The sequence below is a fragment of the Homalodisca vitripennis genome, chromosome 6 (assembly GCF_021130785.1).
Source record: "Homalodisca vitripennis isolate AUS2020 chromosome 6, UT_GWSS_2.1, whole genome shotgun sequence".
Classification (NCBI taxonomy): Eukaryota; Metazoa; Arthropoda; class Insecta; order Hemiptera; family Cicadellidae; genus Homalodisca; species Homalodisca vitripennis.
The window spans coordinates 100,397,139-100,541,317 of NC_060212.1; the positions used below are offsets into that span (position 1 = coordinate 100,397,139).

General features: G+C 36.8%; 1 protein-coding gene and 1 long non-coding RNA gene across 2 annotated transcripts; both read left to right on the forward strand.

Annotated features, from left to right (window-relative positions):
- The first annotated feature begins 28,164 nt into the window (after positions 1 to 28,164).
- On the forward strand, positions 28,165 to 84,269 carry LOC124364646 (protein spire-like). The gene is made up of 7 exons (XM_046820276.1): positions 28,165 to 28,311; positions 30,502 to 30,678; positions 53,753 to 53,782; positions 64,410 to 64,652; positions 72,989 to 73,120; positions 77,821 to 77,944; positions 84,043 to 84,269. The coding sequence occupies exons 1-7, from the start codon at positions 28,174 to 28,176 to the stop codon at positions 84,126 to 84,128; spliced, it is 930 nt and encodes a 309-aa protein (XP_046676232.1). The 5' UTR covers positions 28,165 to 28,173; the 3' UTR covers positions 84,129 to 84,269.
- A 16,953-nt stretch (positions 84,270 to 101,222) lies between these two features.
- LOC124364647 lies at positions 101,223 to 107,887 on the forward strand. Its single transcript, XR_006922640.1, has 3 exons — positions 101,223 to 101,843; positions 103,360 to 103,559; positions 106,913 to 107,887. It is a non-coding gene; the product is annotated as an uncharacterized LOC124364647 (long non-coding RNA).
- The last annotated feature ends 36,292 nt before the right edge of the window (positions 107,888 to 144,179 follow it).

Genomic DNA, 144,179 nt, shown 5'->3' on the forward strand with positions numbered 1-144,179 from the left:
ATGTGAAAAGAGTTCTTTGAATCGCGTCTTTATGTTCCTTTTTGTTTGGCCAATGTAGAATTTCTTACAGTCGTGAAACATTGAAAAATAAGAAAATCTAGAACGACATTACTACCCCTTCCAGATAACAAACCAAAATTCATTTGTACTATAATAAATAAATTGTCACAAATATTAGGAAATCCCAAAGACAAAAAATCATTCGTAAACAAATCAGAAATTTATGAAATTAAATGCAATGACTGAGAAATAGTCTCTATGTTTTATTTCAACCTTATGAGTATTACATTTATGTCTGTATTACATCGCTCAATCTTTTACCTTGTGTTTAGCGAACAACACCAAATAAATTTGACACATTCCACATAGACATCTTGTAGTTATGACCGCGAATATCTTATTTAGTAATTTGTCCTGACAGTTAAATGGAGGTAATGATGACGTGGTGTGGAGGCCACGCCCTCGTGAAACTATGGCCGAAACTTGACCTCGTCTTCCCGAAATACCGTATTCCAAATCCGTATTCCGTAAATTTGGATCAAAAGTAAATCCCGATTGGATGCGGACACCGCTGTCTTTCAATGTATTGTTAAATGTCAGAAATACGTTTAGTTTTTGAAATTTGTTTTGATATAATTCTTATTTTAAAATAGGAAGGGATTTAGGGTTGATAACATTCTCTGAATTCTCCATCTTGATAACCTGTACCTAGTCTTGTAAAATAAGATAAATCAGCAGCACCTCATTGTTCCTGGGTGTAGATTTATTTTTCGTAGCAAGCCAGCTATCAGGCCAATACTCAAGTAATGTCAATATCATTTCCGAGTTAAAAAATCCAGTACGAGGACATACTTGGACAGATGTTTTATCTGATCCTGAATCGTGCCCATATTCTGAGATGTTAACCGCTTATCTACCATAGCGTTCCAGATACATCAAAGGCAACGAAGATGTGAGGTAGATAGCCGTAACTTTCGCAATTTTCTCTTCGACACAGATGGATAATTTGGAAATCGTTTATTCGAAGGTCTCGATCGTTTAAAGCGGCCGAGCTCAGCTTTGTATAGTGCTCGACATATGAAAAGAGGTGATTGGAAATTGCATCCTGTCGATCGGTAAACGATCGTGAGGAAAGGCCATAGGCTAACGTGTGGTGGAAGGCGATCCCGAGAAAGGAGCAGCGGAAAGAGGACACCCGATGACCTGATCTATAATAGAAGGTTGACGACACTCGGACAATGCTCGGATAGATGGCTCTCCTAAGGGTTTGATTCGGCATTGGCAAGTTGTTTAGAGCTAATCACCTGTCCATGAGGGTTTGGTTGGGGGGGGGGGGAGGGTGTGAGAGAGAGAGAGAGAAGCCGACCGAGCAGGAGTCGGCACCTAGAGCCAAGAGTAATGAGTGCCCCACTATTATATCGCACTATTATACACAGAGCAATGAGAGAAAGCCACCTGTAGAATGAGCTCACGATAGCAGTCGACTTATTGTTATTGAATTTCATTAGCCGTGTAGCTGAAGTGATAGGTAGGTAGGTGCTCGTATCGTTCTCGCAGATGTCTCCTCCAGCTGCAGGTTTGTAAGAGGTGCATCGTGAGTTCCACTTCACAATAGTGTTTTTTTTTTTTTTTTTTTTTTTTTTTTTTTTTTTTTAATTGGAGATATGACTATGCGATGATTTAAGAGATAAAAAATTATTTCTCGTATATCATTACTTGGGTACAAACATTATTCTTCGATGTTCAAATGAAAATTTAGCGTGCTGTACTCGGATTTACAAACACCTGTGGCTGATCTGCTGTGTTCTTAGCGATTTCCAGAGTTACATAATTATAGCCTACACTAAAAACGGACTGAGACTCTCATAAAATTCCACTGTAAAAGACTTATCAAAGACTACTAGAAGAAAACGTACTCTATGTTGGGAGAATAACATTAAAAAACAATAATGGATAAAACTTGTATCTAATTAAAATTATATATTTTCGAATTTTAAGATTTAATATAGAATCGATGGAGACGGGATCCAAGCCTTGTTAGCGATAAACGACACAGTTTGTTATCGTTAGTGATGGCCGATGCTGGCGGAGTTGACCTGTGTTGACAATGCGGATTGCCCCACCGCACTCTGCACCGGTTCAGAGGTCAAGTGTCGCGTGATGGTCACTCGGTGTGCTTTCACCTGAGTGGCCCGCCTTGCGTCATACGCCCACGCGTCCCTGAGACTTTCCCTACTCTGGCGCCATGTTACTTGTCCCGTGTCTTGCTAGAACTGTACAGGCCAAGTCGGTCTTATTGTAGGATATGTAGTTGAGGCTGACTGGCTTGCCTTGCGTCATGTGACCACGCGTCCCTGAGACTTTCCCTACTCTGGCGCCATGTTACTTGTCCCGTGTCTTACTAGAACTGTACAGGCCAAGTCGGTCTTATTGTAGGATATGTAGTTGAGGCTGAGTGGCTTGCCTTGCGTCATGTGACCACGCGTCCCTGAGACTTTCCCTACTCTGGCGCCATGTTACTTGTCCCGTGTCTTGCTAGAACTGTACAGGCCAAGTCGGTCTTATTGTAGGATATGTAGTTGAGGCTGAGTGGCTTGCCTTGCGTCATGTGACCACGCGTCCCTGAGACTTTCCCTACTCTGGCGCCATGTTACTTGTCCCGTGTCTTGCTAGAACTGTACAGGCCAAGTCGGTCTTATTGTAGGATATGTAGTTGAGGCTGACTGGCTTGCCTTGCGTCATGTGACCACGCGTCCGTGAGACTTTCCCTACTCTGGCGCCATGTTACTTGTCCCGTGTCTTGCTAGAACTGTACAGGCCAAGTCGATCTTATTGTAGGATATGTAGTTGAGGCTGAGGAGCCTGCCTTGCAGTACACGCCCCACTCGGTCACTAGTTTGAGACACCACTAAACATTTTGGAGATATTCTGCGAACGTTTTGAGACATTAAATGGGTCCCACTCAAAAAATCTCATTATTCTTGTTCAAACATCGGAAGGGGAGATATGTTATCAATGAAATTAAGCTTTGGACTCTTTATTCCCCTAAAAACAGATGATGGACCCTAGGCAGTGAAATTGACCGATATCCCAATTGCTCATGTGGTACATAAAATAAAAGTTATTTCAATACAAAGCAAGAAGAAATAAGTGTGTGAAGAAATATTCTAAATGGAATCAGTTACCTAATTTGAATTTAAACTGTTTTGGTATCCAATGTTTTTGTTCATCGCATTCAGTTATTATGTAAACGTTACTTTTTATACCTGATCCCGAACAACCAGTGAACAGTTATATTATGGACTCCGTGTATTATGGGACCCATTGCCTGAAACTCAAAGGCTTGAAGCTACATCGGTCTCAGCTAGCAGCGGAGTTGAAGGATATTGAAAGGAGGACTAGAATAGGGCAATAAATAGTGGATAGAAAGGGTGCAGATATCGCTACGCAGTACGTTGTGTGTCTCTCTGCTTTCTCTGATCACTGCACTGTTAATTAATGGGTCTCTATAACAAATTATCTGCCTCAGATAGAATAAAACTAGACACACTCCTTTCACACGACATCCATACCATGTTCGCTCATCATTTTCATGCCGAGTATCATTGGAAATAAGTGGATAATAAATATAAATCTGTTATTATTTTGCAATCTGGTATTGTTTTCGTTATTCTTACTAGTCTAGTTATGAACAGATACAATTGTATACGGTTAAAGGTAACGCTGTACAGCGGAACTCATGTACAACTCTTGCAAATTACCTAGAGTGTTTCATCACTAACAGGTATATTTAGTACTGCATACCTTACTGTTGATGAACCTCTTAGATACATCTTCATAAATTAAAATGTAAAATATCTACCAATCTATGTAAATATAGTTTAATATTTTCCACCTTCGCTTTGGTTGTAAAAAATCCCAGACGTCGAGTAAAAAAAAGTATTAGTATTAAATGTTAATAAATACAAAATACCCAATGCAAGATTGGTAGACGTTCGAACAAAAAGGTTTTTTGTCAAAAATGTAACATTTACTCTGTACAAATAAATACCTGAGGTCTTCTATGTCTTCATGCAGAAGGACTGTGCAGTTGTTAGAGCGTTACTACATTAACTAACGTCATTGACCGCTTGGGTGACCAACCACAACCACCACTAGCACCACGTACAGTAATACGAGTCACACGCCTACCATATCTCGCCACCACGTACAGTACTACGTGTCACGCAATTGACATGTCACACGCCTACCATATCTCACCACCAATTACAGTACTACGTGTCACGGCAATTCGGCATATGTCACACGCCTACCATATCTCGCCACCACGTACAGTACTACGTGTCACGCAATTGACATATGTCACACGCCCTACCATATCTCACCACCACGTAAAGTACTACGTGTCACGCACATATGTACCATATCTCACCACCACGTAAAGTACTACGTGTCACGCAATTGACATATGTCACGTGCTACGTGTCACGCCTATGTCACACGCCTACCATATCTCGCTCTCGTACAGTACTACGTGTCACGACGTGTCACGCAATTGACATATGTCACACGCCTACCATATCTCGCCACCACGTACAGTACTACGTGTCACGCAATTGACATATGTCACACGCCTACCATATCTCACCACCACGTAAAGTACTACGTGTCACGCAATTGACATATGTCACACACGCCTACCATATCTCACCACCACGTACGTAAAGTACTACGTGTCACGCAATTGACATATGTCACACGCCTACCATATCTCGCCACCACGTACAGTACTACGTGTCACGCAATTGACATATGTCACACGCCTACCATATCTCACCACCACGTAAAGTACTACGTGTCACGCAATTGACATATGTCACACGCCTACCATATCTCACCACCACGTAAAGTACTACGTGTCACGCAATTGACATATGTCACACGCCTACCATATCTCGCCACCACGTACAGTACTACGTGTCACGCAATTGACATATGTCACACGCCTACCATATCTCGCCACCACGTACAGTACTACGTGTCACGCAATTGACATATGTCACACGCCTACCATATCTCACCACCACGTAAAGTATTACGTGTCACGCAATTGACATATGTCACACGCCTACCATATCTCGCCACCACGTACAGTACTACGTGTCACGCAATTGACATATGTCACACGCCTACCATATCTCGCCACCACGTACAGTACTACGTGTCACGCAATTGACATATATCACACGCCTACCATATCTCACCACCACGTAAAGTACTACGTGTCACGCAATTGACATATATCACACGCCTACCATATCTCACCACCACGTAAAGTACTACGTGTCACGCAATTGACATATATCACACGCCTACCATATCTCACCACCACGTAAAGTACTACGTGTCACGCAATTGACATACGTCACACGCCTACCATATCTCGCCACCATGGCAGTATTAAAATAATAATAGTAAGTATAAGAACAGTAATAAAATAGAAACGTTTTCCTAGTTATAACGGTGATTTTAGGTGACCTGTATCTATGTAAGGTGACCTATCTAATAATCTATGTATATAGGAGTTTGTACAGTAAATGTTTCGTTATTCGTATTTCAGTTATCAAAATACATTGTTAACCTTTAAAGTAACTTAACAGTATACGAAGCATTATTTTTATACATTAACCATTAATCTTGCGAGAATACTCTTTACGTCATGTGTATATGAATGAATGTAAAAAAAATTAAACATTATTGTATTTATGATATTTGGAATTTTATGAAATGTGAATGCCATTTTATATTGCAATCACTGCACCACGTAAAGTATTGTATATGTATTTTGGAAAAATTATGAAGCTATGATCAATCATTGTAGCAGACTCCAGGAGAATGGTAATAAAAGGTACTGTTAAAAAGACGTATTAGTTATGTATTCAGTAGAGTAATTACATATGTTTAGTTAATTTCAGTCACTTGATACTAACGGGGCTCAAGTAGACAGCTCTTCCAACTCGCAGTTAGAGTACAATAATTAATTGTTCTCAGGCCATTTCCCACACAGGTAATTTGATACCGTGGGAGGTACAGGAGAAGGGGGGGGGTACGTTTTAATTGTTGCTATTGGGTAGCAGGCGATTAGTATTCTCTTCCCAATTTTAGGTAAAAGATGTGACGACAAAATAAACTCCCTCAAGTACAATTTCGAAACAACCACCGATATGGCTAGCAGGGATTCGTGAAGTGTATATAAAGCGGTGGAAAAAGTAAGAAATGTGGACTTGGTCACTCTTTTCATTCTCAAAAGTGTGGTTTCAAGATGGTGAAATTTTGAATAAATAGATAATTGTCTTTATCAATCATTGTAAAACTTATCAGAATTACTCGTTAGTAGGTTTGAGTAGCCTTTATTTGAGCTAGTGTACTGCGATGGAGTCATTTTGAATAAATAGATGCTTTTTTACATGAATCATTGTACAATTCCGATCAAAATTACAATTTATAGGTTTGAGTAGCCTTTATACTGACCTAGTATACAGCGATGGTGAAACTTTGAATAAATAGATACTTTAAATAGATATATCAATTATTTTACAATTCCGATCAAAATTACAATGTATAGGTTTGAGTATCCTTAAATAGATACTTTATATCAATCATTGTACAAATTCCATCAAGATTACAAGCTATTAGGTTTGAGTAGCCTTTAATTGAGCTAGTCTACAGCGATGGTGTAATACTACATTACTAAGTACATAAGGTAGTAATTACATGCAGTAATACCGTTACGTGTAATTACCTACCACGAACTGGTGTTACACAGTCGGATGGTTTAATGGGGTTCTGGTAACATCGGGGGCATTCTATAAGCGATCGTTCACTGGTTAATAACGTTATTTACTGCATATATGGGCTACTTAATGTACCAGTTTTTGCAGCATTCATTACTCGATTTTTTCCAAATAATTTGATAATTTCAGGCAAATTCAATTTCTGGGCCATTATTCAGCTAATAAAACAAACTAAATTTTAAGAATATTAATTATTTATTGTAACTTAAAAAAAGACACACTTGTTTAAAGATATGTTAGGGGATACTTACTAGCAGAGATCAAGATATATGTATAACATTACAGTCAAAAATAACCATACGCGCCTGTGTAGTTACTAGTCACATGTTTTGTAATAGGAACAGGATTGGTAGATATAGGTGCATGGAGTGCGCTTACTCAGTGATCTGCAGGTCCCAGAGGCACCAAATCCCTGATGTCCAACTAGCAAGCATTAGGTCACGTTACGTCTGTATCGTTAACGTTTTGTTAATTGTGCGAGACTCTGTGGCTTGTAGAGCTTAGGATAGAGTGAGCTTACTCAGTGATCTGCAGCATTAGATCACGTTACGTCTGTATCGTTAACGTTTTGTTAATTGTGCGAGACTCTGTGGCTTGTAGAGCTTAGGATAGAGTGAGCTTACTCAGTGATCTGCAGCATTAGGTCACGTTACGTCTGTATCGTTAACGTTTTGTTAATTGTGCGAGACTCTGTGGCTTGTAGAGCTTAGGATAGAGTGAGCTTACTCAGTGATATGCAGCATTAGGTCACGTTACGTCTGTATCGTTAACGTTTTGTTAATTGTGCGAGACGCTGTGGCTTGTAGAGCTTAGGTTAGAGTGAGTTTACTCAGTGATCTGCAGCATTAGGTCACGTTACGTCTGTATCGTTAACGTTTTGTTAATTGTGCGAGACTCTGTGGCTTGTAGAGCTTAGGATAGAGTGAGCTTACTCAGTGATCTGCAGCATTAGGTCACGTTACGTCTGTATCGTTAACGTTTTGTTAATTGTGCGAGGCGCTGTGGGTGTAGAGCTTAGGATAGAGTGAGCTTACTCAGTGATCTCAACCGCATTAGGTCACGTTACGTGTCTGGTCTAAATCTGGAATTGGCTTATCCTGGACAACATATGTTTTGTACATTGATATTGACTGTCCTGGCACAGCACCAGCGAGCTCACATCAGCATAAGGTCCTCAATAAAACAACAGGACGGCGCGTAATAGTGACATCTCCGTATTGATTTTACTTATTCCGTGAAAATACCGGTTGATTCCGATAAAAGTGCGCATTTTTCGAGCTATAGGATGTGAAAACAAACATTTTTGTCAGTAGACATGGGATCGCAAATGTTCTGTTACCGAGGTTTTAAGTTAATTAGTGCGAGACGCCTCTTTGTAGGCTTAACACGTAGTATCCCTTTCAGATTCGGGCAAACATCGCAAACAAATTTTATTTTCATCATAATAACGCATAAGAGAACCAAATAATATGAACGAGAGTTACTCTACAGCATATGTTCAAAATTTCAGTACGAATTCTTTAACGTTTTGTTAATTGTGCGAGACTCTGTGGCTTGTAGAGCTTAGGATAGAGTGAGCTTACTCAGTGATCTGCAGCATTAGGTCACGTTACGTCTGTATCGTTAACGTTTTGTTAATTGTGCGAGGCGCTGTGGGTGTAAGGCCCGACTATAAATAGAATAGAACGCGTGACTCAACCGCGATAATTCGTGTCCTGGTCTAAATCTGGAATTGGCTTATCCTGGACAACATATGTTTTATACATTCCCGATATTGACTGTCCTGGCACAGCACCAGCCGCCCAGCTCACATCAGCATAAGGTCCTCAATAAAACAACAGGACGGCGCGTAATAAACCGGACATCTCCGTATTGATTTTACTTATTCCGTGAAAATACCGGTTGATTCCGATAAAAGTGCGCATTTTTCGAGCCGATATAGGATGTGAAAACAAACATTTTTGTCCAGTAGACATGGGATCGCAAATGTTCTGTTACCGAGAAAGTTAAGAATTAGTGAAACGCCTCTTTGTAGGCAACACGTAGTATCCCTTTCAGATTCGGGCAAACATCGCAAACAAAATTTTATTTTCATCATAATAACGCATAAGAGAACCAAATAATATGAACGAGAGTTAAAACTACAGCATATGTTCAAAATTTCAGTACGAATTCTTCGTAACTTTGGTTGTTAAATTAATAATATTTTTAACATTGTTATTTGGATGAAGTGGTTTTTTTTATTTGCAATGAAGAATAAAACATAGCTATTAAGTTCAGCAGCTTTGCGTTTGTCTGGTCGGATCTCAAAGTTACATTACGTGTTCATTACAAGGAGGCGATAAGGAGGAACTTTCTCGGTAACAAGACATTTGCGACCCCATGTGTACTGTACAAAAATGTTTGTATTCTCATATTCTGTAGACCCTGATAAAATAGAACACTTTTATCGAAATCACTCGGTATATTTATAGTGTTTACGTCGGTTAAACAAATTTATCAATGTTCTACCACCCCATTTCTGTGCAGAAGTGTCTGCAGTGTTATACAGATGAAGTGTTATATATGCGATTGTATGCAGTGTTGTACAAACGATTATATGCAGTATGTCATACAGACGATTGTTAAACAGACGACTGTATGCAGTGTTATACAGACGATTGTATAACAGCGCCTGATGGTCGGAGGTCGCCCGACTCACCGCCTGTCCTATAATTGCAGCTCGTACTCTCGTGGCTCGGCTTTCTACCGGAGAAAGTCTTACCCTGAAAATGATGGTCGTGATACATGAAGGGGGTAATTTGAGCATTAGTTTGTTTAATACGTCCTGGTCACAGTATTTACCCGGTATTGAGTTTCGTATGTGAGAACTGGTGGAGTCTGCTGACCACGTTGTCGGTTGCAACGGTACAGGTAAAATATAAATGTCAGGCAGAGAAGAGGATGTAAGCCCTATAGTGAGGCGCTCAAAATATGCACTGTCAAATTACTTCAATAATACTTATATTATAGTAAAACTGGAATGAAATATCGGACATAGCCTGATAATACATTAATCTATGCTACAGTCAAATAGTAAAAACTCATCAACTGAGTGAAAAAGGGATGTTTAATTTCAAATCATATATTTTAGTTTCAAATTTTAAAAAGTGGTGGCTCAAACTAAAGGCTTATTAAAAGGTTAACCATATCTATTTGGAAAGACTCCTAGTTATGTAACCTGTGTTATGGCTATGAATATCATGTCTGGTGTTGAATTACTTAAGTTAGATCTAGTTAGTAAAATATATAAAGTATTGTAAAATCTGCCATATGTCCAGGTTGAACTATAAGAATCTTTAATGTTTAAAAAAAATTGGCCGGTAGTGTTTCAAGTATCTCTTCATTGTAGTTCTAATAAGTTTCATGCGTTATAGTTACATTTTATGTGTGTATACGATCGGTCTGTACTGATATACATGATTAGTGATAGTCATATTATACTGAGTTACTGATATTTATAGTATTTATAATAAGCAATGTCCCAATATGAATCCCTGCGGGACTCAACACTTGCGCTCATTATTAACGAAGACGTCCCTTTATAAACACGTACTGCATTATAGCATTTAGATAGGATTGATATAATAATGGTTTAATTTCTTACTCCGTAAAACAAATGTTTATCAATAAGAATACTATAGGAGACACGATCTAATGTATTATTTAGCGCATAATATCACCTCAACATACCCTTTGTTCTTAAAAACTTCAAGAGCTTTATAGAGATTTGTTTACTAATGTTAAAAGTTTTTTAATTTAATGAATTTGAAGGACCGTGAACAAAGCAAGATTTTGCGAATATTATCCATCATTTAGTGATGTATGAAATTAGTAACGGTACGTTAATCATACCCATCATAATCATAGCCAGGAGTCACAACAAACATGTAGCGTGTCAACATTCATTTAATAAAAAGAAAGGATTAATTATTGAAACCGAACTAAAGAATAGAGTAATAGATAAATAAATGGCTCTTGAACCAAACTGTATAATTCCGAATAGTTGTTTGATTAATATTTTTAACAATAAATTTCTAAAATTAACATCTCACTAAAACACTTTATCAAGTTTATCAAGATCCTTTGCGAGGCCTCTGACCTTGAGAGAGATGTGTCAGTGAGTCAGATATGCCTGAAAGTTATGCAAGCGTTGCATAATACTTGCAACATAAAAGCCGCTTCAGCCCGATGTTGGGCTTCGTTCGACAACACCAGGTCACTTTGTATCTTTTCGATGGGGACTGAATGTTCTGACTATTTCCTAGAACGAGTAAAATATTTACTAATTTATATTTCGCGCTAATCAATTGGTAAATTGATAATTGAAAAGAGTATTGACAGGTTCAGTAGAACTTCCAGGGAGTTACAAACAGGCACAATAATGTTGATTTAAAACTTCTGTGCCACATTATTTAATTGGGATTTGTATAAATAACTATTCATGTACCAGTCTGGTTAGTTTGCAAAAATGGATCTCGTAGTATATAGGTTTAAATAGTCCATCCGGCTCAGACGGCAGAAGTGGTTAGATTTTGTGAATTAGTGAACTGAAATACTATGCATTTATTCTCATTAGATTTACACGTACTCAATATCTAGAAAACTCAAAAATACAAAACAATTGTGCAACAAAAAGTTTAGTCAATGTTACAAGCATTCCAGAACGGTTTTACGATTTAGTCTAGGTTCATTAATAACAGGGTTGTAATTTTTTTGAAATATGAAAGGCAGTCGTATTGAAACGAAATATGTACCAAGATTGCTAAAGAGTTAGCCTAGACATTTGAAAGATCAATTAGTGTACCGAGTGTCAACTTGTTTGGGATTTTATGGAATAGTTATCATTTCCACAATTCGCGTTATATAGCATATATACATACATCAGATATATGTTTTGGGTTCTGGAAGTCATGTTCGGTGAGTTATGCTGAAATGTTTGTTAGAGTCTGCCATGAGGGAAATCGATTACAATATGCTGATTTTTTAATGCAAAATGTACTTAAAATGTTATTATTAGCTCTTGAACTTTGAGAAAGTTTATCTGAAGCTGTTTGAGTACAAAACATTTAAAAAAAGACTGAAGCGTCGAGTTCGGATGCCCACATCCAATATCTCATTCTCCATGATCTGGAAGGAGCCAATTTATTTTTTTAATGATATGACATAAAGATGTTTGAGAAATAATCACAAAGATTTCTGCGAAATGTTACTCCAAACGAATGGTTCCTAATTTATTAATGCTTTTACAAACGAATAGAAGATATATTTTGCCGCAATTTCAAAAGTGTAATCGAATATAAAAACAATGGAAATCGGTGTATATATTTAACAGAAGAAACTTAAATTAGGTAACATATAGAGAGAGGTAGAGGCACACACATATTAACATATACCTAGCTACTTATTAACGTCTTCATAAATGTAGCAAATACGCTTAACTATTTAAGAGATCACCACATTACGTACGGCATCGAACCTTATGTGCACATTCCTTTCGTTACTGTTATACGTGACGGTTCTCTGTTATAAAACTCCAAGTTTGGATCTCATACTTTTAGTGAAAATTTAAAACTTGAAATGCATATTTGATATAGGTTACTAACCAATCAAACATTGAAGCTGTAACGGGATGTATAAATTATGCTAATGATTGTGTTCCAACCGAACGATTACACTTTAATCTTAAAAGATGACGGTACCAAGCTATCATTTGCACAGAGGGAACATTACTTATAATGGATTACAGCTAAATTGCCATTCACAAGTGGGAAGACATGCTTTCATTCCAATTGTTTATACTGAAAACGCTCGATTATTAAATGTAAAATTTCATTTACTTCTAATATTTAATTGCCGCTTTGAGGGGTGGGTTGGACATTTTCCATAGATTATCATTCGTTCTATGAGTATGACTTAAACTCATCGTTAGATTATCTATTAATTGTTGCATAATTTAATTAAAGTTCTGTTGTACTACTGGACCGCTTAAGCCATGGTAATTCCTATACACAAATTACATTTTAATTATAATTTAAATATTAAGCATTGCCTTGAATATTTAAACACATTATCAAACGTTGGGTTAAAACCGTTTAAGAACCGTGTGGATCATTGATATCCAAGTCAAGACCTGAGCCTGTATCACTACTAGAAAGCCATTCTAAATATACAGTGAGGGCTGCACTACTACAGACACTTCAATCGAACCCTTTCTTTACACCCAAACACAAGAAACTAACTAATCAGCTCCCAGGACCATTCCGGTTGTTACTGTCATGTCAGAGCAGGCCCAAGTATTACGAGCTAAGCGAGAGGTTAACCAATCAGCACCCAGGACCATTCCGGTTGTTACTGTCATGTCAGAGCAGGCCCAAGTATTACGAGCTAAGCGAGAGGTTAACCAATCAGCACCCAGGACCATTCCGGTTGTTACTGTCATGTCAGAGCAGGCCCAAGTACTACGAGGTAAGCGAGAGGCTAACCAATCAGCACCCAGGACCATTTCGGTTGTTACTGTCATGTCAGAGCAGGCCCAAGTATTACGAGGTAAGCGAGAGGCTAACCAATCAGCACCCAGGACCATTCCGGTTGTTACTGTCATGTCATAGCAGGCCCAAGTATTACGAGCTAAGCGAGAGGTTAACCAATCAGCACCCAGGACCATTCCGGTTGTTACTGTCATGTCAGAGCAGGCCCAAGTACTACGAGGTAAGCGAGAGGTTAACCAATCAGCACCCAGGACCATTCCGGTTGTTACTGTCATGTCATAGCAGGCCTAAGTATTACGAGCTAAGCGAGAGGTTAACCAATCAGCACCCAGGACCATTTCCGGTTGTTACTGTCATGTCAGAGCAGGCCCAAGTACTACGAGGTAAGCGAGAGGTTAACCAATCAGCACCCAGGACCATTTCGGTTGTTACTGTCATGTCAGAGCAGGCCCAAGTACTACGAGGTAAGCGAGAGGCTAACCAATCAGCTCCCAGGACCATTCCGGTTGTTACTGTCATGTCAGAGTGTGAATCCACTAGGTCCGTGTCCGTCACGCGTCCGTTGACCTCACGATGTGTGCGTTACCCGCTTCTGTTGCACCTGCACTGGACAGTGGAGACAGTGTTAAAATACAAGTACATGTTTAAGATTGGTTTTAACAACAGAGTTAATCTAACCTTAATTCAATCTTGCATTGTCATTATGTACACGAAAGGGTGTACAATCCGGGGTCTTTACTCTTCTCCATACTCGACCCTTTGGGGAGAGAGCTCCGTGTGGGTCGCTGTGCTGTAAGTGCATGAATATATACCATGTAATCTAATTACTAGTTATCTAACATTCTTCGGGCGATTTGATATGAGGTAATTCTAATTACTACACTCTTTCTCCACTAAGTTTCAATGCCATTATTATCAATTCAGTTTAACATATATAAATTACTTATCGAATGGTTTTATTTAAATTAATTTTTTATCGTTTTTTGTGAGTAGCTTAAATGTGAAGTGAAATAACATCCTATTGGTAATAGTATACAGTAAAAACGGTAGGCCTCATAAATTAGACATTTTTTATGGAGTGGGCTTTATCGATTGGACATAAACACATCTAATTTGACACACTGTCTCTGGCCAGTGTTGTCCCTAGCATCAGTCTCTCTGATCCTCCGAAGAAAGCTCATACGCCGAAGGCGTTCACAGCTAGTTTAAAACGGTAATTAACTTTTACTCGTTATGGGAATTCCTAGCAAAGAACTGGAAGACGTGTTATACACCTGAAGTAGGTAGTGTACAACGTTTATAAATGTGTCAATTGTGTTGATTGTGACTGGAGAAGTGACTAGGATGCATTTTTGAGCTGGATGTCGGTTTCTTTACAACATATATTATGTTTTCATACCAATAAAAAAATAAGACTATAGCCTACTGTTACCTCAAAATGCAGTGTTTATGCTACCAAATACCCGGCAACCATTGCACCCAACCACGTCCGGTAAGGGTAGACTGCTTAACGACGGTGTAGTCATCAGGCGTCAACAATCAGGACGTCAAAATGATCAACAATGAATCAACGGCTTCTTCTCGTTACGCACCGGATACCTCGTTGTATAATACAGGGTGGCGCATTTGTCAGTTTCCCCATAAATTGGGATATTTTGTTTCAATAGGTCGGTAACAATGTTAAGTTGGCAGCAACACGGTGTTGTCTGTTCCAGTGGCTAGTGTAAAATGACGCTCTTTTCATCTGTTATTTGTTTATGTGTGTGTGTTTTTTAAAAATGTTTAGAACCCAACAACAAGTTTACATCCTTCAGTTGTGGTGGAAGCATAATACAAATACTGTTATAATAATTGAAGAATTTAGTGGTAATATCCAGGTGTCGTGATACCCACTCGACAGTATATGCGGAAGTTAAATAAGAAATTTGAGAACACAGGAAGCGTTTTAAATGCCCCGAAGTTTTGTTGTCTACGATCAATTTGCAAGAAGAAAACCTGCAGACAGTTGCTCAAGTTTTTGTAGCCAGTCCCGGTAAATCGACGTGTAAGGCAACTGCTGAACTAGAAATATCAAGAAGAAGCGTACAAAGAATGCCAAAGCAATTCCATCTTTCCTCCAAGCGCTTCACGAGGATGATTCCGATAGGCGATTGGAATTCTGTAAAACAATAATTATCCGCTCAGAGCCTGATCCAAATTTCTTGCAATCAATTTTGTGGTGTGATGAGGCATGTTTCAGACTAAATGGACGCGTTAATCGGCATAACTGCGTGTACTGGCCGATGTAAATCCCCATAACGTAATCCAAGCAGTACTCAATGTGCTTGGTGTTATGGTATGGGGAAGTATTTCGAGTACTGCACTGATTGTTCCGTATTTTCTTCAAGGAAATGTTAACCAGTCGTTGTATGAAGCGTATACAAAATAAAGTGTACATTTCGAACAACTGCTGTAACATTGTATTGTAATATGTGAGTGATTTCATAAGATGAATTTGTTATCTTGCCTAAAAGTGTTTTATTCAACTAACCTATAATGCCTTTAAACTTCTCTTCTGGGGATAGTGACATATACGCCACCCTGTAGATACAATAACAATACAAATACGATTGTAAAATTAATTAAATTATCTTTTAATTACCTCGATTTGAGACAATAGAAAAAATCTGCAACCAGGCTTCTTGAGTAAAAGGATACATGGAATCGCGCCTGCAGAGCCTTTATTCACCTCGTGTCCACCCTTCACCGATGTTGCTATGTCTCACTGTTGTCTTACTGATGTTGCTATTAGTGTTCTTAGTAATAAGTATTGTTAACCATTAATGGTCCAAGTTGTACGGTAAACGGACTGTAGGTCCACGTCATAAAACTGCCGGAAGCATTTCTTACCTACTTCTTAAGGGGTGGACAGTGGGTCCACGGTCCCGGCCTGGGACCCACTGTCCGACTCACGGGTTTCTTTTGACGAGGGGTTGACAAGGGACGTCGTACTCACACTGCAGCACTGAATGGATGTTTCGACATCTAAACTCCATATTTGCTAAATGTTTTTCAGTACACTACATAAGACAGCTGCAGAAAGAATTAAACAATATTATATACATAAAATAAAGTCAGGTTAGTTACGCCATTTCTAACTTAAGAATGTCTGTAACGATTATAATGGTCTTTGCTTTATTGGATACGTTTTCGCTCCGACTAGGAGAACAACGATTAAAATACCGTAAGAATGCACAGAAAAATCAGGTAAAGAGAACAAGATATTTATATAATAGTATAAGAGCCTGTTAATTTTAGTCCATTGTTCTGTGTAAACATTGTTTTATAGTAGCACAATCATAATATATGACATTAATTTGATCACTATTTTTAATTTCCTTACATTTAGTCGTGAAAGCATAGAGTAAGCTTGATAATAACAACACTTCTTAGTTCAAACTTTTTGCAACCACTGTTGAGCACAAGTAAGACAAATATTTAGATGAGAAAACTAAAAGTTTTATTAAAAGTCTCCTTTTAAGTGTACACTTTAGTAAATATAGAGTATGCATGGTGAGTACTTTGTGCAGACATCAAAGGAATGTACTATATAACTTTTATCTAAAGACTGTTATAAAACGCATAGTATATTTGACTTTTGACAGAAGTAGGCTTCTCAGAAGTTTGTATGTACCTTAGTTCGAGGAAACAAAGCAATATTAACTAGGGCACGAAATGTATTAAGTCTGGAATAATTTACGATTGCCGTTAAGACATATTTACTTGGTCGTAGAAATAAGGAAATCTCAACATTGGCGTCGGATATATAATTCACTCGAATCAGAAGTACTCATTTAAAACCCTACGAAATTGCATGCAAAACCGCGGGGAACTACTATTTTTAACATGCATTGTAATCGTGTATCTTTCAAAACCCTACAATCAAGTTTTACACGTTGTTTCCTAAAACTTAGTTCTGTAAGTTGTGTTAGAGTTGCGGCGTGCGATCTATCTCCCGTCTGGATAATGCAGGTTGACTTGATTTCTTGTATTTCACTTCCTCTTTAAACACGGTAGTTGTCAACTTCTGTAACTGGACTTTGATTACAGTATGTACAAACTAAATTAACACTGGCTTAAACCAATGCAAAGTTATAAAATCCCAACACAATAAAGGCTTCTCACGGGTTGTTTTATTCCACAAGTTTTAATGTGTAGCACTTTGTTAGTTCTTGGGTTAGTTAATTTGAGGGTTCGACTATACTATTCATACAGGATTTGAATGATTGGTTTTTTCCATAAAAAGTGTTAAAAACGGAAGCATGTTTGTTTTCTATGTAGGTTAATTTAAGAACGTTCTTTGTTTGAAGTTTACTTTTGACGATGGGAGGATTGTGAAGGAAACAGGATTTTTCCGAACATTTGCCTTCGTTCAGTGAAATACAAAAATATCAGGAACACTACGTTTCGAGATTTGAAATCTGATCTCTTCTTCAGGTAAATAACTAACCTAATACATAATTACAAACTAGGTTAAAATAAACAAATCGTGCCAAAGCGTCACGACACGCCTAAGTCAGGAATCACAACCACCATGATGTGTGTCAACTTCACTAGCTCCAAAACATGCACTTACTAAAAAAAATATTCATTAAAACATAACAATAATCATTAAAAATCAACTACAGAATACAGATCACAATACGTCTGCATTCGTCTACCAACCACCTACGACTGACCAGAGGCCAAATAGCAAATGGCAATCGTCACGGCAGAAACAAGATGACGGAAATAAAAAGGAAGGGGGACAGGAATGGGCCTTTTTATTATTATTATTGGTTCATGTTAGGTGAACTTCTTAAAACCATACTGTGACTCCGCATTGGTTTATTACAAATATCTCATCCGTTCCTGACTTAAGCGTGTCACATCGCTTTGGTATGATTTTTTTATTTTAACCTAGTTTGTAATTATGTATTGGGTTATTTATTTACCTGAAGAAGAGATCAGATTGCAGATCTCGAAACGTAGTGTTACTGATTTTTTGTACAAGAACGTTCATACATTAGTGACAGTAATGCGTGAGAAGTGGAACGCTCGTACCGATACCATTGATGGTCAGTAGATGTAGCCGCGAGAATGTGAACAGGCGGTAGTGGAAGTGGAAGTGGAAGTGTGATGCAGGGAAGGTCAGGCTTGCCGCAGTTTCCGCGTGCCGGGGATGAGTCCACGGCAAGTTTCTCCCCAGCTATGCGGTCGGCCCTGCCGGTGCCACCATAGCTCACTGGTACAGTGGGAAAGCGGGCCTGACTCTGCACCGTCCACCTCCACCATCCAACTACACCTCCAGCCCTGCTGGTGGACGGTAATTGTCAGCAATCGATAATGTTTCCGGACCCTGATTGACAACTGCACATTCTTATTTGTAACAAAAGGCAAGAAAAAAATTAAGGAGATGTTACGTTACTATTGATAATTAATACTTGCTTTCACTGGAAGAAGGAATGTTAAAGGTTTTGAAGCTCATTTTATAGCAAATTTCCAACATGTATGGAATTCCACAAGGGCTCTCCTTGAAACCCTGCTTTTCCTCTTCGACCAACATATTTCACGGGGTTGTCCCCTCTCCTCTCCTCTCCAAACAAAAGATAGAAAAATCCGTTTTCATAAGTAGCTAGCCTATTTTTATTAAATTTTGTTCACTCAATATTTTTATTTGTTTTGTTTACTTTCTCTACAATATTGCTAATTATAAAAATTCTTAAGTCATATCCATAAGTAATTCTACTTCAGATAACGTCTTTCAATTAAAACAATTATTATACACACTGCTGAAGATAAAATTCTAATCCTAAACATTTCAACTCAAGTCTATGCATGCACATGCCATTAAGATCCATGTAGGCTCTTTTTGCGTGTTATATTTAATTTTACTGAAATTATGTATGTAATGAATTATTAATATATATATATGATTGACAGGTATTTGGTCTTCCGATCATATGTTAGTTTGGTTATTTAAACACATATGTGAAAGAAAAGGCCAAATACAAAATAATTGAATCGTAAAAAGTAAGGCTCTGTGATGTAATGGTAGCACATTCACCCGGCAAGTGAGAGATCCGGGTTCGAGTCCCGGCGAAGCAAGTACTTTTTGCGATTCAATGTTTATTGAAATAAATTAAATTCGGTTATTGCCATTTATACAAATTTAATGAATGTAAATAGAAGTCATTTGACAGGTATTTGGTCTTCCGATCATATGTTAGTTTGGTTATTTGAACACATAGTGAAAGAAACGGCCAAATACATAATAATAGAATCGTAAAAAGTAAGGCTCTGTGGTGTAATGGTAGCACATTCACCCGGCAAGTGAGAGATCCGGGTTCGAGTCCCGGCGGAGCAAGTACTTTTTGCGATTCAATGTTTATTGAAATAAATTATATATATATATATATATATATATATATATATATATATATATATTTATTTATTTATTTCTCTCTTTATTTCAATATATGGATTTATTTCTTTGTTATATAATAATTTTTTATATTATTTAGCGTTAAATTATTTAATGTTATAAATTTTGAATTGTATTACTTATATATTATTGTATATTTTATTACCATTGGATGTCCAAATGCTTCATTTGTTTTCTTTTTCAATATAAAATATTTACTTCTGTTTATCAGTATTTTGTGAAAATAAATGTGATTCGATTTTATTTAGAGAATTGGTTTCTTTAACTCAATTTACTAAATGAGAAATGAGCAGAAATGAGTTTTTAATTGGTACATTGCAAGTTCTAACTAATAATTGATTAATAATTAATGCAACTGTTTGTCACCATGAAACTTACCTTTTGTGCGTGCATTAATTTAATTCCTTATTGCAAACAAACATAAATTGTCCTCTCTGCAATGTTTTGTCAACCATGTTAATGTTTCACTAAAGAGAGTAGTGCATCTGACTTCGACAGTACTGAATCTATTCTCAGGCCTCGCTCGGACCGAGTGAAGCGAATGACCTAGGACAGCACGAGCCTGATGGACGCAGTCAGGCGAGACCCCTGCGTGGTTCACACAGTCAGGCGCTGTACAATCTCAGAGCACCAATTACCGTATTGTTTGTAAATGCATACAATAAAGTGTGCCGTGTTTACGAGTCCGGCCCGCATACTGATGGAGCGCCCCCTGGGAACTGAGAGATGGTCGCTGAGCCGTCACACTCATCTCCGTAGATAAACCGCTGGACATCACACTCGTCTCTGTAGATAAACCGCTGAGCCGTTACACTCGTCTCCGTAGATAAACCGCTGGACTTCACACTCGTCTCCGTAGATAAACCGCTGAGCCGTTACACTCGTCTCCGTAGATAAACCGCTGAGCCGTTACACTCGTCTCCGTAGATAAACCGCTGGACATCACACTCGTCTCTGTAAATAAACCGCTGGACATCACACTCGTCTCTGTAGATAAACCGCTGGACATCACACTCGTCTCTGTAGATAAACCGCTGAGCCGTTACACTCGTCTCCGTAGATAAACCGTTGAGCCGTTACACTCGTCTCCGTAGATAAACCGCTGGACTTCACACTCGTCTCCGTAGATAAACCGCTGAGCCGTTACACTCGTCTCCGTAGATAAACCGCTGGACATCACACTCGTCTCCGTAGATAAACCGCTGAGCCGTTACACTCGTCTCCGTAGATAAACCGCTGAGCCGTCACACTCGTCTCCGTAGATAAACCGCTGAGACGTCACACTCGTCTCCGTAGATAAACCGCTGAGCCGTTACACTCGTCTCCGTAGATAAACCGCTGATCCGTCACACTCGTCTCCGTAGATAAACCGCTGGACATCACACTCGTCTCCGTAGATAAACCGCTGAGCCGTCACACTCGTCTCCGTAGATAAACCGCTGGACATCACACTCGTCTCCGTAGATAAACCGCTGAGCCGCACTCGTCTCCGTAGATAAACCGCTGAGACTCACACTCGTCTCCGTAGATAACCGCTGACATCACACTCGTCTCCGTAGATAAACCGCTGGACATCACACCCAATCATATGCCACAAACTCGTCAACATTATAAAATGTTTGTGGCACTAAAAAGGGTTTCAAACGAGTTTTTAACATATTGAGAGTTGGAGTGTTTTTTATTGAATTTGGTAATTTATTGACGAAGTGAACACCTGTTTGTGAAGGCAAGCGTTCATAAAACTCCCTTCTGTTATAAACCACCGTTCTGATTTGCGAGACAATTAATGATTGCGAAATAATTTGGCGCTGAATTCGGTTTACTCGGAATGTGGGGTTATCGAGCTAATAAGGTACATGCTAGGATTCCTCGAGGCTACATCACACATGGGAGTCGTGTCTATTGTAAAGAAACGCATACGTTCTGTATATTTTCACATGACTTTCACACATTTCGTGAACAATTATTGTAATTCGAATAATGGTATCTGTTCGTAATGTAATATTTTTACAGCCATTGTTTACTCTATTACTTGGTGACGTAGCCCCGTTACCCCAGGGACCGAAGATATCGTGGTAGAAGGACAATCTGGAATATCATTATTTTAGGTGTTATATATCAGATATATTAGGGCCACCAAATACGTGTATACGAATAGACAAAGACCAGTGCATGTGAAAGGAGAAGATTGCCGGGTGTAGAGGGCGTGTTATGCCGTTGTTGTGCCTTGGAGTAGCGAGGTGCTGTTACCGCCCGTGTCAGCACCTTGACCCACAGCAATCACGGAGAAAGTGATGAGGACTCCGGCCCACCGGCGCTTACATAAATTGTTTCAGAGCAAGGTTACAGGGTCTGGGCCGTAGCCGCTTTGGTCCGAGGAGATCGCATCATCACTCTTGAGGACTCCGGTCCACAGGTGCTTAAATAAACGATCAACCGCAAGGTCTGGGCCACAGCCGTCTCGATATGAGCAGATCGCTTCATCGCTCTTGAGGACTCCGGTCCACAGGTGCTTAAATAAACGATCAACCGCAAGGTCTAGTCCCCAGCCGTCTCTATCTGAGCAGATCGCATCATCGCTCTTGAGGAACCCGGTCCACAGGTGCTTAAATAAACGTTCAACCGCAAGGTCTGGGCCACAGCCGTCTCTATCTGAGCAGATTGCATTATCGCTCTTGAAGACTCCGGTCCACAGGTGCTTAAATAAACGATCAACCGCAAGGTCTGGGCCGCAGCCGTCTCGCTCTGAGCCGATCGCATCATCGCTCTTGAGGACTCCGGTCCACAGGTGCTTAAATAAACGATCAACCGCAAGGTCTGGGCCACAGCCGTCTCGCTCTGAGCAGATCGCATCATCGCTCTTGAGGACTCCGGTTCCACAGGTGCTTAAATAAACGATCAACCGCAAGGTCTGGGCCGCAGCCGTCTCGCTCTGAGCAGATCGCATCATCGCTTTTGAGGACTCCGGTCCACAGGTGCTTAAATAAACGATCAACCGCAAGGTCTGGGTCTGACTAATTAATATCTTTTTATTTGAAATTATAATTGACATTTTTTTCTGTGGGTATTGAAGAAGAATTGTTGCATTAGTTTGTCGGTGTAGAAGCTAGTGATTCTAACTAAGATTGGAGACCGGTAAAGGGAAGAACAGTTCTGTGTAATCTCTGAGCGACTGTTGCAACCCGCCATGCACACCGGCAGCGTGACAGGATCGGTTGGTTCTGCTTCATTTGGTCAGCTTTTCTCGTGATAGACTGCAATTGATACCTTTTAGAGGTAACAAAATAGTTTTTTTTTACCGAAAGAGCGTTAGCAAACTAGGTAATTTTGAACTGTAATACATTTGTTATTGTGTACGGATGATTTTAAAGGGTTAATAGGATTTCGGACAGTTGCCATCTTTACATGTCGTTAAAATGTGGTTGTAACTTATAACGATGGTTGTAACAAATTGTTGTAATTTTTTTTTAACTTTTCAAAGGTGCTTTGTACATTAATTTGTGGATATACTGTGCTTCTAAACTTCGTTAACATTTCCTGTTATTTTTTCTTAAACGGCATATAAATAAACTACGCGCCCTCTTATTTTTTTAAAATGTATACTTTTTTAAATGCCTTTCAAAGACACACACACACACACACACACACACACACACACACACACACACATATACATATGAAATTAATTTAGAGAGTCTAAAACGCTTAAGATAAAAAATTGTGTGCTATTAACTTACTACTAAATAAAACACTGTTGTTAGCAATTCTATTTTGGGAATCTGTTTAATTACTGCAACGTGTGTAATATTTTAAAAGGCACCCAAAAGATAAAAATATTTATTATTGAGACTTAGCTTTCATGTCTTTCAATTTATGTTTAAATGAAGCAATTTAAATAAGAAAACCCATAAAATTAATCAATTTTGTCAAATTATCAGGACACGTTTAGTATAAACGTATGAAAGTACTGTGAATTATTGGTACTACTATAAATTTAAGAATGTAATATCACTTACCTTCTCAAAGTACCATATATTGACTGAAAATGTTGCAGGTTTTGAATAAACCCTTCCCGGATATTGTAATACTCTTGCACCGGTCAGTGAAATTACTTTAAGATCATTTAAATAAACTATTGACCGTTGTTAACACTGTTGAATAAAGTCTGTAGACGGCTACTTGACCCTTTGTTCCACTACCTCGCTTCATACTTGTGTGGTCCGAATCCCACCTGATAGGCTGGACTTTTTTGTCATGTAAAGAAATCCAATTCTTTCCGAACTCGTATGTATCTATCACCTGTGTACTTCGGATCTCAACCCAACGAGTCATTTAGTTATAATCGCCTTAGTTATAATCGGGCTCTCTGTGGAGATCATGGCTCATAGTTTAGTTTAAAAAACTTGGAGGCAGAATGAATCCAATTAGAAAACTAGAACATTGACCCTCTCTTCTTAATCCTGATGTTAAAGGTCAACCCTAAGTGAACAAGAGCTCGCTAGTTTGTTCTTTATTAAGTTTTAGATTAGTTCATGACATTAAAACACTATCGCGTTATCGTACAGCTTTAATTGAATGGTTAATATCAGTTAAGTGTGTCTAATATCAGTTTTCCCGTCGAAGGAAATATATGTGCCGCAGTTATGTGCAGTTTGATTTTTAATTTACGCGTTACGATTTTACAATACTAGTTTTTGGTTGGTTTTGTCGTAATCAAGGTATTTAACGTACTTATTACACTAAAAGTCAGTGTATTGAAAGCTTACCCCCACCATTCCACCCTCATTCACCATATATTGTAGTTGGGAATTGAAAATCGCAAAACATTTTAGATATGCGAATGTGGAGTTCAGATGTTGCACGTGAGAGGAAGGTGAACGTATAATCGCATTGAATCACCCCTTCTCACCATAGCTGCGTTATATTTAGACGTTTTTATTGTTCCCTGAAGGATGTATTAAAAAATATTTCAACAAATAAGATTATCATTGTAGGATAAATGAATTTAGGAGTACTTTTTGTCAATCATTATAATGTCGTTTTATTGAATTGGCTGTCTAACTTTTGTTTAGTGAAGCAAAACGTGTGTGCTTTTGTAAATATGTTTTTAATTGGGTTAGCGTCGGCGAAGCGTAATACTCGTGGGGCTAGAGAAATTTAATTAATGTCTGTCTGTCTATTTGTTCGCACGATATCAGGAAAACGAACTGCCCTATAGACTTGAAATTTGGCATGAAATTTCATTTCTTTATAAGCGGCACCGAGTTTGATTATTGTGCATCTCACTCCATGGGATTTAGCTGAGAGTTAGCAAATTTGTTTACATTGGTCTTTTGGGCAACCACGAAAGCAACGAGAAACTATCAGAATAAATACATTCGTAATCAAGCTGATTAATAGTATATTAGATGTTATTGTATTCTGTGTTTTCTCCGATTTTATTAAGAGTACGAACATGATGTTGTGTGCAGGTTGGTAGGCCTGAGTTATGTTAACATTGAACCAGTGCCAGTTCCCACCATGAGAATGTTCACACCTTCAACAATACACACTTTCCCCCGCTTCCGCTTGATATCGCTGATTTAATTTTCTACTCTTTTAACGTGGTTAATGCGGAACGGTTTAGAGGAATTATTGCCACTAGACTCTGTGTACATGTGTATGTGTATGTGCATGTGCATGTGCATGTGTATTGTTACAGCTATATCAGTTACCGGGTGTGTTCTATAGTGGTTGGCTTCGGTAGTAGTTGGCAGAATCGGTGTATCCCTATTATAAAATTTACCAATCGAACAACACCACTTCTTACTCTTTTGCTATTCACTTAAAAAAATATATATAGGCATATAAATCAGATGTGTGTTTATTTTTTGGGAATTCTATACCATTAAAATGTAACCGTAGGCCAATTTGTGTAGTAATAATAGTAACAATGCCGTTTGTTATGAAAAGACAATATAAACAAGTGTATCACAATCGTCCTACATCTAACCTGACCATTCTCGCTGACAAAGATCCACTCAAACATACATTATTCAAACTTCTCTTTGACTGTTTTCAATCCCCGGCAATGCGGTTTTGTGATTGTTTGTGCTCTTAATTGTCCCAGCGATTCATCATTAACTCGTCAACAGAGTAAAATGCCTTTGACACGAAAATGGTTTTCAACCGAGCTTTTAATGTTCTTTTTTCTTTCTTTCATTTTGTTGTTTAATACCTTCCAGGAGACTATTGATTAGTCGGACGCCTACTTGAGATGGCAAATTTCTGAAAGTATTTGGTTTGCGTTGTTGGACTCGAAATTTGTCCCTGCCTCTTGTTCCATGATGGTGAACATCCCCGTCTCTAAACAAAGCGTACTTTGATCTGGAGTAAAGGATCACCTCGAGAATATAGAGACAGGACCCTAAAAGCAGCTATGCTCAACTCTCTGGCACTCAAACCCAAAATCACTCTTACGGCTCTTTTTTGATTCTAAATACCCGTTTCAAGTTGTCAGCTACCTCAGAATCTAATTCCACATCTTAAGTTAGGATATATTAGACCAAAATAGCCCATCTTCAGTAATCCGAGCAATACTGTGCCAAGTTATGAAGAGCAAAAATTAAATTTAAGTTTTGCACATGCGTGGTTATCCCAAGTCAGACTCCGTTCTAGGTACATTCCAAGGAATTTTGTGGGTTGTGATTTGTGTTTGAGGAACATCATCCACAAACAGAATCTTGATTCCTCAATGCAAAGTTTATGAAATTTGATTTCGATTCGTTTGTTTTCAGGTTTATTCCAGAAAAAAAATTAATTCAGGACTTCAGTTCAGAAAATGTAGTAATGATTAATCTCAAAATGTCCCTTACAATTAATATTGAATATTGGAACAAGACTTACATGAAGGTAAGGAAGTGTCGTTTGATTTTGCCTAAACTTCATTTTCATCTTCCTAAGTATATCCGTGTATTAAATTTTTAAAACTGTCATATTAAAATAAATACTCATGTATGAATAGCAAAGAAAGAAAACGGATACGTGGTTTTTGAAGTTGAAATAATGGTGCTGAATGTCACAAATGTTATATGAATTGCATTTAAAATCACTTACTGCAGAATACAAGATACGATAATGTTGTATAAAGTGACTAAAGGGCTTATTAGACCCAAAGAAAATTTCGAGATGTCACGACGCGAATCTAGGAAAACCTGTGTCATACAAAAGTTGACAGTCGGAGTTATTAGTCAGTAAACAGGTCACTTCCATATGTGCATGCGATAACGATAATAGTTGGGGATTCTGGTTGTAACTGATACCGGCTTGTAATAACCCCAAACCGGCTTTCAAGGTGTTGCTGAATGTTATGCGAAACGCCTAGCCATAACTACCGCAGCCGAGAAACCGTAAGGGACTATATAAATTACAGATTTCTTGTCTAATTAGTATTTAGTATAAAAAACCAAAGTTTGAAGCAATTATTCAGATTGTTTACCTTATTTAAATAAAGAGTGTATTCGTATCCTCTAAATTCTCTTGCTCGAGAACTTCGTAATTGTATCTAATGAACGACAGTGAAGGTACGGAGCTTTAACTAATAGTTGGATTTAAAGAGCTCACCTGTACAGGGTGTAAAAAAGTCAAAAAAGTAGCTTGATAGTCCCGAACGATTACAGGTAAAGCAATACAACTTGGTACAACATTACTGCTTGTGTAACTCTACTTTTTGAAGTAATTACCATTTTTTGTTACGTCAGTGGGATTGCCCGCAAGGATTTAGAATGAAATCTTAAATTAGACCATAGGTCGAGTAGTATATCAAAGTCAAGGTCTCTGTTGTTTCAAAACCGACCTAAAAAGATTCACTCTTTTAAACAATTGCGCTGGTTAAAGTTTGAAACATTTACAATGTAGGTATAAGTTTAGGTAGTTTAATATCCTCGTCTTGGCTCAAGTTGTGAAAGTTAGACTTAGTAAATAAATACTGGACTTAAGAAATAGTTTTTAAGTCAGTTATTGACTCTTCAAATCAGATATTGTTCGTTTAAAATAATGCACATTAATTTGGGCTATGCTTATGTTAAAAGCTTTTACCGAACTCCTTGTAGACCATCCTCTACTGGATTTGAAGGACTTTTTACACCCTGTATAATGAAGAGCGAAGTCCTCTTGATTCGAACCTAATGTAAAGTTACCCCTATCGCTAGTTGATGGGCAATGACTTATTGACGCTAGTTATAAAACATATAATCTTTGTTATATTGTAAAAACATCATCTCATTGATCCTGGTGCAGGTTATTTCACTGATATCTTTAGTAGTAGCGAGCTACTGTGCACTCACGTATGATGGACGGAATTGTGTTGTTGACAGACGAGAGACAGTCGCAGCATGCCGAGACCGACGACGAGGGTATCGAGAGAGACTCGGGGGACTGTGAGGACGACCTAACCCACCACATCACGCTGGACAAAGTCATACAGGTGAGCGGACTTACAGAACCTTTACTGGTTTATATATTTAAGATTGATGATGTCAGTGAGATTAAGGGTATATAATGAGCTAATGTTCCCTGGATGTCACAGTTCCTCGGAGTTGTACAAATGTTATTATTCCAATGCATGGGTACATTAGCATTTCCTCAAGTCAAGGTGTAGCGAACCATCGTGTCACCCCAGTAGTTGACGGTTCTACTGGAACAAGGTCTGGTTCCTGCTGCAAATGTCTGCTAATAACTAATTAAAATTTTACACTAATACAACATTTTTATGTTCTTATTACAAATTAAAATAAAAAAAATTCATGCATTACAAAATTATACAAAAGTAAATTATAAGTGAAGTAAAACTATACGCTGCTTTTCTGCCTCTTAAACTGCGTTTGTCAAATACCGTTTCAGTGTTTCATTGTAAAAGGGTTTTTGTAGACGATGGCAGTGAATTCAATAGATATTGTGTTTGGAAAATAAATGGTTTATATATATATATATATATATATATATATATATATATATATATATATATATATATCTATTATATAAAAATGAAACTGTTCGTGTGTAACAGCATCACTCACAAACGGCTGGACGGATTCGCCTAATTTTTTTTTTAAATTTGTTCGTCTTGATCTGTAGAAGGTTATAGGATACTTTTTATCCCTTTCCCGATTCAGGATTCCGCCCCACTGGTTACAGAAATACCCGTAAGAAATGCATTGCAGCAAACATATGTTATTAAGTGAAAGAGTCTTTTCAAATTTTTAATCAGCTGTTCTTTGTAAACATATATAATGCGACAAAAAATATATTTATATATAATTTAATTACTACACTTATAGTTTTTAAAGCATAGAGTAAGCTTAAGAGAAACGACAAATTTTTGTTTAAACTGTTTCTGCAATCACTGTTAAACATAGACTTTACTATCCAGATAATACAATTCAAATTTGACGTAAAAAATTCACCTTTAACTGCAATATTTATTTAATATAAACCATGCTCATGCTTGATCAGAAGAGCAATGCAGATATCATAATTACTATCTTACGTTGGCTACAAATATAAAGAATGTTATAAAATCAACCTTAGTTGTTTTTTTTGACAGAAGTATCAGGAATGTGGTACATACCTTCATAATGCGCCCAAGAAGCTCACGAAGGAACGACTATCAATTATCTCAGCAATGTTTAGAATGTGATAGAAAATGAATAAGTGAATATAGTGTACTGTTTTCAACGGGAAATTGCGTGCGAAGCCGCGGGAAACTTATTGAAAATTGCGCAGCGAAGCGCGCCGGGTCCGCTAGTACATATATATAAACGAAAAAGTATTACAGAATTATCAAGTCATTGACATTACGGTAATATTTGTTTTAAGTGAATTTTGATATCTGTTAACGTTTTAATGTATTGTATATATTATGTATTATTGTGGAAAACAAGTCTCCGCAGCCCCGCCGAGTCCCACTACCGCGCAGTCTGCCGAGCTTTGGTGGCTGAGGCTCTGGAGCTCTCCTCCTTCCTGGACAAGTTCTCACAGGGAAAGGTCAAGACAGAGATCGTCTGTATCTGCTAATGGTTTTGGTGCATGTACTTAGTTATCTCTCAATGTTCCAGTATTGTGGAAAACAAGTCTCGCAGCCCGCCGAGTCCCACTACCGCGCTGTCTGCCGAGCCTTTGGTGGCTGAGGCTCTGGAGCTCTCCTCCTTCCTGGACAAGTTCTCTCAGGGAAAGGTCAAGACAGAGATCGTCTGTATCTGCTATGTTTTTGGTGCATGTACTTAGTTATCTCTCAATGTTCCAGTATTGTGGAAAACAAGTCTCGCAGCCCGCCGAGTCCCACTACCGCGCAGTCTGCCGAGCTTTGGTGGCTGAGGCTCTGGAGCTCTCCTCCTTCCTGGACAAGTTCTCACAGGGAAAGGTCAAGACAGAGATCGTCTGTATCTGCTATGTTTTGGTGCATGTACTTAGTTATCTCTCAATGTTCCAGTATTGTGGAAAACAAGTCTCGCAGCCCGCCGAGTCCCACTACCGCGCTGTCTGCCGAGCTTTGGTGGCTGAGGCTCTGGAGCTCTCCTCCTTCCTGGACAAGTTCTCTCAGGGAAAGGTGAAGACAGAGATCGTCTGTATCTGCTATGTTTTGGTGCATGTACTTAGTTATCTCTCAATTTTCCAGTATTGTGGAAAACAAGTCTCGCAGCCCGCCGAGTCCCACTACCGCGCTGTCTGCCGAGCTTTGGTGGCTGAGGCTCTGGAGCTCTCCTCCTTCCTGGACAAGGTCTCGCAGGGAAAGGTCAAGGCGGAGACCGTCTCTGCTTGCACGGACCTACAAAATCTTCACCTATCCGACTGGGTAAGTTTAATTTCCTATTGTCTGAATGTTAAAGACAATTTTGAATACACTTATTTCGTACTTGACTGTTGAATGCAATTATCAAAAATGCTGTTTTAAACGTTACAGGATTTGCCAAAGGTAGTTAGAGTAAGGTAAGTGATCGTTTAACTAAGGTTGAAGGCAACAGAAGCTTCCATCGTTGGTACTGATTGACGTGTTGTAGCAAACTTTGACATATGTAGCAGACCTTTGTGTAATACGCCTGCGGTGTACAGCGACTGTATTAGTCATCTCAACCACCATTTAACTGTTGTAACAATATACATTAACTTATAACCATTCGATTGTATGCGGAGCAAAACAGTTGTTTAGTTTATGAGGAATTGTGTTTTCGAATTGTTAATGTTTTAAATTACTTTGCGCCATCGTTTCACTCTTCTTACTGAAGGAATTATTTGGTTCGATAGAGGAAGAAAATATGTTTTGTACAATAATAACAGTCTGCTTTATTGCAGTTGACAATTACGTGAACTGTATATAAAAACTAGCACATTTTAAGATAAAATAAGTCAGATTTCATACTAATAATGCAACATACAGATTTCACATTCAATATCTCTCATTGAATGTGAATGGTTAGAATGGCCACTCCAATGCGACTGTTACTAGGCAGTCTCCAAGCCATGTGAGCCAAGAAATCGCCAACTGTGTACAATGCTTGAGAAGGTTAAAGGAATTACCGGACATTTGGCATTGATCAGTGATGCACAAAATCAGTATCACTACGTTTAGAGATCTACCATCAGATATGTTATTCATATTATCTGTACAAACTAACGATAATCAACTTTGAGAGGTTAAAAAAATAAAAATTAGTACAAAAATGTGTGTAGTTTATTTTTATTTCAGACATAATTTTGTTTTAATACGTAAATATGTGAATATTAAAAATATTGAATAGCTTTTACTGTTGACTGTTATAACATTTTATTTTGGAGTAAAAGTAGAACACAAGAGTCTTAAGAAATATTGTGTTGCTTAGTACTATAAAATAATGGTAGTTATTTCAAATTGCTTCGATATATTAACCACTGTGTACAGAACTTATTAAAATGAAATTGCCACATTTGTTTAATAAATATCGAAATATTTGTCAACTTTATGCATAAACCCGTATAATTAATTATATACGTTACCGATTGTGTGTCAAATTAACGTAAATTGAATGCCCTAAATTGAACCTTGCTAATGTAACAGACAATAATCGTAAAACGCCGAGAGGGTTCGTGTAACTCGATGTGCGTGTGGTTGAGTTTAACATTTAAAATTATTTACTACAAACCAAATAATAAAAGAATTAATAGTTTTATAGTTCACACCGCACCACAACACTGTCAGAAATTAAACGCGTTAAGTATGTAAGGCTCACTTCCTCAGACAGTACGAGTACATGTTAATGTGATGCAATCAATATTTCGTTTAGTTACTTTTTTACAAAAATGTCCAAGTAGTTTTCTTGTGGGATAACTTGACTCAAGACTGATGAAATATAACAAGTTTTATTATCACTCCACTAATAACTATACGCATTTAAATTAGAATTGTTTTAGTAATTAAGTGATGTTTTATCAGACCAAGGAAGAACTGCCAGAGATAAGACGGTGACAGTGAGTGGCATGCGAGATATCACTGCAGGGGTGACGTAGCTTTAATGACTTGTGACTTTAGAAAATTACATGTTTTAACAAAATGAAAAAAAACATGTTTTAAATTAAATATTACTCAACAAAAATAAATTTGTTGCAAATAAAGACGTGCTACTCCTCTCAGATACAGCTCGTATAGATATGCTGTACAAGCGTATTATCATTATCTCCATATATATTTAATATCTTAAATTCTTACTCAATTTTATTTTACTCTTTTTAAGCAAATATTTTAAATAGCTGATAGTAAAATGTTCAAGAAATTAACCAATCAAACAAGACCATTTTAGTACCTTAATCTGGAACCATCAACAATATATGTTCGTTTATACAGGTGAGCGGCAAGGTTATTGACTGAAGCTTATTCAATCAGCTATCGATATCGCTTCTTTATTTCTTTATTGCAGGCTGCAAGCTTTTAATAATTTGACGCCGTATAATCTATTAAAATTATTGTTTTCTTGAATCTATTTGTTTTCTCTTATTATTCTCCAATAAGAAAAAAATATTTTTGCAATTGCTTTTGATTTTTCTCATTGTATGCCATGCTTGGTTACAGTAGTTTTAAGGTGTTCCAATTTCAAATAAGACATCCTCTAATATTACTGTGATATAGAAAATTATTAATGAGATGTACTCCTACCTTAGGCAAGCAGTGCAGTCAACTTGTCGCCCTCCTGCGTCCATTAAAATGCGAATAGTTATAGTAATACTTATACAGTAGGCACTGAACCTTGATATAGGCAACTACTATTAATGAGATATACTCGTACCTTAGGCAAACACGTCAACTTGTCGCCCTCCTGCGTCTATTAAGATGCGAATAGTTATGAACCTTCATATAGACAACTACTATTAATGAGATATACTCGTACCTTAGGCAAACACGTCAACTTGTCGTCCTCCTGCGTCTATTAAGATGCGAATAGTTATGAACCTTCATATAGTCAACTACTATTAATGAGATATACTCGTACCTTAGGCAAACACGTCAACTTGTCGTCCTCCTGCGTCTATTAAGATGCGAATAGTTATGAACCTTCATATAGACAACTACTATTAATGAGATATACTCGTACCTTAGGCAAACACGTCAACTTGTCGTCCTCCTGCGTCTATTAAGATGCGAATAGTTATGAACCTTCATATAGACAACTACTATTAATGAGATATACTCGTACCTTAGGCAAACACGTCAACTTGTCGTCCTCCTGCGTCTATTAAGATGCGAATAGTTATGAACCTTCATATAGACAACTACTATTAATGAGATATACTCGTACCTTAGGCAAACACGTCAACTTGTCGTCCTCCTGCGTCTATTAAGATGCGAATAGTTATGAACCTTCATATAGACAACTACTATTAATGAGATATACTCGTACCTTAGGCAAACACGTCAACTTGTCGTCCTCCTGCGTCTATTAAGATGCGAATAGTTATGAACCTCCATATAGTCAACTAATATTAATGAGATATACTCGTACCTTAGGCAAACACGTCAACTTGTCATCCTCCTGCGTCTATTAAAATGCGAGTATTTATTTAATTGGATGCATTAGAGTATGATAGCCATATAGAAACAAATAAATAAACATATAATTTACAACACACATTGATAAGCTTATCGCACGACAAGTCGGCACAGCATGAAATGGTCTCGGGGCGGCACTACGGTCGAGTTACACAAGGAGGGTGTTCGGGCGAGCCTTCGTAGACCCCAGTGTAGTGACTACATTTTAAAATGTGTAATCAGTTGTCAAATTTCTTCGTAAAAAGGACCCTTGTTCCGCTTTTAAACATCGATAGTCAGTGGTATAAAATACATATATTATTAATATTGCATTTAACTACACGTGAACAAACAACGGCTCGATAGGTCGTATACTGATAATGTACAGCATGCACTATCAAGTGTTGTTTGCACACATAACCTTAGCAATGGAGGAAAAAATTAATGGAGCTCTTTTTGAACGACTTGCACAATTAAGAAATGAAAATATATACTACTCTTTGTTGTTGTATTTTGGGTTCTCTATTATATTTTTTGTGATTTTCTCTAAGGTATGTAAAAACACTGTTATTATATATAGTTGAAAGAAACCAATTATATGTGAAGAATAGAAACCAATGCCTCAGAAGATGTAAATTTTGAATGTTTTGAAAAACTGTTTTGGTACGTATTTGCTTATCCATACGAAATTTGCTTTTTGAAACATTGAGCATCAGGTAGACTTTTTAGATGAGTAATATAGGTGTAAACTGTGTGATAAGTTATTATTTGTTTGTTCGAGGGTATTCTTTCCAAGCTAATGGTGTGTGTGTGAGATTACTTTTAACCCATGATTATAGTGGGTGTGTACATATCCGTGGAATTCGCTTCATGTCCAAACCTTATAGCCTGTTAAGTGGAGGTAGGAGCCCCAAATGCAAATCGTCAAACAAAAACATTTTAAGTTTTTTTTTGTATATATCGTTGAAGAATGCCTTTAATATAATTGATTTTGACTCGCTTGTTGATTTGTATTTACTTCTTAAACCCACTTCAAGTACTATTAAATAGTATATGCAGACTATCAGTGCAAAAGATTCAGCATTCGTAAAATAGAATTTTAGTACATAGTTAAAAATGACTCAAAAACATTTTGTACTTACGTAGGTGTGGTTTCTGTATTAAGATCTTGCACATTTCCTCCTTCCAACGCGGCACATTTAAAAAGAGTCATAATATTTCATTTCATTTTTTGATTTGGCTGCAATTTGAACACTTTGTATAAAATGAGATGTAAACGTTTAACTACAATATATGAACATTTTTGAAATGTCCACTATAACTATTGACAATTTATTTATTACATTCGTTGTGTTAAACTACTTGACTGTCAAAAGGATTTAGGACGTTGGAATATAATCACAAAATCTGGAATACGTCAAAAAGTAGATGCATAAAAGACTGAAACAACTTTTCATATGGTGACGCAGGGTGGTGACATAACTTGGCATCTGGTACTCAGGTAGAATATTTGTCCTCCTTGACTAAACAAACAGACTCAGGACTAATGTACACACCCTTAGTGTCAGTGACGCAGGGTGGTGACATAACTTGGCAGTACTTACCCTTTACCTTGAGAGTACTCTAGACATCTGGTACTCAGGTAGAATATTTGTCCTCCTTGACTAAACAAACAGAGTCAGGACTAATGTACACACCCTTAGTGTCAGTGAGGCAGGGTGGTGACATAACTTGGCAGTACTTACCCTTTACGTTGAGAGTACTCTAGACATCTGGTACTCAGGTAGAATATTTGACCTCCTTGACTAAACAAACAGACTCAGGACTAATGTACACACCCTTAGTGTCAGTGACGCAGGGTGGTGACATAACTTGGCAGTACTTACCCTTTACGTTGAGAGTACTCTAGACATCTGGTACTCAGGTAGAATATTTGTCCTCCTTGACTAAACAAACAGAGTCAGGACTAATGTACACACCCTTAGTGTCAGTGAGGCAGGGTGGTGACATAACTTGGCAGTACTTACCCTTTACGTTGAGAGTACTCTAGACATCTGGTACTCAGGTAGAATATTTGTCCTCCTTGACTAAACAAACAGACTCAGGACTAATGTACACACCCTTAGTGTCAGTGACGCAGGGTGGTGACATAACTTGGCAGTACTTACCCTTTACGTTGAGAGTACTCTAGACATCTGGTACTCAGGTAGAATATTTGTCCTCCTTGACTAAACAAACAGACTCAGGACTAATGTACACACCCTTAGTGTCAGTGACGCAGGGTGGTGACATAACTTGGCAGTACTTACCCTTTACGTTGAGAGTACTCTAGACATCTGGTACTCAGGTAGAATATTTGACCTCCTTGACTAAACAAACAGACTCAGGATTAATGTACACTTAACCTTAGTGTCAGTGAGGCAGGGTGGTGACATAACTTGGCAGTACTTACCCTTTACGTTGAGAGTACTCTAGACATCTGGTACTCAGGTAGAATATTTGACCTCCTTGACTAAACAAACAGACTCAGGATTAATGTACACTTACAACCCTTAGTGTCAGTGAGGCAGGGTGGTGACATAACTTGGCAGTACTTACCCTTTACGTTGAGAGTACTCTAGACATCTGGTACTCAGGTAGAATATTTGTCCTCCTTGACTAAACAAACAGAGTCAGGACTAATGTACACACCCTTAGTGTCAGTGAGGCAGGGTGGTGACATAACTTGGCAGTACTTACCCTTTACGTTGAGAGTACTCTAGACATCTGGTACTCAGGTAGAATATTTGTCCTCCTTGACTAAACAAACAGACTCAGGACTAATGTACACACCCTTAGTGTCAGTGAGGCAGGGTGGTGACATAACTTGGCAGTACTTACCCTTTACGTTGAGAGTACTCTAGACATCTGGTACTCAGGTAGAATATTTGACCTCCTTGACTAAACAAACAGACTCAGGACTAATGTACACACCCTTAGTGTCAGTGAGGCAGGGTGGTGACATAACTTGGCAGTACTTACCCTTTACGTTGAGAGTACTCTAGACATCTGGTACTCAGGTAGAATATTTGTCCTCCTTGACTAAACAAACAGACTCAGGACTAATGTACACACCCTTAGTGTCAGTGAGGCAGGGTGGTGACATAACTTGGCAGTACTTACCCTTTACCTTGAGAGTACTATAGACATCTATTACACAGGTAGAATATTTGTCGTCCTCGACTAATAAAACAGACTATTATTACTGTATAACCCCGTACTTATCATATGGCATCACTGTTGATATTCTTTTTAATTAATTTATTCCATGTATGGAAATAAACATACGTTCCGGAACGAATAACCACAATATGTTTGTATTTCGCATTAAACCCAAAACAGCTACTTCTATTTATATTTTTGTTGTCAAACCATTTTCTTGTAATTTCGCTTAACACATTTTAAATGTCTACCATTTTGAAACAGGTGAAACAAAGTCAACAATATTATTGTTGTGGATACCCGTTCCCTTACTGCGGACCTACCCCAGCTTAATGCCCTCTCTTGTGCTCTACTACCTCACCACAGAGTTCTTTATACTGTTTATTGTTAGATCTTAAATATCTGACACAAGTATATTAATTTTTAAAATATTAGTTTGCACAAAATATTAATTGAATTTCCAGATTCCTCAAAAATACAGCAATTCGAAACTTTTTGGTGAACAGTTGTTTAAACTAATATAAACTGATTAAAGTTGCGAAAAAATATAATTAAGTGGTTATTTGGGGCTCTTACAACAAACTCGTCATGGTAAGTTAATTATCGTATTAATTAACTATTAATTATCCCAACATTGTTTACTCGGATTGTTCATTCGATTATATAGGTATATTTCAGAATTATTATTTTTTTTTACCGAGTCTAAACTTTTAGCTTGTAGAGAGCGCATACATGATTGTATGGTGTTTGATTTGTGGCAAAAAACAACCGAATATAAGAGAAGACGACCGCCGCATAAGCCAATCTGACGGACCGCCTCTGGCAACACATTCCTGGCTTTATTCTTTCTGCAGATTGACTACACCCCCGGCATCCTGAGGCTGTGTTCAAGGTCGTTTGTCCTTCAAGGACATCACTTCTTGTGGGTAACCGCAGGACCCAAGAGATGAATGCGCTGTCGAGATAATCGAGTGATCTGTAGGATTGGAATACTTTCTGAACATCTTTTCTGAGCACATCTGGGCTGTCCAACTATGTGAAGCTGAAACACCATAAAAGTTCTGTAACGACCATGGTCGCATAAATATTGTATTAATATCCGAGGATAAAAGAAATGTTAAAGAACACAAAAACAAAACAAACCAAATTAATTAGTAAAGATTAATTTCAAAATGTCCCTTAAAACTGAACATATTGAATACTGGAAGATGTCTTATTTGAAGGCCAAATTGAAATACATAAAAGGACTGTGATCAAGCATGGAGCAAATGGAATGAGACAAATCAAAAGTACTTGCAAAAATATGTGTTATTATCCGAGAATAATAAGAGAAAGCAGAAATGCTCAAGAAAACAATAATGTTGACAGTGTATACGGTGTTAAATTATTAAAAAGCTTGCAGCATACAGTAAAGAAGCGACCTTGATAGCTGATTGGGTAAACTTCAGCCAATAACATTGCAGCTCATCTGTATAAGCGAACAAGTATTGTTGGTAGTTCCAGATTAAGGGACTACAATGATCGTGTTTGATTGGTTAATTTCTTTACCATTTTATTATCATCTGTTTAAAACATTTGCTTAAAGAAAATAATAAAATAATTCAGTAAGAATTAAAGGTACTTAATATATATATGGACGTAATGATAATAAGCTTACACAGAATATCTATACGAGTTGTAACTGAAAGGACTAACACGTTTTTATGTACCGGTACATTAAGTTTAATTTTGTTGAGTAATATTTAATTTAAAGCATGTTTTTAAGTTCATTTCGTTAAAACATGTAATTTTCTAAAGTCACAAGTCATTAAAGCCACGTCACCCCTGCAGTGATATCTCGCATGTCACTCACTGTCACCGTCTTATCTCTGGCAGTTCTTCCTTGGTCTGATAAAACATCACTTAATTGCAACAATTCTACTTTAGATGCTTGTAATTATTAGTTGAGTGATAATAAAACTTGTTACATTTCATCAGTCTTTACTAAGTTATCTTACAAGAAAATTACTTGGACATTTTGCAGAAAAAATTAACTCGACGAAATATTGATTTCATCACCTGAACATGTACTGTCTGAAGACGTGAGTCCTATATATTTAAATCGTTTAATTTCTGACAGTGTTGTGATGCGGTGTACTAAAATGCTTTTAATATTTGGTTAAAATTAAAAGGGCATTAAATTTCTGTTAATTTGACACAGTCATTAACGTATATAATTAATTATACGGGTTTATGCATAAAGTTGACAAATTTTTGATATTTATTTTAAAATGTAATTATTACAAAAAACGCAAAACTATATTTCTTAAGACTCTTGTGTACTACTGTTTAACCCAAAATAAAATGTTATACCAGTCATGTGTAAAAGTTATTGAACGTTTTAACGTCATCGCTCAGATTTACGTTTAAATAATACTGACAAGTTCAATTTTTGTTTCAGATCAAATCTCGATTTTTTATTTAAGTGGGTATTTATTCCTTTACGTAAATTGTTATTGACACAAGTGCATACTGGTTTACTTTTAAACACTACTTATAATCACTTATTTATATTTTTATTCACTTTGGTATCCATTGTTACAAGTTTGTTTGGACGACGGAAGGATTGTGAAAGAAACATGAACTTGCGGAGATTAGCATAATAGTCTGCACTAACTGACCAAGCACAGAGAACTGATCTGATGTTTATATGAAATAGTGATAGTGTTGACAGAAGCAAGATTCGGCAAAACAAACAAACCGATCACTCAACCGTAAGTTGCGATTAGGTAATTTAGGTAACCGTTATACGTTAGGTAATTTATCCACCTGAAGATCTCAAAACATAGTGTTACAACTGCTTTTTTGTATCACTGAAGGAAGGCAAATGTCTTTAAAGTTCTGTTTTCTTTACTTAAATATAATTTAAGAAATACTAAAAAAACCCTATTATACGTGTTTATTTTTAATACCTGGAAATATTTTACATCAGAATCGACCACTAAATTGCTTTCAACCTAGGGTTCAGAATGGTTTATCATGCAATTCAAATCAAATTTGAGAAATGCTTTTTTTAGTGTGTAACATATATAACATTATCAAAGGATCTAGAAGTTATAATGATTCAAGCGAAAATTTTAACAAGCTATGTCCCAGGTAGGGTTGGGCGGCGATGTCAGGATCCCTGCTGTGGACAAGGCGATGTCCGTAGTAATGAACGTTTATAACTCCGCCACACGTTGTTTATGTCCTTCCATCAACCCCACACGTGTGTTAGTATGGGGGTCAATACTCTATTGTCGTCCCTAGTATAGTACCACCACTGCTCTTCTTTAGGTTTTAGACGATATTCGTTTTGCAATGTGTGAACAAATTCTATATTAACCCTTTTTGACTATTCAAAGGCAGTTTCTTGTGTCTATCGTCCTCTCTCGTACTACAATTAAGTAGAATGAGCTGACAGATAACCCGTGATTGTCACTCATCTCCCGAACTTTACTAACTCTCGGAATCCTGAACAATGCAAGATGGACGATTGCTGATGTTGCGGCGAGTGCCGCTACAGTTTTGAATTTGGCGCGTGTTATCCGTCTGTTGCCGCGAACGCTATAGCCAGCTGCGCCGACCTCTAGCCTTTAGCTCAGACAATAGGAGCCTCCTACCATCCGGAATTCTTCCGGACAGGTTCTGGTAGGATGGTTCCTGCTAGGTTTTCAGGCTGTGTCCGGAGGTTGTGCACACGGTGAGTCGTTGTGCAGCTTTCGAGCAGGGTGGACCGGGAGAAGTTAGCGTGGGTGGTCTAGATTTTAGTAGTATTTTGTTAGGGAACCTTTCGGAACTATACCCAAATTATTAGTATTTATTTAGTCATCAAAGCTGGTTAGGTTTTGGAATAGACGGAATCTAGTGGCGGATCCACGGATTATTCCTCTATAAGGTCCCACCTTCCGGTCGCGACGACACGAGGTCGCAATGTATAACCCGCTATTGTCACTAGTCTCCCGAACTTTGCTTACTCTTGGAATCCTAAGGAGGTCTGCTTCTTTTGTCACTCTAGACACTATAAATCAAGTCTTGTTATTTCTAGCAGGCCTTTGAGAACACTTAATCTTCGTTCCTTTTCTTCGACTCTACAAACTAATTCCATTTAATTTTATAGCGTAATTCGTTTCCTCTAGATGAATCATTTGCGTTCTTTTCAACTTTATTCGTTCACAAATGATTTTCCCTTTGAGTTTGTTGTTTCGCTATCACCTTAGAAAATGTTTAGTTTCCAAAACGGCTTTAATTTTAATCTGCTGATTAGAAATGACATATGATTTACTCAAATTAATTGACGGACTGAAAATGATTATATGGCCTAATTATTGTTATGTAGTTTTGTATGCTTAAGTATTTTTTTTTAAATATTGAACAGAATCCGGAAAAAAGTAAACTGGATTCCAAACATAATTTAAATCGTAATTTATGAAACATATAGTTTCGTTGTTGAATATGATTTCTTAATGCATAAATGCAATTAATGAGGGTTTACGATAAAATACAACAAAACTGCCAAGGATACAATAATTACGAGAGAGAAAATACGATAAATTACTGGTTACTACTAGTACTTGAAAACAGTGGGTTACTATCAAACAAATTCCTAAGACTATTTTTCAGCTTTTGAGGGCTCTGTTCCCATAATATAATTTCATATCGTGCAAATTGTACAAGAAGTGATGGATGTCTCTCCTCTGGACGGGTAGCTCTGTTGGGAGTCTTACCACAATGGAATGGACATTTACATTTCTGATCGTAATCATCGGAAGCCGCCAGTCAAAATGCAAACTCGCACAAGGGATGCAGGAAGAATACGTAGCCCATCTTTAGATAGTTATTGAAATAATTACAGAAGATTCCCATGCTTTCAATTAAAAATTTTTTCATTATTAAAATGTAAAAATCCGTCGTTGATTCAAGTTAGTATAAAAATAAATATTGTTTCGTCAGTTGTGCATGATTTGCATAGAATAAAGAAAATTCTAAGAGTCTAAATGATTTTATAATGTTATTTGATCGATTCATAATTATGATTAGTGCAAAAGTATTAAAAGTTATAATGATATGCTCACTCTATAAAGGCTTTAATCGGATACTCTTGGCAGAAATTTGGTGCGCTGTAACCATACAATTTACGCTAGTGTCAGAAAATATAATTCTAACAACCATGTTGATACACCCTAATTCTGGTGTTTGTACTTTCCGTTCAGTATGGCACACAAAAAGCACTGCACAAATTAAAAAAAAAAATGATCTGTTTAGGAAAAATCTTAAAAACATATACTTAATAGCTCTGCACACAATACCTAAAAAATGTGTTTATCATACACAAGTTACATTATTTCTGTTTTACAGAAGATTTTGTACAGTAGTCTTTATACTGCTACAGAATACCAAAGGAGTGGATAGGACAAATCGTCTCTGTTCCCGGTCAATCTTGTTGCTATGCGGTTATAGTTGCATTGTTATATGAGAAATAACAACATACATTTATTGTGTCTTCTTAACGATTTACAAGGAAAATAAAGTTCAAAATTAATTTGTAATTTAATTTTATAGTTCCTGTACAATTGGGTGTTTTTGTTTATTTATTTCTAAAATACTGTTGAACCAATATATGACAAAATACAATCACTATTATAATTGGTCAGTGACGTTACTCATAAGTGTATTAGTGACGCTATTATCGCTAAAACTCCCACTGAACGTTTAAACTTACTGACTCAGGGTAAAAATTACATTAATGCCAGTATTACAATATTTTGTGTACAGCAACGTGGTAACACTGTGGTAATGTCGGTCCGACATTTTCTGGTTCATCCGTAGAAGTTATTTCTATTACTCTGATCATAATACCTCAATAATCCAACCGTCTATGCAGGAACTGTAGATCAGCTGTAGTGCAGAACGCGATGACGAATGAGTCATGTGGTGACCCATCGCCCACATGTAGGCCAGGACTTGCCGACCGTGTTTGTGCAGATTGCACCTCCCCGGCCGACCATTGTCTGTCCGACCGCAATAATGCTAATGCCGGTGCTAATGCTGATGCCGGTGCTAATGGCGGTTTCACGGAAGTGGCTTATTGAGATAATCACGTTGTTAGGCAGAACAGCGGTTCTGCGCACACCTTAGCGCGACTGGCTTGCCGGAACTCTTGTGCACTCACAGTGTAATGAAGCGTGGTGGTATAACATACCGGGCGCTCAGTGTGTAGAGTGTGGAGTTTGGTATCCAATACTCAGGGTGTAATGAATCGTGGTGGTATAACATTCCGGGCGCTCAGTGTGCAGATTATGGAGTTTGGTATCCAATACTCAGGGTGTAATGAAGCGTGGTAGTATAACATACCGGGCGCTCATTGTACGGAGTATGGAGATTGGTATCCAATACTCAGGGTGTAATGAATCGTGGTGATATAACATACCGGGCGCTCAGTGTGCAGAGTATGGAGTTTGGTATCCAATATTCAGGCTGTAATGAATCGTGGTGGTATAACATTCCGGGCGTTCAATGTGCAGAGTGTGGAATTTGGTATCCACTACTCAGGGTGTAACGAATTGTGGTGGTATAACATGCCGGGCGTTCAATGTGCAGAGTGTGGAATTTGGTATCCTAATACTCAAGGTGTAATGAATCGTGTGTGGTATAACATTCCGGGTGCTCAGTGTGCAGAATGTGGAGTTGGAGTTTGGTATCCAATACTCAGGCTGTAATGAATCGTGGTGGTATAACATTGCCGGGCGTTCAATGTGCAGAGTGTGGAGTTTGGTATCTAATACTCAAGGTGTAACGAATTGTGGTGGTATAACATTCTGATGCCGGGCGTTCAATGTGCAGAGTGTGGAGTTTGGTATCTTGGTATCCAATATACTTAGGGTGTAACGAATTGTGGTGGTATAACATTCCGGGTGCTCAGTGTGGAGTTTGGTATCCACTACTCAGGGTGAAATGAATCGTAGTAGTATGACATTTCCGGGTGCTCAGTGTGCATAGTGTGGAATTTGGTATCCACTACTCAAGGTGTAACGAATCGTGGTGGTATAACATTCCGGGTGCTCAGTGTGGAGTTTTGGTATCATCCACTACTCAGGGTGTAATGAATCGTAGTAGTATGACATTCCGGGTGCTCAGTGTGCAGAGTGTGGAGTTTGGTATCTAATACTCAAGGTGTAACGAATCGTGGTGGTATAACATTCCGGGTGCTCAGTGTGGAGTTTGGTATCCACTACTCAGGGTGAAATGAATCGTGGTGGTATAACATTCCGGGTGCTCAGTGTGCAGAGTGTGGAGTTTGGTATCCACTACTCAGTGAATCGTGGTAGACATTCCGGGTGCAGTGTCAGTGGAGTTTGCACTCAGTGTGAATTTGGTATCTAATACTCAAGGTGTATAACAGAGTGTGGAGTTTGGTATCCACTATTGTGGTGGTATAAACATTCCGGGTGCTCAGTGTGGAGTGTGGAGTTCGGTATCCACTACTCAGGGTGAAATGAATCGTGGTGGTATAACATTCCGGGCGCTCAGTGTGCATATTGTGGAGATGCGATTCAAGTATTCGAATATTGAATGTCCGGTTTGTAATGCAGGCATCCTTCAGTTTAGATCTATTATGTGAAACCGGAAGTAATAGTAAAATATCAGAAATAAACAGGAAATGCAACTAATGGAACCAAAATGTTGTATGAACCTATTGCTGTGTTTAAGTAAACAATTAAGCATTCTTATTTGCACTGTTTATTTAAATTATAATTTACTTTAGACCTGCCCCACACCAATAAATATTTATTTTCCAACTTATTTTACCTATTTACATATAGTTGTATTTATATTAGAATTTTTGTCCTGTTAAAATTTAACTTCAGTACATTTTGTCTTCTATGGTATATGTTTTTCTGGGAAGAATATATTTGCTGTATGTACGGTTTTGGGTTTGATCTCATCATTTTGAAATACGTACACAGAGTTCAGTGTTTTGAGTTGTCTATGTGTTAGTGAGTGAAGTGAAAAATCACGTTGCATTAAAGGTGTTTTAATGACACGTTTCTCTTCTCTATATAAGTGCTAGATCAGACAGAAGTAAATCCAAATACTGTCCATTAAAGGAAACTGTACGGGATAGCCCGTTACCGAACCAGAAGCATTTTACAACAGGTCACACGGTACTAAAGTAACCGTTACTTTACCTTGCCGAAGCAGTCACTTGATGGCCCACTGTTACTCTAGACCCTATCTTTCAGTAACCGCTTCTGTTGATTTGGTTTGTGTTAAGGTAAAATATGTTATCATATCATTGTAGATTGTGGACGTGCGGCTGACACTTGAGTCATACTTAAATTAGATAGAAACGTGTAATATTAAGGCTCGTTAGTTTGTGCCACGTTTAACATTATGCTTGTATAAATTGTTTCATATGCATTATGGTGCAACACGTGAAGCATGTTACACAATTACAAATATTGAAAAACTAATTTTAAATATAAAAAATCTGGAATAAAATTTAAAATGGACTTAAACGCCGAGTTGTTTTAAGACTATGTTCACAGATATTAAAACAGTGACATGGATAAACGCTACTAAATGTAAATAATAAAATACTTTTCAATAGTATTTATCTTTTGGTTGAAATCTTTCGAAATCAAAGGTTTCATCATCAGGTGACTCAACAAACAAATATTTACATTAATTTTATTACAATTAAATACCATATGGTGTAAATATGCAAGTACAAAAATTTTGGAAATATTTCAGCCAGGATAAAAAATTAGATATGACTACAGTATAATTTCAAGTGACATGTATATTATCACATAACCGACTTATGCTATGTACACAAGTAACGAGTGTGGAGTGCTGATGCTATGTATATAAGTAACCAGTGAGGAGTGCTGATGTTATGTACACAAGTAACATATGACTGTGTGTATCTTTTGCTGATAATGTAACAAGTTAGTGTGGAGTGCTGATGTTATGTATACAAGTAACCAGTGGTGGAGTGCTGATGTTATGAACACAACTAACGATATGACTGTGTAGTGCTGAGACATGTACACAAGTTAGTGTGGAGTGCTGATGCTATGTATACAAGTAACCAGTGAGGAGTGCTGATGCTATGTATACAAGTAGCCAGTGATATGCTGATGTTATGAACACAACTAATATATGACTGTGTAGTGCTGAGACATGTACACAAGTTAGTGTAGAGTGCTGATGCTATGTATACAAGTAACCAGTGTTGAGTGCTGATGCTATGTACACAAGTAACGAGTGCGGAGTGCTGATGCTATGTACACACAACTAATATATGACTGTGTAGTGCTGAGACATGTACACAAGTTAGTGTAGAGTGCTGATGCTATGTACACAAGTAACCAGTGAGAGTGCTGATGTATGTATACAAGTAGCCAGTGAGGAGTGCTGAGTGAACACAACATATGACTGTGTAGTGCTGAGACATGTACACAAGTTAGTGTGTACTGATGCTATGTATACAAGTAACCAGTGAGGAGTGCTGATGTGTAATGCTTAGACATGTACACAAGTGCTGATGCTATGTATACAAGTAACATGCTGGTAGTGTGCTGCTGATGCTATGTATACAAGTAACCAGTGAGGAGTGCTGATGTTATGTACACAAGTAACATATGACTGTGTAGTGCTGAGACATGTACACAAGTTAGTGTGGAGTGCTGATGCTATGTATACAAGTAACGAGTGCGCAGTGCTGATGCTATGTACACAAGTAACGAGTACGGAGAGCTGATGTTATGTACACAAGTAACGAGTGCGCAGTGCTGATGCTATGTACACAAGTAACGAGTGCGGAGAGCTGATGCTATGTACACAAGTAACGAGTGCGCAGTGCTGATGCTATGTACACAAGTAACGAGTGCGCAGTGCTGATGCTATGTACACAAGTAACGAGTGCGGCAGTGCTGATGTTATGTACACAAGTAACGAGTGCGCAGTGCTGATGCTATGTACACAAGTAACGAGTCGCAGCGCTGATGCTATGTACACAAGTAACGAGTGCGGAGAGATAATGTTATGTACACAAGTAACGAGTGCGCAGTGCTGATGCTATGTACACAAGTAACGAGTTCGCAGTGCTGATGCTATGTACACAAGTAACTAGTGCCGAGAGCTGATGTTATGTACACAGAAGTAACGATGCGGAGTACTGATGCTATGTACACAAGTAACGAGTGCGGAGTGCTGATGCTATGTACACAAGTAACCAGTGAGGAGTGCTGATGTTATGTACACAAGTAACATATGACTGTGTAGTGCTGAGACATGTACACAAGTTAGTGTGGAGTGCTGATGCTATGTATACAAGTAACGAGTGCGCAGTGCTGATGCTATGTACACAAGTAACGAGTGCGGAGTGCTGATGCTATGTACACAAGTAACGAGTGCGAGTGCTGATGCTATGTACACAAGTAACGAGTTCGCAGCGCTGATGCTATGTACACAAGTAACGAGTGCGCAATGCTGATGTTATGTACACAAGTAACGAGTGCGGAGAGCTGATGTTATGTACACAAGTAACGAGTGCGCAGTGCTGATGCTATGTACACAAGTAACGAGTTGCGGAGTGCTGATGCTATGTACACAAGTAACGAGTGCGGAGAGCTGATGTTATGTACACAAGTAATGACAGTATGCTGATGCTATGTACACAAGTAACGAGTATGGAGAGCTGATGTTATGTACACAAGTAACGAGTGCGCAGTGCTGATGCTATGTACACAAGTAACGAGTGCGGAGAGCTGATGTTATGTACACAAGTAACGAGTGCGCAGTGCTGATGCTATGTACACAAGTAACGAGTGCGCTGATGATGTACACAAGTAATGAGTGCCCAGTGCTGATGCTATGTACACAAGTAACGAGTGCTGATGTTATGTACACAAGTAACGAGTGCGCAGTGCTGATGCTATGTACACAAGTAACGAGTGCGCAGTTCAAGTTCAAAAACGTTTATTTTCTTGTAATATAGAAAGACATACATATTCCATGAGTTCTGTTGAACTCGCGCGGAATAATTTTTATACTAAAACGTACTTAAGAAACAATCAGTTGGCATGTGATCTATGCTATGTAGCTATTCTTCTATACAACTAACATAATAGCAGTGCTGATGCTATGTACACAAGTAATGAGTGCGGAGAGCTGATGGTTCACACTACGGTGTGGTGTGGTGGCCAGCCGCCCCTGCCAGGATAACATCACTCCGAGTTTCCTAACACGGGCAATGCACGACTCCCAAATTATTGGCCGGCTTTGTTTTGGGTTTGCCAACCGTGTCAGAGCAGTTGATCCCAGATTAAATTTATGCCACACCTGGTATTTGCTGGCTGAGCGGTTGTGTACCGTTTTGGGTCGAACTTTCAGTAATCGTCGGGTTAAGGTCGATTGCTTTGTTTTGTTTTCGACAGATACGCACAATTTAAATTTGGTCTCGTCGTTGGTTTCGATGTTTCAATATTCCTGTAAGAGTTTTGATCGAGTAATACGGTTACTTGAGCCATTTTATATGTAGCTTTGCATTGTTACGAGGAACCCATGAAAAATTAAATACCTCTGAACTGAACTTAATTTTGAATCATTTGAATTTTTAAGATTTCCACGATAAATATTTTGAATAATTACCAAAATGTAATAATATGTGTTTGTTTATGATATTATATAATATAACAACGGAAAATGTTGTAGCTCGTTAACATATACTACTCAAACTGTCTCATTGTTTGAAGCTACTTTATCTTAAGCTAGAGATATTGAAAAAAATATATGTGTATTCAATATTAGTCTTATTTCTTTTTATTACCGTATTACATAATAATGTCAATATGAATTTCTCAGGATGTGTTTGTGACCGAACAGTAATAAAGATTTAATTTACAAATTGGATGAAACGTTGAACAATAAAAGTGACGAAGAGTATAGGTATAATAAGTTACGTATATTACAACTTATATAGAATTAAAGTATAACGTTCAAGAGCGTGTCTTTGTATCCACATAGCTAATGAATAGTAGCAGTTACAGTACTTAACACATATTCGTGAATACCCCCCTTGACTGGGCCTCAGAAGTACCTGTGTGATTATTTTAAACCCTTTCGAATATTAAGATCTCACGCACGAGTTATATGTTGGAACTAAATAACCTTGTGCAGCACCTGGAGCTCTGATGACCAAATTATTTCACTTACATAGTAAATTTCGTGTGATCGCCCGAACAACACTTGTATCATATGGCTAAACGTAATCGAGGTAATCAAAACGTGACTTTTCCAACACGGGACCTGCGCGAACACGTCGCCTCCTATCAATTTAGTTATTATCAATCACTTATGTCCTTTTCTACTAAGTTATGAAGAAACTTTCCAAGAGTCAGTCTTCTGTGATTGAATAAATGTGCACTGTTGTGAATTATTTCCCTGGAAATCTACCCACATTCCACATGCAAGCCACTATTTCTCCATATGAAACAGTTCCATACGTCGTGTCGTAACACAAAAGAAACCAATTCAGTTATTATTGTTCATTCTTTAAGTAACACTTTTGAAGTAAGATGTATTGACAAATGCTGCCATTAAGTTAAGGTTATTGGACATAATTGGGAGGCCGCCTAATTACACGACTGATTCTGCTGTTTAAAGTGGGTTATATTGGCGAAGAATGGAAGGTACATAATTGTAAAATTGTATGTGTGAATTCATATAACAAATATGAATGCAAGAAATTTTAGATTAAAATCCATTCAGTTTGCTATACAATGTACTATTATTGCTGCAATAAAACTGATTGGATTTGATTTGATCTGTATATTATTATTTAAATAGTTTTACTGTACTGTTTCAATTATTTTTGATCCATTCTGTGTTATAATTATTGCTATTTGTGCTTTAACATCAGAGGAATGATTACGTTGGGCAAGCAATTGTTCGTACTAGGGTTACTGTGGATTCTTAACTTTGCCAACATCATGAAAGGGCGATTTTGAATATGTAAAAGAAAGTTGGATAGACGCTGGTTAGGTTGGTGCAATCGTTTTTGGGTTCGGAAAATTTTATAATAAATTCACAACCCTTTAAGATCAATTTCATGAATACAGAAAAAATAGAAATTTTGTATCACTCCTCGTGAAATTACAGACATTTGAATTTAATTGTAGCATTTTTTGAGTAGGCTAATATTAAACATTTGACGATAAAGGTGTAAAGGACGGAAGATCCACGCCGTAAAACTGGGGGCAAGGGGACCCACAGTCCGACTTAATGGTACATTTTGTCGGAGGATTGACAACGTATCTATCACACTACGTGACTTGAACGGGTGTTTCTAGATCTAAACTAAACAAAGTGATCAATCGCTTATCTGGGCTTAGACAGTAGAATAGTAGTAGGTTGGGTAACCATCAGTTTGTCTGCCTCTTTCTCAGATTGTCGTATTCTAGCGCCGAGTTCTGGGCTTAGACAGTAGAATAGTAGTAGGTTGGGTAACCACCAGTTCGTCTGCCTCTTTCTCAGATTGTCGTATTCTAGGGCCGAGTTCTGGGCTTAGACAGTAGAATAGTAGTAGGTTGGGTAACCACCAGTTTGTCTGCCTCTTTCTCAGATTGTCGTATTCTAGGGCCGAGTTCTGGGCTTAGACAGTAGAATAGTAGTAGGTTGGGTAACCACCAGTTTGTCTGCCTCTTTCTCAGATTGTCGTATTCTAGGGCCGAGTTTCTGGGCTTAGACAGTAGAATAGTAGTAGGTTGGGTAACCACCAGTTCGTCTGCCTCTTTCTCAGATTGTCGTATTTTAGGGCCCGAGTTCTGGGCTTAGACAGTAGAATAGTAGTAGGTTGGGTAACCACCAGTTCGTCTGCCTCTTTCTCAGATTGTCGTATTCTAGGGGCCGAGTTCTGGGCTTAGACAGTAGAATAGTAGTAGGTTGGGTAACCACCAGTTCGTCTGCCTCTTTCTCAGATTGTCGTATTCTAGGGCCGAGTTCTGGGCTTAGACAGTAGAATAGTAGTAGGTTGGGTAAACCACCAGTTCGTCTGCCTCTTTCTCAGATTGTCGTATTCTAGCGCCGAGTTCTGGGCTTAGACAGTAGAATAGTAGTAGGTTGGGTAACCACCAGTTCGTCTGCCTCTTTCTCAGATTGTCGTATTCTAGGGCCGAGTTCTGGGCTTAGACAGTAGAATAGTAGTAGGTTGGGTAACCACCAGTTCGTCTGCCTCTTTCTCAGATTGTCGTATTCTAGGGCCGAGTTCTGGGGCTTAGACAGTAGAATAGTTAGTAGGTTGGGTAAACCACCAGTTCGTCTGCCTCTTTCTCAGATTGTCGTATTCTAGCGCCGAGTTCTGGGCTTAGACAGTAGAATAGTAGTAGGTTGGGTAACCACCAGTTCGTCTGCCTCTTTCTCAGATTGTCGTATTCTAGGGCCGAGTTCTGGGCTTAGACAGTAGAATAGTAGTAGGTTGGGTAACCACCAGTTTCGTCTGCCTCTTTCTCAGATTGTCGTATTCTAGGGCCGAGTTCTGGGCTTAGACAGTAGAATAGTAGTAGGTTGGGGTAACCACCAGTTCGTCTGCCTCTTTCTCAGATTGTCGTATTCTTGGCCGAGTTTCTGGGCTTAGACAGTAGAATAGTAGTAAGGTTGGGTAACCACCAGTTCGTCTGCCTCTTTCTCTTGTCGTATTCTAGGGCCGAGTTCTGGGCTTAGACAGTAGAATAGTAGTAGGTTGGGTATCCACCAGTTCGTCTGCCTCTTTCTCAGATTGTCGTGTTCTAGGGCCGAGTTCTGGGCTTAGACAGTAGTAGTAGGTTGGGTAACCACCAGTTCGTCTGCCTCTTTCTCAGATTGTCGTATTCTAGGGCCGAGTAGTAGAATAGTAGTAGGTTTGGGTAACCACCAGTTCGTCTGCCTCTTTCTCAGATTGTCGTATTCTAGGGCCGAGTTCTGGGCTTAGACAGTAGAATAGTAGTAGGTTGGGTAACCACCAGTTTGTCTGCCTCTTTCTCAGATTGTCGTATTCTAGGGCCGAGTTCTGGGCTTAGACAGTAGAATAGTAGTAGCAGGTATGGAAATATGTAAAAATGTGTTATGTATTGATAAAAATGAAATAGACAGTTTTTATTCTTATACTTCCACCAATCTATAAATATTTAAGCTACGTGAAGGTCTTTCAGTATTGTAAGTGGCAAAGCTTTTGCTTGCCATCGTTATTTTCCCGCTCTTTATCCATAGATTTTCTTTCTGTGCCAGTTTATGTTGGGGTACAAATGTTAAAAGTTTTAGACACAGTTGCAAAATAATATTATGTGAAACAACAACTTCTGCGATAGTTTATTGTTGTACTGTATATACTGTAGTGACTCATATAAGATGTTAAGGGTAGATAACAGGTGGTAGGGTTGGAGCACTCATCCCATCTCCCCCTCCCACACCCTTGTACTCTCAACCACTCAGTATTCTGAGGGTCCGACAACGTTAACTAGATTGCAACACCCCCCCCCTCTCACCACCAAACTTCAAACACTCTGCTCTCTATTGGACGCTAAGTAATCATTTCCATATGTCCAGTGTGTAGCAGCCAATTCTTTTCCAATAACCAACAACTATACTATATAAACTGCCCAGATGTAAACCTGAAAATAATGATGTTCTTCGTTGTGATTTTGTTAGCATCATGTAAAATGTTTAACAAGCTTGGGTAGTGCATACTGTATTTTAAATATAAATAGAGGTAGTAACATAATAGATAGGTAGAGATATATGAGTATATGTTTCAGTATACAGGGTGTTATAAACTTCTGTGGGTATTATATAAATATAAATATAGGTCAAAAAATGTGTCGCTTAGCCGCTAGCCACCATTTTGTATTTTTTATAAAAAAATAATATCTCTAAAACTATTTAAGCTAAGGGAACCAAATTTGGCACATATATGTGAATAGATAAGAGGACATTTTTTAAATATAACTGTTATTTTCTTTAATATTAACAAAATGGCGTCTGTTGATGATTTTCAAAGCAAAATAACAATACAACTAGTATAGTTATCAAACCTTTACTAGATCCCAACTATTTGAAAAACTGTATTGCTATTCTAACGGTACTTGTTTAAACGAAATCCATCAAAAGCGAACACGACCACTTTAAAGGTACGCTTGTACAAGCCAGGAGCTCAAACTCACGGTTCTAGTTAACCATTGTTATCGAATAAAAATTATTATTTAAAAGTGGAAGTTTATTTAATTAATTAATTTTTCAACCAGAGATTGTAAGAGCTTAATGGCATCAAGATTAACCTAAAGTATAACACAAGATATACAGTAATAAGGTTGTTTTTGTGAAAATCCACTTTTATACCGTCAAGCGCAGCTTGTTTAATGGGGCAATTCTCTGCTTTATGGAGGTCGACGTGTGTATCCTTCTTCAGGTTTTAGAGAACCGTACTGTGAGTTTACTGTGAACGTGTGAGTGTGTGGTGTGTGTGTGTGTGTGTGTGTGTGTGTGTGTGTGTGTGTGTGTGTGTGTGTGTGTGTGTGTGTGTGTGTGTGTGTGCGGTGTAAATACCATGACCAATGGCAGATGGACGGGTACGGTCCGACACAATTGCTAATGCTGTATTCATGTTTGCCCCCAGCCTAACCTCAGGATATGGCGGACATTGCAAGTAGGTATTGCACGCTTTATCGCTAAACTGTGCCAGTGCTGCATGCGCATGCGTATTGCGTAGTTCCAGCCTGCGCCTGCGCGCAACGAGGTTCAGCCACGGATGGCGCTCTTTCTTTGTGTCGGTTTTTATAAATTAATATTTTCGTAATGCTTGTTACTTTATAGATGTTTTGTTCGTTGATTTTGAGTTTAATTGTTGTAAAAATACGTTCTAGTCTGTTGTAATATTATTCTTTAGCTGTATTTTATGTATTGGTATAAATATCAGTAACTTAAAGAATGAGTAAAATTTAAATTAATACGATATTGTGTGCGCGCTTAAAAGTTTTTTTATAAAAATGTAAAAACGTAATCCTCATTCGAGGCTCTTTTGACAAAACGTTTAAGTCCAAGATTTGTTATAAAATCACGAATAAATTACAACTACGAATAGTGTAAATAAGGCATTGATATGTACGTTTATATTTAGTTAGCTGTCTGCTTTTTCTTCGAGAGGTATTTCGGAACTCGATACGACGAAAACTATTTAGCAAAATTTATGTACTACAGAAGTATCGTTATTAAATTATATAACAAATTTAATAAAACTATCAGTTAATGTTATAAAACCACTTAAGCAATATCAAGTGTGATACAAATTTTAATTCCAGTTCAAAATTTTCTATAGGCTATAGTTCATTTATTTTTTTATTAATGAATCGTTACATAACTCTAGCAACTCTGACTAAATACATTGAATACACTATTTGAAACACTTTCTTTCACAGAATTAAACTTATGACACCTTATATCTCCACCAATCACATGCGAATTTTGGTTTGGGCATGCTTTTGTGTAGCTTAGTTTCTTTTATTTCTTATATTACTCAGAACATGTTTTAAACGTAGTGTAAATAATGTGTAAATGTAACGCTAAACTAGGTATTTGTTGTTGTAAAACTCGCTAGGTAATGTTGTGTGTCTGTGTTAATGTGTTAATCTGTTTCAAGGTAAAATTAAATGGAATTTATTTGTTGTATTCCAAAATAAATATTAGTGGGAAATTTGTTTCTTCGAAAGCATGATAGCAGATTTGCGAGTCAGACAAAATTTTCCCCTATTCGGCCAGATTAAATATCAGATTACATTCGTGAGTCCGTATCCCCATAAGTTAAGTATGTGGTTAAGGAAGGGTTTCGTATCCCAGAGTAAGTGACGAAACCTTTCGCATAACTTCATTCTTAGAGTTCTCGACACACCCTTTACAGTAGGGCTTCTCACCTTGTAGGGCTTTTCCTTTCACAACACCTATAAATGTACGTGTTTCTTTTATAGATGTCCGACTCTTCGATCTGTCACTTATCAGTTACTAACTTGCTGCTGTGTACATTTATTGCAAAATGTCATTACCGTACTCGTATCACGATAATATAGCTCCCCAGTGAATTCATTCCTTAGCTGCTCTTGCTATGCAAACAAATTACGTGCGAGTTACCATTTCCAATTTAGATGAAGATAAAGAAACGTACTGCCACCGTACAGAGTAAGAGAATCATATATAGGAGTATAGTATATGATAAATACCAAATTTCCCTTATAGAACATTGTTGTTATCAGTATATTAGTTTTGAACATGAACACTCCTTATTCCATTGAAACAAAAGTTTATCGATTTTCTTACTGAAACTATATCTGCTGTTGCTTACGTAAATAGCTGAAACAGAGTGGTAGAGCAACGGAGTAGGAATCTTACGTTTAAATATAAAACCAGAAAAATACGTATTATATACCCATAAAATAGAACCCTAACTTGAAGTCTCTGTCCTACCAATATGTGACGTCGAGCAAACTTATGTACCCAAAAATAGGATTAGGTGTGAAGGCCGGTTAAACAGATGTGCCATATGCGCACGTATAATCTATAGGTTAAAAGTTGAATAGGTCACCAGCTGGACAATCCCTGTAACGATAACGTCGAAACATTCCTTTCAACATCTGGACATTCCCTTCAACGTTTGGACATTCTCTTCTACGTCGTGACATTCCCTCCAACGTCGGGACAATCCCTGCAACGTCGAGACATTTCCTTCAATGTCGGGACATTCCCTCCAACTTCGTGACATTCCCTCCAACTTCGTGACATTCCCTTCAACGTCGAGATATTTCCTTCAACGTCGGAACATTCCCTCCAACGCCTGGATATTCCTTTCAACATCTGGACAATCCCTGCAACGTCGAGACAATCCTACCAATGTCGGGACAATCCCTTCAGCATCTGGACATTTCCTTCAACGTCGGGACATTCCCTCCAACTTCGTGACATTCCCTCCAACGTCGGGAAAATCCCTTCAATGTCAGGACATTCCCTTCAATGTCGGGATATTTCCTCCAACTTCGTGACGTTCCCCCCAACGACAGGACAACTCCTTCAACATCTGGACTTTTCCTTCAACGTCGGGACATTCCTCTCATCGTCGGGATATTCCCTTTAACATCGCACAAATCAGTGAATTTGAGGTTTAGGTTTATTCAGCAATAGGTATCCATGTAGTTAATGCCTTGAAATAACGCTGAAGTCAAGGTTACGTGTGGGTCTTTCATTATGTCGGTTGTCACTGTCGCCTTATATTCACGCTGAATTAATTATGTAAATGTATTACCACGGTCAACTTTAATTGTTGTTATACATAGGTCAGACACAACTCTATGTATAAATGGGCATTGATTAGACAAACGTCACTATGGCATGTCTACAGAAATGAGTATAGCTTTTATAAACAGTTCAACGGTATCCAAATTGAATTTTAAAATACTGAATCTTTTTATTACGAACAATGTCCTATCTCATAATGCGTGATATAGTTTCCATTACAAAATATTCCATTACTGTTGAATTTCCGTGAGCAATAGGATCTTAAATCCGCTTTGCGCTACATTGGATTGTATAAAACCAATTGCTTTGCTTCCTACATCAATTCGAATGTTACCTTTGTCTCGATAGGTAACAAATCATCAAATTTATATGATGTATTATTCCCAATGGATTGCACCTTTTCACAATAATTTGTTATTGAAAAGAAGGAATATCCAGATGGCAGCATTATCTTCAGTTACATTAAATAAAAACAATAAAAAGAATTTAAGCAAAATTACACACACAACAAGCCAACAAAACACTATGTTTTAGTATTGGAACATAACAAAACAATAATAGAAGTTATTAAACAATAATGAAAATAAATAATACAAGAATAGTAAAACGTAATAATACTCGTATAACTGTAACAATACAGAAAAATAATATTAGTTTGTATATTTTACCAATATAATAATAGTAGGTAATGTATTAACAAATAACAAACATAATAATAACATAATGAACAGATTAACAACATATGAATAACAGCAGCAGTAGCAGTAGAAAAACAATGTCAAGATGAAAAGGTGTAACAGATTTCAAAATGTAGTAATAAATAAGTGGGAACAAAACTAGTGATTATTCAATCCCAATCAGCTTCGGATTGGTGCTCCATTTATGTTGTTGTAACGTTGTCCATGATTGTTGTACCTGCAACGACATTGAAATGGTAGACCAGTATAAATATTTGGGAGTAATTTTGGATTCGAAATTTAAATTTGATAGCGACATCGAAAACATTAAGAAAAAGCTTAGAAAATTAATATTTGTGTTTTATCACCCGGATAAGATACTAAATTACGTTGACATTAAGCGCACAAAGTTTTAATAGAACTCAGAGCTACACACAGGATTTGTCCCACGGGGTTCTTTATTCTTATTGTTAAGTGTGATTACAAATAAATAAAAAGTTTCTGATTTCTGATTTAAGACTCCTCTGATTCATCGAAGAAATATATCTTGGCGGTAGCTGCCTTTCCATACCGCAGTAAACAAGCCAGGCACTGTTATAAGCATTGTAAGTGTCATGGTACCGTCTCCGAAAGATGAGAAGAGATAAATATGATGATTAATTCAATAGTGGTGTAAGTGAATGGGTTCCGCGACACGGTGGCCGTGTGAGTGAATGAGTTCCGCGACACGGTGGCTGTGTAATTGAATGGATTCCACGGCACGGTGGTTGTGTGATTGAATGGATTCCACGGCACGGTGGCTGTGTGAGTGAATAGATTCCACGGCACGGTGGCCTTGTGAGTGAATGAGTTCCGCGACACGGTGGCTGTGTGATTGAATGGATTCAACGACACGGTGGCCGTGTGAGTGAATGAGTTCCGCGGCACGGTGGCCTGTGTGAGTGAATGGGATCCACGACACGGTGGCCGTGTGAGTGAATGAGTTCCGCGGCACGGTGGCCTTGTGAGTGAATGAGTTCCGTGACACGGTGGGTGTGTGAGTGAATGGGATCCACGGCACGGTGGCCGTGTGAATGAATGAGTTCCGCGGCACGGTGGCCGTGTGAGTGAATGAGTTCCGTAACACGGTGGCCGTGTGAGTGAATGAGTTCCGTGACACGGTGGCCGTGTGAGTGAATGAGTTCCGTGACACGGTGGCCGTGGTGGTCGCGGTATAGTGGCCGTGTGAGTGGGTGGTAGTCGCAATACGGTGGCCGTGTGTGTGGGTGGTGGTCGCGCTATAGTGGCCGTGTGACTGAGTGGTGGTCGCAATACGATGGCCGTGTGAGTGGGTGGTGGTCGCGGTATAGTGGCCGTGTGAGTGGGTGGTAGTCGCGCTAGGCGATTGTTTGTTACCGCGGGACGCGATGTAATTAGCGGTGAATGTAGGCCGAGGATCCCGGTATGTGGCAGCTTTACAGTTGATAACAAGTGTCAAGACGTGTTACAACGTTTCTAACAACTTTTCTCTTTATATTTTAATGCAGATTTTTTTATATTAGTGAAGGAATGTGGTGATGTTTACATTAACTAGGCTCTAGTTTATAAACGATTCTTGCCACCTGAACGTCATGTTTTGCATACGACGCGACGTTTCAAACATTATCTGAAATCTTACTTTAAAAAGAAATATCTTGCTTAATGTCTTATGTTCAGCTACCTAGGTGCAACCTTTTTTATTTAAGTATTTCAGTAGTTTCGATATAAACTGCACAATGGTGTACACCTGTAATGTCGATACAACTGTACTCAAGATGCAACTGTATATAACTTAACATATAAATGTAATACTGGCAACAAGTCAGAAAGGGACCGGGAATTTTCTTAAATTCTTTAAAACAATTATGTAATTGTTTTCTGACATTTTAAAAATTATTTGAAAAAGGTTTTTATGAGTAAGGCACCGCCAATGGACCGAGGGTAATGGGGAATGGGAATGGGGGGGGGATGGCCGAGTGGTCTAAGACGTTCGACTTAGAGATAGCGCAGGATCGAATCCTGTCTGTGACCGTTGCACTTTTTATCAGTACCGTCGACCTTGTACTGTATCGACTCTCCCCCTTATTCTGTTTTATAAGATCCTCGCACAGGCCAGTGGCACATGAGGACGGGCAGAATAAGGCATAAGAGGAGATCAGCTTCTCTTTAAAAAAAAAAAAAAAAAAAAAAATGCTTGCCCATGTATGTACTTGAATTCCGGCGGAATGTGTGGTTTAGTCTACTTTCTTCGTAGTGTATTGGAAACTTCTTAAACATTATAGTATTAGCATCTATGGCTTTGTACCCTGTGAGCGGTATTTTTCCATCACTTTTGAAAACTGTCAAAATAACGACAATCTTCAAAAAGGACGATCCTTGCTTGTTGGCATCTGCCGTTTTATTTCAATTCTACCAATCATCGGCGTTTTTTGAAAACGAGTTCTCTGGAAGACTTCAAAGTTTGGTTTGGATAGAAGAGAACATGTGCTTAGCATATTTATAGATCTTACCAAAGTTTATGACTGTGTGTTGCATGAGACACTGATGAATCAGTTAAAAGCATGTGACATTCGAGGTATGTTACACGCATGGATCTCGACTTATCTCAAAGATAGAGAGCAGCGTGTTCAGGTATCGCATGGTGTTCGAATAAGTCAAAATGGCCCTTGGAGTCCTGCAGTGATCGATTGTGGGTCCAATACGGTTTCTTCTGTAGGTAAATAAGTTGAGCTCGTCAAGACAAAGCGTAAAGTTAGTAGCCTACAACACGCCAATGATACAACTCTCTGCATCCAAATTTTCTCAAAAGAAGACTTGGAAGTTAATTCCTTTATTCCTCAAAATTCATGCATTTAAAATGTTGCTAATTGTAATTTGAAAAGAAATAATGCCAAGACTAATGTTATTTATTTCTGTATTCGGCATGTATTGAAGCAAATTTTCCTACTGGCTTGATGGATGAAATTTTTCTGGAGGATGTAGATTCCTCAAAATTCCTGGAAATATTCCTACATCGCGGTTTGATCTGGAACGACAGTATGAACAGAGTGTTTCGTATAAAGTTACTTCATGCATCTAAGCCTTACGTAACTTTGCAAATATTTTATCTCACTAAGTCTTGTGAATGGAATACTTGGCTTGATCTACTCACATTTGGCGTATAGATAAGACTTTAGGGTAGCTGTTCAAAATCATTCTCAAGAGACGATCTGTTCAAGTCTCAAAATTGAAATCTCGAGAGTCGTGTAAAAATGCCTTCAGGAAACTATGATTGCTTTTATTTCTTCGAAGTGAGTTTGTGTTGTAAGTCGAAAGGCGTGTTTTCATTCAGGACGGAGAAGTTCACCATTACGAGACTAGAGAGAGTGACAACTTCAGACTTCAACATCGAACTACAGCTCTGGAGCGCTTGCTCTCACAATTAGTTATCAGACTGATCAATCGTCTCCCTGAGGCCATAACAAATCTCAGGAATTCATTGCAATTCAGAGCTCTGTTGGTGTGCCAAGCGTAGTATTCGGTTGACTAATTTGCGGCAAGCCGCTGAGAAAATTAACTAATTGGCACAAAACTTTGATTCAAATTTTTACAGTGAAAAATAACAGAAAAAGGCGAAATTGTATCTTAATTAAGTCCAAATGAAAGTTTTTTCTTCGTCATTATTCATTATGTTACACAATCATATAAATCCAGCAGGGATCACTTACACAAACCTACCACTGAGCACAGCAAAAACCGATGTGTCATTTAAATCTGGGCAACCCTATGGATGTCCAGAGGCGGCACATCACTAACCGCAAATGTTGAGATTCTGAGGTGTAAGGGCAATTCGATAGGTCTAGTCTACTGCGGGAGATGACTGTTGGAGTTTGGTGGTGTTGGAGTTCCCTAACTATCAGAGGTTCTTGCTAGCCTCAACACGGTGTGCCACCCCCTGCCTGCTTTGACTGGATAAGCTGGTTCAGAGCGAGCTCCTCTTCTTCCGGGGGACATGACTTTGAGATTATTGCCTTAATTCTTCCTCATGGATCTCGATAGGAGGCGTCCCCTACCCCTTAACCTTACCCATCCTGAATATCCTGTTGCTCCGGAAGCAGTGCTAAGGTTCTTACAGGACTTAGTGCAATTTATAAGCTTCTTGTCCTAAGAGAACAAGAACAAAAAAAGTTACGCATATTTACGAACAATTGTTTGACGTCTGCAATGCAATGTATCGATTGTTTATGCAACAAAGAATATTATTTTTATTATTAGTATTTGAGTGATGAAACTCATTTTCTCAATGTTATCGCAGATTATCGGCTGTTTAATAATGACAGGCAAAAATTGCGTCGGGTTATCTCGCTCAAAGGCAGTTCAAAGATGCAGCTGCGGCAGCGGTGCTGGCCTACATGTAAATGTGTAACGACGATCGTGCGCGCGTATCTGCCCAGTGATCTGGCCCCGATCGTGTACTAGAATAGTCGCATCTCGGTGCCGGTATCGCTTCCGGGCCCCGCGGCTACCACGATCCCTCCCCTTGACATTGCTCAGTTCTGCTCTGTTCTTTTACCACTGGGCCTCACAACCTTTCTTATCAGTCTAGAGCATCTGTTACCTTCAGCGACACTATCCTCGCGGAAATGTTGATTCAGCTTTGCAGGGTTTGTAAGAAACTTGACCTCACAATCTTAACGCAAACCCTTCCTTTTGTGGTGCATGGATAAAGAATAAATACTTCAGTCGATTTTGTATGAGGCTTAGTTTTCTTTGGAGGTTTGCGTTATAGTGAAGGCAATTTTCGTAATGCAGAAAACGACGATAAGGATATTTTTATATAGAGTTGAAAAGAAGGAAAGATTTTGTAGATCGATGTGTAAACCAGATTCGTAATGAACGATTTCAAGTTTTACTATTTTTGATGTTCACTTTAACAACTCACACCTTTTACTAACTGCGGTCAAACTTAGTCAAAGATTAATATATTAGTTCTTCCACAAAACAATATTTATATTTTAAAATATCCATATTAACTCTTATGGATAAGTTTCAAATCAGTTTCTAAAACGATAACTCATTCACGTAATACTGAACTCTTGATAACCTTAATAGTTTATAGTTTTTTGCAAGGTAAGGAATTTCGCTTTCTTATTTGTATGTTCTTCTATTCAATAGATTCGAAGTATTGAATTGCCAGAGAGTTTACTAAACAATTCTGTATTTATTTTGATATAAAAGCAATAACAAACAAAACACATGCAAACTACGTTTTATTTCAGCATTGAATAGTTTATAGGTCGTATTAAAAATTTGGAAAAGAGGCAAATTATGGATGAAACATAAGTCACTATTACAAGTGTATTTTATACAGAAATCATAACCCGCAATAAAAGCATCCCGTGTTTACTTTCTTGGTAACTTTAATGCGTGGTTGTCCGGTATTTTTAATTTAAAGCTGCTTTATTTTATGAGCATGTTTCACTTATAGTTACTTTATAGAATATTTGGAAAAATTTTAGTATTTTAAAAAATTCCCTAGATAACTCATAACAAAAATTCCTTGAATTTTTATTTTTTCTCAATTATGTGTTTACTAAGAAATGTTATGTCATTTAGACGTTTAAATTGGAAGCGTCTCTCTCGAAGATTATAGTTACACCCAAAAGTATGGTCCATCGAGCAAGGTGTACGATTGCTCTTTGCTGTACGATACAGTTAAACATTGGTTGCGGGGAAGGCCGTAGTGTCGCATGTTGTAACTTGGTATCCTTACCACCTCTAGCCGTGGTAGATCTCACGTCACCACTGCACTGATCGATTACATGAGTCTGACGTCAGAGGCGATTTATAGGATCGCTAGTGATCACTCAGGAAGCGGGTCAGTTATGCCATTCGGTGGAATTTCGTAAAATATAGTTTTACTTTTGTTTTATTCGTTTCCAAGCGTTGTCAAGTGTGTTATCGTTCTCAACAAGTAACGGTCGGGCAATGACGCACTCGTCGCAGCAGCGGAAGAGCGACCACGTATTAACAGTTAAAATTGCGTCAATCTCGTGTGTATCACGTTACCTCGGTCAAGCCATTGACACCTTGTTCGCCACAAGTTCACACGGCAGCTCGACACCTGGCCACGTGTGGCATGTCATTTATTCTGTTACAAGAAACTAAAATGTTTTGGATGTAGCTCATACTTGCATATTGACAGGTAAATAGAGATGTTGTTAAGATAACTTGATATAATCATTCAAGAGATTTTAGATCGAATAAGAATTCTGTTGTTGTCAAGAATCCATTAGAGCAAAATTGGCAGAATTTTGTGGAATACACCTATTGAAAATGGCCTAGAGTACCCACATATGTCATACGGCAAAATATTGTGGGGAGGGTGTGCAAATGTCCATTTCCAGCGATGTTTCGTCCTTCAGAAGAAAACAAAACGAATAATTGCACAAATAGGAATTAGAGAATCCTGTAGGGATTCTTTTAGAGAACTTGATTTGTTAACCCTCCCAGCCCTCTACATATACGAGACCGTCTTGTACTGTCGATACAAATGTGAGGCAAGGACGTTCATGGGTACAATACCAGAGGGCCGGATGCGTTTAGATCTACACAGCACAGGCTCCTGACTTACGAAGCTCTACCATCTGAGGTTGGAGCTAAACTGTTCAAAAGCTACCCTTAGACTTGTTTGTAGAAAATAGAAAACCACTGTTTAAGAGGAAGCTAAGGCGCCTACTGGTGCAATGAGCCTACTACTCTGTTGGTGAGTTTGCGGATCACGAGGATTAATCAATTCTCTTGGGTTGGGGGTGCTGTTATGTGTAGCACTTTAGCTTTTTATCTTGCAAATTTTTTGCAATTTTTGTATACAGTTATAAGCATTAAACAATTGGATTTTATATGTTAAGGGTATTTGTTTGTTATTTGTATTGTTTAGTTACTTTTACTTATATCCTTATATATTTTAATCTATATGACGCTCGCCATACAATATTGTAATTGTCTACGGCAATTAAGCTATTATTATTATAGCAGAATTACAATTGAAATTGATTACCTTACCGAAGGTTTTACAACATCTTGTAATCTTTCTGTATACATTTTGCTCTAATTTGATTCTTGAATAGCATAGCTTATTATTTTTTCATCTCGCTAATTTATTTCTGAAAGTTTTAAGGACATTGATTAACCATTAGCCTTCAGGGACATTGCGTTGCTTCTACAGTTTCTGGTTGACCACGATAGAAGCAGTTTTACGTCACCATGTCTCCTTGCGATTTCCCTCGTAACCACACTGATCGATTGTGTTCTGCCCAGGCTCGACTGTGGGTCCAAGTGATCAGGGAGCTGAGGCACGGCGTGCAGCTGAAGAAGGTCTGCTACAGCCGGACCCCGATAGAATACGAGCTCACCCCGTACGAGATCCTCATGGACGACATCAGGTCCCGACGCTACAAGCTCAACAAAGTCATGGTGGATGGCAACATCCCCCACCGGGTTAAAAAGGACGCCCACGCTGTCATCCTGGAGTTCATCCGATCTCGGCCTCCCCTCCGTAAGGTAGGTGACGATAAACTATGACGCTCTGTAGTTACAGTACAATATAATTATGTTTGTGACTTTCATGCTCTGTTCAATAAACTGGGCCAAACTGAATATTATTTCTGTGGGAAGGGTCAACCTCAAGATACTACGTATATCAGTGAAGGAAACAGTATTTTCCAGGACATTTGTCATGGTTCAGTGAAACAAAAATTTAGTAACACTACGTTTCGAGATCTGCAATCTGATCTCTTTTTCAGGTAAATAACTAACATAACACATAATTACAAACTAGGCAAAAATAAACAAATCATACCAGAGCGTTGTCACACGCCTAAGTCAGGAATCACCACCACAAGGGGAAGTGTCTACTTCACTAACTTTAAAACATGCACTTAATAACACTTTAAGTGTAGTAATTATGTGTTAGGTTAGTTATTTACCTGATGAAGAGATCAGATTGCAGATCTCGAAACGTAGTGTTACTGAATTTTTGTTTTACCGAACGATGGCAAATGTCCGGAAAATGCTGTTTCCTTCACAATCCTTGCATCGTCAAAAATAAACTTCAAAATATACTTCAAACAAAGGACTTTATCAATGCCAGTTTTAACCACCTCGGGAGACAAATACGTGACTTGCAGAGGTGATCATAATTAGCACGGCTCACCATGATTCTGCAACCCAAAGGTCCGGAATGGGCCACTGAAAGTTTTACTGAGTCTTACTAACCGTGACTTCATCGACCGACGGGTCAATGTAGTTCTCACCCTTTTGTTACTTTGTGAGCGTGTGGACGTAGAAGAAGCCTAGTGCTTCGCCCGCAACAAGTAAATTCCACTCCTTAATGACTCTTCCATTTGTAGCTCAGGAAAACGTCATCGCTCGTCATATTAAAATGAAATGGGGATAGTCACAAATGTAATCCCGAAAAAGTTTTGATTTCACATTTTGTAACAGATTAAAGATATTGTATGTTTGTTTGGTTTTTTAACACAATCTAACTATACGTAATTTAATGTTAAACAATCACTGTTGTATTGGCTATTTTAACATTTTACACTACTGATCACTCCAGACAGGAAACATCTCTGTTATTAGATTTGCCAGTTTTAGTGAATATATTCTAATATACATATAACGCCGCTATGGTGTGTAGGGTGATTCAGCGAGTGTTGAGTTTAGCTCCAGTTCACCTTCCTCTTACGTGTAGCATCTGGAATCGATGCTGTTGCAATTGTGCACCTGATGAGACAATGAGAATACCTATTCACCTGGATTGCACTATGTTGTGTAGTTTGGGTGTCTTTGGTGTCGAGACGATGCGGGGGTTTTGTGCCGACTATTTGTGGATCCATTCAGACAAACATAATTCCGGATTTCAGAAATCAAGTCTGCAACAGCATCAGTTTTCAGATGCTGCACGTAAGATGAAGGTGAACTGGAGCTAAAGTCAACATTCGCGTATTCATTTACTTCTATAAGCTGGCCCAATTTAGGTGGCATTGATTTCAAAATGAGAGCGAGACGAATGAATTAATGAGATTAATTGGAGAAGATTAAAACTGGGAAAGTTAGAGGTGACACCGTCTCACCGACCCACACGGCTGGTAGACCTCGGTTGCTCAGATGCTGGTAGACGGTGTAATTATAGGCCATCGCGGCAGCCAGGGGACTTGGAGGCGAGAACTATCGCAATCTGCATGTCATCTGCATACATCGCAGTTAATAATCGCGGAGGTCGCGGCGACGCCGGGGACTCTGTCACACATCTCCATAATAACAGCTGACTGTGACAATGCTAGTGGACCTCGGTCGGCGAAAGCCACCTGTTCGACCCCGAGCTTCGTCAACGACGGACCCCGACAAGACGTTCAACACGCCTTCACGTTCATTAAATTTTACTTTCTCCGCGCACATGAGAAATTAAGCTGTCCGTCCGTATTAGACACAACCGAATAAGTGGAAGACGCACGCGGAAGGCTTATTCGAGGATTGTGGGAATAGAAGGCAGCTTAGCAGACAGACTTTGGTGAAGCAGAGATATTCGTAATACATAGGCTACAAAATTCATGAACATATCCAACAGCCTGAAAGGTTCTGGATTCTCATAATCACTAAGACAATCATAAAGAAGGATTAGGACAAACTCTGCATGAGTTCGAAGATGTTCTTCGACGAACTTTTAATGTATACAATTATTGTTTACATTAAAAGATTTTGTTATTATTGTTTTACAAAGACTGAACTTTGTTGGGATGTATTCACCTCACTACGTGTCTTAAGACATTATACGATGAAATTCCTGATAAAAACTGACATTAATCTTGTGATACAATAAATTATACAACATCAGGAGAGCAAAATTAAACTAAATTGTCTATCTTATTTGGAACACATGAGTGGTGTCCAAAATCATTGCCAAGAACTGCCAAATAGCTGTCTTTAATTTAGATCTCATCGAACTATATTTCTGGAGGACAGTGTTTACGCATTATTTGCATGAATGCAGTTTGGTTTAAATATGTTAAGTTCTCGCTAGAGATTGAAGGGTTTGGAGAGACGAGTCTTCAAACTTGAGTCGGATCCACGAAAATAAAAGCAAGCACTCAATAATCAATAATGTGGATATGTCATTTAATAAAATTTCACTAATGTGATTTTAATGGATAGAACGTTAAAGTCAAGTTAAAAATCATATAATATATTGCGTATTACCGGTTTCCCCCTAGTTTTTATTAAATTAAAAAAGGCATTTCATTCTTAATATAGTGTTTTTTTAGTTATCCATGTAATTTCCGCATTATATTAATTTGAATCAAGAATGTTTAATCGAATACCTGTTTAATTCACTAAAAGTATAAAAGAAGAGCATATACTACAGTAATTATTACACTGACATTAGATTCTGTCAGTTTTAGTGCAGCCGACACACATATAGTACAATAAGGTGTCATTGTATGCCAGGGACAACAGTTACATAAACCATATGTGGTTTAGGTCTGACAGATCAATTTGCACTGACTGTAGCCGAGATTCAGCGTGGTTTGTTGCTTCATTATTATATTCAGATAAGTAACAATAAAGTAAAAAGTTTGAATATGTGAAAGATCATTAGTGACTTTGAATTAACCATTGAGTTTAAGTACGTGTCCATATAAGTTATGTTTGAATTTTGTTATTTTAAATATTTTTTTAGTTTTTACGGCCATTTTGTTACTGTAGTTTGATATTTCAAAAAGAAAAAATTCGAAATCTGCTTGAGCCCTCATAACGGAATGTTCGGAAGATATTTTGCATTTTCTCCGATCATAAACCCAGAATTCCAAAGTATTGTTATCAGAAAATGTATAGGCTACATATGTAAGTATGGGTATATGGAATATAACGTGAACTGTAAACTCGATAACTACCGTAATTTTAATATCAAGACTTAACATGATCAATAGGTATTGCGTACGCACAGCTTCGATGGGTTCGTAAGTCAGTCTTAAGAAAATTTTCAAGGTGGTGGCCATTCATATTTGAGCAAAACTTCTCGATTAATTCAAAATATAGGCTCAAAACCTTTTCATATTTTAGATGGTTATAAATCACCATTATTCTTTACATAATTTTTTTATATTTCTTAAATATTTAAGTCTTCGGCCGTTCAAAGTTTGGAGAAGGAATGGTTGTATATAAATTATTATAGATTATAGTGCAATACAGAAAAGTTTTTTATAATTTTCAAGTAGTTTAGAATTTTGTTTCTTATTACATTATGGTTATATCTCGTATGATTTCCATTGTAGCGGGAGTACTAAGTTTTGATTAGTATACAATCTTGTTTCCGGGAAAAGTTTAAACACTACAACTACCGTGGTTCTTAATAGTTGAGATCAAATCTGGTGCATGAAAAGTAATGGTAAATAGTTAGGATATGTTTGGTAACTAGCCTTAATCAATAAACCATTTCAAGATGGTGGCTATTCGCATCCGAGCAAAATTTGTAACGCGATTAATTCCCAACATAGATACAAAACGATAAATTCTTTTAGTATATTAGGTAATTAGGAAGAGGTTGCACGTCTTCAGGAAATCGTAGTGGACACAAAAAAGTTCACGTGAATAAAAAAATTCCATCTCGCTTCGCTTAGTGTTCATCTATATTTTGATTCAGAAAATTACATCACGAAAACTTTTATTCCTACAACAATTTTGGCAGAAAGATGTTTAATTGTTACTTTATGACCAATGAAACTGTATAAAACTACGTGTTTGAACTAGTTTTAAAATAAGGGAGTCATTGCTATTTTGGCCATTCATTGATAACATAGTAAGTTAATTTAGAGTTAATCTCTAAAGTGGACCTTAACCAGTGTTCTCTAATTTTGTTTCTTTACACTCATTCCTCTAATGTAACACTCTCAGGAGTACAAAACAGCTTCTATGCGATGAAATATTCATGTCAAGTCTTCAGGATACTTTATTAACGGGGTTTTGATTTCTTTTCCCTTGTGTTCTTTATCTAATTCCTGATTTGTATTCTTAATACTTTTGTAACGATGCGAAATATATTTAAATCTAGTCTACTTGGTCTATTGCTTCTGTGACTATACGATTAAAGATATTCATAAAAAATATCTTTCAACAAAGTTTTGTGCAGTGGGAGCAACTGCTTCTACTATCGAACTCCGTATGGTGTCTGAAGCTCTGTGTAGAGTTCACTTAATTTTTTCTGGGATGTTGCTAAAAATGCCTAGTTGGTATCAAAAGTTGAAAAAAGCCACAACTTTCACTTTGAACGATGAACCAGCTGGTTATTGCCTATGTCATCTTTAAGCCGTTGGTCCCCAGGTTAAGTGTTAGAGAGGGCTTCTTAGCTCTAACTTCGCCTGGTAAAATAAGGCATTCTTTACTATTACTTTACAAGTGTATTATTATTACTTTTTATGTGTCACTTTTGTTACACTGTACTGAAGCAAGATGTACTTATAGTTACACGTACATAGTGATTGCGTTAGCGATGTTTTTAAATAATAATATTTGTTCTTTATATAAAATTATATATTTGTAAGATTGTAACAGCTTTTAAGACTCCATTGCAAAACAAAATTGCAAGATCGAACTAACCCCTAGTTTAAAAAGTGTTAGAATTTCATGTAAAAACTCAAATCCAATAAAATAACAGGGCTTTTTATTAAAATTTAAAAATTAATTGCCATATAGGAAAATTTGCGACCGATTTTTGTTATTTTTCATTAACACAAAATAAGGTAACTTTCTTAATATGAAGTTTGCTGTGAAATTAATACTTTCTGAAGTTTCAGTGGTGGTATCACCCTGTATATAATAATTAGATAAGGAGTTAAATCTATATAAATATGGCAATTAAATATTTGTCTATCAGTTATTTTATCAGTATTACATCACAATTACAGACTTTATTTGTACATTGCACTTAACACGTACTGTTCAAGGAACTACTTTAAGTTACCGCCTGTGTTGTTGCGTAGCTCTTTTAATAGAAAAATAAAAATCAATGAAACCGCCACCCAGACAAATATGGCCGGCCCTGACGTAAGTGCAGAGTTAACAATTTTCTTGCGTTAGTTGCCGTGCAGACAATAGGTTTACACCTACTGTTTCCTGACATAGTCCCCACATTAACATTACAGGTCGGCGTGGTGTGCAAACTATTCCACGTCAAATTGTCCTACATGCAACTACATATTCTGTCTATGGCTACTCACTGGTACTCGCAGAGTACGTCGTGCAGTCAACATTGTTGAGCGTTTGTACTATTATCGGTAGGTGTCATTTATCCATGGGGCTTTCTTCATTACTTCTTTCATTTTCAAGTTAATGTGCAAAGGTAACTAATTGGAGTGGACAGCTGAAGAAAATACTTAGGATTGGTGACTGAGGAAAACAAAGTTATTATAACTCTGTTTTTATGTAGCTATTTAAAATTATATACTGAAACGCAAACCTGGCGTCCTTTTCGTTGAGGATAAATAGAGCAAATTTGGTTTTATCGACTGACGATAATAAGATCAGATTTGTTTGTACCTTGTACCGAAACCAGAAAACGTATTTGGCTTATAAATCTCTTTATAGCAAAGAGTTAAATTAATAATAATTCAACTTAAAGGGGAAGTACTGAAATTGTGATAATTATGTCTATTCTATTTATATTATTTATCTCTTTATCTTTGTAGTATACAATAGTGAAGCAAAATATACTTGCGGTTGATGTCGACAAAAGAATAAATTACCATATGCTAGGATTTAAAAGGATAGCGTCGGAATCTTGGATATTTGGCATCGATATGTATCTCGGCTTTCTTTGTTTTAGGTTTGGTTTTTTACGATAGAATCTCAGCATGTGTTTGTCGTGGTATTTGTTTATGCTGAGCGTTTTGGAATTTAAGGTGCATGCTTGGTTTTTTTAGTATAACTGTTCTAATAAAAGGTAAAGAGTTAAACTAGCTAAGTCAATAGTATTGATTAGAAGAGTAGAAATTGACAAAGTCCTTTTGAGTACAAATAATTGACAATTCATATACACAATATAATTTCCGGTGTCAGTGATCACCAGCAAAACCCATGGATCAGTAAAAAAACTTGTCAAGAAAGAGCTTTTTAATTGTTTTTTTTTCTGTGTTTTGACTCCTATGTATGTGTGCCAGGAAGTCTGTTAGAAAGGGATGTACCATTACAAAACAGAAATTTTTAAGCTGTAAAATATACAGGAATATTAATTTTTTTTCATTTCTAAAGCTGTACGAGTGGGTTGGAGGGACCAAAAAAACCAAAATGTTTTATAAAAAATGTTTTTTCTAAAATGTAGATATTCATCATTTTATATGGATAGTTTTTATTTATATAGTACTTGATTTATCTTATGCTTTAAAGTTTATACACCTGAAGAACAAAATAGACCCTCGAAGCGAACTGTTCCATTGATTTTATATTATTAACAATGGTATATTGAAATCCTATTATCATTTCACATCATCCAACGTCAATAATAATAATTAATGGCGTCCACTTTAAGTGCTAGAAATTTTTGATTCACTCCTTGAAGCTTTTATTAGGAGAAGAGCTTTCAATATGACAGAATAATAGCAACTGTCACACCTTACAACAAGATTTGCTTTTATGGCCTAAGCCTTATTAATTAATAAGTATAACTATAAATGAAAAATTTAATTAGGTACAAATAGATTGTATCAATTTACCACCAGTGGAGTTATCTTAAAAGAACAAGACGGTGGTCTCCCTTTTATAAATAGTACATAATTTCATCCAGTAATACTTTCACACCGCCGTTCTCACTTACGTCACATGAATCGGATAAACACGGCATACGCAAATGTAAAATTAAATATTTACATCGATACATCATCAAGAGAAGCCGTTTCTTGATAAGAATCCATCCCTCTCCCCCAGTATCCCAACTACTGTAATCTGTTGCAGGCGTCAGATCGAAAACAGGCGCCCGGAGGTGCAATACAAGACCAAACCCAGGGAATAAACTACTGGAGCCCATCAAGCGAGGCCAACCTTCTACCCGCAGTATGTCAACTACTGTAATCTGTTGCAGGCGTCAGAAAGAAAACTAGCGCCCATAGGTACAATACAAGGCCACACCCAGGGAATCAACTACTGGAGCCCATCAAGCGAGGCCAACCTTCTCCCCGCAGTATGTCAACTGCTGTAATGTGTTGCAGGCGTCAGAAAGAAAACTAGCGCCCATAGGTACAATACAAGGCCACACCCAGGGAATCAACTACTGGAGCCCATCAAGCGAGGCCAACCTTCTACCCGCAGTATGTCAACTGCTGTAATGTGTTGCAGGCGTCAGAAAGAAAACTAGCGCCCATAGGTACAATACAAGGCCACACCCAGGGAATCAACTACTGGAGCCCATCAAGCGAGGCCAACCTTCTCCCCGCAGTATGTCAACTGCTGTAATGTGTTGCAGGCGTCAGAAAGAAAAACTAGCGCCCATAGGTACAATACAAGGCCACACCCAGGGAATAAACTACTGGAGCCCATCAAGCGAGGCCAACCTTCTACCCGCAGTATGTCAACTGCTGTAATGTGTTGCAGGCGTCAGAAAGAAAACTAGCGCCCATAGGTACAATACAAGGCCACACCCAGGGAATCAACTACTGGAGCCCATCAAGCGAGGCCAACCTTCTCCCCGCAGTATGTCAACTACTGTAATCTGTTGCAGGCGTCAGAAAGAAAACTAGCGCCCATAGGTACAATACAAGGCCACACCCAGGGAATAAACTACTGGAACCCATCAAGCCAGGCCATCCTTCTCCCCGCAGTATGTCAACTACTGTAATCTGTTGCAGGCGTCAGAACGTAAACTGGCGCCCGGAGGTGCTCTTCTCGGCCACACCCAGAGGACAACTACTGGAGACCATCAAGAGATGCAAAGCAAAGAAGCAGCCACCCTTCTCAGCGCAGCAGAGCCACAGCTAGAGGTTTGCAGGGCTGGGTGGTTTGCCCCGGACTGCAAAATTTCAGGGGTTTAGAATTTTAGAAAATCGAATTATTGCGCTACAATCAGGAACGGCTTTAAGGTAGGGTGCGGTTGGGTGACCGCCCAGGGGCGCCGGACGAAAAGAGGCGCCGGTAGCCTTTTTTCGTATGTAATTGAATTGCAGTTAGTGGGCGCCGAAGAAATCTCGCCCAGGGCGCTAGTAATGCTAAAACCGGCACTGGCTACAATTACTGTGTATGCATAGTTCACTCTGTCTTCGCAGGAATCGCTTTATTGTTTTATAATAAAGTACTACGTGTTTGCTTGTTAATCACAACATAAATAGTACCGTTACAATTACGGAGGTAAAATAAAACTTTGTTTGTTTAATTTCTGCATTTAGGCACACAAAATAAATCATTTACAAATTAATAATAACACCCAATTACGTCAGTGAGAACAAAAACAGGTGCTAGATTTAGATAGTTTTCCACATTTTTCCGATTTGGCTGAGCATTAGTGAAGCGAATCACTCGATGGGTGTATATTAGCAACACTGAGTTCGAGAATGATATCTGTCACCCCATGCGATTTGGCTGAGCGTCAGCGAATATTTTTAATTATTTCTTATGGGTAGCTATGATGGCAACGAGAAAATATCAGGACAAATAAATTTTTAAACAATCCGTGTAAAATTATATTAAATTTTAGCAAGTGTTACTTTTATTCATAGCGAAAAAGAAAATTAAATAGACTGGAGACATTGTCAAAGATTAGGGTCAATATCGACTGGAACACTCTCTTGCGTTTATGTACTGTCGCTAGTTTACTGGAACGTTTTAATATTTGAATACGGCCATAAAACGTATCTTAGTGCACAAAAATGTGAATGTATTATGTGGTAATGGATCTTGAGAAAGGTTTTATTTGTACATTTTGATCCGTGCATGAAACCTTATTTTACATAGACAAGAATGCGTTCTCTGATGGTGCATATTCAACCATGAAATTAATTTGGCTGAGCGTCATAGACGCTGATCATTCCATAGGACATCTAGAGAACGCAATGAACTACACAGACTTGAAATTGTGTATTCACACTTAGAAAGAAATATATTGTAGCGTACTCTTGCATTGTAATTACTGTATATAGTTTTTTTAAACGATATGAACACCAGATTTGATTGATTAAAAGATGCAAATTGTAAATTTTATATTTAAGTGGTCCTCAAACAGTGGCGTAGCCAGGACCGGTGGATATCGGGGTGTAAAAATGAGAATTTTTGTAAGAAACATTAAGTTTTAAAACAATATAAATTTTATAGGTCTTTTGGAAACTTTTACACTAGACTTTCCTTTTGCTTGTGACCGCCCCCGCTCAGCTTGTACTCTGGCTACGCTACTGCTCTCAAATAAGCGAAATCTATTTAAAGGGTATAAATCTACTTATTAGATAGACAAAGACATTGACTGACAATTCTTCTGAAGATTTATACAAAGAATAACTCGTCAACGAAATATTGGGTTCTAAATGGCATGGCCTTGAAATAGATAACGATTCTACAAATACTGTATCTTAATAAATTGACTTTTAAAGTTACTTACTCTTCCAGTCACTGTCGCTTTGTTGGGGAAATGATTCAGCAAGTTGAAATTGATTATTTAAGAACCACTATGAATAAGATATTAACAAGTGTAAGTACCACATCAATTAACATTGAAGAGCATAACAGATCTCAGTGTACCGGTTATCATTATATGTGGAGCCAAAACATTTGAAAAAATAAAATTGTATTAAGTTAAAAAATAATGTTACTTCTTTTTCTGAATCACTTGATAGTATATTATACCAATTTCGTGTAGAATTGGGATGTGGTTTTAAAACATGAATTGTATTGTTTCGTTTTTAAAAGTAACTAGTAAATTGTTTTAACTCGAAAGATTGTAAAATGTTACTACTGTCGTTTCTGGGATTGTGAAAAATTTCAAACTAGTTAGTAATGTTATATCTCATAATGTTGCTCCGTATATCTCAGAACTCGGAGCAAATAACTTTAAACTTGGCAATTATGTTAAGCTAAAGAAAGCGATAATTATCACTTTTCCATTTCAAAATGGCGGCATCTAATAATTTTCCAACTTTAATATCCAAAACCTCTCCAATCCTACGTAATTTAATTACAGAACTAAATATACCAAATATATTTATACCGGTTGTAAAATAAAATAACTAAATCAAATTTAGTTGGTCAGTGTTTATGCTATCTTACAGAAGTCTTAGAAACAAGAGTTCTTAATTTGTTTAAGTTTTTAATTGAATTTACAAATTATTAACTAAGGTAACATTAATTTCAAACAATATTTTTGATATGACTTTTGAAATACAGCTTTTTGTAATAGTTTAAAGCGGTAAATAATTGTTATTAGTATTACTGTAGACTTTCGTTCAGTGGGTTGAGGTCGAGTGATCTAGCTGGCCAATTTTTACAGTTCCTCCACGCCCAATATATTTCAGAGGGTGTGTAACATTGAGGTAATCAGTCACAGTATTACTCAAATGAATCTGAGCACCATCTTGCATAAGCCACATGCTTACTCTTGTAGTAATTCTTATGTCATCCAATAAATCAGGAAAATTCGTTCTACAAATTCTAGCTAAATGTTTCCATTGAGACGGGGTGGAAGAATTTATGGACCAGCAAGTGACCACACAATACATTAAAACCGAACTGCTGCTGGTGAGACCTTATCATGGATTCGTGATGATTCTCTAGTTCCCAAGTATGCATGTTATGAGAATTTATTATTTTATCTCGGAGAAATGCAGCTTCTTTCGTAAATACCACTTTCTTAAAATGGTTTAAAATCTGAATATGACTTGTAAGTTGCTAATTACAATATTTAATCCTTGGAGGGTGAATTTTGGACTTTAGTCAGGTAAAATGGAAGGCCATTAGAGCGGAAACACCATGTTGCAGTTTGGTTTACATTTTGTCCGTTCGAATTTTCAATACCCTTCTGGAGTTCTCTCAACAGAATGGAAAATATCTTCTTCAATTTATGGCTTTGTTAAAAAGCCTTTCCTTAATAATGGTTACAATCGTAACTGTCTGTCTTAAACGACAATGGACATCTTAGAAAGTCAAAGTAGATATGACTGCTAAGAAACCGCTCCATGTAAATCCTTTGCTTCAGCACTGTTTTCCCAAACAGCGCCGTATGATAAATTCTTATCAGTCTACTCCTCATTGATGTATGTGGCGATCTTTCACTTAATTACTATTCACGTAATGTAATAAATTGTTCCAGTGAACACCATCAAAGCCAAATAAAAAAAAAATAATTCCAACACGTCGTAGCCTTAAAATGAAACTGTCCTCAATACTATTGTTAAGAAATAATTGAAAATTATAGATTCCTAACTAGAAAACAGTTGTTTATGTTGGAAAGACCAGTAAGTAACAAAATATTGTATGTAAAAAAACATAAACACTGACCACCTAAAATTGATTTAGTTATTTTATTTCTCAACTGATTTAAACAAATTTGATATCGTTAATTTTGTAATTGAAATAGCAAGAAATAGTTATTGTTAAAATCGTTATGTAGGATTAAGATTAAATTGTTTTTTTTTTACAGTAAAGTTTGAAAATGAAATAATACTGCCATTTTCAAATGGGAAGTGGTAATATTTATTTAAATATCTGTTATTTTACCTTTTATTAGCTTAACATAAATGCCACGTTTCATGTTATTTGATCAAACAAATTCTGAGATATAATCTTTTAATAAAAAACACGTATGCCCATATGAACTATGTTACTTGTTTTTCCGTCTACTATTACATCATTAAATTGTGTCAATTTCGCGAAACACGCTGTATATAACATCGTGGAAACAAATAACACTGTATATTTCTTAAAATGTACGTAACGGAAGGTAAAATGGTTACCGTACACATATATACAATTGTGTTTATTGGTTCTTGTCTTTAGTACAATAATTATTACTAAGCACTAAAAAGAATATTTACTAGCTGATTAGAATCAGCATAAAAGTAAATTATTTAAACTACAGGAGTTGAGTGGTGGAAAAGGGCGGAAAATTAAGTCCACGCAGCACCTCAAATATTGTAAACTGTTGCAGGCACCAGAACGAAAACTTGCGCCCAAGTTGCACTACACGGCCGGCCGCACACAACAAAAACTACAGGAGTATATAAGCAAGGCCAAGCTAAGCTGAGGAAAATCTTTTCCCTGCAGAATCTCAACTAGTGTAATCTGTTGCAGGCATCAGACAAAAAACTTGCGCCCAAGTTGCACTACACAGCAACAGACAACAACTACAGGAGTATATTCAGCAAGACCAAGCTAAGCTGAGGCCATTCTTTTCCCTGCAGAATCTCAACTAGTGTAATCTGTTGCAGGCATCAGACAAAAAACTTGCGCCCAAGTTGCACTACACAGCAACAGACAACAACTACAGGAGTATATTCAGCAAGACCAAGCTAAGCCGAGGCCATTCTTTTCCCTGCAGAATCTCAACTAGTGTAATCTGTTGCAGGCATCAGAACAAAAACTTGCGCCCAAGTTGCACTACACGGCCGCACACAACAACTGCTGAAGTAAATAAAGGAAGACCAAGCTAAGCTTGAGGCCATTCTTTTCCCTGCAGAATCACAACTAGTGTAATCTGTTCCAGGCATCAGAACGAAAACTTGCGCCCAGAGTGCACTACACGGCCACGCCCAGGGAACAACTACTGGAGTCCATCAAGCAAGGCCAAGCTAAGCTGAGGCCATCCGCTAGCCCGTTCAAGAAGAAAGGTGAGTCTACCCATTACTGGCTATTACACAATTATCGTATTATTCTACATCTAAAACCCTGGGTCTTGTAGAGAACAATTGTATTATGGTCTTACCTAACCTATACATTTTGATTTTATTTTTGTTTATTCAATTAGTATTTGATTATACGTTCGTGTATTATATATATATATATATATATATATATATATATATATTATTTATTTATTTATTTATGTTTTATATTATTGTTGGTTATTACTATTATTCATTTTCGTTATATTACATTTAGTTTAGTTTATTTTTCGTTATTTAGTTTATTATGTACATTTTTACCCAAACAATAACTGCAGTTAGAGGAAGTCCTTGTCAGTTCAGCCGTATTAAGGCGAGTAACTGAGTCGGTACTTAGTGCTAGTAACTGATTCGAGTTCTGTGTGCGAGTCACTGGGCCGAGTACAGGGTGCGAGCAACTGGGTCTAGCACTGAGCCCTAGTTACTTGATCGAGTACTGACTGGGTGCAGTAACTCAATCGGCTGTTTCTGCGGGGTTTTCTGGAAACGTACAGACATGAAATATTCGACGCCGTTTACTATAAATAGTTGCCTCATTTTTACATTTCTTTAATATGCACATTATCCAAGGAAGTTTTAAAACCAAGTGTGCACATTTGTACGTGATACAGTCTCTTTACGATGGAACGTTAAATAGCTTTCTAAGTTGTTCTGCATTTACAGTTGAATTGTTAGTACATTTCTGTATGTGTAAGGAATTCATTGGAAAACCTATACCGCCAGTTGCTGATGAACTAAATCCGATTTCTGGCTCTCTGTAGGCATAAGTATCGATCTAGGTCAACTAGAGGGTCAACATTTGGTGTGAATCTCCTTTTACCTTTACTACCTCTATATTTTCTCTCTCAACAGGACTGAACATTTCAACATGTCATCAACGACGGGTTTTATTGTGTCATGTTGACTGAAACTACAGATGAAAAATGGATGGACTTACATTACTGTAGTTGATAACATTACTAGCTATAGATAAAGCACCAGTTACAATGATAGTTACTTAACTAATAGTTGTTTACGATTTGATATATAGTTACATGGTATATGTTAATTACTATACCAGCTATAATTTCTGTTACTATAGTTAGTGGTAACGTTACAGTACTATAGTTTATTTACGATAAAAACTTTAGTACTTCACATGTCAGAGAACTGCGCGTTCATAGTTTTACCAGAGAAACTTATTACTGCTAATTTTTATCACGAACGCTCAAACAGAATTATTTATTTGTTCCTTGTCTAAGGATTTGTTGAAACTCCCTTAAAACACTACTGTAAAATATTTGTTTTTCAGAGAACTACGCGTTCATAGTTTTATCAAAGAAACTTATTACTGCTGATTTTTATCACGAACGCTCAAACAGAATTATTTATTTGTTCCTTGTCTAAGGATTTGTTGAAACTCCCTTAAAACACTACTGTAAAATATTTGTTTTTAGAGAACTACGCGTTCATAGTCTTACCAAAGAAATTTATTACTGCTGATTTTTATCACGAACGCTAAAACAGAATTATTTATTTGTTCCTTGTCTAAGGATTCGTAGAAACTCCCATAAAACACTAATGTAAAATATTTGTTTTTCAGAGAACTACGCGTTCATAGTTTTATCAAAGAAACTTATTACTGCTGATTTTTATCACGAACGCTCAAACAGAATTATTTATTTGTTCCTTGTCTAAGGATTTGTCGAAACTCCCTTAAAACACTACTGTAAAATATTTGTTTTTCAGAGAACTACGCGTTCATAGTTTTTACCAAAGAAAGTTATTACTGCTGATTTTTATCACGAACGCTAAAACAGAATTATTTATTTGTTCCTTGTCTAAGGATTTGTCGAAACTCCCTTAAAACACTAATGTAAAATATTTGTTTTTCAGAGAACTACGCGTTCATAGTTTTACCAAAGAAACTTATTACTGCTGATTTTTATCACGAACGCTAAAACAGAATTATTTATTTGTTCCTTGTCTAAGGATTTGTTGAAACTCCCATAAAACACTACTGTAAAATATTTGTTTTTTCTGAGAACTTCGCGTTCATAGTTTTACCAGAGAAACTTATTACTGCTGATTTTTATCACGAACGCTCAAACAGAATTATTTATTTGTTCCTTGTCTAAGGATTTGTTGAAACTCCCTTAAAACACTACTGTAAAATATTTGTTTTTCAGAGAACTACGCGTTCATAGTTTTACCAAAGAAAGTTATTACTGCTGATTTTTATCACGAACGCTAAAAATAATTTTTTATTTGTTCCTTGTCTAAGGATTTGTAGAAACTTCCTTAAAAAACTACAGTAAAATAATTATTTTTCAGAGAATTACGCATTCATATTTTTACCAATATTTGTGTTTCCAGTGTTTTTTTATAAAATTGTGTGTTTATAGTATTTTTGCTATGTTTAGATACGAGCGTACATTCTATTCCATGCAGTTCTGTCATGTAGCTTTTTGTAACTATATTTTATGTTCGTTGTATATACAAAACATAAATAGTTCACCAATGGCACAGTAATTCTTGTCAACAGTGATAAGACCAACCCAAAGATGCAAATCCCAGGAATACACTTTTACAGTGTGCCTTGCAAGTGTTTCCCTATAAATATAAAGGCGTTTTATGTAAGTGCCTGAAATTTTAAATTTAAATTTTCACGCAATTATTTTATATTTATAATTATTTTAAATATAATTATTTTTTATATAATTATTATCACTATAATTAGTGATTCAAAACGATTCAAAATTATAAGCGTGACAACAAATTTTGTAGAACAGAGTACGGCCATTTTCGGAGATCTTCATAGACTTTTTGTTTATTAATTCACTATTTCAAATTTATGCATCTCAAAGGAAAAATAGAAACATCAGCAAATAATGGTAAAAATGTGCATTTTGTAAAATTGTGATTTGCGGAGTTGTGAGAGTGTCATATATCAAATAAAAATTAACAGTAAACATAGGTTTTGCTACAAGTATGCTGGATCATTCGTAGCGACAAGTTATACCGGCGGCGATTTAACTCCTGTTTTTAAGTCAGTTGAAAGAGTTCACTCATGTTTTAAAAATGTCGCTTGTTTGGAAAATACAAATATAAGCTCCTCATAGTTACAATTTTAACTAAAACAACGTGTTAACATAGTTCGAGTAGGTCGCCCTCCAGCACGAACCAGAACCAGTAGCTCCAGCAGCTTCCTAGAGGCGACGACATGAATGTGACCGGATGAGCTCGCATCTGAGTCGGACGGTAGCGAAAGTGTTGACCACAAACAACAACAATGCAGGCGTGACAGACAGCGCATGCGCGGTAGTGACTGACACGTAATGGCGGGTAATGCGCGTCTCAAGGTCGCGTCGTGCGCACGCGCATTGTTTATTTACAGATCAACCCAGAGAGCCTCATTCTGTGATTTGATATTTTATCACTTTTTAGTATTACCGCCAGTTGTGACAAATAACACCATTAACTATGTTAATAACAATATGTGGCCACGATTTTGATTTATGCTTTTGTTAATAATTAACAATTATTCTAAAATAATTTGTGTACATCTTTGTTTATAGCACATTCTAAAATACAGTGGTTGTAAAGTTCGTATAAAAAAAACCATACCTAAAAGTTGAGGGGTATTCAGTTTGACATCTACCTCGTATCACTTTTGGCCACATACAAGTTGCTACAATTTCTTATTAAACCCATTGTGTAGGTAAAAGATTCCCTGAAATAATCTCCGACTCTAAATTTTGGTACAAAAGGACATCTTTATTACTTTCACAATATAATTTAATACGAAAACCACATTCGCCGATACAAAATAGAAAAAAAACACACGTTTAAATTTTGAGTTTATTAACAGTTTCGCTGTCTAAACTTTAAAGAAATAACCGGTGAGCTCTAAATTAAACAGTTGACTAATTGCTATATTTTTAGTCGCACACATTAAGAAACCCTTAAAGGTATCCGGACAGAGACCGAATTGTCTTAGTCCATGTTATGTCAGAGGATTATATTGTCACTCAGGAGAGAGTGCCAGTAAAGAGACTGAATCTCATATAAACATCTGAAATGTATGCAGTGTTAAGGACAATAACATCATCTTTTCGTCTCATCCGATAAGTTCGGTCATTACAGGTATACATAAGTTACCGCGAGCTGTGGCGTGGACAATAATTACTGGAATCATCTGTTGGACAGGAAAGTGTAAGCTCGGTGTATAAGAGCATGTCATAAATGGTAATACATTTCTATGTATAATCATTTCATGTTGATCAATCTATATGAAATCTAGTATTTTTATACCTCTTAGCATTGAAAGTAGCCTATAACATGTTTGATACTTTTCTATAAGGCATTGATAATAAATTACTGTCTCTATCTTTTATTGTTTGTTTGTCGTTTGAATTGGTTATGTGGTATATTATATTGCGGTTTCTGCATCAACGTCATGCACTAAGAATGATAAATCATGTTGATATTTTTCTGGAAGTATTTCTCTGCTAAATAGGCCGTAATAACAGTGGGATTCTCAGTCGTGGTAGGACAACGTGGTATGTCTCAACGATGCCTCAGCACAATAGCGTCTGTCATTATGCCAGCGTGCCAATTAAATATACCTGTAGTTCCACACGCCTATTGATCAACAATCCAAAGTGTGTGGTCACAAATTGCAATTTATCGCGTTACAGTTACATGTAATTGTGACATTCTACCGGTTACGTTGCTATCGAACCAGTAGCCATTTAGAACAGGTGAAAGTTTAAGATGTGTCTGCTACCTTACGTAATATCACGAATTAATGAGTTACAATAGAGGCGGGAGAACTTGCTGGCGGGAGGAAGCGTACGGACGCGTGGACGCGCGAGACTCGCCAAATTGTAACCGTCACGTCCGTGTGCTAATGTTCCACCGCGGCCGACGCGACGCGACGTGAAACCATCAATCGAGGCCTGAAATCTGCAAGAGCAGAACGGATCGATAACTTTCATGCCTTTGACTGTAATTCTGGGTTACACAACTGTAAGATCCGCGTTTTGTGCAGGTCTGTTGCATAAGACAACTTTCTTATTGAAATTATTTTAGAGTTTGTAACATTACTGCTTACTAAATGCATAATGTAAATTCTAGAGGCAAAAAGAATACAGTAAATGTTGTATTGAATTCTCATTGAAACTAATAAAGTAATATGAGTCGTAAAGCGTTTGTTTATATTTATCATTACCTATCTTATAGGTCACCTATCTTATAGGTATTATATAGGTCACCTATCTTAGTGTACCTAAGTAGTTGATATTAAATTATCTTTATTTTCCGTTGACAGTTACCAAGTAAAATAGTCTTTTAACGAATTTTCATAACAACAGCTCCATCTGGAACCAACTGATTGCGCGGTGCTGTTATCTCTGTGGACAATGTCCGCAGCTTTATCTATTAAGTCATCTCCATGGCTGCTACTCCACTTGTCCGGACTAGAGTCTTCGTTATAAAATGTTATTCTGAACATATTAACAGTTGTAATAACAAATGTTGATGCATTCAAAATCTAAAGTTGACCCACAAACATTTTTTATAAATTTACCTACAAGAAAACCACAATTTATTAATCAATGGACATTTCATAATCTGTAGAATGAAATATAAATGTATTTGTGTACCTGAACGCAATATCGTATGTGAACGAATTAAGTGTAGCGCCTGCAATTGTTTTGGCGGCAACTGTCGTACTGTTCTGTGTAACCAGCTGCAGAAAGCTTTTAGTTGGAGCTTCACCTTTATAACAGTTTATATTAGCAAAGAATTTGTTTAAATATATACATTAATGGTTTTGTAAATATTCCTTGATTATTTTGAAATATTCGATATTTATGAGTGTTAAATTTGTTTTGACGTAATTATAAAAAATCTCAACTGTTATATGCGTTAACTATATTTTGTTTGAGTCTTGAGTTATTTTTACCCTCCACTGGAAAGTTAGTTTAAAATACCATGGCACTTGAGATTTCAGCTTTACATAAATAGACTTTAATTTGACGTCGTTGAATTGTTTGTTTTAGAGTATGTGCTAATAACGACCCCCAGAAGGAAACAAACGTCAGAAATTAAAATGGACGTTCCCATAGAGGAAATTGTAATCAATTGAGTGGCGTCAATGATCTTATATTTTATATGAAGAACTAAACGGAATAATTAGTTAGACGACTTTTCTTCACCGCTGGGAAACACGAATAATGTAAATTACTGTCAATAAGTAAATTATGAGTAATAAACCGATAAAAAATTGTATGCGTTGTTTTATTATTTTTCTTCTGAGGTAACAATACTGTCTGTATATACTACAGTTAATGTTGTTGTATGTGAGAAGTATAGGCCTATAGATAGCAAGCTTCCGTTCGGGAAACGGAGGGGTGAAATGAGGTTTGAGCCTGGAAAATGCGACTCATAACTTAAATATATTTGAATATTTACACAATAACTTAAAATATATTTGAATATTTACACAATAACTTAAATATATTTGTTTATTTATACAACTTAAATATAATTGATATTATTTATTGATAACTTAAATATATTTGAATATTTATACAATAACATAAATATATGTGAATATCTATACAAAAACAAATATATTTGCATATTTATAAAAAACCTAATATATTTGAATATTTATGCAATTAATTAAGTACCTATATTAGAATATGTATACAATAACTTAAATATATATGAATATTTATATAATAAATACATCGTTTTACATGCATTTTATGTTTTAAGAATCTTTCTTTAGAGGAAATGAAGACTCTAAATTTAAGGTTATATGTAATTTTTTCGAAATACAAACTTTCGTTATGAGTGGAAAATAGACAGCTATGAACATTTAGTAGAACAACAAGATTAAAAATATAAAGAAAAATACTTCAATAATAAAGAACCGTATTGTTAAATGTTTTTGGTTCAGGTTTATGTAAAGACGTTTGCAGGTATCTGATTTAAAGTATTAATTTAATCATATTTTGAATGTTTGTTAATAGTAAATACGTTGTACACAAATCTTGTGTAACTATCACACGAAGGATGTTGACTGAATTATGTATTTTAATACCCAATAGTATCTAAACGTACAGATATATCCTTTTAAAAGGATCACACGTTTAAAAAGCTGCTACTGAAATATTACCTCTTGAAAAGAATATATGAAAAATACAAAATACAATCTGTATTAGTTATAACTATATCATTATTAACTTACATTACATAACAATTGTGGACTGCTACAACATAAACCTAGGTGATTCTTTCTTTATTGTAATTGTTAATTTTAGTTTCCTAACGAAATACGTTTAATTCTCCCACATTGTTTTCTTTTTACACAGCCTTGCGGCTTGGAACTAGTTCAATCGTATTTAAAACAAATAAAAATATCTAAGTATGAGGAAAAGTCCGGCAAGTAAATTATGCAATATTGTATCACCATCACAGTTTGTCATCGTTGTGGAAGGATACAGAGCGCCTGCAATGCAGCCTGAGCAATCTACTATCTGAAGTACTTGCCGGGTGGTATTCTGTATTTTACAGGGGCGCCGAAACTGCACCGACTGAAGAGTAAAACACAATAATTTAATGTTAAATATTCGTGTGGTTTGATGTAAAATCTTTTTACAATTACACGATTACGAGTCATTGGAATTGTTATGTTGTTATTTCAATGAATCGACGAATAACGTATGCACCGTACAAAGAAACAAGCAACTTATGTAGAATACGCAACTCTTTGTCGTGCCAATGAAGTCACAAATTCAATAACTTTTAAGAAAGAATACTAATTCAAAATTTTGTCATTTTATCAAACAATTGCCTTTTTATTCTGAAGGTTTTTTTTACTAGAAATTTAATTTATGTTTTTATATTATACCTTTATTGTTTATTCGATTACTTATTTATTCGATTTGAAATAAGAATTATATTTAATTAGTTTAAATAGGTCTTCTAATGTGCATTAAAATAATTAATTTGGACTACGGCTAAAAGGTGTTTTTCTAATCCAATGTATATATAAATTTTAATTTATAATAATAAACGTTTAAACAGAGAACAGTTCAAATCAATGTACAATTTGTGTGAACTCTATGGAAATCTATCCTCAAAAGGTCCATTAACCTCCTTTAAGCTGTTTATTAACATGTGAAATACTTTGATGAATATTATTATCTAGATTTTTAACTTTACCTTCCGGGTGTGCAAAGTTTGTTTAGTCAGGGAATATAATTAAAATTTAGATTGTGTGATTACTTTTGATTTAAGCAACTCCGAATATATTTATAAGTATTATAATTAATTCGCTAACCTGAACAAAATATAATATTATCCTCGAATACTTCTTGCCTTAAAAGGGTATTGTAACATTAGATTTGGGAACCTACTGTTTGTAGGTTCCCAAATCTAATGTTCGGCAATAGAAATGCCGAAGATGGAGAGAGGGTACAAGCCCTTTGCGGAGATACCCAAAAGTTGAACCCTTGGCATTATTACGAGAATATAATTCAAGAAATGTTTTAATTAAAATGAAGTGTATCCGAGTTTAGTGGCCTTTTAGCGCAGTAGTAGCCAAGTACCACACTTTTATGTAACATACATACACAAACAGCTAGACCACAAACTATAAACGTCACATAAATTTACATAAATGTCCATATGAACATTTAAAATCATTCTTATATGTTATGTAGCAGATAGCTTGTATTTCTTAAACACTTCCTGCCCACCATTTAAAAACGATCTTGTATGTGGAATGAACATTACGTGACCTTAACCTAGGTCAACCTACGCCTATACATAGGTAGAAAGTAGGCATAGATGGACACGAGTATATAAACCGGAGACTGTGATACCATTTGGGAAGTTGGCAATGTAATATTTAGGTTATATTCTCAGGAGTAGGGCAGGCTGTTACGTGTTGATTGCCGAGGGAGGAAAGCTTCAACAGGCAACATAAACCTTCCGTAGTTACGTGCAGTTTGACACTAAGATGTAACCCGGAAACTGTGAGACCACTTGCGAAGTTGGCAATGTAATATTTAGGATATATTCCCCGGAGTGGGGCAGGCTGTTACGTGTTGATTGCCGAGGGAGGAAAGTTTCAACAGGCAACATAAACCTTCCGTAGTTACGTACAGTTTGACACTAAGATGTGACCCGGAAACTGTGAGACCACTTGCGAAGTTGGCAATGTAATATTTAGGATATATTCCCCGGAGTGGGGCAGGCTGTTACGTGTTGATTGCTAAGGGAGGAAAGTTTCAACAGGCAACATAAACCTTCCGTAGTTACGTGCAGTTTGACACTAAGATGTGACCCGGAAACTGTGAGACCACTTGCGAAGTTGGCAATGTAATATTTAGGATATATTCCCGGAGTGGGGCAGGCTGTTACGTGTTGATTGCTAAGGGAGGAAAGTTTCTACAGGCAACATAAACCTTCCGTAGTTACGTGCAGTTTGACACTAAGATGTGACCCGGAAACTGTGAGACCACTTGCGAAGTTGGCAATGTAATATTTAGGATATATTCCCCGGAGTGGGGTAGCTGTTACGTGTTGATTGCTAAGGGAGGAAAGTTTCAACAGGCAACATAAACCTTCCGTAGTTACGTGCAGTTTGACACTAAGATGTGACCCGGAAACTGTGAGACCACTTGCGAAGTTGGCAATGTAATATTTAGGATATATTCCCCGGAGTGGGGCAGGCTGTTACGTGTTGATTGCTAAGGGAGGAAAGTTTCTACAGGCAACATAAACCTTCCGTAGTTACGTACAGTTTGACACTAAGATGTGACCCGGAAACTGTGAGACCACTTGCGAAGTTGGCAATGTAATATTTAGGATATATTCCCCGGAGTGGGGCAGGCTGTTACGTGTTGATTGCTAAGGGAGGAAAGTTTCAACAGGCAACATAAACCTTCCGTAGTTACGTACAGTTTGACACTAAGATGTGACCCGGAAACTGTGAGACCACTTGCGAAGTTGGCAATGTAATATTTAGGATATATTCCCCGGAGTGGGGCAGGCTGTTACGTGTTGATTGCTAAGGGAGGAAAGTTTCTACAGGCAACATAAACCTTCCGTAGTTACGTACAGTTTGACACTAAGATGTGACCCGGAAACTGTGAGACCACTTGCGAAGTTGGCAATGTAATATTTAGGATATATTCCCCGGAGTGGGGCAGGCTGTTACGTGTTGATTGCTAAGGGAGGAAAGTTTCTACAGGCAACATAAACCTCCGTAGTTACGTGCAGTATTTACAACATGACTCCTGTTCCTTCGTTATTCGCTGCATCGCATAGTACTTTCTACGTGTGTTTTTAGAAATAAATATGTACAGTCTTAATGACGTACATTTTATTTAAGTAGATTTTTGGCCTGCTGAAATAGGAAATATGTTTTGTTGTATGGGACTTACATTGGATTTATACCTAGACGTATCTTAGTCTGACCTAGAAAAATGTTTTCTGGCGTTTAATAGTCTATGGACTTTCTTTATTCCAATCTGTTGAGAAAGTTATTATGTATTTTGGATAAGGATCGAATAAGGATGTTATTAATGGTTTACAAAACGTATTATATCATCATGAAACATTTTAATAAAACGTATTCATATATTTATTGTAGTTAACGTTTATATATGTTAAATATTTGCACTACCCAAACTCGTTCACTGCGGCATTATGCACAATCTCATACACTCCCAGCATATATTCTTCGTTCGGCCGAGATAACCCGAATTAATATTGAAATAAATTACAACCTCCTTCAATAATTGCATGGAAATTTAAAGACATAAGTTAGAGCGCCTGTAACTCTGGAATACGTTCCATCTACACAGATATGCAAACTTGTTGCATGGAAGCATCTGCAGGCGCATATGGCACCAGAGCTTATGAGGACTTCGACGTGTTTTAATTATCTCCATCTCATTGAATCTGTATTATTTTATGTTGATGTACATTACATATTTTTCTTTCTACAGTTTGTAGCTGAAACACACATATAATCCATATAGTTTACCAAATATATTAATATTTAGCGTATCGCGCGTGGTTTAAAACCAGGTTGTTACCCAAAATTTAACCTGAAAATATTTTCTGTGATCTATAACTACTGAGCGCAAAAATAACAAAAACTTTATTGTTTGAACAAGATTACGCAATATTTCAGCCTTATTGTCCTAATGAGCCAACATTAGACTATATTTTAGATTGATTGTACTTATGTGCCAAGATTAGACAATATTTCTGCCTGATTGCACTGGTATGTCCTAAGATTAGACAACATTTCTGCCTGATTGCACTGATGTGCCAATATTAGACTATACTTCAGGCTGATAGCGCTGATGTGTATTGAAAATAGTTGCATGTGTTACCTACCGGGCATGTTTCGACCCTAACGATGGCAAAACTGTGAAGAATAAACTGCCAATTTTAGATCGTAAAGTGGTGAAATTTAGTGATGAAGTTCTTTTTCATAAAAACTAAAATATTGGAATCCTCCTTGTCCAGATCTACTTAACCAATGAGACATGTCTACTTAGATGGTGAAACATTTACACGATACTCGACCGTACACTCATCATCCTTCATTCGTATTGATCAGAAACTAAAACACTTGTGTATGACATCTTCTGAACTTAAAAATCCTTAGTATAGCATTGAAATGAGATAGTAAAGTGTTCAATACTTCAATAATAACTTAAACATTGACATAATTTTGACGAGACATAAGATATGTTAATAAAAGATATGTTAATAATTAAAAAAAAATGTAACGAGATGGCTTCTTGCTGATAAAATATATTAGCATCTCTCCCTCGGGATTATATAATCTGGGTTTACCTTTATAAGTAGATTCCAATACAGTGCCCAATAAATAACTATGATTGAAATAATTATTTCCAAACAGATAATAGTTCTTTTATCTTTATACATTTTTTACAACATTGCTAAATATTAATTTTTAAATCCCACAAATCTACACCAGTTCATATTTTTATACAACATTAAAGCTTGGTTAGAGAATGTAAGTAGACAAACGATAAAAATAATATTTTACGAACTTGTTTTAGATGTTTTGGAGTCACTAGACAGTACTTCAGTGTGATTGAGCTGTAGCTTATCATCGTAGTATAATTAGTGAGACCTTGGTACAGTTCGTGTCTGACTCTCGCGCCAAGGTAGCCCGCATTGCTCTTGCCTTCACCCCCTTACATTTCCCTTCACCACCTCGCGACTGTATATACGGTTTTACTTATACCTTTCTTTGTCCTCATAATCTGTTTTTAATTATTACAATTATTGTTTATTTATTTGTCTTTGTAACTAACCTACGTAAGTACGGAAAAAACATGAGATGGATCTATCTCGGATCTCATCGTGATAAGAAAACGATAAGGTAAAGTCTCAGATAAGAAAAGTTGCAGATAACAAGTGGCTGGCCGGCTATAAGGACGTCTGTGTACTGCTCTTTTGTAGACGCCAGACAAATACCGGCAGGCTGTGACCACGTCGGTTATATGTAACATGTTACAGTGGATACAACGTTGGCCCAACGAACAGTGGCAATCGAACCTGTATTTTACAATTGTACTTGTTAATGGGGTCGTTGGCCTAACGAAACATATAAGCTATTTGTAAGTAAATTTTGGATCGTTGGGTAAACGAACCTAGATTGTTAATATACTGTTTAAATTTTAAAAAAGGTTCATTGGGCCAACGGCCCGCTAAAATATGTTTTACTTTATCTAACAAATCAGTCCGATTATACCACTGAACGTTGGGCCAACGACCCTCTTGTTTAAAACTGATGTTTGGGTCGTTGGGCCAACGATCGGTGGAGTAATCGAACCTTCTCAGCAAGTATATACCTAACTTAAATTTAATCTTTTTATTTTTCGATGGTAATAAACATGTGAAGGGAGATTAACGTGTAATTTAACATTTGTTAAATTAAACATTCTAATCGTAAAACTTAATAAAATGAAATTTTAGCTTATAATTTAGGTTATTGATTTACTAATTTTAATATGGTTTTCTCTTAATTTTGTCATTTTTAGACAAATGCTGTTTTTAAAGATCCTTAAAGTTTTTTGAAACCCTGTACTTCGGTTGAAGAAAGTGATTCAACGACCACCAGTGCGAGTATAAACTTATTTGGGGCGTGATACAACAGGCAGTGGTGCGCGGCTGACTATAAACTGTGTTGACTAAATGAAGGAACAAGGGAAACGGAACATTTTCCCGCCATTATCAGCAGGAAGGAAAGCGGGGCCACTATACCACTCCGTTCCTCTATCAGCTAGTAATGACGCTATTGTAGTCGGTAACAACTTGTGGGCATAAATCGCTTGCTTATGCAATTACTCTCACTAAATACGAAAGCAGTTACGAGCCAGATGAGAGGTTATGTTGCGCCTGGATACGTTATTGGCAAAGAGAAAGATTTTATTTATTTATTCAGGTGCTTGTCAGCAATGACAGCTCTCGCAGTTTACAAATTTTATATCACGTTTTGGGTCATATAAACAATTATTTATGGTTTTGAGGTTTTAAAAAAAAAAAAAAAAAAAAAAAAAAAACTGTTACAATTAGTCTAAAGGTGGCAAATTTGGAAAACGTTCATGCCATTCTGCTCTCTTCCTCTACCAATCTACTTTTGTGGCAAGACTGACCTACAACAGCCTTTCATTCATGTGATATTATGCAGAACTCCATCTCGTTGAAACCATTCTACCACATGTTTCATCACAATATCTGTCCAAACATTTAACTTCTCTGGGTTCTGCACTTGTGTTACAGACGTCTACTGTTGGATTGTATGTTCCAGTAGACAGTTACTCTCTCATTAAAAAATGAAACCTACACAAAGTGAGCATTTCAAAAATATTTAGGTGCCTGCAATTTAATACATCAACGTTTTGTATTGATGATCCACAAAGGTCGTATTTCCGCCAAAGTGATCCAATAAAAATGGTGTTTACTTTTATGTACAACTCAACCTTTTTCCTATTTAACTATGTGTACCGCTATAACGAGATTCGATAAGTAGGATATCATGACAAAATACATAGAATAATAATTAAATATGGGCAAAGCTGGATATAATATGTTCTGTTACAATTCAAACTTATAGACCTAATTTTCCCGTCCTGGGATCTTTCAGCAACCCTGATATTGCTTCTTCGATGCACACGAATTTAACTGAGGTAGTAAACGTAGGCCTTATTGGACACCGCGCTTCGGATTTATTCGTATCGCCAAGCTGAACGTTTGATTGCTTAACAATAGTTATTTAGACCATACAGGACGAACACGATTGTTCAGCTTGAAGAGGTTTAATTAATAGGTCATCAATATCAGTCTCATCAATAATTTTGCCGACCGTGACGAAATACTCTTGTAAACCCAAGCCACTGACCGAACGATCTGTACGCCCGTATCACCAACACACACTAACATATCATGTAACAATACTTTTGCCGACCGTGACGAAATGCTTCTATAAAACCCTTTTTTACACTCGTACATCGTGCATTGCTGCGACGGCCTGTGGAAAATGAAAAGCTTTTGTTCTTGAGCTTTGCTAATACAGCTTCAAATCAAATCTGTATATAACTCGTTAAATGGTTGCACTAAATACACAAACGTTAATCGTAATAAATACGTGGACCAGACAAAGACGGTGCTAGTCAACCGGCTGTTTTAGATTACGATGTCGGGTTATTTTCTTTGTACCACCCAAATGACCTTTGTACCTCTGTAGTCCCGTTTCACCGAAGTACCGGTACCGGTTTTGGCGGCAAGGTTGCTGCACTGACCTTCCCCAAGAGAGCGGAGGCGTAGCGACACGTGTACCGGACTTGGCACCAATATTTGCCATGTACTGGGCCACTTTATAGTACTCCTGTTTTACTCTTACACGATATCGTATTGCTTTTTATCGATCATCCACGTCATATATACTCTTTCTTGTTTTCACTTTTCACCATACGTCTGGTATTTGATAGAAGAATCGATTATAGTTCTGAGTAAATTACTGACTGGTATAAAAATAAACAAATTATTTCTTTAAAATGTATGATTTGTGACAAATCCTCTAATTGGAGGTCGTCAAGTGGACACTCTCCCATCACTTCTGTGGGTGTGGCGGAGGGTGGAGTCGCAGATACCCCGGTTAATGTCAATGCGGATTACCTACATTTGGATGAATATCAACTACATCAGTTAAGCACTAATCAAATCAAACTTATAATTTAAAAGAAATTCTATAAAATCCAAGAAATAATATAACACAGTATATGAAAATAAATATTTACTATATTTTTACCATAATGTGGTTAGTTTAATGTATTTACTTTATGTTACTTATCTGCAATAACTATCTTTTTCACTTATAATACTGATAAATTCTACTATTTGTCCGTTAACATCGAAGAGTCTCTACATCAGTCCGTGTGCTCCGAATTTATTCGGCTCTCTAGGAATCTAATTTACGACTCTAAAAGACACATGAGTCGGCCAGGACCGAATATTGAGACAGTCCGCAAACTCCGAATCCTCCTGGATTCCGTAGTGCCGAAAAGTAGAATCGTCCGTGAGCCTCGAATTGTATTGCCACTTTTTAGGTAGACATTTTCCTTGTCGTAAAAAAACACGTTTACTACTCTTGTATAGCTCGCGGGAATGCTATGTCCTACTTATTTTTCCAACTTATTTAGAAATGCAGATCGATAACTTTACATCACTTTACTGTAATATGCTGTAGGTCTAACGTTTCTTTATACATACACTGATTATTTAATTCGAACAGTGCCATAAAAGAAATATGACAATGCTCCATTAGATCCATCCAACCACCCGAACCTGTTTACTGGAGAGTAGTCATTGTGTGATGATGGTAACTTTTCAACCCTAAATTTTTGTTACCTCCCCCTCACGTTTTTCTTTTCGCAGAGATTCAAGCCTCTTCTATCTCAATATGTTATGCTTCAAGCCCTTGTTCTGGGCCTATGCATTGACTTACAGCTAACTGTACTGATCTAAGCATTTCTCGTGCACGCATATAATGCTTTAGGAAAACGGATCTGATATCCCAAAAATCATGTATGAAGTTCATCCAACTCAATAATTATGTATATTAAAATACAAATTAATAACGAATTGAATAATTATACTCGTAATTCTAGCATAAATAGTCATACTGAAGTATCATTGAAATTATTTATATGTAGTAATAAAAAAATAGATTAATTTTAAATTAAGCTCTATTTTGAGGATTTTTATTTAAAGCTAAAACTTAAGAAAATTTCAAATGTTTTGTTGCTTAAAACATTCAGAATTAATATTTCAATCATTATTGAAGATTCAGTAGTCATCAATGTTCTTGGATTGGCAACCCTGCTGCGTTTTTGTCCACGGCCTATTGTAAAGACAATGATCGCATCGGGGCAAATTGTGTACAGCCTCTATTGACCTTATTTATTCCGTACTATCTTTAAAATGTACATTTCTTAGTACATCTGGAAACGTTGTATCTAGATTTAATTACATAGAATGAGTTTATGAATTCGCAATAGACAACGATGAAAAGTTTCAAAAATTACTTAAATTGTGATGTCAGTAAAAAACAAAATATCCAGGTAACACAATTAATTAGTTATTACAATTTGTTATTGATGTGTTGAATATTATAAGTAATTTAGCTTTAAATGTATTAAAGATGCCGTAACATGTAAACGTAACACGATTCTTATATTTTCTAAACTACATACTTCTAAAATAAAATAAAAAAAAACTATCTATTTAAGTGTTTTCCCATCTCAAAGGCTGAAAATTTTAGATTTGTTACGTTTTTGGCTAAGGTTACATATATTTACTAGGCTATGTGTAGTTTACATTCATATGATTATCCTATTGAAAATGAGTTACCTACTTTAACACACACAAAAACAACAATTTTCATAATATTTAAATGGATTTCTTGAAATAACAGGAGTATCCAAAAAAATATATAATAACAGTGTAAATGGAGGAAACATAACTTATAAAACAAAGAAACAAAGGGTTTATCTTTTTAATAATGTATGATCTATGTGAGGTAGAGTCAAGTTAAGGCTCGTCACGGCTTAACAGTGTTTGGACGGTTTTAACTTGTGACATTCTACATACCGACATAAGCCACAAAAAGTTATGTAGACTACTTATAAGTACTATCGGAAATTCTCTATATCATCAATTGTAAATTTGAAAGCAGGCATGTTCTCTCGAGTGGGTGGCAACCAGTCCAAATAAGTTCTAACTTATAAATACCATATAAAGGAAACAATGTACCACCCAGGCGTTACCAGAATATATATATATATATACGAGTATATCACTGGTTGCGCTCTAAAAACGTAGTCTACTCCTCCTTTAAATAAGTCAGAAGAATCTGATTGTCCCATCTGTGCTGAAGCCCCGGTTTTTCAAACATTAAGGTCGTCTTATTAAAACATCAGCACCTTTGGAACGCCTTAAAAGTTTACGTCCCCTCGAACATAAACTGTATCTTAGCGTCACGTGAGAGAAAATATGAACCGGCCGGAGGAAGGTGCATCAGAAGGAAAACAAGAGTTTCAAGAGTTTGAAGACGAAAGAGGGAGAATTCCTCAAGATTAAGTAACTCCAAATATTTTCATAGCTCTATTTAGGTCAAACACAGGAACGTCCCCATTGTGCCCACAGGATAACAGTGCCAGTCTTCCAGGACTGCGCACTATCCAAGAAAAAAAATTATTGCTTTCGAACATGTACATGATATAACAATTTTCAAAGAAGAAAATAGGCTAAAAGTTTGGATTCATACATGACATCTAGGTTAAGATAATTTTTAAACATGTTTTAATATACATTTGTTATTGCTTGTCATGAATTTTAACCTTAAAAACTTTTGTTTTTAAAACCTTAACTATTGCTCCTAATAGTTGGGTCTTTATTTTTTTAACACTATTGTCATTGACATTCACTATATCAGTTCAGCAATGATTATCCCCCTTTGAATAATAATTATTATTGTCGCTCATTATGGAGAGGTGTTTATTTTGTAATAATATAAAACATCTGCATATAAAGCCCAATGATAAAGTCCAATGATAATATCAGTAGGGGTAGCCTAATCGCCTAATCGTGTAGACAATTATTTACTCGCTTTGTAGTAGGTCCGCTGTTAGATCTGACTCTTCGTTTGTCCGTTCCCATGGTAGACCAGTCATCACAAACACCATCAAATGTAACAATGCCATTGATAATTTGGAGAGTATCACTGAATACTCTTCTCAAATTAGCTGATGTAGATCGAATAGTAAATATAATTATCCAGTCTGTGATTAAGAGTTTTGTACATATCATTAAAAAACAAACCTATAGCTTACTTCTCAAACCAAAAACGTGTCTTTCATTAAATTTTTATAAGGTAAAAAAGGTTTATAAAAAGGTAAGTTCTAGAAAGTGGAAATATATGTAGGCTACTGGCAGAGGTTATTTCTTACATACTCGTTCATGAACTTCACTGCCTAAAACTTGCCCTTAATGTATGTATGTGGAAAAGAATGGTAATAAAATAAATACGTTTTTAAGAAGCTTAGTTTTCGTATCTCATTATGTTAACTGTTAATATAATAGTATAATAACAAAAGTCGTATATTATTCAGTATCTATTGAGTAATAGATAGTGCGGTGCTCTGCAGTAGGCCAGCAGTGTAAGGCGCATCACGTCCGTGTCCGGTCTCATGGTTGATTGCTCACGTTAATGTCAGATACGGGTGTTAAACCGTTTTTCCTCCGTTAGCTGACAACGGCTGTACAGTGCACGACCTCAGCTATGTCGCGCTGGCTGGCGCCTTCTGTATCATCATTTGCATGTTTCTCATAGCCCTATCTACTCCGCACTGCAATGTTAAATTGTAACACGTTTTGTTTTTAGTCGTAGTTGTCGATATCTCATTAAAATTTTTATTAATGCGTATCCAAGTGATGTTTTGTGTTATTGGTATTCGTTATCCAGAAACATTAAACTTGTTTGTACCTTTCTCCTTGATTACTAAAAATATACTCTGTACAAGAAAACTTAGAATGCTTTTGGATGGCTTTTGTTGACATATTTAAAATGAGACATCACTGCGACCAACGATAAGAACTTAAAAATGTTTGAGGTTTAACATGTTTTGTTGAGAAAATGGGTTTTTGGCCAAGTCCTATATTTATTCTTGTTACTGCAGTCACTGCACTGTAAGGAACTACTCAAATATTAATGTAGCTTTTCGAATACTGTTTTACGCCTAAATGAATGTAGCATTTAAAAAACTCATTCCAAAATCTTAGTAATGTTTCTAATCTCAGAAGTGAAAAAACACTTTAGAAAGTACGGTCATATTAGGGTAAAATGATAGGTATCGCCACTCTGCCTGTGGTTGTGGAAAATATCATTATCATCAGGTGGTGTTGTTATGTGGTGGTGTGTCCCCACAGTTACACCACTGCTGATTCTCCCGGCCTTGGTCTGCTTGCCGTAGTAGCTGAACCACTACTGTGACATGGGCTGCGGTTTCAGATTAACTTACAATTAGCATTATGTGGTGGACAGTTGCGAAAATTGACACGTATTTCGCTATTAGTTTCTTCGCGTGTCTTAGAACTCTCATGAACGATAATTAATGTAAACGCCTTGTGACAATGTTTGCCTCATAAGGAAGAACGCAATATTTATCAAGACGTACATATTGAATTAATAAAAATAGCGCTTCCTGATTAGAATACGTTATATGTTCTGTTATAGAAGTTATTTTTAATTTAGAACTTAGTATACATATCAAATAATTAGTGTATAACAATGAAAAACAGTATAATCAGTTTACTTCATGAATTGTAGCATCTTGCCTTCATTTCCCACAATGTATCCTAAAGCTGCAAGACGATACTAACTGCATTTCTCTTAAATAATATGCTTGAATCAGCTGATTTGATTAGTTTGCAGTAATGTGGTAAGCGTTTATAGAAAGATTAAATTTTTACGACAGGCTATGTTAGGTACGTTTATTGTTATTGTTATATGAATGAGTACATTCACCTAGGAGTTGCAATATCAACCTCGTGGTTTATTTGTTTATTAGAGAATCTACATTGTCATTTTTCTAACCACAGTTTATATACATATATGAGAGATGCTTTGCAAAACTGCGGTGAATGCTTAATTTTATTGCAAATGCAAAAAATAAGAATGACTATTTAATTGAGACAGTATTCAAAAATAATGTCTATAGGACAGAAAGTGTTATAATACTCTTAGAGTCTCAATAAGGACAATTCTTCTTTTCAAAAGTTGTCTTTTCGTAGGTATCGCGTTTTTGTGCTCGGGTTACATGTAAATTTTATTTCTTTATTGTTAATGTTCATTTTTTCTACTAATATGTATTTATATTTTCATGAAAAACAATGTTAAAAATTTTAAGAGAGAACCTAAAACCATAGTGTAGGTACGCAAATCCGTTGTTTTGAAAATTGTAACAGTTTCTAAAATGTAGAGCTGGCCAACGAACTTAGCCTGCATATGTATAAAATTATTTTTTTGTACCAAGTTTCAACCTGCCAGGTATTTTTTGGGAAGATTGAAGGAAGGGGTGGTTTTGGGATCTGGGAGTAATATTCGGTGAGGTTATGGGGAAATTTTCGGTGAGTGCTTCCATGAACGGAATTTCAATAGAAAATGCAATACAACATCTGACTAAAATTAAATTGGTTTCGTCAGTACGTTGTTTTGTAAAGAATAGGCTGTATACAGCTAAGAGTAAGCACTCCGTGGTGCGCATGATTGTGCATGAGACCTTGTCATCTGTGACAAAGCGTAGCGCATACAGTACGTAATGTATTCGTTGTTGGTTACAGTGTTCAAACATACCTTTGTGACATTGAATGTAGATCTGCAGTCAAAATGTACATTTCTAAGAGTTTCTTGTCGTTATTAGTTTTCTTTCGTGCAGTAATTGTAGTTTGAATTAAAGTAGCATAGGAAATTACCTTCATGACGATTTAAAATATTCCTAAGTCCAGTTTTATGTGCAATCGACGTGACAGTACTGTTCTGGACAATATATAATGGATGTAATAATTTAGAATTACTGTTAGCTGTTAAACTGGACTGATTTACAATCTTAGATAATTAATTATTTATTCAAGGTAGTAATAATAACAACTTTTTTTACACTGCTCTATCAACACTTAATATCGCAGCTATACAAGGCTGTAGTCCACACCGTCCATACTTATTCTGGCCCACAGCGATAAAATATATTTCTTTTATCCATGTAATATGTAAGTAGCCTACCCCCGCCAGAAACACGTTTTAGCTTTCATTATACTAAATTCATTGTTCAAAACCGAGTGTACCCGGATAAATGAGATATAGTATCACACTTGACACGTGAGACTTGTGTGTTAGATCAGTAGCATTGTAGAGAGGTTAGAGGTCTGTGTGAGGACCGCCCGCAGTATTAGCACATGCGGCGCCCACTTTCTGATCTGACCCAGATACTCGGCCGACATCGCGCTGTACTTTTGTTTTCTACTTTGGAATCTTGAACGTGCAACTTTACTACAGATTGGGTCGTGTTTGTACGATGCAATATGTTCTGTACGTACCTGCTGGTGCACACTTCTCTATTAGTGATATTTTCAGACTGTTTGTACGATGCAATATGTTCTGTACGTACCTGCTGGTGCACACTTCTCTATTAGGATATTTTCAGACTGTTTGTGACTGATTCTCGTGGCCAGGAAATAAATTTTGTTTTTAAACGATATATCCCTTTCGTCCATACACGAATTTAATTTTTGGAGTGAATATTTATAAAAAGTAAATTGTTGATTAATTATTAAACCTAATGTAGACACGAGTTTTAATTTTGTAACATGTATGCTGTTTTGAATCCTGTGTCTCTTATACGCGCTGAAATACCGTTGCTGAAATGGACTTTATTTTTGAGCCATCATAATATAGATTTCATGATTGTAGTCAAAATCTTTTATTTTTTCCTCATACTGAAACTCGACTGTGAAAAAATTAGAAAAGCTTGTTTCTAAACGTACGCCTAGCTTTTAATTTGCGAACCTAAGGTACACAGAGAGTCACTATAACTATAGGTCCACAAAAAGGGACTATACCTACAGGTGTAGCTGTACAGAGTCGGATATAGCTATCGAGTATATTTAGAGCGTAGGGGTAGATTCGAGTCTACAACACTGCTGCTATCCACACAAATACAATAGACGTCTTGTAGGTGTATTGTGTCTAAAGATTGCTCCATAAAATAAATACTAACCGAGGTCGGGCTCATGAATGAAATGATGTGTTGTGGTTCGTTTATTAATCCTTGCTAGTGGTTCAGATATCGCGGTGTAAGAAGAAACCTGGTGGTTTTTGACGCAACAGAAATTTGCCTTGACCCAATGAATGGTTTTCTTTGTACTTTTTTGTTATTTTATGCACAATTTTACATTTGTAGTTAAATCGTTAAATGTTTTGCCTTCTGTACGCTAATGTACGAAAATCTTATTTGACCATGTATATAAACAATACTGTTTATATATTGATGAATATGACATATTTTAAAATACAGTTCTATTCTCTGTTTTTGTGTTGAAATAAATGTTTGTTACGATAGCGATGAGCCACACTTTAAAACTTACTGTATATGTACAGGTTAGGCAAGAATTTGAAAGTAGGTTATATTTTTGCTCGAACAACAACGGCTACCAATTTGAACATTCGATTTAAAGTTTACAAATGATTTACAACCGTATTTAGTGAGTAGTTTTTTTGTTAGCAGTAGTATAGTAGTTTGTTGACTAATAATTATTGTGTGAGAAATTACATTATGTTGCTGATACCAAACGACTTGGGCGTATTCAATTTTTCTTTTACCAAAATATAGCATTTTTATAATTTTCAATTTGAGGTGTCACAAGTTATTAGTTGTCATTTCAAAATTTTGACTTTGGGTACGGGGGCATGGGGAATTGTTTCTTCAAAATAGACCCCTATTTTAAAAATATTTTTGTTTTGTTTTTCCAATTAATACTATACACTCCCGTTTACAGAATGTTGATACTTGGGCTATAAGTTTTTCAATATGAGTTTGAAGTTTTCAAATGAACACTCTGTATAACTAGAAAACTTCTATAATTTGAAGTCTTGGCAGTACTGAAATTTAGTAGATATTCGATTATATGTACCAATCATGTAGGTAGATTATAATTGCGTTGACAATGGATAAAGGTGAGTCAACCCTGTTCGGTTTTGGAAGTGAAAAAAGTAATAACAAATTAGGCTTCGCCGAATTGCCCACGGCAGGCCTCACCGCGGGAGCGATGTGATGAGTCAGAAGATCGACAGATGGCTGGTGGCGAAGCCCCGCGAACAGATCCGCAGGTCCGCCGCGCGGTGCCGCGTGACAGAGGATCAAGGCAGGATTAGCCACCAGGCGGAGGCGAAGAGCGAGAGAAGGGAACAGTTGACGCTGGACAGCCGAGTCGTAGAGGTGGCAGTGTCGAGTCTCTCTCTAGCCGTGTCGTGTCGTGTTAGTGTTCGTAGTTGTGAGTGTTAGGAGTTTTAGTTGTAGTCCTCTTACGTTCTTTCACCATTACTTTCAGCTTTTTAATACTTTTTAGTAATACATTATTGTTTTGAATTTCCCTTTCGAACTCAAGTAGTCACCCCCTTTCACCTGACAAAACTTTAGTCTTCCACTGGATGATATTTTTCATGAAATATCCAATTGTTGTAAGTAAAAGCTAGATTACCAACAACTGAGTCTTAAAGGTAAAGTTTTTGAGGAGTACAGTATTCTGATTTTAACTTGTAAGAAGTATTGGACTTCTCAATTTAAAAAATAAAAAGTAATTATTTGTATTTCATCAAGGTTTTGGAAACAATAACGAATGTCTACATTTTTGAATGACAAGTATTTGCAGTGGTTTTTAATTTTTGCTGTTTCCCTCTGTATGTACTCGTAAAACATATTATCTTAAAACAGTTACCTTTTGTTCAATGATTTGCATAATGCAGTCCTTCAGTTAATCTATTCAATTCAGTTACACAAGAATGAGATAGGACAGGTCTTATCAGCTCTTATCAGTACTGCTTGGTATTGTTGTTTTTGTAACTGTAAATATGGCACGTTTACCTACCGTTTACCTGTCGCTACACCCATAATTCAGCATATGGATTTTTCAGTGTTTAATGATGGGGACATATTTATTGTTTGGTAAAACAGCTACCCAGCTCAAACACTCCGTTATAAAATTTTAATAGTCTAATTTATTATTGGTTCTGTTTAGGTTTTATATTTCAGAGATAACGTTCCTTTAGAATTTTCGGAAGATAATGAATTAACTAAAAGATTTCAAATATTGCCTTAAAATATGGAAAACATTGTATTTAAAATAATGAATTAATAAATAAATAAATACTTTGTAATTAGGTATTAGTTTTTGGTCATAACACGATTCACTAAACATTGTCTGTTTCTTTTTGTTTTTTTTTATTCGTTTCACGACATAAATGTTTTAAATAATTTTTACATGATTCTGTTTAGTAATCATAGGAGCTAATTCAACAATTATTTCCAAAATGTGAAGTAATAAAAAGTTTGTACTTACAAAATTGCTAACATCATTATTTTCTTAATAAGATTGAATTGTATATATCCCTAAATAATAGTCAAATAACCTTTCAAGATAAAAATAGACATTTCTGAATTTGAATTAAATACTAGCGATATAAAAAGACCTAAGTTTTTTTTAAAGTTGTGCAGGAGGTTTCTCAGTTCCATTCATATTTCAAGATGTAAAGTTGTAAAGTTGTAATTCCTCATAAGAAATGAAATGATTTTTTTAACCAGTAACGATTTAATTCCCATCAGTATGGCCACAATATGCTACTTTGTATTTATACCAATACTATTTATTATAATTCTCTTCTCAATGAAACAACCAAGACAAATTTTGGCAAATTAATTGTCGTAGGTATTATTGTTCGGTTTTGAAAATACATTTCACTTTTCATTTCAAAATGATGGTCTACAAAACGTTCATTTTTCAAGTAATTTCAAAACTTCAAAATTTACTAGGAATGCAAAAATGTTTTGTAGCAATTATATTTTTACTATGTATACTAAACGAGTCAATAGTTTTAAGTGAATCATAATTTTAACACCCCCGCATTCTCTGCAGAATGTTCTGATTATTTTAAAATCCAAAATTGATTAGGAAATGTACAGCTAGTTTATGTCCTTTAGTTGATGGTCCTGTAGTGCAGCGCGCTCCCGCTAGAGGTCACTTTTATCAATCAGCTGTTCAGAGCTCTCGTACCTTATAGTGAGTGGACGGTCCTTTGCCAGTCCGAGTTCAGGTCGAATCCCGCGTGAGTATCCCGCGTCCCGCGTGTGTTTGTGAGTGACTTTTGTGTGATACAACATGAAGATTACAACTGAAACAGGTATGTATCTATCGCATGTTTAACATTTACGAATTATTTTCTTGGTAGCGGATGTAATGCGTAATTTCTTTGCGTGATACATATTTATATGAGATGTAAACAAATGGTGCGATTTTATTTAGTTGAGCTGAGAAAAATATGTATTTGGTTCAGTCACTTCGTGAGCCATTTCTAGTTATGTTTATGGATAATAAGTAATGAAATGAAACTAGTGTCCCATAAATGTTTAGGGATGGATATACAAAAGTAGATCTACAATCAACACAACAATATCACAATATTGTTATTCTCTAAAAGTTGTAACATATCAAGTGTTTTATACGTGGGGATTTTTAAGCTCGGTATATTTACCCTTATCACACTATGTCAAAGTATGTAGAGAGATATTTTTAAAGCAGATGTTGAATACAGTAAGCTTACACTGCCTTGCAATTATTATTTTAAATAAACTGTCAATTACTTTATGCAATAATCATGAGTTCAATTTTGTTGTGAGTTCATCAATAGCAGTTATGTACTGTTTTTTATGTAAATAAATAATTATTGGGATATGATAATAAATTAGTCAGCTTCATTAGTTAGTGTGTTTTATCGATGTTTTACAAAAACTGCCCACATGCTGCATGTTTTAACTGAAACGTTAAATTGTATCAGTGCAGATAAGTGTGTTGTATCAGTGAATTTTTCCAATACAACTTGGTAACTAAGATTTCAGATACTACGATGAGGGGTGATGTCAGCATTACAAAACATTGTAAGCCATGTTACAGTGTTGTGAACATAACGACCAAAGTAATGTATACCTGGTTTAGACAACATCGGGTATTGAATGTACTTTTACTGTCTTTATTTACTCTTTAAAACCAGGCCCTTTGTTTTAAACAAAAGTTTTCACAGTGTAAGCGACGGTTTATAACGACTTTTAAATTTATCTTTTAAGTGTTGAAAAGTTCCAAATTATACAAATATACGTATGTACATAAATAAAAATAAATCTCAAGCAAGTATAGTTTTTACATTACAGGCATTTGTACTTGTACAACGATTTCATCTTGGTTGTAAACCCATATAAATCAAGAAAGAGTTTAACTCAAAAATTTTGAAATATGCTGTAATTATTTATGAATTAAAATGGTGGGATTCCAAATGCTGAAAACCTGAAAAATATTAGTACTTCAAACATTTTCGCCATGACAATGACTGTGTAAATTATTATCTACTGTATCTTCAGTCCACCACGTATCTTCAATTTGCGTTTTTAAGATAAGATCTGAATATGACATGTATCTTTATTAGAAGTTTGTGCAGTTATTTAATGTTAGTATCAATAACTAGTTATATAATCTAGAATTGTATTCAAAGAGTTTAATATGTCTTTACGATAATTGTCGTTTTCAGTGTTTATACTCAAGGTTTTAGCGTACGAAATCAATATTGTAACTTGACAGTAGGCAGAGAATAATGATCGTAGACATACAGGTACTTACAGATATTAATACCGATAGTTGAATTTGTAATGAATTATAAAATGGCTGCGAGTGATTTTCTCAAATGTTGCGTGTAAGCATAGAGTATTAATTCATTAAACAGTTATATTTTATTTCACTTCAATTCACGGTTACTATGTCTAGAAAAGTATGGGTAACATCGTTGATGTGAGTGATTTGTTGTGCCTTGGACACTTGATTGCTACGTCTCACTGGATCATTGTTCTTTCAACGTTCGATTTGAAATACACTGTATATATTTTATTTACTTGTGAGAATTAAAATTAGTTCTGAATCAAACCATTTTTTAATAAAACAAAAGATTACGGTTAGTATTTAGTTGTTAAATTAATAAGTTTCTACTTTTATGATGTGAGGATACGTTTATACTTATATGCGCACCGTTTCCCCAGACTATACTGTACATTACGTTACGGAATATTCGTTGTTTCTGTTTGTTGATGCGTGTTTTATACTGAGTTACTGTCAATTGTATAAAGTGACTTATTTACTCGTTCGGGTTTCCAGATTATAGATCAAAGCGTAAATTAATGATTAGAAACGTCACTACAGGTAAATCTATATTTAAAAATAAACCATCTGCAAATGCGTTAAAAAAACTTATTCGTCTTTATAAAATTACAAAAAGGTTTACGTAAAAAGTTATTACCACCACCTTTTGACTATAATAATACATTTTATGTAAATATTGTTTTAATATACTTGTTTGGTTCTCAAATATGTTTTACTACAGGTTAGAAACCATGAATGAAATAATGAATTTCCCCTTGGACTCATTATTTCTTTTCAGAGTTAGATACGTCAGTTGCAAGTAATTCAAAGCCATTGCGGACATTATTACTAGCAGGTGGCAGTAAAACGTGAGGACGTGTTGTCAGACTCAAGAGTACCGCATCAGCTCGTGAGACGTCAGCACGTCAGCAGAGGTCACGTGGAGGTCAATGTCCGGCTGTTGCTGGTCTAGTCTTTACTTGTTCTGTTGGCATTGGGTGAGTTATATGTTAGCCTGGCAAGAATCTTCGATGTCTGATTGTCCCGGCAGATCGTAAATAACAGCGTTGAATGGGCTGATATCTGCGAGTCAATAACAGGCGACAATGAACGTATTGACTGGTCTGATAGGTTGCTACTCGAGCGGGACTATGGACAGGGAACTCCCAGTATTGACTGCAGCACCAGTCTGGTCTGTCCAGAGTTTTGTCTCGGAAGATGTCTGTCTGTAGTTGCAGGTTTGCTATTTTGTTCTTCTATACCATGATTGGAATCTTTACTTAAGAGGTTATTTTACTTTTAAGCGTTTGGTTTTAATACTGTATACACCAAAAATAATTTCTTGTGTGTGTACGACTGTTTTAACGTTTTGAATTTAATGGAACTTCATTAACCCTTTGAGGTCATTGATGGGTAGTAAAATTTTTCGATATTCGGTACCATAATTTTTTTTATTATTATGGACAAAATCATGACCTGAAAGTGACATGACTGAAATCTGTCACTATGACATAAGAAATATTTGTGTATCCTCAAATTCCTTCTTTGCTCTGAAATACAACTTCTGTTAGTAGTTTTCCGTAGATTTTTTCAATTTGGCATAATTTCTATTTAACTCCCATTTTCCTATATGGATCAACTCGTTGTGTATGTGTTGACCGTCTTTAGTCATTAGCACCGCAATTCTCTACAGGCAGATGCGAGTTAATTTTAACGTCAGGACTGTGTTACGGTGTAAGGCTCGAAGGCGTTCTTTTTATCAAGTGAACTTTTTAGAACCGAAGTTTATATGTAGTTAAAATTCGCGTGATTGAATTTTAAATTTTGTTTCAGTTCACGTTCCTTTTATTGCAGCACCTGGTATCTGACGCTGTCTCAGACTTGACTCCGAATCTGGAATCCAAAGAAAGTCAGTAACGAGTAACGAGAAGTCCAAAGAGAACCTTTACATTGTTTCGACATCAGAGACACCTATAAATAGGTGAAGTGGCAGTCTGAATGTCTCATCAGGTACACAATAGCTAAACATAACAATGTGATCCAACTAGCTCAGCGCTATTGTCACTACAGAGCAGCAATAGACAGACGCGCACTGCGTCCTGTGTTGCTCTGATATCTACAGAACCCTACGCCATTCTTTGTATCCGGAGCTTGCACGCAATTCGTACTTTTCGTTGTGATAAATGTGAACAGTGGTAGAGGGGGGGGGGTTGAATTCTAAGGATTATTATTTTCAGGTCACTTTTAAAGTTAATTTTTAATTCCTAACCTTCAGAAGGCACTCATGTAGATATTTATTCTTCAACAGGCACACATACGTATACTGGACCCAATTAAAAATGTAAATATAAATAAATTGCATTTATATAATTTTGGTTTCTTTAAATTCTTTCCTTAGACTATTAGTGTGTGCGAGCTGTGTAATGTACTGGGTAAAAACAATAAATAAAATAATTATAAATTTGTTGTAAAAAATGCTGTAATTTTGATGAAAAATATAAACTCTGAAAATAGCCACGTGTATGAGTGTTTAAAGGTTTTTTACGCAAACTATCCACTCTGTTATGTGTTAAAACAATGCATAAATGTATTTATTACATCGCAATTATTACTTATCTTACACAAAGTTGCAAACATGGTCAAAATTTGACCATCAAAACTAAGGCTATATAATTCGTTGGTTTTATAATATTGTTTTTATTAGTTATTGATTAAAAACTATCTTTGATCTGTAAAAAAAACTTATTTTACGAATAAAAAAATTTAATTGCAACCAATACAATGAAATTCTGAAATTGAAGAAAAACACACCTTAAACGGCACACATGGGTCCATCGGACCCCAAGACAAATAAAGTTGTTTATTACTCTGTCAGATGACGACTAAGGCGGCTATTGGTGGGGCTTGAAGCCTCGTGATGCCAATTAAAATTAAATGGGTACCAAAAATTTCCAGCGACAAACTTAAACTGAGAGATTGCAAAACGAAATTTATGTCGTGTGCTGTAGACTCCATTTTCCTCTTTGAAGGTTAAGGTCGGAACAATCGGTTCTGCAGCACAGTCGGAGCGATGATCGAGGGGTTAGGCAAGGGAAGGTAGGACAACATTACGGTACTGGGAGTTGATGACCGCTGGGAACACTTGTTTGCATACGGGACATTTGTCACAGGATGGACCGAGGAATCGAACTGATGACTGACGGCGATGATAGTCATCTCGATACGCTTTGTCCGAGACTATTGCGTGGTTCACTCATGAGTTGGTCATGGGTCTGCTGTACAAAGATACGGTACTTTATCCCTGGACCGCAGCACACATCGGCATTATAAGGTACGCGAAAACTTCTTTAAAGTTATATATTCATTCCCAAAAATGGTGGTAGATGAACCCAGTAGCTTGTGAGTTTCAAAAGATATAACAACCTGACACTTAAAAAAAGTTATTTAGGTCAGAAACTAATATGAGAACAGAAGGAACACTAGGTTTCGATAACTGTAATATGATTTCTTCTTCAGGTAAATAACTAACCTAAGACATAATGACAAACCAGGTTAAAATAAACAAATCATACCAGAACGTTTGACACGAGTAAGTCAGGAATCACAACCACCATGGTGTGTGTCAACTTCACTAACTTTAAAACAGGCACCTAATAAAAAACTAAACACAACACTAATTATTAAAACTGTACTACGGAATACAGGTCACAATAGGTCTGCATTCGTCGACCAACCACCTACGACTGACCAGAGGCCAATATCAAATGGCGATCGTCACGGCAGAAACAAGTTGGCGGCAAAAAGGAAGAGAACAGTATTGGGCCTAGATATTAAGAAGTTCGTCTAGTATGAACCAATATTGGAGGCTAATATGAGCACAGAGTTAATTTACATCGGTTATTAATTCTCAATATCACATGTGATAGATGGAAATTAAGATTACCCCTTTCCAAAGGCACAGGAAAGTATAATAAAATATTAAGCTATAAATTACATTCCACATCTGATTTTTCCTGAATTCTCAACGGTCTTGTTCTTGAAAACACAACCACGTGATTTAATCTTAATCTTACACGCATCTATACATCCAGAATTTAGACGACTGTGAAGCTGTTGGTATTGTCAACCAATTACTGGTTAATTATGAAATAATAGGTTCGAAACCATACAAAATTCCTGAGACGAGGATAAATGATCAGCGGAATGAATGCCTCATAACGGTTTGCGGTTGAATAACAGCGTTATCTGCCGTATTGGCAGGTTCCGCTGGCTCAGGAGACCTAGCATTGGATAATTCGGATTTAGTCATTTTCTACTGATGTGAATCTTATTTGTAAAGTTGGGAATTATTTTAAGTCCAGATGAGTTTTCTCTTTACACAGTATTGAAGCCTGGATTTTCTAAAGCGGGCGTTTGTACTTTTAGACAACGGAACCAGAACCTCTACATTGCGAGTTATATCAAGTATGAATTAGATGCCTGACAACTAAATGTTTTATTACCTGTACCGTAAGAGACAGTAACTCCTATAGCATCCCAATAGCTAATCCACTGCTTTCGCGCAAGATCCTGTGTGATGCAAGCTGGATCGCATCCATTACATGATGCAACATACTCGTACTCCAGTTCGGCCCCAGACGGTGAAAGGTACGCGGTCACGTGATGTAAGGTTCTGGTCGGGATCATGGTGTCGAACATCACGAGTCCATCGTTACGGTCCATTGAATCGATCTGTCTGTCTGGCCCGAATTACGTGATCTGTCCAGCACCGATTACTAGCAATGTCGCACTGAACACTGAATGGTTCTCCGTAAATCGCCATTAAGTGTTATGGGACTTTTGGAAATGCACGCTCCAGTTTGCGTTGTTTTGTCACGTGAAAGCGCCCAGTTGACAATGGTAGCCGGTCTCCTTACTCGATGCCGGAACAAGTGGCCACCTTGCTTTCACCTGCTTTTAATAACCACATCATCGCAATTACACCTTCCGATGACTCTAGTAGTAGTAGTAGTAATAGCCTACAACACTATTGTTGACTTCCATCTGGTGGCAGCAGTGGGATTCTGTTGTGAACCAATCTATGAGCGGATGTTCCACGTAGGGAGGTAAGTTGCCGCTACAATGGTACGTGTCTCTTGTACAAACTATCCTGGAGACAGGCGCACATTCTGCACATTTCTCACGGTATTGTACGGAGACATTGCCTCCACGCTCGCTGGAATGTCGTTTTTTATGTAACTCGTTTGTCTTTTCTCTGCCGTATGAGCGGAGCATTTGCGCAGCGCGTTCTGTCTGATTTGGATTTGTCATTCCGTTCTTCGAGGTGATTCTAGATCGTGATCGTGATTTTGAGTAGATAAACCAAATTGTCTCTGGTCTAGTAATGATCAATTCCAGGAGCGATACGATCACATTATATCGATCAGAGTGTCTGATAATTGCAAATACCCTTTTTTACACTTTTAATAGAAAACTTTCGCAATATATTGCACAATTAAGAGGCAGTACATTTAATAACTTTGAAATATGTTTTAATTTTTTTATGTAAATATATGAAAATAAAACCTATATTATTTACAAATGAAATGTGCTATAATGGTTAAAAATATGGTTACAATTAGGGTATCCTACTTATGTTTGTTAGATGTTAGTGGCCTGCGCGTATTCCGTGAATGCGCGTGCGCACATTTTATATACTCGCGGTTACCGCTGGGGCTACTCTCTGGTTTAAAACTTACAGCTAGCGAATCTTTCCCGTTAATTCACTACCAGTACTTTTTTCGCATCCGGAAAATTCTCTTAAAAGGAACTATATGTTGAAAGGGCTGACAGTATTGTCTGGTCATCACCGCGGAGCGTAAGCGAGGTGCGAAATACATCTCTCGAGGTAGTATAGAGTAAAATATACAACTCCAAAAGGCTGATCACTAATAATTGAGAACTCACCCAACCATATTATTCTACATAGCAAGGAACTGCTAGATCGTTACCTAGAAGTACACAAGAATTTTAATTTCCATAAGTTAACGATTACGAGTAACCGCCGAGCGTTGTTCTGGATAAGCGATTAGATAAGGATTACGGGAATTCCAGACACTAATGAAATTCGAAAGTGGACGTTAAAATATTTGTGGAACTTTATAAACGATTAAACATGTATGAGTGATGGCGAATTAACGGAAAAGTTCTCAGCTGGCAATTGATGAAATCGTTGGCCTATTGAAGTTTTCAGATTTGTTTTACCCTAAGGATACTCCAGAGAAAACGGCGTATTTATTTTTGTTTCCAATACAACCCATTGTACTGTGTGTTCGTGTGAAGTGGAAAATAGTAGCTCATAAATATGTTTTACACCAATCCCCCACTTTGGGAACTGTAGTCGACATTTTCAAAAGTAGTAAAATAACTAAAAACCGTCTTTGAACGAGTTACTTAAAAGTTTATATAGAGCCAGCCAGTGTCATAGAAAAGTTAAAGTCTGTTTTGAGTATAACTGGGACAGAAGTGTTTTTCTGGGTGATGGGACCAGACTGTATTCTCGTGGTTGTTAGGGTCTCATGCGGCAGAGTTGCCTAGCGACCATTAAAAAACTGAGAATTGAAATCGGTTTTATTTTAATTAGTTTAAAACCTTAGTGATTCATAATTAGCGTTAAACTGCTGCTACTGACATAGGAATTAAGAACGCTATCTAAGGACCTACCGAATTGAGAATTGAATTGAGTGAACACTAACAGGTCACTTTACACATCATTCGTCTCATAAGAGGGTTGAACCTCTTAAAAGTTGATTGATACCTCGTTACGGTTCTCTGCTGAAAAAATGAGACAGTAAGTTTCACGTCCTCCAACCGTTACCAAGGAGACACAGTGAGTGCCACGAAACAGCTGATGTGGTTCTGCCTCTGTTGTGCAAGTCAGCTGATTGTCTGTTATTGTTCATTGTCCCATGGTCGGAGAACGATGATAACGATGTTGAGGTAACGTTCTACTCGGTCGCTGTCCCCAACTGGAAGTGTCACCGAGAAAATTAGAACCACAAAAATATGCCTATTTCGTCCTCACACTTATGATTGAACGCTAGTCACTGTACAGATTATTAAAATTTAAAAGTAGATAGAAATGTCTCCTCGTACTAGAACTACGTCACGTCTCGGATAACATCACTATGAGGTCGACAAACAAACGTGTTTGTTAACTGACACGATGTTTGCTAAAGTATACGCTGTTTGCTAAAGTATACGATGTTTGCTCGTGATACCGGAGCAAAATGCTCAGCGAAAACGTTTCCTCAAGAAATGCAGTGTTGAAGTATTCCGTAAATTACTTGCAATACCGTATCAACAACATGCCAGTCCATCAACGTTGTGTAGTACAAAACAGATTAAGATTATTTATTATACGCCATGTATTACAGTGGCGAATTAAAACTGGAATGGGTTTTTTGCAAACATTCAGTATGCGAAGGCACGTCTTACAAACCCTACATATTGAAATTACAGATAGCTTAGGAAGTCAGTGATTATTGAGGCCAATTAAAACTGATATTAAGAATAATTTTTAATTAAGAACCACTAAAAAATAAAAGATAAACAAGTGTTCTTGATCGGAAAGTTTTTAGGAATGTTACAAGATTGCTTGACAAAAGTTAAATGTTTATTCCCATGATAGGAAGAGTGTTTAAAATAAAGTTAATATGGAGTCTTTTAGGTTTTTTGTGTTTATGTCAACTTTTTATAACTTTTGTTGCTTACGATAGTTTGAAAGAACGGCAGGAAAGGTTGATATTTCGTACGTTATATACTACAAATAATAACAAAACAAAACACTTCGTTTGAAAAGAAAACAAGTGTTTCTTTCCTTTTCGAGTATGAACTTCGTTCAACACATCTTTTCATTTAAACGGCCTGTCACATTTCTTATTTTTTATTTTGAATTATTGTTTAACTCTGGTATTGCTTAAATATTCGATAAAAACACGTAATCCTGAGTGTTGAAGGCAGAAATTCTTATCGAAAGTCGAGGAAGACCAATTTTTGGTAAAGTAAATGGCGTGCACCCGTGCATTAAAAAAATCTTTCACGGGCGGACAGTTTTGTCCCAGCTTTGGGAAACGGTGCCCGGTCTACTCGTAACCTACCGTATTGAATATCCTCTGGACAAAGTGCTCGGTGCGATGACTGGTGGAATGGAGTGTGCAGAATCGATTGAAGACTGGAGAACACTCCAGCAGTCTGCTCTCTCCGACTTTCACTGGACACTCCAGTTAGTCACCACTCGTCTTGTGTGTTTGTGGTCGTTTCCTTCACCAGTAGATTACAGTGACTGTAAGCCATAAACGACTTCAGAACTTCTTTCAATTCGTTTGGATTCCTATTTTCCTAAGCGCCTGTTTCGTGTATCCGGTGACCCCGAGAGCCACTGTTTTGTTCTCTTAGGAGAAGAAGCTTAGATTGCACCTAGTCCTATAAGGTCTTTTGCGTCGCTGTGACAGGATATTCAGAATGGGTAAGGTTGAGGGTGGTAGCCGCCTCCTATCGAGATCCATGAGGAAGAATTTAGGGCACTAATCTCAAGTCATGTTCCCTCGGAAGAAGGGGAGGCCAGCTATGAATCAGCCTCTTCAGTCGAAGCAGGCAGGGGGTGACACATTCTTTTGTTGAGGCTAGCAAGAACCTTTGGCACTTAAGCATCTCCCGCAGTAGACTAGACTTATCGAACTGCCCTTGAACCCCAGAATCCCGACATTTGCGGATAATGATGTGCCGCTCCTGGACACCCATATAGTTGTCCACATTGGAGACACATCGGGCTTTGCTGTGCCTAGTGGAAGGTATAGACCAGCCAGAAGTGATCCCTGCTAGGTACTGACAGCCGCTTGGATTCTAGTCGTCTGATATTGACTGGATTTATAACTTATCACATTTGGTACGCTTAACTATTGATGTAGTTAGAAGGTCGGCAGGTGTAACTCGTAGCCCATTCTTCGTGATACTTCCTGTTCCAGTATTTACGTATAAATAATATGGTTTTCCTATTGAGATATACAATGAGTTGTAGTATAACTATTAGATACAGTCATATACAGTTTAGCAGTTTCTCTTCCGGGTTGATGTAAATCATACATAAATTCTTGTATTTGTGTTTTTGTAGAACACGGAAACCTAAATATATTCGTTGTTGTATTGTTACAATGTTAATTTCTGACTATTTAGAACCGTATTATTTTGATTTATAAACGTACACTTAATAGTTTCTAATATAATAAAAACTTATCTATTCTTATTAATTAATCAATTAACTGGTCTACGCTACCCCATTTTACTTAATGACTTCAAATTTTATATGAATACAGAAAACAATTTTAAAAGATCAGCAATGAACAAATAACAACAATACGATGTAAAATGTACGTAGTGATGATTGACGAAATTCCAGCCAACGCGGTAGTAGTGCGGTGATGGCATTTGACTCGCCAACGACATTGTTTTTCCATCTGTTGTTATTCATTGTGTCGAATATTGACTAAACACTTGACGAAATATCTGGTAAAATTCAAGTCATTGTTGTGATGGCCAATGTTACAGTTCGCAGATACAATATTAAAGACATTCGGTTAGTTTGTACGGTAATGTCTCGCACTCTGGGAATCTATTACCCCAAAGTGTTATAGTTACGTTTTGTATTAATATGTTTGATGATGAATGGCCGTAGATCAAGTCTCTTTGCTTTTGAATCCCTCACACCCAGATACGTTCTCTATGCTAATCGTCGTTGTTTCTCCTTGCTCTAAGCCCGTATTCTCTCGAAGTTCGTATTGCTCTTTAATACATTTTACCCTTACATTGTTTTCTCTCTTACATCATCTTAGCTTGAGATCATATTTGTTCTTGTATGGTGTTCGCTCTTAAACCTGCATTATTCTTAGATCTTATTTGCTGTTGGATCTTGTATGCTCTTAGCTACTCGGGTGTGGAAGCCTTGACAGCTCCTGACCTCGGCCATTATCGAGAGTGAACGCGAACTTTCTGCGGATGATTAGTGAGACCGGTTGTGTCTGGTCGTGCTGACGCTGCAGCCTCTGGCTTCCGTGGTCCAACTTTCCATTTGGCAGCTACACTCACTTCAGCTAAACTAGCAACAGCAGTGATAACAGCAGTATCTCGTTATCTGACCAATCTCGTTTCTTTTTCATTCTTCCTCACAACGAATCATTCTTATTAATTTTAGTTGTATTTAACTTACCAAGTGAAAACGTTGTTTGGTTGAATTGGTACTGTTTAAAGGAACATTTAATAGTGGTACATTAAACAATAACACATATGATAACGGGTGGACGAGGTATTCTTATTACCAACTGAGATTGAATTTTATTTAGCAATTTAATTGGCAAATACAGTAAGGTAAACTTTACAGTTTTATGAAGAATTTGAGCTGGGCTCTATTTTAGGTTGAATGTTGTATAATGTCAAATTCACCCTTTAATCGCCTTAATGGTCCGTTCCACCTAAGGGGTTTGTGTGATCACTGAAATAGTGAGGGTCTCTAGCTAAAGATCAATCAATCAATCAAGGTTTTATTGTGAAGACCTGATATAGCAAATGTATAGCAATAGTCAATTTGAGTTCAGAGCTAAAATTTTATACATTCTTACCAGGATCACACTCAAGCATACAATTCAACATTCATGCATCCTTCATCCATTTGCCAATTTTCCACCTACAGCGCCGAAGTCAATCTCCTGATTGGTTGATCTCCCAGTCAAATGCCAAAACTCTGTTACACTATAAAATGCTTGTGACGCTAAAAAGCGTTTCAAACGAGTTTTTAGCACTTTGGGTGTCATGGCATTCTTTATAAAATTGGGCAGCTTGTTGATGAAATGAGCACCTGCCTGTGAGAGCAGATGTTCATAAAGCACCGTTCTGTGTTTACGAGTCTGGTAGTTTCCTCTGTCTCTGGTCTCGTACGAATGAATGTCTTGGCCAGTTGTCACGGCACATTTACACATACAGAAAAGAGTTGTTTCGAAAATGTAGAGACTTAGCAGAGTAAACAGCTGAAATTTTTTGAAAGTTTCTACACGACTCTCTGAAATTCAAATTAATTCGAATCGCTTACTTCTGCAATTTGAACACTCTCGTCAACTGGTTGTTTGCACAGGCATTCCACAATACCACTCCGTAGGTAAGATGGGCGTAAATCAATCCATAGTACGCCATCATCAAAACCTGAATTGGGCAGTACTTAGCTAAAGACCTCAAGGATGCCTGAGGATAATTTAGCGCAAACATGATCAATATGGCAATTCCATGTCAACCCTCAATCTAGGTGTATTCCAAGGAATTTAGTGCTGTAAACGTCTTCCAGAAATGAATCTGCTAAGATAAGAATGTAAAGGTTGGTACATTGTCCTCGAGGCTGAACCCTCGCTGTGACTGCTGAGTGCTGTGCTGAATGCTGATGCCGTGGCCCGGGCGGCCGCCCCCGCCTCACTTAGCGTCAGCTGACAGTGACGTCACCGACATGGGGGGTGTGTGCGCGTGCGCGAGTCGATGTCTCCGCACTTGCGCCCACCCGCACTGCTTCAGTTACCCCCGTGTACCTGTGTGACTCAACCGTAGTCCGTTGTTCGTGACCGAGTTTCGTTCTGTGACCCGAGCACTCAGTGTAGGTGTGTAAGTGTGAGTGCTGCTGTACGAACATGCCAGTTGGTGACTGTCAGTTGTGATGTGGGCTCGGTAGAATATGTTGTCGTGTGTTGATTGACACAACTGTCAACTTGAATCACGGTGTGGGGCTGATCGTGGGAATTATCAACAAACAAGTAGATTATCGTCATATAAGTTTAGTTTTTGTCAATAAAGATCAACTCAGTTAAAGGACTAAATTAATTTGTATTTAGATTGTTGACTAATTCAATATTGATCTAAGTTCTGTTTATTCTTGTAAATTATGTATTAAATAAAAGGTATTTCTAATTGGAATAATTTATTTTCAGCTAGATTTTAACTACTTCAGCTTTCAAATTTAATTTACATATACGCCTGATATGAAAGTTTAAAATGTAACATTATTATTCGAGAAACATTAATTTTCTTCATTACGAATGCAAGCGTTACAGTGATTCGTTTTCCACGTTTATTCACGGTTTCGGAGATGTTGTTCGAGAATTGTGTTATGAAATAGTTGTAACATTGTTATCATCGGTACCGTGAGTGACACAGAATGTTAGATGAATGAAGACCAGTGAGTATGGCTGTGAGTAGCGGCTACTCGGGGACAGAGTAGCGGTCGGCGGAGACATGCTGGTGAGTAGCAGTTCCATCGTGGCCGGTGTGCTGCCGCCGGAGGAGTCGCCGGTAGCCCAGGAGGAGGCTCACGACGCGGAGAGTTGGCACAGCAAGTTCACAGGTCAGGGTCGGGGATACAGCTGGATGTAACGACCTCAGCTCATAAACAATGTATATGTTACATGCTATATTCTGTACAATGTATTTATACACGCGCACACACACACACACACACACACACACACACTAATACAAAACATTGCCTAATCTACTATTCTACTATGGGGTAATGTTGACGAACGAATTATTCTTCCCCAGCAACTAATAATGTCGATGATGTCCTCTTAGAAACAACAGACTTGATCGAGGACTGATCTGGGATGGTCTTTTTTTAACTTGTTAAATGATATCATCCAAGAAGTTGACCTTATTCATCCGCACTTGTCGTATGGAATAAGACTTATGGGGGGGGGGTTGCATGAAACATAACATAGAGTGGATCTGCAGACTCCAAAAAGAGCCGCCAGAGTCTTTGCTAAATTGAATTAAGAGATTCATGCAGAGGTGCTCTCAGGGTGCTTGGGATCCTGCCTCTTTGTCTTGGATGTGATCGTGTACTGCCAGGACACGACATCGTATACGAGTCAGGAACGTTTGCCACAAAGAGACAAGGGTAGGGACTACTACTGAGTTCAGAGTCGTCCACTTGATTAATCAATAGCCTTCCTGACGGTATCAAACAATTAATTAATTCAAATAATTTAAAAGCTCGTTTAAAACATCGTTCGGTGCCAATGTCTTCTACTCTGTCGAAGAACACGTTGAGCCTTTGGGAAATTTGAAACGTTCAAAATTAAAATTGGCGTTTAAGCTGGATCTGGTGTTACATGTATCTTTCTCAAAGTGTATATACTAGTGCGTACGTATTTGAGTAGCGTTGGAGGGAAATACGCAATGTTCCGTTGATCATTGCTTTTGACAATTACAATACAATTGTATATATTGTTGCTGTGCAATTAAATGTTAAGGGAAAAGTTTAAACACGTCCTCAAATATTGGTCCTTTATAATGTTGGTTAAAGAAAACGTTTTAAAAATACAAAAAATGAAACGTGGACTAGATTATGGGTTGTTGATAGGCGTGGATCTTACGAAACTGATGTAAATAATCCAATACTCATCTAGAAAATAAAATGTCACCACAACAACCCCGGAAATATATAAACCTACTGATCTTCTAGGAAAATGTATGTTTGTGTGCAAAGTTTTAATACAATACTGTATAAACAACACGTATATCCGTGATTCCTATAAAAAGAAAATTAAAAAAACAAAAGTTCTAATCCAAATCAGAACCTTAATGTTTTTTACAGTCTTTTATTTGGACGAAGAATTATTGACAAAACTTCAATTGAAATGAAAATTTCAAAATTTAATCTTATTTATCAAAAGCATTAAAATATGGATTAGCTATATTAGAAATAATACTGTTCATATTCATCTTACTAGGCCATATTTAGTCTAGTTTTCTAACTTTGCAAATTAATTAAAAATTATCGTAATAAATATAATTTGTTTGTTATATGTTAATAAGTATGTTAATATGTTAATTTTATAATTATATTTTCGTAATATGATATTCGTGTTTATTACAATATTTATTGCCAAGTTAAATAGAATCTGTTGTTTAAGAACTGAACCTTTAAATAGGCAATATATTTGCTAAGATTATTTTCTTCCTAGAAAAGAAGATTTCTTAGAATGTGTTATCTTAATTACAATAGTCTACTAATTTGTTTTAAATTAATAAGAACCCTTGTAAAAATAGCTTAGTTTTATCTTTTCATTATATAGGCTAAACATGTTATGATTGCGTAATGTGAATAAATGTTATTCTTGTTCCGACCATTAAATAACAAAGGGATATTAATGTAATCATATACCATTAGATGTATAGTTTAAATATATATGAAGGTAGTACATACATACGAGGTTTGAGATATCCGGAGAGACTTTTAGAATCAAGCTTTCAATATAAATTTTTCCTTTCTTTCAGAGTGATTTTAAAGAGGAAGTTGTCTGGTAGTGAGTTCTTCTTTGATACGCTGTAAGTAAGTCCGTTAGGTGTCAGTCAGTGCAAGTAACTTATCCAATGCCATATCCAGCTTGGGAACTGGATATAGCATTGAACAGCGCACTTCTTCTGCTTGTACATTTCAAAGAACAAAAACCGATTAAAAAGAACAAGACGAAAATATTGATAAAGTACGTGGTATATCACGATCCGATACAAAACACCAATCATTAAACTAAACTACGGAATACAGGTCACAATATGTCTTTACTCGTCTACTAACCATTTACGACTGACCAGAGGGGGTAGCCAATGGTAATCGTGACGGCCGGCTAAAACAAGATGGCGGAAATACAAGGGAAGGGGAACAGGAATGGGCCCTTTCGTTATTATTGGTTCATGCGAGATGAACTTCTTAAAACCATATTGTGACTCCGCATTGGTTTATTGCAAATATCCGATCCGTTTGATACTTTTGGTATTCTCTTTAGTTCATTTTTTAGAATTGGCAACCAAAGCGGCCTAATCTCGACTGATGGTTGACTGATTGGTTGGTCTGCCAATTTAATGTATGTTGCCTCAATTAATTTCCTTTTGAAGAAATGTGGTTCCCGATGTATTATGTGGGCTTCATCCCAATTCATATGATGGTCTTCGGACCAACAATGGTGTGCAATTTTTGACTTTTCTGTGAAACCCTTTCTCGTGTTTTCTTTGTGTTCTTTTATCCTTATGTTTAGTGGTCTTTTTGTCTCGCCTATGTATTCCCTATTGCAGCTACATTTTATACTGTAAACACAGTTTTTGGAATCCTGTGTGCCATTTTTTGGTTTTGTTTTTACGAGACTTTGTCTAAGAGTGTTGTGTGTTTTAAACGCGGTTCTAATGTTGTACTTTCTACCTACTCTTCTAATTTTCTCCGATAATCCCGGCACATAAGGGATTGACATAAACGCAAATTTATCACAATTCTGTTTTTCTGACTCAGGAATGATTCTTCTGGTTCGTTTGCACTTATTAATTACTAATTGAGGGTATCCATTGCTTCTGAGATCCGATTCAATTTTCTTAAATTCTTCTTTTAGTCCATCTTTATCTGAGCACAAGCTCTTTGCTCTATCAAACAACGAGTAGGCTACTCCTTCTTTGACAGATTTTTGATGGTTGGATTGATAATTTAAATATTTTCCTGTGTGTGTTATCTTTCGAAAAACAGTTGTCTTAAGGACATCCCTATCTCTTAATACACACACATCCAAAAAGGGAAGCTTGTTTTGGACTTCCACTTCCATTGTGAGGCGGATGGAAGGAGAAATACTATTAATGTGATTCAAAAAATTATTTAATTCAATGTCTCCATGAGAAAAAATAACAAAGGTATCATCCACATACCTCCACCAAATCTTCGGTTTGAACTGAGCTGAAGCCAAAGCTTTTCGCTCGAATTCCTCCATAAAGATATTGGCGAAAATAGGAGACAGTGGAGAACCCATTGCCATCCCCTCATCTTGACGGTAAATTTTACCCTCTAACTCAAAATAATTGCATTGAGTGCATAGTTCTAACAGTTCCATAATTACTGGCACGGGAAGTTTAGTTCTATCCTTTAATGTTTGGTCTTCTTTGAGACGTGATTTAATAATTCCGAGAGTTTCTGGAACTGGTACATTTGTAAATAGACTTTCGACATCAAAACTTACCAGTTTGTCAGTTTCAGTCAACTTTAGGGATTTTGACTTCTCTACGAAATCCCTGGAATTTTTGATGAAAGAGTCAGTTTTTCCTACCAATGGTGTTAAGATGTCCAAGAGGACTTTAGACAATTCCCTGCAAGGTGAATCACGAGAACTAATGATGGGCCGGAGAGGGATGGTAGGTTTGTGGATTTTGGGAAGGCCATACATATGGGGGATTTTGGAGTGGTGAGGAGTTAATTTAGATCTAAATTTATCTGAAAAAAATTCTTTATGTTTTCTTAAGGTGTTTGCTACTTTGCGTTCAAATGAATCAGTCGGGTCTTTATTTAAAACTGTATATTTGCCAGTATTTAAAGTTTCCGCAATCTTTTCTTTATACGCTACTGAGTCAAGTACCACAGTAGCGTTGCCTTTGTCGGCAGGTAAGATTTTGACCGTGTCATCTTTCCCAAGGATCGACCTGGCCTTTTTCTCCTCTATTGTTAAATTGGGTTTTGTGGGAGGAATTTTTCTGAGTAAAAGACTGGCCTCGCAGCGGAAGCGGTCACCCTGTTCCTCAGGTAACTGTGAAACAGCCGACTCAATTCCAGTTACGAAATCCAGTGCCTTTACCGATTTTTGTGCCACAGAAAAGTTTAAACCCTTGGATAATACTGATATTTCCGCTTCATTCAGGATTTTCGAAGAGAGATTGATTACGTTTTTATTATTTGCATCCGTATTCACGTTGCCATCCTTAGGCAAATCACATTTTTTAGGCCTAATTTTTTCCAGTTTGGAGATTTTCTTTTTCTTATCTGTTTCAGAAACTTTTATACATCTATTTTGGATGCTTTCGAGAATGTTGTTGAATTCTGTACCGATCAGTGTTTTTAATTCAGTTTTTTTACACTCAATACTATTTTGGAGGAGGTATTTTTCACGATGATGATATGCAATTCTTTCTTTAAGTAAAGATTTAGAAGCAGAAGACAAAATTTTTACTGGCTTTCCTACTATGAAAAGGAGTTTTTAGAGTTAACCCTATAGGCATAATGTCTTCAACCTTACATTTATGCAAGAAAGTTAAATGATTAATGTGTTTAGTTAATTTAAGATGCAAGCTCTCAAGGTCTTTGATTTGTTTACTGGTTCCGGGTCCGTACCGAGAATCAATTCTTTGTTTGAAGGTTATTTTTGACGATGGAAGGATTGTGAAGGAAACAGGATTTTTCCGGACATTTGCCATCGTTAAGTGAAACAAGAAAACAGTAACACTACGTTTCGAGATCTGCAATCTGATCTCTTCTTCAGGTAAAGAACTAACCTAATACATAATTACAAACTAGGTTAAAATAAACAAATCTTACTAAAGCGTTGTGGCACGCCTGAGTCAGGAATCACAACCTACATGTTGTATGTCAACTTCACTAACACTAAAGACATGCACTTAATAAAAAACTATACAAAACACCAATCATTAAACTAAACTACGGAATACAGGTCACAATATGTCTTTACTCGTCTACTAACCATTTACGACTGACCAGAGGGGGTAGCCAATGGTAATCGTGACGGCCGGCTAAAACAAGATGGCGGAAATACAAGGGAAGGGGAACAGGAATGGGCCCTTTCGTTATTATTGGTTCATGCGAGATGAACTTCTTAAAACCATATTGTGACTCCGCATTGGTTTATTGCAAATATCCGATCCGTTTGATACTTTTGGTATTCTCTTTAGTTCATTTTTTAGAATTGGCAACCAAAGCGGCCTAATCTCGACTGATGGTTGACTGATTGGTTGGTCTGCCAATTTAATGTATGTTGCCTCAATTAATTTCCTTTTGAAGAAATGTGGTTCCCGATGTATTATGTGGGCTTCATCCCAATTCATATGATGGTCTTCGGACCAACAATGGTGTGCAATTTTTGACTTTTCTGTGAAACCCTTTCTCGTGTTTTCTTTGTGTTCTTTTATCCTTATGTTTAGTGGTCTTTTTGTCTCGCCTATGTATTCCCTATTGCAGCTACATTTTATACTGTAAACACAGTTTTTGGAATCCTGTGTGCCATTTTTTGGTTTTGTTTTTACGAGACTTTGTCTAAGAGTGTTGTGTGTTTTAAACGCGGTTCTAATGTTGTACTTTCTACCTACTCTTCTAATTTTCTCCGATAATCCCGGCACATAAGGGATTGACATAAACGCAAATTTATCACAATTCTGTTTTTCTGACTCAGGAATGATTCTTCTGGTTCGTTTGCACTTATTAATTACTAATTGAGGGTATCCATTGCTTCTGAGATCCGATTCAATTTTCTTAAATTCTTCTTTTAGTCCATCTTTATCTGAGCACAAGCTCTTTGCTCTATCAAACAACGAGTAGGCTACTCCTTCTTTGACAGATTTTTGATGGTTGGATTGATAATTTAAATATTTTCCTGTGTGTGTTATCTTTCGAAAAAACAGTTGTCTTAAGGACATCCCTATCTCTTAATACACACACATCCAAAAAGGGAAGCTTGTTTTGGACTTCCACTTCCATTGTGAGGCGGATGGAAGGAGAAATACTATTAATGTGATTCAAAAAATTATTTAATTCAATGTCTCCATGAGAAAAAATAACAAAGGTATCATCCACATACCTCCACCAAATCTTCGGTTTGAACTGAGCTGAAGCCAAAGCTTTTCGCTCGAATTCCTCCATAAAGATATTGGCGAAAATAGGAGACAGTGGAGAACCCATTGCCATCCCCTCATCTTGACGGTAAATTTTACCCTCTAACTCAAAATAATTGCATTGAGTGCATAGTTCTAACAGTTCCATAATTACTGGCACGGGAAGTTTAGTTCTATCCTTTAATGTTTGGTCTTCTTTGAGACGTGATTTAATAATTCCGAGAGTTTCTGGAACTGGTACATTTGTAAATAGACTTTCGACATCAAAACTTACCAGTTTGTCAGTTTCAGTCAACTTTAGGGATTTTGACTTCTCTACGAAATCCCTGGAATTTTTGATGAAAGAGTCAGTTTTTCCTACCAATGGTGTTAAGATGTCCAAGAGGACTTTAGACAATTCCCTGCAAGGTGAATCACGAGAACTAATGATGGGCCGGAGAGGGATGGTAGGTTTGTGGATTTTGGGAAGGCCATACATATGGGGGATTTTGGAGTGGTGAGGAGTTAATTTAGATCTAAATTTATCTGAAAAAAATTCTTTATGTTTTCTTAAGGTGTTTGCTACTTTGCGTTCAAATGAATCAGTCGGGTCTTTATTTAAAACTGTATATTTGCCAGTATTTAAAGTTTCCGCAATCTTTTCTTTATACGCTACTGAGTCAAGTACCACAGTAGCGTTGCCTTTGTCGGCAGGTAAGATTTTGACCGTGTCATCTTTCCCAAGGATCGACCTGGCCTTTTTCTCCTCTATTGTTAAATTGGGTTTTGTGGGAGGAATTTTTCTGAGTAAAAGACTGGCCTCGCAGCGGAAGCGGTCACCCTGTTCCTCAGGTAACTGTGAAACAGCCGACTCAATTCCAGTTACGAAATCCAGTGCCTTTACCGATTTTTGTGCCACAGAAAAGTTTAAACCCTTGGATAATACTGATATTTCCGCTTCATTCAGGATTTTCGAAGAGAGATTGATTACGTTTTTATTATTTGCATCCGTATTCACGTTGCCATCCTTAGGCAAATCACATTTTTTAGGCCTAATTTTTTCCAGTTTGGAGATTTTCTTTTTCTTATCTGTTTCAGAAACTTTTATACATCTATTTTGGATGCTTTCGAGAATGTTGTTGAATTCTGTACCGATCAGTGTTTTTAATTCAGTTTTTTTACACTCAATACTATTTTGGAGGAGGTATTTTTCACGATGATGATATGCAATTCTTTCTTTAAGTAAAGATTTAGAAGCAGAAGACAAAATTTTACTGGCTTTCCTACTATGAAAAGGAGTTTTTAGAGTTAACCCTATAGGCATAAGGTCTTCAACCTTACATTTATGCAAGAAAGTTAAATGATTAATGTGTTTAGTTAATTTAAGATGCAAGCTCTCAAGGTCTTTGATTTGTTTACTGGTTCCGGGTCCGTACCGAGAATCAATTCTTTGTTTGAAGGTTATTTTTGACGATGGAAGGATTGTGAAGGAAACAGGATTTTTCCGGACATTTGCCATCGTTAAGTGAAACAAGAAAACAGTAACACTACGTTTCTTCACAAAGAAAAAAAAATCCTGTTTCCTTCACAATCCTTCCATCGTCAAAAATAACCTTCAAACAAAGAATTGATTCTCGGTACGGACCCGGAACCAGTAAACAAATCAAAGACCTTGAGAGCTTGCATCTTAAATTAACTAAACACATTAATCATTTAACTTTCTTGCATAAATGTAAGGTTGAAGACCTTATGCCTATAGGGTTAACTCTAAAAACTCCTTTTCATAGTAGGAAAGCCAGTAAAATTTTGTCTTCTGCTTCTAAATCTTTACTTAAAGAAAGAATTGCATATCATCATCGTGAAAAATACCTCCTCCAAAATAGTATTGAGTGTAAAAAAACTGAATTAAAAACACTGATCGGTACAGAATTCAACAACATTCTCGAAAGCATCCAAAATAGATGTATAAAAGTTTCTGAAACAGATAAGAAAAAGAAAATCTCCAAACTGGAAAAAATTAGGCCTAAAAAATGTGATTTGCCTAAGGATGGCAACGTGAATACGGATGCAAATAATAAAAACGTAATCAATCTCTCTTCGAAAATCCTGAATGAAGCGGAAATATCAGTATTATCCAAGGGTTTAAACTTTTCTGTGGCACAAAAATCGGTAAAGGCACTGGATTTCGTAACTGGAATTGAGTCGGCTGTTTCACAGTTACCTGAGGAACAGGGTGACCGCTTCCGCTGCGAGGCCAGTCTTTTACTCAGAAAAATTCCTCCCACAAAACCCAATTTAACAATAGAGGAGAAAAAGGCCAGGTCGATCCTTGGGAAAGATGACACGGTCAAAATCTTACCTGCCGACAAAGGCAACGCTACTGTGGTACTTGACTCAGTAGCGTATAAAGAAAAGATTGCGGAAACTTTAAATACTGGCAAATATACAGTTTTAAATAAAGACCCGACTGATTCATTTGAACGCAAAGTAGCAAACACCTTAAGAAAACATAAAGAATTTTTTTCAGATAAATTTAGATCTAAATTAACTCCTCACCACTCCAAAATCCCCCATATGTATGGCCTTCCCAAAATCCACAAACCTACCATCCCTCTCCGGCCCATCATTAGTTCTCGTGATTCACCTTGCAGGGAATTGTCTAAAGTCCTCTTGGACATCTTAACACCATTGGTAGGAAAAACTGACTCTTTCATCAAAAATTCCAGGGATTTCGTAGAGAAGTCAAAATCCCTAAAGTTGACTGAAACTGACAAACTGGTAAGTTTTGATGTCGAAAGTCTATTTACAAATGTACCAGTTCCAGAAACTCTCGGAATTATTAAATCACGTCTCAAAGAAGACCAAACATTAAAGGATAGAACTAAACTTCCCGTGCCAGTAATTATGGAACTGTTAGAACTATGCACTCAATGCAATTATTTTGAGTTAGAGGGTAAAATTTACCGTCAAGATGAGGGGATGGCAATGGGTTCTCCACTGTCTCCTATTTTCGCCAATATCTTTATGGAGGAATTCGAGCGAAAAGCTTTGGCTTCAGCTCAGTTCAAACCGAAGATTTGGTGGAGGTATGTGGATGATACCTTTGTTATTTTTTCTCATGGAGACATTGAATTAAATAATTTTTTGAATCACATTAATAGTATTTCTCCTTCCATCCGCCTCACAATGGAAGTGGAAGTCCAAAACAAGCTTCCCTTTTTGGATGTGTGTGTATTAAGAGATAGGGATGTCCTTAAGACAACTGTTTTTCGAAAGATAACACACACAGGAAAATATTTAAATTATCAATCCAACCATCAAAAAATCTGTCAAAGAAGGAGTAAGCCTACTCGTTGTTTGATAGAGCAAAGAGCTTGTGCTCAGATAAAGATGGACTAAAAGAAGAATTTAAGAAAATTGAATCGGAATCTCAGAAGCAATGGATACCCTCAATTAGTAATTAATAAGTGCAAACGAACCAGAAGAATCATTCCTGAGTCAGAAAAACAGAATTGTGATAAATTTGCGTTTATGTCAATCCCTTATGTGCCGGGATTATCGGAGAAAATTAGAAGAGTAGGTAGAAAGTACAACATTAGAACCGCGTTTAAAACACACAACACTCTTAGACAAAGTCTCGTAAAAACAAAACCAAAAAATGGCACACAGGATTCCAAAAACTGTGTTTACAGTATAAAATGTAGCTGCAATAGGGAATACATAGGCGAGACAAAAAGACCACTAAACATAAGGATAAAAGAACACAAAGAAAACACGAGAAAGGGTTTCACAGAAAAGTCAAAAATTGCACACCATTGTTGGTCCGAAGACCATCATATGAATTGGGATGAAGCCCACATAATACATCGGGAACCACATTTCTTCAAAAGGAAATTAATTGAGGCAACATACATTAAATTGGCAGACCAACCAATCAGTCAACCATCAGTCGAGATTAGGCCGCTTTGGTTGCCAATTCTAAAAAATGAACTAAAGAGAATACCAAAAGTATCAAACGGATCGGATATTTGCAATAAACCAATGCGGAGTCACAATATGGTTTTAAGAAGTTCATCTCGCATGAAACCAATAATAACGAAAGGGCCCATTCCTGTTCCCCTTCCCTTGTATTTCCGCCATCTTGTTTTAGCCGGCCGTCACGATTACCATTGGCTACCCCCTCTGGTCAGTCGTAAATGGTTAGTAGACGAGTAAAGACATATTGTGACCTGTATTCCGTAGTTTAGTTTAATGATTGGTGTTTTGTATAGTTTTTTTATTAAGTGCATGTCTTTAGTGTTAGTGAAGTTGACATACAACATGTAGGTTGTGATTCCTGACTCAGGCGTGCCACAACGCTTTAGTAAGATTTGTTTATTTTAACCTAGTTTGTAATTATGTATTAGGTTAGTTCTTTACCTGAAGAAGAGATCAGATTGCAGATCTCGAAACGTAGTGTTACTGTTTTCTTGTTTCACTTAACGATGGCAAATGTCCGGAAAAATCCTGTTTCCTTCACATATCACGATCGTTCTCAGAAATGGATCTTTGGAGTGTGATCTATCAGTGTTATCATCATATAAATGTATAAATACTGGGTTGAAGTTAATTTAAGTTTCCCAGAACTATCTCTTCGAGATCTCGTACAACGGTATTCGCCGAAAGGATTAGAGGAAAGAAATGATAAAGACTGTCTAACGCTCCCTGATCATGACACGGTCACTCTATGTTACTTCAAGGTTTTTATACACTATACAGTTATCTTCAAGGTTCCTATACACTGTACAGTTATCTTCAAGTTTCCTATACACTACAAAGTTATCTTTAAGGTTCCTATCACTACAAAGTTATCTTCAAGGTTCCTAGACACTACAAAGCTATCTTCAAGGTTCCTATACACTATAAAGTTATCTTCAAGGTTCCAATACACTACAACGTTATCTTCAAGGTTCCTATACACTACAAAGTTATCTTCAAGGTTCCTATACACTACAAAGTTATCTTCAAGGTTCCTATACACTATAAAGTTATCTTCAAGGTTCCTATACACTACAACGTTATTTTCAAGGTTCCTATACACTACAACGTTATCTTCAAGGTTCCTATACACTATACAGTTATGTTTAAGTTTCCTATACACTACAAAGTTATCTTCAAGGTTCCTAGACACCTACAAAGCTATCTTCAAAGTTCCTATACACTATAAAAGTTATCTTCAAGGTTCCTATACACTATAAAGTTATCTTCAAGGTTCCTATACACTACAACGTTATCTTCAAGGTTACTATACAATACTAAGTTATCTTCAAGGTTCCTATACACTATACAGTTATCTTCAAGTTTCCTATACACTACAACGTTATCTTCAAGGTTCCTATACACTACAACGTTATCTTCAAGGTTCCTATACACTACAAAGTTATCTTCAAGGTTCCTATACACTACAAAGTTATCTTCAAGGTTCCTATACACTACAAAGTTATCTTCAAGGTTCCTATACACTACAACGTTATCTTCAAGGTTCCTATACACTATAAAGTTATCTTCAAGGTTCCTATACACTACAACGTTATCTTCAAGGTCCCTATACACTACAACGTTATCTTCAAGGTTCCTATACACTATACAGTTATCTTCAAGGTTCCTATACACTAGAAAGTTATCTTCAAGGTTCCTAGACACCTACAAAGCTATCTTCAAAGTTCCTATACACTATAAAGTTATCTTCAAGGTTCCTATACACTATAAAGTTATCTTCAAGGTTCCTATACACTACAACGTTATCTTCAAGGTTACTATACACTACAAAGTTATCTTCAAGGTTCCTATACACTATACAGTTATCTTCAAGTTTCCTATACACTACAACGTTATCTTCAAGGTTCCTATACACTACAACGTTATCTTCAAGGTTCCTATACACTATACAGTTATCTTCAAGTTTACTATACACTAGAAAGTTATCTTCAAGGTTCCTATACACTATAAAGTTATCTGCATGTTTCCTATACACTACAAAGTTATCTTCAAGGTTCCTATACACTACAACGTTATCTTCAAGGTTCCTATACACTATACAGTTATGTTTAAGTTTCCTATACACTACAAAGTTATCTTCAAGGTTCCTACACACTACAACGTTATATTCAAGGTTCCTATACACTACAACGTTATCTGCAAGGTTCCTATACACTACAACGTTATCTTCAAGGTTACTATACACTACAAAGTTATCTTCAAGGTTCCTATACACTATACAGTTATCTTCAAGTTTCCTATATACTACAACGTTATCTTCAAGGTTCCTATACACTACAACGTTATCATCAAGGTTCCTATACAGTACAAAGTTATCTTCAAGGTTCCTATACACTACAACGTTATCTTCAAGGTTCCTATACACTACAACGTTATCTTCAAGGTTCCTATACACTATACAGTTATCTTCAAGGTTCCTATACACTAGAAAGTTATCTTCAAGGTTCCTATACACTACAACGTTATATTCAAGGTTCCTATACACTACAACGTTATCTTCAAGGTTCCTATACACTACAACGTTATCTTCAAGGTTCCTATACACTACAAAGTTATCTTCAAGGTTCCTATACACTATAAAGTTATCTGCAAGTTTCCTATACACTACAACGTTATCTTCAAGGTTCCTATACAATATACAGTGTTGTTTGTTTAAAGTGCTTGTTGTGTGATAATTAGCAAAGTGCTGTTTTAACAGGAAGTGGGTTTATTATTGTAAATGAAAATATTCGAGCTAACGCTCAATTAATGTTTGGACGGTGAAATAATGTGGAGGACTGTGCTTTTATAATTTTGGTTCGTAGCAGAGATTAGTAGATATGTCTCACAACGTCTACAGAGTGTGGAGAAATCGCCAGGCGGTAGTAGCTGTGAGAACGTCCCGATTACACATCTACTCTAGATTCTACATCACCCCGTAATGTCCTACGATTTGTTTTACGTTTCCGGGTGCTGGGAAAGCCTCGTTTCTCTCAGTTGTTCGCAACATTATGGTTCGATCTCACGGCAGCGGCCTCCTTCTCTGTTTGTCGAACACTTGAATTTATTACAAATGCAACGTAATACAAAATAACACGTGGGAAATTATGTAAAACATAAAATGAATGATTACATGAACGCTTAGTAAATGTAAGCTGCTTATCGAAACTTAAAAATTGATAATGGGCGCTTCCGAGGAGTACTCTTGTGAAATTGCTTCTAAAAATAAAATGATAAAAAGTTTAGTTTTATTATTACAAATCAATTACATCCTCTCTTTAAGGTCACGCAGAAATTTTCGAATTGTTTTCTATTTTAATACCATTAAGATTAAAGTAATAATGCTATCCCTGTTCAACTTAACTGACATGTTCTGTCTCATTACGAGGTTTTTTTTAGATTTAAATTTGTGTGTCCTCTGTACTCTCTTTCAGCTCATTGTAAATTCACAAAATCTTTTAGGAACAATTCACCAAACTTATCTCGTTAGCAGTGATTTGTTGGTTACAATCATAGATGAGGCAGAAATGTTTCTTGATGAACAGTTGGTTTCGAGATTAAGAAACACCTCCATTTCTACGTGGTACGGGAGTCCACCCACGTAATATCAAAAAACCTTGTAAAATCGTATTGTTAAAAAATGAAACACGTATATTTTAGTGAGCTATTCCTTTCTGGTACGAGCGTAAAATATTACTGAAATAGTATACCAACGTTGTTATCTCAAAGTAATTGAGAAGCTGTAATTTAGGTTTATTTGATTAAAGGAATCTTTAATTCTTTAATTTTTGGGTGTATATACGGATAAAGAAGTTGTAAGTTCTTGATGTTCTATGTGTCATGGTGTATTCTTGATGTCTTCTTTACAGCACATATTTATTATGAGTTCTGTCCTCTATATGGTGTTGACGATGTCACTACATACTTATGGCCTTCAAGTGGACTTTGGGTTCATCAACTTTTCCTCACACATTCCTAGGTACACTGCAGAATGCATATTACAATTACAATCAAATGTAGTAGTACTTGATATGAAAAACCTAATTTGAAAAAAAATGTGTTATGGACTTAACAGTCGTATATTGTTGTTCGAGCCTGCGTCCACGATAAAGTGTTTTTCTTAGGTTTTCCGATCACCGGACCTGGTGGTTAACTGACTCCAGATGGCATCCACACTCCGCACACTCAAGGCACACGAATTTTTAAACTACTAAAAGCGGAACAGAAATGGTGAAAGTGCTAACGACACGTGATGTGAGGTAACATGATAACAAGAAGATGTCACACTCGAATGGCACCAGTCACACGTAATAACGATTTACCACATCGGATAGAAAGTCGATGGTCATTTCTGGTACGACAAGGGTTCCGGTTAACGTCGGTAGTGGATCTTGGTAATGTCAATATCATCATTCTATAGGAACTGGCAGTGGGGGTCATGCCATCACGATAAATAAATAACGAATAACAGTCGTTGATTAATTTCCAAACTGATTACTATTGTCATAGCTACAGCAGATTTTCTAAAAACTGTACGGAAAATAGTCTGAAATGGTCTTGTGGCTTCGTTCAAAAGTGAGGATGCAACGAGGAATTGTATCCAATGGTCCTAGAGGTACTGTACAGTTTGCAACCAATGCAAGTGCAGTTCTGACGTGTGTACCGTGCAGGGCAGTGTGCGAGACACGATGTGTGGGTGAACATGAACTCTTCTTATTCGTACTGTCAAAGTTTGATGGGAATATGGCTCGACGACAAATACCTTGTGACCTATTCACACCCGATATAATGATCTATGGCTACCAATAAACGAGTTTGTCCCCACAGTGTCCCAATGTCTCTAAATTAGTGCTAAATAACCAATTAGGAATTTAAATAACCTCATTAATTATGTATCCAAACGAATATCCTATTCGGCACTCCCATGTTGGGACCATTCGCAAGAAAAGTGTTGAAAGTAGAGAGACATGTTTACGGTGCAATATCGCGGTGCCCACTCCTCGGTCAGCAGTCAGATTGCCGGACAACTTCCGCTATTTACGCTGTCACCGCTGTTCCTATCATTTGTTACAGGACACGTTTTCACTTATTGTACCTTTAGTAACGTACTTTCACCTTCATATCTCTACGTTGTGGTACGCCATTACTCCGTACTTGTGGTTCAATCATTTATAGTAGTTACGAGTATTTATAATATGATTAGTCGAATTGTGTGGCACTACGTCTCATGACGTTGTGATGTTACAATATAATGTTTATTCTGAAAGTGGTAATTCCTTCATACCAATAAATTAAAAAACTTCCTTAAAACATTTTGTATGGGCTCGAATTACTAGGAAAGTTTGAAATTACTCACATGTTATTTTAAGTGTTTCAAGGATGCTTATCTACATTTCCTACGATACCTCTCAATGTTGTAACATGCTTTCTACTTGATTTAGTATATGTTCCCAAATGAGCCTGATCACCTCATTAGAATATCTAGTTAAAGAGCTAGCCTTTAACGTTTGGACGAAATACTCAAGCCTGGAAGTGTTGCATTTTGCCTAACCTACCATAAGGGCGCAGGAGAAATTCATTTTAGCGAGTGAAGGACATCGGCTACTGCTAACAGTAGATCAACAGCTGTTTACCGGTAGGGCAGGCTGTTGATAGTGATATTGACATTGGTAGATTGATAGCGGCATCCCTGTTTAGACATGCTTACCAGTAAGGAACATTCTAGTGGCTTCTGGGCATTGATGATACGACATCGGACACTAGATGAACCCTCTACACTACGGTGGATTACTTTGGTTTTCAGAAGAACATTTTAGAGGTAAGCAGGTGTCCTTATTAATAATATGTATAATCATGGACAGAAATATCCATTACCGATTTTATAAATTCAAGCCCCAACCATAATTAAAGTATCAGTAATATTTTGAGTAAAGGGTCGATTGGCCGTAGTAGGCGGAAGCGTCACCTCGTGGCGTTGCCGAAAATATTTTCATGTCTGGAAAAGATAACTATATATTCACAAAATATATCCCAATAATTTCATAAAGGTGAAAAAAAATTCATTTATATAATAGAATTGTTGATTTCTGTATGTAAATTATTAATGATTATGTACGTTGCCTTGTTAATTATGGATGTTATAATATTTTCCCATTGTGGCCTAAGCAATTTAAAGCCCAATAAATATTAGATAATTTTATCTTGATCGCCAAAATGTAGAAAAAGATAGTTTCTGTTCATATAATTTTATTATTTTACTGAAAGCCTCCCATTACTTCATGTAAACTGCCCTACTTCAGTAGGTTTAAAAATAATTCATCATGGTTGTAATAATTCATTTTACTTCTAGTATAAAATCCATTTCAAATGTTATAAAAGAAATCATAATGAATACAATTAATCAGTCCATGATAATTACAAAAATGTTTGTCTAACCTAATTAATTATATAGTAATTACAAATAAATAAATAAAACTAAATCTGTTTTATGTTTAGTATACATGCCATCTAAATTAGTAGTATACAATAGCACTCTTATTTAACAATACATTTAAAGTATAGTCATGTCCAAGTACAGTGTGCAACTTAGGTAAATGCTCAGATGAAAGTAGACATATAGTTCACTACTTGTTTCAAATATAGAGAACTTTCATTAAGTTATCATTGGTTGAGATAAATTAATTAAGTAATTTTAGTTATACGATCGTTGTAACAGGAGGATTAGGAACCTATTCAGAGTTGTTGTGTTAATGTAATGTATTTAAACGGTTGTCGTACAGTAGATGTTAAACAAGATAAACTATAAAACCACTTTGAATGAAAGCTTAATTAATTAAATAATTATTAATGCTAATTTGATTAAACCAATTTATAATTTTTATGTCTTGTAAATCAATGTCGTCATGTCACAAGGCTATGTGTCACCATGAAAAAATATTTGTAAATAATAATTTATTGTGTATTCTAAGCTTATTTTCTATGTCACTAAATTTAAAGTTTGCTCGCTCAGTAACATAGTAATTTCCTCTAAAATAATATATATACCTATATTATCTTTAGTATCTAGTATTGGTATTGCACTGTGCAATGTGTGATTGATTAGTATTTTAATAATACTGTTTCTTTGAAAATAATTAATAATACAGGCAGTAATAGTGCTAAACTTAGTAAATAACTAAAAGCAATTTAGTCCAAAAGCACTCCATTTTTAGTCACAAAACTATTTCCGCTCTGATACTTGTACCTTTTAGTAACTGTAATTGATGTTGCAATCCCGTAAAGATGCTGTGACTGTTACTTATAAAATATGTATTTTACTGTTGTCTTGAATTATTATTCGTTATGGTGCTTTCGTTATTGTATTTAATATTCAGTGTAGTTAAAAACTTTGAATACGTTGTGTTGTAAGTAATTTAACGAGCTGGGCTATCATCTTTTTACATTGTGCAGGGTTTTATTCCCTGGAGTCTGATCGTGGCTGCTGGACTGAGGATAATCTGTTAGTCCCACTGTTGCTGCGCTCTCCGAGTTGCTGTTGCCGGCACCCGCCTGTTTGTCTGCCGTGCCGTACCGACCGACACTGCCGTACCGCACATCCGGTTCACCCGCGGTCGTGTGCTTCCTCTCGGTTCGGTCGACTTCGTTGAAGTTATCGGGCGTGGACTTGTCGTCTTCTGGTGAGTGACTTACAAATTTTTTGGTGATCTCTCAGGTTATACTGTATTCCTCTTCGAGACGGGGACCATTCCTCTCGATATACCTCTCGGAGGATACTCAGCGCCTGGGACTCCACAAATAAGAGTTGCATCAATTATTACTCTTTTACTGTCTTTAGGTAGTTAAGTTGGTTTATGTTAAATGTTTAATTATATATCTGTATTGTAAGAAGGGTTTAATTATCTTAAGGTATCTTATCTAAGTCTGTGTGGTTATATCAGTAATAGTCTTGGTTATATATATGGAGTTGTTTTTTTGTTTCACTGTAGCGCAGATTAGAGGCAATACTGTCTGTAACTGTTTATAAAATGATATAGGATACGTTTTTGCCCTTTACGGGAATTATTGCAATAAACTCGAGTCTGTAAAGTTCTGTAGTCTTGCGTTTTCCCGTCTTCACAGCTTAAATTTATAGTTATATTAATATAGTTGGAGTCACACCAAACATTTTCCTAGTTACTAAATTTATAAATATATTCGTATTCTCACAATTAAATTTAACTTTTATTGTAAACGGTTCATCGACCTTTGGTAATTCTCTTGGGTCCCTACACCTGCTTACCCTGGTGAAGTCCCGGAACCTGGAAAGGACTGGTTTCCTTGTTACAGTCCCTGGAGTCTCCTTCCAAAACAAGGTGGCGCCCCAAAATAAATATTGAACATTTTTCGTCGTTGTTGTGGACTTCGCCTAGGACTTGGAACAACTTATCCCCCCTTTCCCCTGAGCTAGCCAGCATCAGTAACAGAGACTGGTGTGGACTGTTACAAATGGCGTCCGAACGTGGGGCCTGTGTTCCTTTTTAAATAGTGTAGAAATTAGAGTGTTTTAAGAAAACGTGTCCGGAACTTTGAAGACATCCGTTAGATATTTTGAGGATAGCTTGGGAATTATGTTTTGATCCAAGTACTGAAATTTAAAAGTAACTTACTTCTTTAAAGATTCTTTATATGATGTTTTGAACTCTTTTGGAAATAATTGTGTTGAATTTTATGTACGTGTCTGTGATGTAAAAATTTGTTTGTTTGTGTCCTTCATCGTTTTGGCTATTGTTTATGAACATTTTTGAACTGGGGGTGGATGAACTTGTCTGTTTCGCTGTTTAACTTGGTTTCTTCTTGCATCACGATGAGTGCGTACCACTTAAGAAAATCTGAGGTGGAATATGAACTGAAAATCAGGGGTGTTTCTTCAGAAGGTTCGGCAGGAGAGTTAAGGAAGCGCTTGTCACATTGTCTATCTACGAATGTTCCAGCGGATGCGGTAGTTGTAAATAATTTGGATGTGGAGACGGAATTAGAAGAGTGTGAGGCTAAGTTGTCTGACTTGTCATCTTTGGTTTCTGATTATGATGGAAATCGCACGGACAATGAGTTCCAACGGCTTTCTGCAAGGTTGTGGCATCTGTACTACCGTGTTGAGAGAATTCCTGATACAGCCTCTACTGATATTGAACCGGGGACAGCGGAAATCTGAGTTGCTTGTGAAAACAAAAACTTTTCCCCCCCCCCCCCACCCCCCCCCCCCCCCACCCCCCCCCCCCCCCACCCCCCCCCCCCCCCACCCCCCCCCCCCCCCACCCCCCCCCCCCCCCACCCCCAGTAGTCACCGTTTAAAGTACACGTGTACTAATCTTTTTTTATATATATATATCATTATTTTCATTACGTTCAGCCGTGGAAATTGGACTGCTAACTCTAACAAGTTCTGATATTCTCTGCACTGCCGATTTAAGAACGACCGATGCCGATTATTTGGTACAAATCTGTTCTCTCCCCGAACAAGCTCTAAAGTCTCACTTTCAGAACAATTATTTACAACAATTGAAGGGTCGTTCATTTGCAGCGTACCACATTAAGTGGACCACTGAAATTTGCCAAGTGTTACGAAAACAGAAAAACGGTGATTCGTGAGCTACAGTTTTACGTTTAAGGGTTACGGTACATAAGTTACGTAACCATTCGGTTCAAGAGCGGTAGAAAATCAAAGGCGTACTGCAGTGGCGGATGTTGTTTTGCGGTTGCTAAGTACTCAGAAATCAGAAAAAGTGGAGAGAGGACTGAAGAAGTCCAGGGCAGTCGTGCGTACAGGACGACACAAGCCGAGATGCGCGCGCACAATATTCACTACTTGTCACTCACACTACTTGTCATTCACTCTACTTGTCACACACACTACTTCTCACTCACTCTACTTGTCACCCACTCTACTTGTCACACACAGACACTACTTGCACTAATTGTCACTCACTCTGCTTGTCACACACACTACTTGTCACTCACAGCTGTTATCTGTTCGCTACATCGGAGCTCGTTAACGTTACCTTTAATCTCTCTGTTGATAATCATCTTGTTCAGTTTTCACCTTTTGCAATATATAGGCAATGTAAATTCAATTTTAATCAGTTTAAAAATGATTTTGAGGTTATTTTAAGTAAATCTTGTAATCCTACTATTATAATAGGTGATATTAATATTTGCTTGTTGAAGGATAAAGGCTCCGGGAGGGATTATTTAAACTTAATCTCGTCTTATGGCTTTGAAAGTTTAATAAGCAAACCTACTAGAATATTTAATAACTGTATATCCTGTATAGATCATATACTTGTGAGAAACTCAAAAGAAATTGAATTTGACAGTTGTGTCTTGGAGCTGAATATAACAGATCATTACGCTTTAGATTTAAGGTTGTTGGGAGTTGACAAGCAAAGATCAAAAATAATATTTTGTTCTGTTTTGGATCAGAAAATGCTCAAAAGACAATTGCATTTGGCTGACTGGAGTTCAATTTTTGGTAATAATGATGTAAATTTGACTGTCTCGAACTTTTATAAAGTCTATTACGATTGTGTCAATGCATCGAGCACTCTGAAAAAAATAAATAGCAATAATAGGAAAAGAAAAGAATGGATTACAGATTACGTTATTAACTTAGTACATGAAAAGAACCGATTATTTGAAATTTTTTAAAAAGACAGGGACAATTTAGAGAAAAGAAATTCATATAAAAGGTATTCAAGACATGTAGCAAGGCACATAAAAAGAGCCAAGCTTACTTATTTTTCAAAATTGATTAACAACTGTAACGGTGACTCAAAAAAGTACTGGGATGTAATAAAAAAAAGTCGTAAAGGGGAACAAAAAGTCTTTAAATAATATCCAAGTGGGAGATGTGGTGTTGAATGTTAATGGTAACGAAAAAAATTGTAGCTAATGAGTTTAACTCATATTTTACAAGTATTATTCCAAGTCTGCGATCTGAAGCTTTTGGTTGTGATTTATTTAATGATAATATTTCAGAATGCAATGTGCACCTTAAAGGCCTTGATTGTAGCCTTGATGAAGTGGTACATGCCATTAAATCACTAAAAAATAAAGTTAGTAGTGGGGTTGATGGTATAAGTAGCAGAACAGTTAAGGAAAATATGGATATTTTTGCCCCTTTGTTGTTACATATTTTTAGAGAATCGTTAAGTTTAGGAATTTTTCCTGATACTTTTAAGGTAGCTATTGTAGTACCAATTTATAAGACAGGTGTTGTCTCTAGTGTTTCATCATACCGTCCGATCTCTGTAATAAACACAATAGCTAAGGTATTTGAACTAGTAATAAAAACCAAGTTACTAGATTACTTTTTTTGAGAGGTCCTTGTTCTCCAGAAATCAGTTTGGCTTCCTGAAGGACAAAGGTACAGATATAGCCATAGAAAAACATATAAGTTGCATTACTAACTCTATAAATAAAAATAAGTACACACTTGCAATTTACTTGGATATTCAGAAGGCATTTGATGCTTTGGATATTAATATATTAATAAATAAATTAAGATTGTATGGTATAGGAGGTAACGCACTAAAGTGGTTTGGATCCTTTTGCTACCATAGAAGACAGGTTGTCAGGGTGAACAAGGTTTTGAGTGATGCAATGTATTTGCGCTACGGCACACCACAAGGGGGGGTTTTAGGGCCTATAATGTTTTTAGTATACATAAACGATATGTTAAGTCTGAATTTTAATTCATCAATCTTTGCTTATGCTGATGACACAGCTTTGGTGTGCTCAGCTTACAACAGAGACTCATTAAAATACAAAATTCATAGAGATTTGGAACAAATCTCTGCTTGGCTAATTCAAAATAAGTTACTCATTAACTCATCAAAATCTAAGTGCATAATGTTTTTTGACTGTGATATTTCTAAGGAAACTCTAAAAAATACCTTTGATTTGGTTTGCCATAAACACCAATGTTTGTATTCTTGTACATGTGAAAATATTGAAATAGTCGCATCTGTTAAGTATCTAGGGCTTCATGTTGACCAATACTTAAAATGGGATCAGCACGCTAATTACCTGTCGAAAAAACTTAATAAGATTAACTACGGGCTGTACCATATGAAAAATTTTGTTGGTGGTGACCATTTAAGAACTCTCTACTTGGCGTGGTTTGAGAGTACCCTGAGGTATGGTTTAATTCATTATGGAGGAACCTACCCAACCATAATCAGGAACATTATAATGTGTCAGAGACTTGCACTGCGCACGGTTTATGGGTTAAGGCGGATGGAGAGCATGAGTTATTTGTTTTCTGAACATAATATTTTGAAATTTGAACAGTTATATGTTTATTAGCGCTGTAATGCATGTTTATAAATTTTTTACAACAATATAAGTTTAGAGAAATTAATAGAGTTACTCGCAGTACACAATACATGTTTCTTGAAACGCCATTTTTTGTAAAGGAAGTTTGTAGAAAACAACTATGCTATCAGGGACCTACAATGTTTAATTCAATAGTGCAGTATTATGGAAACAGCATAATATTTGAAGCTAAGCCAAAGGTGAAGATGAAGGTAATATCTTTTGTAGTAAACACAATTTAATGATAGGAATATGGGATTTTTTAGGGCAAATTTGTTTTTGTTTTTAAACTTATGTGACTTATTCTCTTTGCATGTTCGTGGTTCTAGTCAAAGTTGTTGCATTGTTCGAGTTGTTCACTTTGGCCTTGTTATTTGTTATGCTGTTATTTATTATAGATATATTTATGGAGTATATAATATTTATTTTTGTGTAGGCTACTTGAGGAAGTTTATTGTTGTTGTTGTTATTTGTTGCACTGTTGATAAATATATATTTGTTATTAAACCTTATTGTTATTTGTTATCGATTATGAAGTTTATAAAATTGCAGTTACCATGTTATATATTTTATATCATATAATAATTATTTGTATATCTTGCTATAGCTGTTATAAATCACGTAATTACTGTCGTAAGGACATTGTATAAATTATTAGTTTATATAGTACATGTATAATAATTACTTCAATCCCACGCGCAACCTATGAGTTGCATGGGAACAATAGAAAAATGTATTGCATGTTATTCCTGAATAAAGATGATTTGAACTTGAACTTGAACTTGAACTATACTTGTCACACACAAACACTACTTGTCACTCACTCCACTTGTCACTTGCTCTACTTGCCACTCACTTTACCTATCACTAACTCTACTTGTCATTCACTTTCCTTGTCAGTCACTTTACTTGTCACTCACTCTACTTGTCACTCACTCTACTTGTCACACACACAACTTGTCACCCACTCTACTTGTCACACACACACAGACACTACTTGTCTCGCTCATACTTGTCCAACCGGGATAGTTTTCAAAACATGCACTGATAACATAATTATATCCTTCAAGGAGTTTCAGTCCCATTCGCGTGTTTTTGAAACAGGACTCTCTGATCACCTAGCGCACTCTTCAGTCACCAAGAATTGGAATGAAGTTTAGAGTGTTAAGTGATAAGTATATTCATACCGTCAATTCCTACCTCCAACATGAGAATTGGGTTGATGTTCATTGAAGTTCATAATTGTAAATCGGTAGGCTATTTAAGTAGTGAACAGCTGCTGAGTCTGAGACATAGAACATATATGAGGACTAGTAAAGTTGCAACATTCTACTTCGTTATCCTGAATATTCTCGAATGTACCTTCTGTCGATAAATCTGCTTTAATTAGGGTTTAGCCGCACTCAAATTTTCATACGGTGTACAGAATTCCCGTAACTGAGAGACGGATATAGGTGAGAAATAATAAAGAGAATTAGAGCATTTATAGAGCCCTGAGGAACACCTTGAGGGTGTTACAAAACTGGAGACAGAACTGTCCCAGATGAGAGACAAAACTACAACGAAAGCGTGTGTGGCACGCAAGACTCCAGTTAATTGTGTTACACGATACACCGACAACATAAATCTGATTGATTCAAGATTCTTTAAAAAAGATATGAGGAGCCCATTGATTGCATCCGAACTTAAAGTTTGAACAAACCAAACTGAGACTGAACGAGCTTGAATAAGATCCATAAGCAACTAGTGGGCAACACTTTTAATGTGCGGAGGATGGATATCGGACCTGTAATTTTCACTTGTGATCTTATTTGAAATATAAGAAATATAAATGAGTTGATGAAAAACTGCGATAGTTGTAAAATATGCAATGGCTGCTCTTTTTTACAACCTTACAGAGTAAAATTATCAACACAGATTAAGGCTGAGTGATTACGCAAAAAAACCTTAGTACTTGTACTGAGCCAAGAAAGCCATAACTATAGTTACTAATGAAAAAAAAATATTTAGATCTCTAGCAATAATTGTTGAAATGGAAAATTCATTACGGACTTTAATGTGTATTAATCGCTGCATTGTTAGAAATAAAATATTTATAAAAATCAAAAAAACTGTTTAAAATTTTGTTATAACAGATATCAAATAAACTTTTAGTTAAATTTCACATATATCTATATATTTTGGACTAAAAATAATTAGGAATAAAATACACAGCCTTCGCGCATGCGTGAACATATTAGTCTCAAACTCCACCGACAACAGTTTACAGTTTAGCTGAAGTAGATACAAATAGCGATCCGTTAAATCTTAATTGCAACTTAATTAAGTACATCTTTTAGGTAAATATGGTGGGAAGGGTTGGTTCTGTACACCTGAGGTAATAGTGAGAATCTCTTCACCTGCATTACACTATACTTTGTAGTCTGCGTGTCTCTAATGTCTAAACAATGTTAAGAGTTCGTCTTGAGCTTCTTCGTCGCCAATTGTTGTGTATCTTCAGCAGAACATGATTCCAGGTTCCAAGAGACGCAGATTTCACACACTCCACTAGGAGGAAGGTGAACTGAAGCTAAATTAGGCTACTGGTAAGAATTTTAACGGTTAAAACTAATGTAAAACAGCACTGTATAACAAGTGGCTGCATTAGCTGAGCGTACAATTTGATATTTACACCCATATCATCGACCTTTAAGTGAAACCATTCCAAGATCAGTGATTATAATCGTCTCGAGGCCAACAGGTCTGGACTCAAAATATCCGTGTCCGATTGGCCCTGGCCGGATAGGCTTCATTTGACTATCCGATACCGCGAACTGTAATATAAGCGGCACAATTCGTATTAGAGTATGAGGGAAGAGGGATAGACCTGTAATTATTAGTCAGCTTATCTTATTACGGGTACAAACTGCTTGGGAAATGTGAAGAGGAGCCTAGAAGCCTAGAATGATATTAAGGGTAGTACACCATTAAATGTCAAAAATTTCATTATTTATTTTTTTCATTATAATTGTTTACTAGTTTGTTCTGATCAATACAGTAAAAAAAATTATGATGATACAGTATCTTGATTTTTAGCTGAATTATGACAAAAAAACGAAATCAATACATGGAGCTTTTTGTACAAAATCCAAATCTTGTACACTCCTCTTGTTTTTAGATTTCGTTTTCATACAGTATACATTGATAGTAGGTAGTGTTTTGCTTTACAATCTGTGATTTGTTTTCTTATTTCTATTTTACAGGCCTATGGCTTTGGTTCAATGTATTGTTTGTTTACATTACTTGAGTGAAGATTAGTGTCAACATTTACGTTTTCAGTGTCAAGTAATCGAAAATAGATTGACAGACTCTGTGGTTGACCAACTAGGTGTGTACTTTGGTAATGCTATTAGAGTCAATCCCAATGACTTGGTATCAATGAGAAAGGCTGCTTGGGCAGTATGGAACCACAAGGCCAGTTCGGATGAGAAACCACTTCACCATTTTTGTCCGACTGGCCCAGAATCTTGGTGTAAGTACTAGCAGGCTATATCTAACGACTCAATAACAACTTTTAAACATAAAAGTACAATGCCATACCCTGTAATGGATTTCATTAAACCAATATTCGTAGATCTGACAAAGCCTGCACTTTTAAGAAGATGTTTAAAAGGAAAGACCCAAAACGCTAACGAGTCATACAACAATGTGCTTTGGAACATCTGCCCTAAAAAAAGGTTTTGCTGGAAGAACAGTTTTAAATATTGCAGCACATGAAGTATCTTTGATTTATAATGAAGGGCATTTAGGTAGGTTAAAGGTTCTTACTCATTTATCTATGACTCCGGGGACTTTCTGTGAAGAATTGTTGAGAAATTTTGATGACATCCGTGTGCGCGCATTGCTAAAGAAAGTTTAAAATCAAAGTTTGGAAGCCAGAAGAGCCAGAAGGAGATTGAGACTAGACAAGCAAAGGAGATTTTAAGAAGTAGAAGGTGTAACATATGCAGCAGGGTCTTTTTAATGTAATTTAAAACATCATTTTTAATAGTTTAACTTTAACGGTGGTTTTCCGAAA

Coding starts and splice junctions, on each gene's coding strand:
- LOC124364646 (XM_046820276.1), top strand. CDS start 28,174: ATGATGGACGGAATTGTGTTGTTGACAGACGAGAGACAGTCGCAGCAT. Junction 30,679..53,752: donor ATCTTCACCTATCCGACTGG/GTAAGTTTAATT, acceptor GTTTGCCCCCAG/CCTAACCTCAGGATATGGCG. Junction 73,121..77,820: donor CAGCAGAGCCACAGCTAGAG/GTTTGCAGGGCT, acceptor AATCTGTTCCAG/GCATCAGAACGAAAACTTGC.